Source organism: Bombus terrestris, chromosome 13, assembly GCF_910591885.1.
Source record: "Bombus terrestris chromosome 13, iyBomTerr1.2, whole genome shotgun sequence".
NCBI lineage: Eukaryota > Metazoa > Arthropoda > Insecta > Hymenoptera > Apidae > Bombus > Bombus terrestris.
The window spans coordinates 11,362,366-11,506,231 of NC_063281.1; the positions used below are offsets into that span (position 1 = coordinate 11,362,366).

Here is a 143,866-nt window from a genome sequence, read left to right on the forward strand (position 1 = left end):
CCGAGATCATCCGTGATCCGGAGCCACTGCACCCAGCTAGCCGACCGATGCGCGTAAAAGTCTCGTAGACGGAAGCTATCGTTCGTTCGATCGGCCGAGAATTATATCGACCGTTTCTCACAAACTGGTTTCCAACGTCAACGATATCGAGACATTCGTCGTTTAAATACCGGACATACGTACATACAGTTACGAAAATACAAGTCGCTAACGGAATTCGGTATCCAGTTATTCTACTTTTACCGCGAGGGTCTTAACGATACGGTAAACCTATGCAGGCCACACGGACGAATTTAGCCGCGCTCGGAAATGAGCCGAAGACAAGTTTCTGGTTCGCTCTTTCGATAACAACTCTATCCCTCGATCGTACGAGAGTAACGTTTACCGGACTTCGTAAAGTACCTAGCGATTTTCACGTTGTCCGTACTTGAGTCGAACGATGGATTCCTTTCAACCGTACGGCAAAGAACACATTTCGCCTCTATGTTTCAAACGAGCCACCTGCTTCCGCAAATTACCGTTTACGATTCGGATTAACCGCACTGAAAACATCAGCACCGCTCTCGATACGAAGGAAAAAACTCGATTCCTAGGCAACAACTCCTTCTCGCAGTTATTCGCAGTTCCCTTCTTCTCTTCTTAACTTTTGCCTCTATCTCGCGATAGAGGTAGCCGTTTTCATCATAAAACTTTAATTATCTTTAATCACGCGCGCAACTACAGCGACTGATTTCGAGGAGACTGAATCTACGCGCTTAATCTACTAAACTTGACGCTAACGATGCAACGTTATTACGTTAATGCGATACGTTCGAAGCCAGCGCCTCGTCCTTTCCTCTCATTATCGTGCAATCTTCTCCTAGTAAAATATTTTAGCGAAATGTTTTAGTAGGATGATCTAACGACCGGCGAATCAAAGCGAGAAACGTTTTTAGGCATTGCCTTCCCCCTCTAATAAGGCTAATTTAGCTCCGTCGAGCTTCGCAGTCAGACTAGGCGATTTTTTGTTGGGAAATCGAACGCCGGCCTCGCAAGATTAGCCCGATGCAATTCGACACCGCTCTTATTTCTATTGCGTAGAATCTACAAAACGGAAAAACCTACATCGGAGGAGCTCTAATAAGCTGTAATCGGAGAAACTCGTAGCCGCTGTGCTACGAGCCTGTTCCTTTTATTCGGATTTCGGTCGGGAAATTTTTTAATACGTCCCGGCTAAATGAATTATTACATCACGTTTGTGAAGGATCTTCTCTCTTCTTATAAGAGTTCAAGCAAAGAGTTCAAAAGTTCAAGCACATTCAAGCAAATAATATCCATTCGAATAATTCGATTCCATAACTAACTATATACTATTTCAGATTTTGGAAAATCGTCGAATCTAGAAAACGCCGTCGAAGCAAAGCAGTTACAGATTGCTTTAAAATAATTTACGCGTTGAAAAATTAGTATCGCGTATTATCGCAAAGGACGAGACTTTTTGATCGACAGAGAACAAAGCTTATCGACTACCCTGACAAATTCAAACTTTGAAGAAACGTTTGGACGACGGGAGCATTTCTGGCGGTGAATTTCCACGGATTTAGTGGAGTAGACACGACGTCGCTTTTACCAGGAGGATTTGATCGTGAATTAAAGGAGACGGGGTGTTTATCGTGATGCTGCACCCTTCCAACGTGGGAACCTGGGAAGAGCAGGCCTATGGGGAGCCTATGAATCGGGCACCCCCAAGCTAATCGCTCGGTCGCCTCTCGGCGTTGACAAATTTGCGAGACGGTGATGGATGTTATTGACTACTATGCGCGGTATACGCGGTATACTCTGTTGATCATCGAATGATCGAGCACCGATAACTTCCTATTGAAAATTTCCAGTCTGATCCGTTAATAATTCACCGCCATAGGTCCTGGCTACCCCAAACCCTTTTAATCTGCTACTTAATTAATAGCCCGAAGACTCTTATAAATACGTCCAAAGAAATGGGATCTAAATAGAAATTCTTTCATCTACCGAATATTATAACGAGTATCGTGATTTATATTATAAATTCATTTCTTTTTCTCATGGAAGTATAATTAGATACTTTATATATTTTTGCCTAGATATTAATTACGTTCTATACGTTATCGCGATACATCATTGCAGCTTTAAATATCCCATAAGTGCACGATCATCCTCGGTCTATCAATTAATACCGCGGCCATTCGATTACTTATAAAAGTCGCATGCCTGTCGGATTACACCTTTGGAATTTTAACCGCAAAGACGCGAACCTTTGCTACAGAAACGCGTTCCAAGTAACAACGAGGAGAGTCGCGAGAGTCTGAAACGATTCTCTAAACGCGCTATGGGTTAACGGATTGGCGCAGGGTGGCCGTAGGGTGTGAGAGACAGTCACTTTGATATGTAAATACACGCACTACAGGGTGTATGCGTACCACCCGTTGCACACAGACGAATCGGCGCGGTGTGCACGTATACACGAGCGACCAAGTATCGAAGCTTACGTATGAACGCGACAGTCCCATCCAAGAGCAACCGATGTGCATTTGCTCCACCGAACATGCCACAATGGCGCTCTGACTATAAAGGCAAATCTAGCGAAACAGGGGGTAAAAGAGCGACGCAAGGGGCGAAGAGATTCGTCCCGTTTCTCGAATCCGCCGGAAACATCCAATATCTCCGTTATCCCTGTTCTGCATACGTCAATATTGACTGGAAGCGAGTTCTTCTTCGTTGGAACACACCTTTGACTCGTGCACGATTTTCACGAGTTTCGAGAGGAAGCCAGAGAATTCTAAAGGACTTTGCGCATAAAGAATCGATCGTTGGCGTTGGTTGCTTTTTTCCTTTTTAAAGACAGCCAAGTTCTCTTTGATCGGCGGAATGTGTAATCAGCGGTGAAAACGCCGCAACACGGATCGGAAATCGAGCAGCGCGAGGTGGAAGGTAGGCGGCGACTATTGGGAAAACGATCGCTAATACACAGCTAAAGCCGGGATCTCGCCTCCGCGCTCGATATTAGGCGAAACCACGGTGGCGATGGCAAATAATTACCGTATGCTGGTCTAGTACACGCACCGTGAAAGGATAGGCGAGCTAATGGCGTTGTATTGTGCGGTAATCTCAAAGTAATCGGTTCTCGTTTTCTTTTTTTAAATTACACCCCGAGTCACACCCTTTTCGAATGGAACGGCTCGAAATGATAGCGCGGTCGAAGCGACTTCTATCGTCGCATGCCAAACAGCAATGTCGTGGAGAGACGTGGTGCGCCTCAGAGACGCCGACGTATCTACGTGCACGTTCCGAGCTACGAACGTTCGTTTCTACGCTGCACCGGCACCCCTGGGAGTCGTAACCGGCTTGTTGCACATGCACGCGACTGTTGATCCGAGCGTGTATTGGTAGCCGCGCATAATGGTACCCATTTAATGTTAACGACGCCATTTTCTGAATATGGATATCAACTGCCTTTGACTTCAGGCGCTCATGAATTTTCATACACGTTAGGGTTCCACGCGTTCCTCCGCGCCACGAAACCTTCGCTGAATCAACAGCCATTCCCTTTAATTCTCCAGCTACGCACCGTCCTTCTTTCTCCACCGACGAACCAATCAATTTTCTTTCGGGAAAAGTCGTGAAACTGGTATCGATTTCACTCCACCTCGGTAAGTTACGTACGCTGGTTTACGCGTTGCAGTAACATCGTGCAGCTACTTTGTCTCTTAATATACGTAGCAACGATCGACGCGATCTATCGATGCGTGACAGAAAAATGTCACAAGACGAGACAGTGTCTCCGACAACGTTTACCTGGCAGGAGTAGCGTGACTTTTGTGACGTCAGTGCCTGGTAAGTCTTGCCCCCACTATGAAACGCGTTAGTTGCAGGTGAGCAGGCGTGGTCTTTTCTCAACCAATGGTGTTCGCGGGGCAGGACGATACCTGAACAACCTGATAGCTCACCTGAGACGCGCGCACCTCTTACTCGTGTCGAATCGCATTCACGATGAATCGTGACACGCGATTGCACCGCCAGTTTTATTAATTTCGTAACGCTAATTATCGTCCGTTCTCGCCACCATATTGGCGGATTGCTTGCCGAGTAAATAAATTTTAGCTTCAGCCTTCGAGAAAGAGAGGAGGAAAGTAATAAACAACATTCTGACTGATATTTGAGATATGTTGGAGGGGGAAACGCGAACGCGTTATCGGTAGCTGACGATTATACACGTAGGAAAGAAACGACAGCGAATTTTATCGAGAAACAATATGTAAATACGTCGGTAGAAATTCATCGTTATTCGACAGGGATCGTATTCGACGTATAGCGTTCACGATAATATAGCGCATCGTCGCAACGTTACTGTACGTAATAGGAAAATGGCAAGGTAGAGAATGTATAGCCGATGTGCAATCATTTCGAGATATCTTGGAAAACATACAATCATACGCGGTAAATACGACAAATAACGGCAGAGGGAATTCACGTAAAAACGAGCCATCGAAAAATGCTTGTCCCCTCTGTAAGTTACCCAGCGAGTGGCACGGTACTCGCGTACGAACAATTTCGATGATAATCGAAAGGCCGGCCGCGATCGAATCGCGACTTCTTACTCGTCGCGTGTAACTCGTTTTCATTTCGAACAATCAAGATAATTATACGTCGCTGGATATGGCGTAAACGCGTGGAATCGTTTTCGAGACGTAAAACGTATTTAACAGACGCGAGGCGTGACAACGGTGTCTTCCACGTTCACGACGTAATCTCAATTATAGACGACTTAAATAATAATACAAATTAGAAGAATGGACCTCCTGAGAAGATAATTTCGCGGTAGCGGCCGATATTAGATACGGCTGAAGCGAGGAGAGTAGCAGGACCTCCCAGCTGTCCTCCCACTGCGCGCAGATTACAATAATTACCATTCTTATTTACCTTCTCTGGCTCTGCGGGGCCCTCGGCCTTTCTCCACGTCAATTACATCCGTCAAAGTTTCTCGCTTTAATCTCCAGATTAATCGCGGCCCTCAAACTGCGCGCAATTGCAGTTTCGGCACGTGGATGTCTTATCCAACGCGAAAACGTTATTTTCGTCGCCGATCATTAACGCAGCCGAGGCGAACCTGTTGTGTCTCAAACGTTGCGCCATGCATTTCTAGCAAACGAATTGACAAGGTTCGACTCGTAGAGAATCTTTATCGGCTTCTGTCGTGCACAGACGTTATTGTTCTGGATCTATGATTTTATGGTTCGCGATTTCCACTCGCTGATTCCGACACGCCATTTCGTTCCATAATATAACTTGGTTACGTTGTTGCGAAACAAAGTTATACACTGTAAGCTTTCTAATCTATTAATTCGTTGATCTTCCTTCGTTGGTCCATTTAGCTACCTACTCAAATTGAATTCCATTTGCCGACACTGTGGATTAACGCGAGTGGACAAGCTTCTTTCAATATGCTAACTTTGATTCGTTACTTTTCTTCTTCTTAATTTCTACTACATATTTCGGATCGTTATCGCAGGTACATACTTCTGATCCGATTATTACATTCCATGCGACTAGAAGGTGTCCCGATTTCCACGAACGGCAATGTATATACGCACTCACCGAGTCAGGTTCTCGCGTACCTGATCCTCTAACGACTCGAAGCTTCGCCGCGTACATAGGATCGTATATAGGGGAATAGCATAGACGGGTATGCAGGAACGAGACGCGTCGGTCGACGTAGCAAGGTGTGAACGGGGCGCTAGTAAACCGAGCAAACAACGAAGACAATAAGTTGGCAAGTCTCACGGTGGGACGTAGGCAGGCGGTCGCACGTGCTGAGAGGAAACTCGAGACACCAGCAATCATCGCGGCGTTCACCGTTAAGGGAAGAGAGAAGCGAAACGAGTGAAAGAGGAGGGATAGTTCGGTGCGGCACCTCCTGGGACGATAATTCGATGTAGGGGCACCCTGAAGTACCCGGCGTGCCCCATCGGCAGGAGGTCACCGGTTACGCCCCTGAGATATGCGCAAGAACTGTACGCGGCCACCCTTTGCTGCTTTGCGGACCCGCTACGAGCGTTTTCCTCTCGCGCGCTCTTTTCCCTTTCTCTTTGTGCCTCTTCTTTATTTCTTTCCACTCTTTTTTCTTTTTTTTTTCATTTCTTTTCTTTTACCATAGGACGTCTGCAACTACGCAGCGGAGGGTTGCGCGCGTTGCATTTCGGCCGGTACCGAAAGAATCGCGAACCCGTTTTCACGTGAACGCCCACCGGAAACAGCTGAACTGGCGCCTGAATGGTCCGTCGATAGAAGATATAAAAGTACTCGGATCCGATTACGAGGACACGCGGTACGTTGGGTGACCGTTTCTCATTGAACGCGTGTCAAATCCTTTTGAGACATTCTCGCTCGGCCTTCTTTATTAATCGAAGCACGATAGTCGATCGACTATACCCGCGGCTCCAACGATCGGCAGCCGTTCCCTCTTTCGATATTTGTTTTCTACGCATCGTGCGAGGGCCTGACAGAGATTAAACGATTCGTTACGGCGCTTAACGAATGGAAGAAATATTGCATTTCGAGACGGGGTTCCTTTTCGGACCACGTTTCGACCAAACGGATGTCGGTAGAACAAAGGAAAATCCTTCGCGGTATCCTCGCTGGATGAAACTCCGCCTACTCTACCCTTATTACGACTTCTTTTCCGTTGCTTTTGTCGGCGAACTAAAATTCCTCGGGAAGCTATCGCGATCCCAGGAATAATCAGACTTTTATCTTAGGCGCAAATATAAGATTCGGTGGCGGTACTCACGTTGAGATTTGAATCGAAGAACGAAAGGTGTCGTGTTAAACACGTGTTAACACATGGTGCCTCGATTTCCCGTGTCACGACGACAGACCGCAAAGGAGCGGTCCTCCAGATGTTGGAGATACGGTCACTTCGTTATATTTTCTGTGGAAGACGAGCATCGTCATCTGCGAGGTAACAGTTGGTCGCAAAAGCACGGTTTTCAAAACGTCGAGTAAAACGGTTCGTTATAGTCTGGACCAACGATCAATGCGTTGCTCGAAACGATCGATTAACGAACAGTAAGTTCGATAGATCCTAGTCGGTATGCGAAATAAGGTTGAAAGCTCACGGAAGTATCGACTCGTTGGAACGTCCCATTCTGATGTCGAAGGAAGCTAAAGTTTAATCCTTTTCAGCGTACAATTTGACACGAACCTTACCAGACCCGGTGATACAAAATTATATAAAATAACATAAGAATTTACATAAAGTTAGACGAACAAATGGAATAACGATGAATATACAACTATAAATTAAATTTTGAAACCGGTCATTTCACCGGACATGGTAAGATTAATGTTGAAATGCTTGGTCATTATTTCCTAATAATCTGTACAACATAAATCTACTTAAAAGATAGAAAGCGGGCAACTTCGAACGTTTCGAAGAATCTTGAAAAATGAAACGCGATGTGTCCTCGTTCCTTTTGGTTACTACGCTACGGAAACTTGGTACATTCCGTACCAAGATCAGGATAGAATTTTAAGACGTCAAAGCTAAGTGACTGAAATCCTAACTCCGGCTTGCCACGTTATAAACAAAGAGAGCAGAACGAAGGTAACGCGTGTCGCCGTCGCGTGTTTTTCCTCGTTCGGTCTGCGTTGAACGTCGAAGGGCAGTCCAGGGGCACGCCCTCGCCCCTGCGAGCATAATTCCGATTTTGGCTGGTACATACGCTTCGTAGAGCGACGGGTGCAATCTTTATCCACGAGTGAATGACGCGTGTAGAGCTACCGGCTCCAGGGAAGTTCTTACAGCACGCGCAGGGGCGTATCAAGGACGCCTCGTACCAACGCCCCTGTCGACCCCTAGGTGGTCCAGGGCGTCACTGGGTGGTACGCTTTAATTCCAGACCAGCGAGTCCTTCCTTTTCACTCGTTGAGAGCCCATTCCATCTCGGTTCTATAGAAGATTCTCCGTTACCGTCGTAAATATTATTTTCCATCGAGATGAACGCTACGATTTTAATAACTGACCGCGATGTTAATCGTAATTCGTTAGACCTCGTAGAGGTCGCATCACGAGGGACGAGTCGACCGCTTCTTTGATGTGGCGTTCTCTTTTTTTTTTTTTTAGAATGAATTTGAATCAAGTGGTATTTAATAAATTCCAATTAACCATGGGACAGGGGCCAGCAGGATCCGGTAGTCGAATCGCAAATCGTATAAACACACACACGGCTCATTAGCCACAGAGAACAGGATCGGTTACCTTTTATAGTCGAAGGTGGCAGAAGACACCGCCTTCTACAGCAGGAGAAGGAGTGCAGGTTTACGACAGGGCATAAAGTCTATAGGCATCGGCCGAAGGAATATCTTTCCTGTGGTCCTTCGTTCTTTTTTCCCCTCTTTTAATCCGACTATGATTTTCACGGCGATACGCCACGCGGGTTCGTTATCATTTTGCGATTCGAAAGAGAAAAACCACGCAAGAATACGGCTTCCGTGATCATAGAAAGCTATGGATTTTGTTAAAAGTTCCCATATAAACGCGAATGAGACAATGACGTGGATCGGTGGTGGATGAACGACGCAAAGTGTACTTTTGCGTTAGTCGCGAATAACCGGCGAACCGAAAGTAGCTGGATTTCTGTGACAAAGAAAGTCAGGCGGAAAGTTTGGAGAAACTGAGATCAAATTTCAGAAGCGCATAGTATTCGCAAAAAGCGAGAGTAATGTTCGGTTCGTGTGGTAGATTCGGTCGATGAATCGTGGTACGTACCGCTGTAATTTTAGTTTTCCGTACAGACAAGAACGGTGACTGCGCCGGTTGACAAGTTTGGTAAGATCGATACACTTTGAAAGGGCTGATAATGGGAAAACCGATGTGGTTTGAGCGTACCTTCACGGCGATAATGATACGCTTACGTTTACAACTTCTCAACGTAGGGATCTACCACTTCCTTGTGTATACGATTCGTAAGCCTTGGCCCGTGAGTAATAACAGACTGACAATAAGTAGTATCGATTGCGAGTACAGATGTTCAACTAGAAAACGTTTTTACTTTTCTTTTTCTTTTTTTTCCCCTCTATCGACCAATTATCAACACGGAAGAATTCTACATACGTACGTGGCATCTTGAAAAATCTACGTTGAATATAAACTCGTAACGAGTCTTTTTTTATCCCTTTCGCCTTTGCTTGATAATTATCCTTGATTTCCAAGTAAACGCAATGATATGATACATAACGGTGAAAATGGCGCCGCGAGTGAATTTATGCGTATCGAGCCTGGCACGCGAACAGAATCGAGAATAATACAAGGAGGGTTGTTAAACAGAGTTGAGATAATTGAAGCACCGTGTCGTCCCATTTTCCATTCCCATTTTCTGCGGCTGGTAGCAAGTGAATTCTAGTTTGCAAGGGAGGGCTGACGATTCTCTACGGTACCTGCGAATCACGAACGCGCAAGATAACTGATAGAAAGACAGAGTAACGGTAACGGCAATTCAGAAATCGAGGAACGGGTTGTAATTAGTTGGCATGGAGCAGAAAGCAAAGGGCGTCGAGCCAGCGTCGGCGGTGGCGTAGCGGCAATTGCGCGTTTGTAATTAATTAAATAACGATATAATTGGCTCATAGAGCAATTAGTTGATTGATACGCGAGACTCTGACGAGCGAGGGAAGAGAGAGGTGGCGTATAGACGGGACAAGCGAAACGGAGAAAGAGAGGAACAGGGAGCGATGCGAAGCCAGAGGGAAATTGTTTCACAGAAGTTGCATGCCAGTCAAACGATGAATAGGGGTGTAATTTATTTGTAATTTGCATTCGATTTACGTGTGAAATTTATCGCGATTCAGTCTGCCTCGGGGCAATAAATTAATCGTAAATTAAACGTAAGGCTACAAAAAGTATCTTGTATATAATTCATCATTCCGCGAATTCCGCTAGGAACTGAAAGAAACTAACGATCGTTGTTCCCGAGCGCTAATAGTCTGAGAAAAAACGATTAATCGAGATCGAAGATAAGTCAAGTGTGAGAAGGCGAGCCAAGAGTGAAAATAACCTAACAGTGGCAAACACGAAGAATTCTATCTGTAAGCGATCAATTTGTCGCAAAAGAGATCGTTCCTTCGATACGCGACGATTCTTTCACACTCTGTACCTTCTTGGGATTCGCCGACTTATCTCCGTCGGAGGGAATTTTCCGTGCGAAACAAAGGAATAACAACGTGTAAAGTCCGATGTAAGTCATCGTGTAAGACGTCGACGTGGTTCTTCGGTGAACGCAGGCGGCGCCAACGAATCCTTTGATGGTTCGCCGCATGGTCGCTTTTTCAGGTAGCCACAGACGCATTAGTCACTCTTCTCGTTCTCTTCGCTTGTCTCTCTTCAAGGCAGAGAATGCTGAGCACACAGGTATCTAAATGAGCTGCTCAGAATTGTTAATAGGCGCTACAGCCGCGAACAACGCGTGTCTCATCGACCTGGATATTTCCTTTTCATACCCGTATCATCCCCAACCGTGTCACGTTCTTTCAATTAAGAACAGTCGTGCCACGTCGCCGGTCGAAGAATATCGTCAAGTACGAACGGTCGAAAGTTTCGCGAAGCTCGTGTAACAAAATGTCGAGGGGGAAAAAAGAGCAACGCGACAGGGACGTATCGTTTTATTTTTCACCGAAAAAGTGGTTCATTCAAGGTCCAGCGTCTTTGTTCTTTAGGAAATCAAGTATGAAGCCATCAAGCTGCCAGTAAATCGCGAGCCGCGGCACAGCCTCTGTTTTTCTGTACCTCCAATCTCGGCGCCAGTCAGAAAGCCAAATCATGGCCTCATTATAAAGTAATTAAAACCCATTACTAATGCTATCCTTTATCGAGAGAAGCAAAGGGCAGAAGCCGACACAATGAAACGCCAGTCAGACCCTCGTCTTCTCGCCGCGGCTCGTATCTAGAACCTCGATTTTGGCTGCATAATCCAATAGTAATACGAAGCACGACAGGACACCTCAAAGTCGGACCCTTCGATCCGTCAATATCCGTCCTGCGATGAACTTCCAATAGGGTTTTCGCATGTTTTAATAGAATTTGCTCGCCGATGAACGACGAACGAGAAACGTCCGTTGCTGTGGTGGACAAGCTTCTCGATGTATTACTTTCATTTTTTCCTCTTGCGCCACGATGACTAAAGAGTTTGAATCTTTCCACAGCGTAGCACGACTCGTATCGTCGAATCGTTGCGAGACTGTATTTCGTGAGTACAAGAAGGACAATTTTACGAGATACGCGAGAACAAACATAAAGAAGCTCGTTATCGATTTAAGCATAGTCAGTATTAAGAAACTAGAAGTAAAACTTGCACTGCAATTTACTCGATCGTCCGTTTTATCTTATGGGAGCACATTTTTCAAAAAGTCCCGCGATTATTATCGAAATCGTTCGTTATGAATTTTCCGCGGTCTTATCACGTTGTCGAAGAATTGGTTCGCCGCGCAAAGTCACCTTTCGTACACGCGGAACGTCGGCGTAATTAGAAAAATCGACCAATCAGCTTTCAGGAAGCGACGGCGACAAAAAGTGAGCTGGACGAAATAAAACTACGACGAAGCCAGTGGCGCCACGGCTCCTCCAACTCATTACTCGATTCTCCTCGCTAACCCTTCATCAAGTTTCGAAACTGAGTTTCAAAATTTACTTCGTGCACTAGTTAATATATCGTACGACGAAAAAAGGAAGATTGTTTTTTAAAACACCGTAAATGTCGCTATTAGGCGACGCATACCGATCGAAGCGATTCGAAACGAGTGGAAATCCGGATGGCGTTACTAATTCGTCCTCGATCGAGGGAAAGCGGCGATTTTAAATGGGATATCCTCGCGTTTGACCGTGGCGAACGAAACAGAAAGAAGGATAAACAAACGGGAAGGTGTTCATCGATCATCTTAACGAAGGGAACGAATTCAGGTACCTTAAGGGCCGGTAGAATGGTCCGAACAATCGAATTCCAAGCCTTTAAACATTTCCCGAGAAGACTGATAATTCGCAAAAGGCATTCATTTCGCCCGTTAAAATTTCCTCCGTTGAAACGAACCTTCATTTTCTCCGACTGGTGAGATGGTTTGTGATTAGAGAGGTGCGACATTTTCGCGATCTTATCAACGAGTTAAGTATCGCGTTTCGTAGTCCGACAAAGCCGGCTTGGCAAAGGTACTTGCGATGATGGGTGTAGATACAAATTGGGGTCGAGAGAGTAAAGGTCCGATCAACCAGCAAGAGATCTTATCCGTCTAATGGACAAAAGCCACTGCAGGCAAAATCAAGAGTCGCTCGGTTCAAGATCTACGCGCGAACTAGTCGCTTTCTGAAATTGAAATTCTTTTAATCGCCCGGCTACGTTCCCTGTGCGCTTCGTTCTTACGAACGCGAAAAACAAAGGAAGAGAACGTGGAGTGGCTGACAGAGGAGGATTAAAAGACAGTTAATTCGATTCGAACCGTCACCTTTTACCATTTACGTTCGTCTCGTTAATCCGTAAAAAGAAATAGAAGCTGTCAGGGAACACAATGGCTTCGAGAACGAAGTGGTGACTAGTGGGAACTTTGGCCGACCAACGTTTCTACCGTCCGATCGATTACGAAATACGTAAGTTGATTAGCCACTTTGCTGGCCAAGTACCATTCACGTTCTAAACCGAAAGGATCGTTAGCCACTTGTACAAAATACTTTCCGTTCGATGCCACTGATTTCCCACGATTATACTATCTGCCGAAGACGTGAAACGGCATTTCTCTGAAAATCTAAAATTCTCTTTCGGTGACGACGAGAAAGCGATGAAAATAGTAAGAATCCGGCTTTGCCGGGAGATTATCGTGTAACGTAGATAAAAGAAGCGCGGAAGATGAATCAGTGTGCAAGAGAAATGCCTTGGTCCTTTATAGATTTACTCACGCCCCCGGAACCTTGTTTACGTGGCCGTAACCATCCGTCGCTAAACATTTATCGTCTCCTTGAACAAAACCTCGATAACGTTATTATTACCATTATACTGTACCCGAGGCGTTCCCTAAGTGCTTTTCGCTCTGAAGTATCGAAAGTGCTTTTTAAGATGAGATCGCGCCTGGATCGAGAAGCATCTCCCGTTGCATCCGGGATCGTCCGAACGCGGTAATGCTGCAACCGTAAATTGATGGACGTTCACCGTACAGTAATTGAAACTCTTGAACTTAGCAAATGAAATCTCGGACCGGTGATTGGTATTATTATTCCGGACAAACGTTCTGACGAAATTATAAGCCTCGTACGCGTAACTTTATCGAAACTCTTGTAAAATTCACGGTCCCCTCTACGCATATGTAATTGCACGTATTTCTGCGTCCTTTTATTTGCCTTTCCACCATGTTTCGCTTAATAAAGGCGTATTCTATAAAACGCGAACCGTCGTATCGTAAAGTTAGCGCAACCATAATCCCTGCCGTTGTCCAGGTTGTTCGTCGTTGACGAGGTGTTAAGAAACCATCGTTCCTCGCGTGGCTATTTACGCGGACCGTGATTTACAGCATCGTATTCAACGTCGCGCCGTTTCTAAAGACTCGTAGATCCCGTTGACCGAGAGTAGAAGTTTGAAACATCCTCGAGTTTCACGTTTCGCGTTCTACGTTTCCCTTCGGAGTACGCGCGGCGGCCACCACTTTCAACTTCCACGTCCCGATCTTTTATAGGACGAGAGAATCGATGCTGTTTGGTGGACCCTCGTAAATTGTACGCAGGCTGGCGCGTATTGTGCTCGGTGATTTACCGGTGCAAGTCCATTAGTCGTAAAGCAACGCTCCTCTCGCCATTGCTAGATGACGGACGATAAGACAAACTGCGTTTCCAGCGTATAATACCTAGCGGCGGTGGCTCTATGCAGGAACGACGCGATCGCTAGTGCCAGCAACGGTTCCAACTTCTCTTTCATCGACAGTCGAAGCTTCGCTCTTTTTCTCCGCCGATCTCCGTTCCACTCGCCGCCGTAATTTACGATCTTGGCCTCGTCATTACGAGTCGAATGGCTCGACCTTCGTTACCGCTCTTCGCAGATAGGCAAAGATAAAACCGACGAACCCCTCTCTGCTCGGTAATGCGCGTTATAACCCTCCTATAACGAGCTGTAGTATACCACGAATCGTTGAAACAACATAATCCATGCTACCTGTCTGTGTTCCTTGCTCGAACGTTTCGTGATTCGTAGATTTCGCTTAATAAGAGTATCATACAGCGAGAATTATTTATCAAGCAAATACGAGTTCGTTTAAAACATGCCGCGTGCAAGAAAAGTTTGTAATCTTCGCTAATAGAGACAACAGCGATAAAAAGAGACGATTCGGTTCTTTTGATAGATACCGCGGCGACGACGTTTAATCACGCGAGCGCGGAATATTATTCGCGTTCCGCGATCACCATCTTTCCTGTAAGGGAGATTTTAATTAAACTCCGAGCCCTATTCGTTGTGTTGTAACGCGCAACGAAAATTTACAACAGCCCGTTTGTTTGCCGTTTCGATCGTCGCTGAGTATAATTATCGGCGTAAGACGTAGGTAGCATATACCGGTGATTCTAATGATAGCCGGCGATAGACCGCTTTCGTAGCAAGATTTAAACACATTTTACAACGTGACGCGGCAAGAAAACGCTCGAGTTCTTTCCACCCTTCCCGCGCATATCTTATGAGAAGGCAGGGTTCATCTGGACGATGAGGCAGATAACAAGGCTCCTGCACGCGTACACGGTAACCTCGATACAAAATCCTCATTACGCTCCGTGGAACTCTATTTTTGTTCGACAAATAATGGTAATTACGTTGGTAGCGAGCGATTAAAGACGCAAATGAGGCAGGATACGCGGGCATCGCGCAATTTTGCCAACGTTCCGCCGTGCAAAATCGCGTCCGCGGAAAAACTGGACGATAGGCGAACGCTCGTCCTACGTGTAATAATTGCCACCCCGCAAGAAACCTAACGAGATGCGCATTAATGTACCCGTTGCACGAGCATGCCAGAAAGGATGTCTACGATTTTATGAGATTTTGCACGCAGCGCGAGATAACGTTCGATGCCGATACGTAAAACGAGCATGGGCACAGTATTCGCGATTTTAGTTCGATATACGCGAAATACCTAACATCGAACTAGGCGAAATACGCGAAATGCACGATTGTCCGTGTTCGTGGGCGGTTTAACGTAATAAGAGTATGATAGACGATGTTCCCGTAAACGAACGACAGAGATCTATTCGTGTATTATACATCCTTCCTGTGCGGTTAATTATAGGCACGATTGCGTCACGGCGCAGGGAAACAATGAATGCCACGAAACGACGGTCTTATTATTCAGAAAGGATGTTCATTTACGTATGTTTGTTGGTAAAATCGACGTTATCGAACTGGGCTCGCTATACCGGAAAATAAGGGTGAAGCAGGTTTATCCAAGTCAGCTAAGATTAGATATCTCAAAACTCGGACTACAACTTTGCACAGAATAATCGAACTCGTTGTATGACGTATTTCCAAACGATCTGCTTCGGCTGCAAGAAATATTTGCACGTCGTTGTAACATTTATATACCGATATTTCGTGTCGTATTTAGCGACTACAAGAAGCTTGCTACAACGAAAATGAAACGTGGAATCTGGTGAAAAAATCGCCAAACTCGGCTAACATCGACAAACCTATTTTATCATATATATATATATATATAGATATATTTCTCGTAATTGAATTTAACGAATTACGAGATGACACGAGTACCAAAGAGATATTTCGCAGCTTTGGAAATCGGCGTCTCGAGAAATTCAAAGCAAATGTAACAGTACTCTGGAATCGCAGCCGGTGAATATATTTACTAGTCCGGTTTTCTTTGTGATGCTGCATTTCCGTGACAAGCGGCGGGTCCCGTTCTTATTGTATCGATTTTCCTAGTCGGTTTCCTAGATCAGAAAAAGCCCTAACAGAATCGCGACACAATGTTCCGTCTCGCTATCGTACCTGGCCCGAGAAACATAATAAAACTGTAAAACGTATCGGACAGGAAGCGTCCGTGGGCGTATCAAAATTTGTATACCGTGGAAAATATATATCGTTTTACGAGAAGCAAAGGTGGACATCGAATTGCCTGCCTAAATGGCTAAATCGGACAGATTTCACGGTAATTTTTACCCCTGTTTCTCGCAGCTGTGATTTAAAGATACACACGAATTTTCTATCGAAAGGAGGAAAGTTACCAAGTGCCAATTGCTTTCTACGATTATCAGAGATACACGTGGCTTTTTCGGGACATCAGCTGCCGAAGGATACCGAATGGTACACGCATACTGCTTTAGAAAACAACATGCTTATTTCGTGATTCGATCAGATACCATTGTATCGTTCCCGATGATTGCAGTCATTACGTGCCCGATGCCGCATTAGAATTCGTACCGGTAGAAGAACGATTATTCGGCATCGAAACGTACACGGTCGGCAACAGATTTGTAGGAAATTTGATCAGATGTATTCGAACAGAAGCGAAAGACCAACTACTACTAGTGTTTTACGAACTATCGTTATTCTCGGTTATTTAATAAATGGCAATAAATTTTCACTGGGATAAAAATAACGTAAATTGCAATAGTCGAGGGAAACTTTAATGATTTGAACTCGAGACATCGATAATACGATGGAAACAGCTTTCGTTGTTCCAGCAAAGAACCGTATATCTTAAAATTCTTATTTAACTTTTTGTTTGATAGAAGGAAAGTAAGATATATGAAAGGTATACTGTTCGAATAATTACGAACCGCGCTGTAGGCTTCTGAAAATATTGAAAGAGTTGGTAAATGAATTGCCAACGTTATACGTATAGACGATTAACAGGATCACAGATAAAATACTAAGAATTACAGCGATGTGAAAGACAGATTGTGATTTAAGCAGCCTGCAGGGGCATGAGAATTAATTAATCTTCGAGGTATCATTAATCAGTTTCAACAAGAAAAACAGGTTAGTAACAGTTCTTCGAGATTCGAAAGATTTCAGGTTAAATCCATTCATTGGATCGTAATTAGTAGATTGCGCGTGTTTATGCAAATTTATACTTTTATGAATAAAACCAAACCAATGTAACCTAAATGGAGATTTCTTTCGCCATTTAAATATTACTTTAGTTGAACATTTGGTATACTTCAAGTACGCTTTTACGTATTTAAATTACCTACAAATCAGTGAATAATAACGAATAAATGTTCCACAGTAAGGAACAAATGATCACAGTGTAATAATCGTGATCGACAACTGTCATTTTTCCTCCCGATTTGCGGGTAGCGAGCCTACGACATTTATATTGCATTTTCTCTATCGATTATAATTATGATAAAAACGATTGTAATATACCGTATAATTTGAAACATTCTCTTTCTTTTCTTTTTTTTTTAATAGTGATTAACATATTAGATATTTGATTACGTTGAGAGTACAATTATCGTTGCTAAATTTGATGGCAATTCGTGGAAGCAAAGGAGCTTGAAAAAGTTCCATGAAAGGAGCGCAAAGCTCAAAGACGGCTAAATTTCCTCAAAGGAGCCGGAAGTCTCCTGAAAACGGAGAACACACTTTCTCGTTTCGTTCTTCCTGTCACTCGAGACCCTTTTACCAGCACCCTAAAAACCCGCTCCTCCCTCCGCGCACGTTAATAGCTGATTCTTTACCTAATGGGGTTGCTGCTGGTCGGCATTCGTCATTCTTCTTTCGACGCTCGCTGTCGGATGGAAGCGCTTATTATTTGGCAACAGGACCATCGGTTCTAGTGGGAGTCGACGGTCATGCCCATCGCACGAGTCTCGATATATTGTATTTTTAGGGCGTGCACGCTTCGAACCTTAACCTCTGTTTGTCAGTTTGTACGTACGTGTCACTGCCCCATCACCGATGATCGTACACTATCGCTCAAAAGTACGCGGACACTTGCTTACTTTTCCATAGGATGTAATTTAGTTGCAAAATTTTATCGTAGATTATTTATTTATTTACTTGTTTGATCAACGAGTTACACTCTTTAATATAAAATACATCGGTAAATACACTAATAATATAAAATACACGCGAACACAGACCTATGCCTCGGCGAAATTTATTATTAAATGCTACTGTATAGGAAAATGATCGTCGTCTGAAAGAAATTTACGAGAAAGCGGCAATTAACGCTTTCGATCGTTAGCTTTGATCGCTGGTATTAATTCGTTCGTTTCAGTAACATTCGCGTACGGTTAATGTATTGGGTTTGTCATTACCATCTAATGACAAAATCCGCAATCACTTAGTTGCCAACCCAATAGATCGATCAAAGTAACAACACGCGAAAATCGATCGTACCTCGAATACAGTTGGTAAAATCAGGCAAACAGTCTCCTCTGCCACGAACCAAAGAGAAATCTCGAATTCCCGCACAAACTACGTCGTATCCATATAAAATTCTACTCATTACGCAAATTAATAAATATTTCTCGTTCACACTTCTCTGAGCGTTATACGGGTCCGGTATAGAAGACGCGTGCAAAGCATGAGTGTGCAGCTGCAACTATCACGCCCCCGACACACCCCTAGGGATGCAGGGGGTAGCACGCGTTATTCGTTTTCGAATAACAGTGTATTCACGCGAACGCGTGCTCCCTTAGCACTCCCTCGTCTTCTATGCAAACGAAATACACGGTCGACGCGACACCTTCGAATTCCAAACACAGACTGGCTAAAATTTCACAAATAGGATCACCTTAGCTCCGAAGCCACCGATACCTGTCATCGAGGACAACCTTGAAGATATATAGGATTATTCTCTCGCTAACGTATACAAAGTTACACGTCGAACTTCGTGTATACTTAAAAAGTGGCATTTTCATAACCCGATACTTTTCTACTCTGTTATTTCAATTCAAGTGGCTCCTTTTATTTTTTCTCGCTACGGTGACAACTTACGAAACATTAAAAATTATCGACATCGGATTATGCGTCATTGAAAGTCTGGCAAGTTTGACCCGATGCTTCTTTTTATAGAATTTCATTCGTTCCGTTTCATACAGATTATATTGGTCAAACTTGGAATTGATCTGAAAATAGAACGTGGAAGACACAAACGATTTACTGCAAATATATATTTGGTAGATAGTACGGGGCACGAATAGCCACTTTAAACTATAACATTGAAAGAAAATATTGAAACTTGTTAAGGTAACGAATAATCGACCGTTTAAATGCTTTCGCGATCTCTTCCGAATGTCTCGTAGCGTCTACGCGCGATTTCGAATTTGTTTCGAACTTTACCGATATAACTACGATGCAACTAGGACATTCGATTTCGTTACGGTGCTGTTCTAATGAAATTTCAGAATGCTTCGTATTATGTATAAAAAATGCCTACAAATGTTGGAATATTTTCACGTACACGAACTGTATAGGCACATCGACGAAACATCGAAGAAGAAATGGTAGGATCATCGACGATGTTAGAATTTTCCAGTGAGTCTTCTCTATGCAGCAGTGTGGTAGATCATGAATGGGTGGGGAACCCTAAGGGTCCGCCTTTCGAGTAAACTACTACAACTACCAATATCGGTACCAGCACTACCACCTCCACCGACGCCGTGGCTGCCACCCCCGGGGGCAGTAATCTCGCATGGAGATCCGGCTTAAACGATAGGCCCTGTTTCCAGCGCCGCCCTCGTACGCGAGACTCTTAATTTCCAAGCAAAACGAGTACGCCGCAGCCACCACCCGATCGCTCGGTTTCCACGAAAATACTTTGCGTCCAGTTCTTCGTCGCCGTTTACCGAAAGAACCGCTCGATGCCATGTTATTATACGTGGCTTGGATATTTCCATATCGCGCGACTAGGCGAGGTTAATGCTACCATCAGAACCGAGCCAACCCCTTTTTCGAAGATGGCGCGCTATTAAAGAGATTCCCTTTTTCTTTCTTCTTCTGGAGAAAATGGTCCCATGTCCCTAGCACCGAGTTGCCAAGCTACATAGTACGGCTACATGCTGGTTATGTTGCAAACTCGGGCGACTCGATGCATGTATCGCTTAATCGCGCACGTTACGCACACGGTGCATCCTCGCCTGCCCGATCCCTCGATATCGACACGAACGAGACGATTCGTTCCATCGCACGCAACGCGCCAGGATTCCTTTTGTTCTGTAATTAGCGGAGGAAAGATTGTCAAAAGTATATACACTGTAGAGCGTAGAGCGAAGGATGAGGTTAAACGCGATCGCGTGGAGGGAAAGAAGCATCCGTTTACACGGAGAAGAAGAGCGAAATTGCGAGCGAGGTGGAGGGAAAGAAAGGCAGAAAGGGACGCAGAAAAGTAGACGGCCATGATGGTTTGATATAGCCTGGAGGAATATAAAACGAGGAGAGATATCATCGCGCCGGTGAGTCGGAATAAAACTATAAACCGGAGGAAACAATTACCCTGACTGCTCGGTAGAAGATGCGGCTAATGATAAGTGGTTGGCTGCTCTCGGGCCCTTCCATAGTCGCCGTATTGCCTTTGGTCTTCTCTCGCAGCGCCATTTTCACCGCGCCGATAGAAACCGTCCTCGCCTCTTTCTTTCTCCGTTTTCTCTTCTTTATTTTTCCCGATTCGCGTAATCGTTGCGCAAGATCGTTGCAACGACGCGAGCAATTATTTTATCAAGGCGGCCGACCTACCGGTCGACCATCTCGCCGAAAGCCAGCGCAACATTTTTCCGTTTTTATACGCTCCGAGATCGACCGGCAAATCCCGGTCATTTTCAAGATTACACGGACAGGTGACACGTAGGTATGTAAAAAATAAGTAAAGGGCGGCCGCATGAAAAATTCATGTCCACGTCCGACATGGAAAGCAACGTTTCAACCGCGACTAAGTCGTAAACGAGCCTATCCGCAATTACATCGATTACGCTCGATGTTTTCCGTTTATTTCACTTTACCGAAGGAAATCCACCGCGAGTGGTTGATACGAACACGTGCAAAGATCTTCCGACGATGGACTCCTCTCGTCTATCCGCGCGTTTATGGTTTCCTTTCGGCCGCTCGTATACCAACGTGAAATCGGAAGAAAAAGAAACTCGCGATCGGTAGAACACGGTGCTCGCGAGAGCACGAGCAAAGCGATTTTCGTATTTCAATTTCCTTGTCTGACCGGGCAAAGTATGCATCTTCTAAAAAGACTCGGGAGCTTTGCACACGGTCGTTTTCTTTCGCGTGGCGAAGATCACAGTGTTCACAGAAGGCATCTAATTGCCAACCTCTCGCATCTCGCGCTCCCCCATAAACTTAACGACCGGCTTAACGGTTGGCCCTGCCGGTATGCTAAAGAGCGTTTCTTCGGCTATTTCGCGAAGTACCCTGTTAAAGACTCCGATGGGCCGTTGTAACGTTTGAACGGTGCAAAAGACCGCGTTCTATGCGAGACGCCCGTTCATTTGGCCAATGCGGAATCGTAAAATCGTGAAATTAATACGTAACGGACTCATTAACGCAACGACCTATCGTTTTGTCCCGGTGTTTCGCGCACGAAACAGGCAAACGCGGTCAAACAAAGACACCTTTCGTCCGAGGTATCTTCGCTACGCGACGTTTGCACGGGCGCGAAAGTCGATGATAAGTCGCGGATGCCGGCCGTTCGCCGCGTGTTCCAACCAGAGCTGACGTTATTCGATTTTTGCAACAGTTTGCATGATTCTGATTCGAGCGATTGAGAAAAAGTGTAGGGTTTGGAGGGGGGGTGCAGACGGCGGAGGGTCCGTGATTGGTGGGACATTAGTGTAATGAGAGTCTTGAGTTAAGGGGTAAAACGTGGTAGCAGCTACCGCGGCGTGTATCCGCCATGATTAGAGCCTCTGCTGCATTTTCGCCGATATCGTGAGTTCGCGAAATCGCTCCTGCAATTTTAATCCGGTCTCGAGACTCTTCTTTCGTCCAAAGGGGAAAAAGGAATGTCGGTGGTGTACGATGGACTCGTACAAGCCGGCAAAAAATAAAAAGAAAGGCCGACTGAACGGAAGGCAGATCCAATCTTGCCAATCGACAGGTAGAGTTATATACCGATGGATATTCGTACGCGCATCTATCAAAGTACATTAATCACCAACACATCCACCGCGCGCAATGTGTGTGAACGATGAAAACGTTGTACATTGCTATCAATATGATTTATGACTCGACGTAACGATGTACTCCTGGCGTCGCAACACGCGCTACGCGTTTGCTGCCGTGTCACGTTAACGGAGAACGCCGCAATTTCTGTATCATTGTATCTTTCCGAGTCTATCTTCTCGTGAATATTTTACTAAGGTTCTACGTCGTTTCCTAGTTCCCGTGTATTGCAATTTACCAACCTCGTACAATCCACTTTTGCCGTACGACTATTTCTCCAGCCGATTCCTATACGTACTTACACGCACGCATGCCTTAGCGGTTGCCTGCATATAGGGGCACACGGTTCTCGCGAACTTTACGCTTTGTCCCGTAAAACTATTTTTACCCAATTATCCTTTCCTGTTTGCGATAGTCGTATGCAAACGATAAGCGATGGCAAAAAATTCGGAACCTTCGAGGCTATCGGCGCTAACCATGGGATCGTAGTCGAACACGATAAGCAGCGTAAATTTTGTAACAACGTTACCTTCGCAGAAGAGGTTGTACCGAGGCACGATAGTCGTTGTAAGTTACAGAGTTACCCTCTAATCATAAACGCGAGTCTGACTGCAGTCCGGATGCAAGGAAGCACGTGTTGTGCCGGTTCCGCCAGCAGGTCGGCCAGTCTCGTCCATGAGCATTACGTATTCAGTGGCCAGCGCCATTTTGCCTCGACCATTTTTGCCGATCAAATCTTAATTGTTGGCTGGCGGCTGTCTAAGGAGGCGTGGCCACTGGTTGGTTCAGTTTCTGCCACGCGATGCACGAACGCGTTGGTTTTCTTCTTCTTCTTCTTCTTCTTCTTCTTCTTCTACTACTACTTCTTCTTCTTATAGCTGTACAAGGAGCGCGATACATCGCGACTTTCGAATCGTTTTTGATCCGCTGCTGTTCACTGGTTAAAACTGCTCAGCCCGTGCTCCAATCAGACCGGATCGTTCCAGCTATGCAAAATCAAAGACCGATGCCTCATCTTCATTCTCGCGTAATACTCGCGGAACGATGCACAAGCAACAAAACTGTAACATCGCGAACGCGCACGATGCCTACCAATGTCGAAGATGTTACGTAGCGCCAAATATGTCGCTTTCCTTTAACCTGTTTAACTCATCGGGACGAGTCATCTCTTGGGTAAAATCATTTCTTTTCTTTTATCAATCCTCTACCATCTGCTGCGTTCTTTCATTTTTTTATTCGAATTAAATTACACGAATAACGTTACTTGTAAATGTTACTGTTTGAAATCGATTTGTCTCCATTAATTTTGCATTTCGCAACTATAGAAATTTCTGTTTCTTCTTTTTACTTCTTTCTTACTGTGTGTACGTGTATTGTATACTCTTTAATAAGTTAGCTGACAGAGCGTGAAACAAGTTACAGGGTAAAATATCGTCGCTCTAATTAATCCAAATGTTGGAAAATGTCGGTTATCCTAAAAGAATCGCAGACATCGTTTGCGCGAATTTGCAACAAATCTGCAGCAATCAGTTTGCGAAAATATGCAACGGCAAGAGAGTGGTTCAAGTATCTAAAAAATCTCGCAACTACGATAGGCGGAGAACACGTTCGCAGACTGAAACACCGGATTTCTGCGCTGTAAAACTCACTGTTGCACCATCGTGTGCCTTGTGTTAATTAATTTTCAACAAATTGTCCGTTGAACAGCGACAGTTAAAAGCGTGTTAAGAAACGGATTTTCTCTGTGTCTCACTAATTAATTTTAATCATTGCGCGCGTCCAGATATAATAACAGGTGTATACGACTTACGCGCGTTATAATAATGCGAGATAATATTTTTATAGTTTGTTCTAATTAATAGCATCAACAGCCTTGAGATATTATTAACACCTTATCGATTGATCCCAGAGGTGTAGGATATTATTATAATATCTACGTTGCTGGCGGGACGAAGCAACGTATCACACTCGTTTACCGCGTAACTATTAAACGCGTTTTGGCTATCGTTCGTGATACTTCGATGAGCAAAGCATCGAGAAAAAAATAATTAATGAAATTGTAGAATGTATTCGTTGTGTTCGAGTTCACGCGTGTAGAATGCGAACAACCCAATGCGATTACCCGTTGATAATTATCCAAATTAATATCGTTGTCGGGGCAATCTGTTCTGTAGGTACATGACAGAACGATGGTTGTGCGTATTGCTGCTAACCTTCTCGCTATAATGACACGTATTACTCTGATTGGTAACAATTGGTAACAATTGACGGGCGGAACCGAGCCTCGGAGGTTCCGCTACTTTGCCCGTGTTGTTTACGACCAGAACTTCGAAACGTTACACCTTAATTGCGTGGCTACATGCTCGAAGAATTATCAAGGCTTCTTTACGCCCCTATGCAATTAGTTATTAGGGATGTTCTTCTAGTCTATCTCGATACAGTGTTTATAATCTGTTTCATCCTGAACGTGTATAATTTGAAAGTTCTGTAGGATAAAAATCCAATGATTTCCACATTAACGCGCTGTTTCTCGATTTTATTTCGCGTTTCCTTCCTCTCCGAAAGCATAAAAGCACAGCAACGTATCCTAAATTAGAAGATAACGTTAATTCTTAGCGAAGAAGTCGTCGAAGGCAAAGTATTTCCACGATTCTAAAATTTTTTAGACGATCGCCGACGACTCGTTACCTAACAAATTCTTTCTAATCGCTCCGTATCTTCCTGCGTAATTTTCCTTTTCCTACGGCCAGTCATGCGCCGAATATGGTTATGCAAAGGAAGAAAGGAAACGGCGAGTTATAACGCTCCTAAACGATGCAGCAACAGCTGAGAAAAGCGAGAGCGGTCATTCTATAATCTTCAATTTGCCTCGTAAAAACACGAAACAGCGGATGCAACGTGGAAGCAGCATCGTATTTTACGAGCTCGTAATGCAGCCAATGAACCGTTTCTAGCGTTTATCCGACTTGCTGCCAAGTTATTACAACATCGTTATCTTGCTGCAACATTTTTTTCAATTTTATTCGCGTTAAGTGGACCAAGTCGCTGGTTAATATCGAGTTATTGAATCCACTTATACGCGTGATTCTTGAAGCATCGTGTGCGATCGTGTGTACAATGATAGGTACACCAAAGGCTCTGCATCGAACCTAAATCAAGTTAAAAGTAAAATTACCATTTTATACATATAATACGTGCCGCGTAAAACAAAATGGGATAATTTTCCAGTTGCTTATCGTTACGCTTTAATAATTTTATGTCTGTAATTATCATGGTTCAGAAAGCGTCAATGCACTCGGTAGATCTAACAATTAAAGTTTCGTACCAATTACGTATCAATTTACTTGTTCAAATACCATGCACGTGTAAAGTTTGACATTTGACCGATTTTACGACCTTCCTATATCATAGAGATGATCATACCTGTCGACGGTAACTCGCTTCTTGCCATAAATCATCTTATAAATGTCTTTTCTCTCTACCTCGTTTCCAATACCGATACGAAAGAGACGACAAACTCGAGAATATGAACGTCGAATTTAAAGCTAATTGGTAGTTTCGTGCACCTAGTTTTCTAGCTTGGAATGTTAAGTAAGGATATCAATTAACGTAGACATCGATTAAGTCATCTTTAACGGTGATTGCAGCGCGCGTATTATAGCGGGATACGAAACGAAAATTTTATGCGCCGTCTAATTGGCCCACGCTCGATAGTTTCGATGTTATTTCCTCGTAAAGACGAGTCCTGCATGTTTCTCATTAAACGATCGTTTTCTACATTTATTATCTACCAATGCAAACTCCGTTCTTATTTCTCGCACCCTGTTATTCGGCGCTCCATTTACGGTCCGTCTTCTATTTTTTCTAGTAATAAAAACACTCGGTATATTCGAGAACACCGCGACCAAACGACTGACTGCTCGAACGTTACGGTGTGCAATCGCTTTTGAGTAATTGACAGCCCGTAAGGTGTGTACTATTTGAACAGATATTAAATGCCCTTTCTTTCTTCAATCTTTCCGCTTTCTTCGAGAGACTGTTACTTTGAACGCTGCTTATTTACCGTAGTATCGATTTTATCGCATTTCTTTGCTGTTTGCTTCGTAACTTTGCCATTTACATTTGCTCGTACCTCTCGACTAACTAAAAAGCTAATAAATATCGAATGTTCCGAATGGTTCTGATTCGATGACCAAGTATCGCGGTTCGAACAAGTTAGGATTCGCTTTCTTCGTATTTGCGTCTTCCAGAACACGGTTTAACGCGAACACGATTCGAATAGAAATTTCTTACGCAACTACATCGCAACTAATAAGATTATTCGTTCGTTGCAACCCGGTGGTGCATCGTGGTCAAATAAATCTTCGAGCAACGAGCAGCGCGTCGGCGTTTTCGCCGGAATTAGTAACGCAATCCTTCAATTCGGCGCATATCTAATCTGCCGAAATTCCTATAATTCGCCAGGCTTTAATATGCTTTTCATCGAAATTGTCGAAGCAATAAGAAAGGGCAGAAGGAAGAAGAGCGTCGATCGTGCGCTACGCTGGCAAGATGCTCCAGTGCACCAGTGACGTCAGCGAGTTTGCGGTCTTCAAATTACAATATCACGAAAACGAGCGAGTTGAGATGGTACGGACTACGGGGCCGAACAGAGGTAGGAGAAAGGTCCTTTCCGCCAGCCGTGCGCTCGTCGAATAATAGCCTTCTGATTATATGCATTATATGGGCCGAGATTGATACGGTTCGTAATAAAATAATTGAAATAATCATACGGCACAAGGTCGACACAATGTTAGAAATCTGTTCGCCAAATGAAACATCAGTTAACGCAATATCGTGCTCGCAAGAAATATGTCTGTGGCGTAATTGAAATCTCACGAAGTTATGCAAATTATATAATACGTTCGGCTTCCACGGTGAACGTTATGCGTTCTTGCGATTAAAGCGAATTAAGCAATTTTGGAAATTAAGAGAGCACGAGGAAAACTCGTTTCACGTAACAACCATTTTCCTTTCTAAGGTAGGAAACGAATTTCTCGTTGAAACACGATGTCGGTGTCAACGATCGTCGCATCCTTCCCTGATCCAGTCTCACGGCGCCAGACATAAAGGCACGCATACACGCACACATCTGCATAGTCGGTTATCCTTTTTTCTCCATTCCGAGGCAATCTTAATATTATCCTTCGAATTACGGCCCTCCGGTGATCAACGGCGTACGTTCCCATCACATACGCACACCGTCGAATTAGACTCCAATAATCGCGCTCGTATTTCGGAGCATAACATTGCTCGTTGCGTGGATGTTGCGTTACGTAACGAATCACAACTAAGTTAACTCTAGAAAATGTTGAACTCGTGAAAGCGATGAATAATAAACCATGACATTTGCGGTGTTAGTTGCGTCAACGATAAGGTCTAAAGGGCGCTTTTATTCCGCTTGAACGAAATCATAGTTTTACGCTATGATTTCAATCACGGGGTATTTTTTAACGTTGAAGTGGTTTTGCAGATTTGTTTGGGGAGGAGCGTGCGTGTTTATGGTTTCCACGAAAGCATTGCAATCAACCCTCGATGATGGCCCCTTTTTCTCCCACGGATTAAAGGTAGCGTTTCATTCCACACAGCTATTCCTAGAATCATAATGAACTTGTTTGCGAATAGATACTTCAGGATCGGATCATTGGAACAAACGAAGAAATCGTTTCAGAAAAAGCAAGAAGTAATTAAATATCAAAACAGCGGATAATAGTATATAATAATGGAAAAAAACAAACGAAAAGAATACGATATTATTGTTCGAGATATAATTCAAAACATATTTGATTACTCACTTTTTATTTTAACTTGTAGCTTCGTTGTCCTTTTTTCCCTTTATTTAATCTTCTTTTATCCAATCGACAAAACTCTCGGCTGGTAATATAGATATCTGTATCACTACAAAAGGCCGGTCGAACGTGTGACGTCGACGTCAGTGCAGTGCTGTGTTCCTCTTTGCCACGCGTTGTGCAGTGATATTTACCTAGGAACAATACGAAAAATACTCGAGGTATTTAATCGATACTTGATTATCTAATCATCTCTGTAGCGGGCGAAAACAGCGTTATTCTCGTAGATTTTCATATAATTTCCATACAAGCAGGTAAGGTACGTGCATGCAAAAATGATGCAACGTTTGTTGTGCTGATAGAAACATACACGTGGCTCTTACGTACGAACGAACGACTCGAGCATACTGTAAGAATGTTAAAAAACAAATAACTGGAAATTGTTAAAGTTAGCAATCTATAAATAACTCGCTCTCCTTCTAAAGTAAGGTTAAGATCTGGTGTGCATCTTGCGTTTGGTTCGAGAATCTAGGGCTACGTGGCAGCACTGTACAATACACCTAAAGCTCGAAGCACCCCCAATCCAGCCGATACGGTACTAAATACTGGCGCCTCTTTCGAATTTCAAATTTCAAAATTTATATCACGTACGTTTTACTCGATTCGTTTTAACTCGAGAAACTATCGTCTTTAATAAAGTATTGTTATATTTCTATCGAGGTAAAGGTAGAAGAGGTAGAAGAAACGATCGATAAAGCGGAGGCAGCGATGGCGAGACAATGTCGTAAAAGCAGAGGCGACGGTGATACCACGGCGCCAGAGCGGCTGTTGAGTAGCATCGCGGGCGGGTCCTTTCTTCTCTTCCATTATCGTAATCTGCAAATTTCGTGGGTACCGTGATGAAGAACGGTTGGAGGTGGCGCGGTTTCGAGTTAAACTGTTCGACAGAGTAGATAGTTTCGGGGATAGACGGAGAGGAAGAGGAAAGCCAGTCGGGATGGCTGATCGTGTGAAAAGGAACGAGAAAGGAAGGGTAGAGAGAGGGATCCGAAAGAGGAGACAGAGGAAGAGGAATCGCAAAGTCGGTGGCGGATTGGCGGCCTAAGGCGCGGTTGCAGATTCCCGGCGTGATGCCGGTGATTCGCGGCTTTGGTGCCCAGTAATCGTCGGTCCCCTTACCCGACGTATTCCTCCTCCCTCGCATCTTTGCTCAGGAGAATCCACCTCGTCCCTTCTTCTTTCTCGTCGAATTCGCTTCTCCGCACTTTCGTTCGCCTCCCTTTGCTTCCCTTGGCCTTCCCCGGGTCTCTCCCTTCGCCTCCCGTAGGCGTCTCGTACCTGTTTCATCCTTTTGATATGGCGCGGGCCCCGTTGTACAGCGAGCGAAGGATGAAAAGAAAGAAGGGGGGCAATCTTGCGGTAAATACAGCAATCGCTTGATGTGCCGTCCGCATTAATATAATTAGTCACCCCGAGCGCTCGAAAGCGACCCGATGTTTGAGAAGCCGACTCTCTCGACTCTGCCCTCTTGCTTCATTCTACTCGGCTCTGTCCGCCGTGCCTTGATTCTGTTCGAAGTATCAAGAGGCTGGGGGGCACTGCGTGCATAGGTAGGTGAAACATGGTGGACTGTTAAAGATTCCAAGGGTTGGAGGAACAAGGGCGTGGCCGATGTTGGATCATTTTCATTTCTGTCCATGCAAACTGATATATCAACCCCCTCTCTCCCTATAAATATGCAGACGCGGTCATTTTTGCATGCTACGTTAGTACGTAGACAAAGATGAATCGGTAAACCTGGCCATTGTGAAGCGAATAGTGTCGCTGTGGAAATGAATGGAACTTTTCGAATCGAACCGAACCTCCGACAAACGTGTTACAAGATTCGCTTCTAATCAGTGCTAGATTCTTGAAATCGCGATACAGTTTCATATGAATGTGTGCAATGACGATAGATTTATATTTCTGTCACAGAATGGCGCCAAAGAAAATCGAAGAACCTGAAAGGAAGCCGCTTATTGGCCGCGTAGGTACCAATTTGAAAGTTGGTATAGTAGGTATACCTAACGTAGGAAAATCAACCTTCTTCAACGTTCTCACGAAAAGCCAGGCTGCTGCTGAGAACTTCCCCTTCTGCACCATCGATCCCAATGAAAATAAGTATTCATATTTTTTTCTTATGCATGTTTATTATAGACTGCGAATTTCTATGCAAATTTGTATTTCTGCAAGTAAAGGACAAGAAGAAAGTAAAGAAATGGAATTTGGCTGGGGACTCGTTTTGCTTACTAAAAGTTATGACGAGCACTTCGCTTTGGAAATTTTTTGTATTTTTCTATATTATATTAACTTTACCTTTAAATTTCATCTATGATTGCATATACATTCGCAGTCTAATAATCATAATAGCGATATCGTGTTGTACGCCATAGAAAATCTTTTGAATCTTAATTCGATTTTTATTATACAAAGCAACATTTTTTAGATGCTCCGACCTAATAACGTTAATCGTACTTCGCGTCTGCCACTGCAAATATTTAACCTATTATTAAATCGCATGTCGTTTGTTTGCAACTCTGTGTAAAAGATTCATATAGTAACCTAAAAATGAGATATATCCAACGATGTGTGATAAAACGTCGCGTCCCAAGATAAAAGAAGAGCACGAAGATGAGCGCGAGAAGTTTTACGCAGATTCATCGTTTATTATAAAAAAGAGTTTCTTCCGATTCATCAAAGGATATCCTCGCCAGAAGTATTCTCCTTCCTGGCCCGAAGCTCATCGATGTGTGTATCCAAAAGCTAACTCTTACTACGTCTTCCACGAAGATACGAATCCATTTACTAGATTTCCCGCCAAATGCGAGTCGAGAGAGTATGGAAATGTCCGAGCACACTTTGAACCCTCTCAAGAACCTCACGAGATTCGCGATCCCTATGACGAAACCGAAGCGAGAAACAAATATCTGGCGAGCGAACCAACTTGTTTCGTCGTTCTGGGAAAACCTGACTTGAACACTACGAAACTTGCGACCATGATCGCGGATTCTTGGAATTGCGTTTTGATTTCTCCGTTGTCGCTTATGAAACAGGAAATCCAGCAAAATAGCGAAAAAGGTAAATTCATGGCAGACGTGTTGAAAACAGGTGAATGTTTAGGTCCAGAAATTATCATGAATTTGATAGCCAGTCGTCTTAATGAAAGGGACGTGTTTCACAAAGGGTACGTTGTAGAAGGATTGCCGTTAATTCCAAACGAGACGCTCGATTATTCTTCTTACCCAGATATTTCCACCGAGAAGCTGGATCCAGAAAATGACGAGAATTTTATGAAGATTTTTAACACGTCGGTTCCTAGAACCTGCAATATAGCGAACGAAGAAGCGATCAAACATCACGATGTGTCGGATAATAGCAAAGATATTTCGACTTCTCGCGACCAAAAGATAAGAAATCGAGTATGTATCGTATTGAAAAATTCACGTTACGAAGATTTTATTTCAAGTCAGATCGAAGATATTTTCGCAACGTGGCCCGTAAAACCATCGATAATCGTCTACGTAATGTGTCCTGACGCGGACGCGACGATAAAGCGTGCACATTTTCGTATAGATCCGACAACTGGTCGCACTGTAGACACGAGCTTCGCTGGTATGAGCAAACATATCGAGATGTTATTTTCTCATAACAAAATGCAGAATAACATGAACGTTTCCTTTGAATTGTATCAAGAGTTGACGAAGGAAGAACGAGTTTTAGACGAGAACCAGGGGAAATACTTACTGAGACGACCTTCTGACGAAAGATCCAACGTAGAATCGCAATGCGCAATGTACAAACGTCTGGCACTGCCTATGATCGAGAAATGGATCTTGCTATACAATCCACAGAACATAATTCGCGTGGATGGTCGTACACCTGTATCGCTAATGTTTCAAATTTTTATCTCACGGCTGCGCACATTGCCAGTGCCGCGTGTAATTCTTCCGCGAAGATTCGCGAATCACGCTGCGTTAGAATTCGAGGGTGAATCGCCAGTGATACCCGTAACTGGCGACGAATTCGAAGATAAGTCGAACGAAGAAGCGTTTCAAGATCTGAGAAACAGAGAAACCGTTTCGCCTCTATTCCCTTGGAGACTGTCGTCCTGGAATTTTCTTTGTCCCGTCGAATTGACAAAGGGAAAGACCGCGGAAGGATTAGCGAAACACGCCGTTCGATTTATGAACAAAGTCTTCTTTCTTTCGTCGAACGAGGCTGCTGATTTATTTATCGAAAATCCAAGAACTTTTATTTCTCCTTTGTCTCCGAGACCGACCTGTAAAATCGTAGTATTTGGACCTGACTATTCTGGCAAATCTGATCTCTGCGACGAATTGGCACGAGCGTTAAAAGGTACGATAATAAACGCGAAGGAAATTGGAAAATCTTCGGCGAACGTTAACTCGTATATTTATTCGCCGGATCATGCGATCGTGGAAGCTATACAGAGCGTGCCGAGAGAAGAAATCGATATTAAAATATGGAGAGACGGAGGTTACATCGTAGATGGTATGTATCCGAATATCGATTCTTGGAAAACAATCGTGGAAGATTCGGAGATTATCTTCGAGGATGCGATTCTTTTGTTCGACGAGGATCCTTATGATTATTTGATATCAAAATGGCGCAAAATTCGTGGCATCGAAAAGGATGAGCAATTCGAAGAAAGCTTCGAAGACCTTGGAGATGAAGAGGGCGAGGAAGAGGCGCAAGGTCTGGTCGAATATATTAGACACATTCAGAGGTTTAAGTCGGATTGGGAAGCGATACGAGAAAGAACGATGGATACTTGCAGAAATATTATTACCTGCGATGTTGGTAAAATCACCGATGTCTCGAAATACGTTATGGATCGAATTAAGGATCGTTACATGGATAAAGCGAGAGTTATGACTGACGAGGAGAAAGAAAGAGAAAGAGATCTTGCAGAATATATCGGCATGACCGATGACACGGAAAATATCGAGGAAGAAGAAGAAGAAGAAAGGAAAGGTGAAAGAGAAACGACGGAATTACCTTCTAAGGAAGATAATCGTCGCTTTGGAGACACTAATTATTACTGTCCAGTGGCGTTATTAAGATATAATATATTTTGGAAAGGCAAAGAAGAGTTCAGCGCTATTTTTATGGATAAGATATATCATCTATCTAGTCTCACAGCTCTCGAGGAATTTTTACGTGGCCCGCAAAAATTAGGTCTTCCATTGAAAAGGCCTTTATCTTTAATTCCACCCCTTCGTATGAGTATCATCGGTCCATCAGGAAGTGGGAAAAGCACGTTATCAGACGCGATATCTCGAGAATATGGTCTGCTTCATATAGACTACTTTAATTGTTTCACTACGTACATGGGATCCCGTGGAATGCGACCATTATCCCACAGAGACGTTCTTGTTTTATCAAACGAACTTCCCAATGAGGTAGAATTGCCAGCAGATCTGAACGACGAGAGATACAACAGCGACTCTAATACAATTCTGACATTTATTCGAAGTTATTGGAGAGACGGCAGTGCGCTTCTTCCTGAAAGAATGCACGACGAATGTTTAACGCGATTTTTCAAAGGACTTTACAGCGAAGCCGGTGCCGTGTTCGATCAGTTTCCAAGCTGTCCGCAAGACGTAGAAACTGCTATAAGAGAGTACACGGTGCCCGAGATAATAATAGAACTTCGTTGCGGTAGAGAGACGGTATCGGACAGAGTAATACCGAAATTACTCGCGTCGTGGGAACAAAATTTGGAAGAGAAGAAACGTATCGAACAATTACGATACGCTATACAGCTTGAAGATTATCGAAGAGATCGAGATATTTGGGTGAAAAGAATGCTGGATGAGATGATCAGTCAACGATATATCGGCGAAGAAGAAGATAACGCGGAGCACGAATACAAGGACGAAGACGACATACTCATGGAGGAATACATGCTGAGCGATGATACGGATTTGGAAGAAATGGAATTGAAAAGGTTTGAGTTTGAAGAAGCGTGGTATCGAGAGAATCCTGAGCCTGTGCTGTTCACCGACTGGGAAGATTTTGAAACAGCGAGACAAAGAATCGAGCAGGAATTTTTCAGCAAGTATGAAACTGATTCTCAAAAGATAGCTGCTATTCGGAGCCGTCTAGAAAATGAATCGATACCGTATATCGTAATGGATGCCGAAGCAGATGTAAAAGACGTTTTACTGCGAATTATGAGAATCCTCGAGCCTTACGTTCGTCGAGATATTTCTATCCTGGAGAAGATCTATACCATCGATCTTGAAACAGCCGACACTCTGCTTGATTGCGGCTATTATCTTTTAAGTTCCTTTGGCCGTTGGTGTCCTGTGCAGTTGCGTCGAAATAACGTTCCTCTGCAAATGTTTCTGCCACTGGAATCTGTGCAGGAGATTTATCCCGTCATACACAGACAATTCGTCTACTTCTTCGGCGGCAAAGACGCGCAGACCGCATTTTTAGAGAGTCCGTTCGAGTATCTCGAACGAGATTCTTGCGCACCTATTATTCCATTTCGGCTCTCTATCATTGGCCCACCGAAATGCGGGAAAACGACTCTTGCACAACGATTTGCCAACAAATATGGCGTAAAGGTGATAACGCGAGGAGCCGCTCTGCGTTACATCGTCAAATATTTTCCTTGGACAGAGTGGGCGCAATTGACGGAATCTTCTCTTCGTGCAGGTCGAACGGTTCCAACGGAATGCGTAAACCGTGCCGTTGAAATGTATTCCATCGATCCTAATGTGATTTCTCAAGGTTTCGTGCTCGATGGATTTCCCTTAAACCGCAAAGAATACGAGCAACTGACGTTTCTAGGTCTTCAACCAATGATCACTCTCGACCTGAAAGCGAATCTAACTTTTTGTCTCGACCGTTTGTCTCGCGCATCCGACGATCGAACGATAAAACCACCTACCTTCTCGAGTAGCTTTTTATCTCATCGCTATGCCGTTTGGGAAGTCGATCAGGGACACTTTCGAACTTGGTTAAAAAGCTTCACTCAGAACGTAATAGAAGTAGACGCGACTAAATGTATGTGGTATGTGTGGAGCCAAGCTGATCGACGCGTATGTTCCAGATACACGATCATCAGATCGTACTTTCGTGAAAGTGACTACGATACAATTCACAGCTTGAAATATATGAGCGTCTCGCCGTACGAATTTAGGAGACGACAAAGCCGGTTCGAGTCCTATTGTCCTCTTTGCTTGTACTACGAGGACACGATGAAGACTTCGGGACCTCCGGATCATCGAGGCACGATTCAGTTTAGGGAACACTTCTACTGGATTTGCTCGCAACATATCAATGAATTTATTCAACACCCGCAAAAATATCTTCCACCAGCGAACAATTCGTATCCACCGGCAGATCGTCCGCGAATTTTAACCGAAACGATCGACTTGGAACATTCGTGTTGGGCTAGACGTTTGCAAGTCAGAGGATTTTGCTTAGTAACGTACTTCGATGGATTACCAAGTCGCAAACTTGTACCTGGAAAAATAGTTATAGCGGTTTTGTACAAAGACAATTTATACCTGTTCTGTACGGAAGATTGTCGCGATAAATTTTTAGCGCAACCCGATAAATACGCGAACGTTCAAATGAAATTTTTATATACGATGCCAACGATCGACGTAAAATCTCTGCCAAATGTTGGTTTCTTGGAACAAACGGTTTCCAAGTTAATAATCAAAGCTGTAAACGAAATCAGCGTAGATCGGCCGAAATTACCAGGTTTATCGCCTTCGGCTACCGCCGCCGTTTACATCGGTGTATATTTAAAGGCTCGTAACACATGTTGCGGCTTAAAAGAAACTGAGTTGTACAAAACAATTAGCAGAAGAATGTACAGTCGTGAAATGATTATCAAAGCAGCGACCCGAACGATGAAGAAAAGGATAAACCCTTTCATACATGCACCTGTATATAAAGATAAGGTTAATCCTACTCACAGATGCATTAGACAATTGTCTATGTTATCTCGTATATATGTACCTAAGTCGACTTCAATTACGTTTCGTCGAACATCACCGACACAAATTTTAGCCGATTCCAATGATAGAAAATCGACAATAGTAATAAACACATTGTGAATAGATAATATGTCCTATTATTTTCTATCACAAACTTTATCGAATCTCGACGATGAATCATCGGACGAATAAATTTAAATATTTTGTACTTTAATCGTGCCCAAATATTATTATAAAACTTTATATCTCAGTCTAATAAACACTTTGTAAATAGAGAATAAACAACGTATAGATAATCTACCATCTGACTGGAATTTCTTTTTCCAATATCCTATTATTTTTGTATTTCCCATGTGAATGTACGATGACGCGTGTTATTTGTTAAGAAAAATTGACCGTATTTGTCGTCTAACTAGATTTTATCTTTCAGCACGTCGCGTACCCGTTCCTGACGCAAGATTCGATTACCTGTGCGAATATTTTAAGCCAGCTAGGTACGTATCAAACCTGCTACTACATACCGGTGAAAATATTGTTCGATCGTAACGACAAATATCTGATACGCGTTATTGTATTATTGAACAACGTGACGAGTCTACCAGAAAATGCACCCTCGCAATGGGAAACGAGTCGGAATAACCATTGACATTTCCATACTCCTTTGCTTTTATTTTCACAAGGCAGGGATAGGGAGGAGAGAAAGCGGTACGTGATCTGCAATGCAGATTCGACAAAATTCGTCTACGCGACGTATAACTCACGTTGAATATCAGCCGACTTCACGTACGTTTTCCTTTTACTCGCTTGTGGCATACTATTATTTAAGATAACATTTCGTAAGATATTTCTAAAACTTAGATTTATATGCGATATTGACTGGATTATTTTGCGTTAGAAAGATCAATGTATGCCCTCCGAAGAGAGGCTAGAAAAGATTAATTAAAATTTCACGTGACACTCGAAACTAATCAAACGCGATGAAAGTTCCACCGAAACACATGGAAACCGATATACGTGCTGTGGTATGCATCAACTTGTCGATGAAAGCCGTGTTTACCGTGCCTCGCGTTATCACGCTGGCTCGTTCACACGACGAGATTGAATGTACAGAGCAGCGGGAAGATTGGAAAGCAAAGCGTATGTTCGGTTCACGGTAAAATATTCTTCGACGCTGTTGTCGCTGGTAAACAGTTAAACTTAACCATGGCAGAGCGCAAAAGAGAGAGAGAGAGAGGGAGGGAGCGGCATAGAATCGATGAACTTCAAAGTATTATAACGAAGTAACGAAAAATTATCGAATGAAAGACGAATCGAGTTTGCTTTGCGACACGTGCTTTCCTCGGAATTCAACTAATTTGAAGAGATTAAAACTGGCTACCGTGTTAGATCAAAGAGCGTGTCTTGCATCCTGGTCACCCATGGCACCCAACTTCGAAACATTGTCGCCAACGGCCAACGACACTGCAAAGTCCGAATGGCTGTCACGTGTCAGATGATTCAACGATCCCTAATGAAAGCCACCTAACATGGCACTCCCCTTCTTGCTCATTTTACTAACGCCTCTCTTCAAAGGCTAATTGTTTAATGATGCTACTTGCATTAGCATTTAAATACAGCTCGTTGTCACTGCGACACCCTCGTTTAAATTCTAGGCGCGTACATGTTACAGTGTAAATACATCATCAGTCGTATTCTATTCGTACTTACAAGAAAGAGTCGCGAATGTTCCCGGCTCCGATTTGGATAAAACTTTGTAGGAACGAGGAACAGCCGAAAATAGTAGATTTATATATATGTATATCTTTTAGCCGCGGTGACTCAGGTTCGAAGGCTGAAACCACCCTCCAAAGTTCGATCTCTTAAGAGCAACAAAGTTCGCGACTTTTGCTTCTTGAACGAATCGAGAATCGCGATGAGACGCGTGCTTATTTGCGGTTTCAGCAAAGTTCCAGCTTTCTTAAATGTCGTGGACATTGCTGGCTTGGTCAAAGGTGCCGCGGAGGGACAAGGCCTGGGAAACAATTTCTTATCGCACATCAACGCTTGCGATGGGATTTTTCATCTTTGCCGTAAGTCCAGCATAAACATTCGATTCGATACGAAGCTCTTTACATAGGAGCAAGCGACGACGTTGCTGTCCCAGATGAACAATAACTGATAAAATCGATTACGTTAAAGGGAAGGTAGCGTTGCCGATGAGATCGAGAGATTAGTTTATCATCGTGTTTGCTCCTTCCGTGCATTGCACATGCAATCATGGACACGAGTTTATCTTGCAACACGCACGAGTAGCTTATAGACGTAAGAGTACTATACCATTATAGCTTTCGTTAACAGTTTTCATAGAACTGCATCGATTCTAGAAAATAAATTTCCGAAACTAAGCGGATTAATATCGTATTTTCGACGATCTGTGACGTAGGAGCGTTCGACGACGACGACGTTACTCACGTGGAAGGAGACGTGAATCCCGTGAGAGATCTCGAGATAATTAGCGAGGAATTACGGTTGAAAGATATCGAGTTTTTAAATGGTCATCTGGAGAAGTTGGAGAAGCTCGTTGTCCGAGGAAACGACAAGAAACTAAAGCCTGAATACGTAAGTAGTAATTTATGTTTGAAGATTTGATGCGTTTTAACGTCGTTAACCCTGCACATCGAAAGAAATACATTAGGACGTTTAAAGAAACTCGTTCTCTTTTGACGTTCGGATTGAGAAACGAAGGAAATCATTGTAAATGTAGGCATATCGTAGAGCCTGAACGAAATTACCGAGGAAATTAAGAGAGCGCGGTCGGTACACTACTTCCTAGAACGAATCAATCGAATTACCCTCTTTCCGTGGATTGACCCACGGCAATTTCCGATCTCTCCCCTCGTTCTAGACTTTGCAATTTGCTAAAACTTTTCGAGAGTTCCAAGCTACCTCCTCGTCTTCTCTCTCGGTCAAAGTAATAGAGAGGCGTTTCGTTAGTGTACAATCCTCTAATCACAGTTCGATCTCGGGATTATTCCACTTGGTAGCGTACTTACTTACGAACTTACTCGTCTGGCTGACTATTATCGTTAGCGGAACACTGATCTTTTTCGAATCCAGTATTTTCGCACGGTAGTGGTAAAAAATACAATCTGTTGGAGAAAGCTAACGCTTACAGATACAATCGAGCGCTTTTCTGTGCAGGATACCTTATTGAAAGTGAAAGGTATAATGGTGGATGAAAAGAGGCATATCAGGTTTGCCGACTGGAGTGCTACTGACGTAAGTTAATCGTATCGCTTTGCAAATGAAAAATTTTAATGCTGTTTCAATGTTATTCTGGTTGTTCGTGTTTTTAGATCGAGGTTCTCAATAAATATTTATTCCTCACGTCGAAGCCAGTCATTTATTTAGTTAATCTGTCTGAAAAGGATTACATACGTAAGAAGAATAAATGGTATGTATATATCGTTTATTGTCTGGGATTTATATGTATATTATCATTATCTGATGCTTTCAAGAAACGACAGTCGATCGTTAATATATTAATTAACATACCAATTTTTCTTATGCCTTAACACTCACATGTAAATTTCAGGTTAATCAAAATCAAAGAATGGGTTGATAAGAACGATCCAGGAGCTATTTTAATCCCATTTAGTGGAACTTTCGAAAATAAACTTTTCGATATGGATGACGCAGAGCGTGCGAAATATCAAGAAGAAAACAAAGTTACTAGGTGAGTAACAGTGTCTATAATTCGTTACATAGCTCTATCTGTATCTTTTAAATTAACGCAAAAGTATCTTTATACTTGCAAATGAAACGAGCGCCAAAATAAGCAGTGTGTTGCGTGAATTTAAAAGAAAAGAAAAAAGGAGAGGGAGAGAGAGAGTGAAGGGAAGGGAGAAGAACGAACGTAAAAATCGTAAAATTCGTAAAGCCTAATCCTCCCCTGCTTTAAAACCTAAGAAAGTCAGGTTCCCATATTTAGCTATGCACCAGGTTATCTACTAATGGTAATAACAATGGAGGGCTCGGTTTAAGCGTCTAGACTAGCCCTACTTTCATGTAGGGTGACCAATAAAAACTGCGGCATCTTTACTGTGGCGCATTATATTTTTACGAACGGCTATTCAAATTCTTGCAAAATTGCATAAAAACCCCTCCTATCCTCCCGGGCACACCGGTATAACCAGGGAGACGAGTGGAATGAGGATCAACCGGTTCAGTTGGCTAGTGGGTCATTCGCGAACAAACTCAACCCGTGTTATACACGGTAAACTCGATCAAGTTCGCGTACATTTTCAACATTGTTATACTGTAACATACTATATGTTATATCGATAAAAGTAATCGACGTACAGAACTATAATGCGTTGGATAAAGAAAAATTTGTTCGTTATATAAATTTATGATGCAATTATTTTGGACCGAAGGCGATTGCATAATTATAGCTAGCGTGGAAAATATAAAATCGTTACCAATGATACCTATAATCTGGCATTGATGGTTAGAAATCTAAATTCTTCGGCAAATTTTGTCGATCCCTCGAAATGATCGCATAAGGTAGGTTCTCTTGGTAATCACAGGGGACAAACGAAAGATTTCTAGATACCGCGATTTTATTTCGAGACCGCAGATAACCAAGGCGCCGAAGTAGATCTCGGACAGAGTTAGAGTGATAAAATTGCGGTATTAAGTCGTTCAGCTTTATGTGTATTCTCTGAAGTCTCGAAGTTCGTCGGGCTCACGGAACAGGATGGCTTCCCTTCTTGTACCCTGTCATTAGACGATATTCGGTTCGAGACAATCATATTCCACAGTCCTGTTTTTTGGCCACCCCTTCTTTGAACCAAGAATTCATTTTTTTCTGCCCCCCTCGCCTTCTTTTTTCTAATACGAGTTGAAAATTTGCTGTTTCACCTTACGAATCGTTTTTAGCGCGCTTGACAAGATTATCGTTCAAGGATACAAAGCGTTGCAATTGCAGTACTTCTTTACAGCGGGACACGATGAAGTGAAAGCATGGACGATCCAGGTAAATCAAAGTGATCTATTTCAATGTTCTTTCATGATCTTATCCGTGAATCTTTCGTTACTTCAGAAAGGTACAAAAGCACCTCAAGCTGCTGGGAAGATTCACACAGATTTCGAGAAGGGATTCATCATGGCTGAAGTCATGAAATTCGACGATTTTAAAAACGAAGGATCGGAAGCAGCGGTAAAGGTGAGTATCGTACTATGTGATATTTAACACCAATCGAATGCTTTTTATTACTTTTATTTTCCAGTTGTTCTATTATACGTATATGTAAATATGGCTATATTAATCATTTCTTTTTTTCTGTTTACTGTAGGCAGCCGGAAAATATAGGCAACAAGGACGAAACTACGTCGTCGAAGACGGAGACATCGTTTTCTTCAAGTTTAACGCTGGCGCTGGATTAAAGGATGCAAAGAAAAAGTGATGGCACGTTTTACTCATGTTGTTGCTCGTTCATCTCTACATCAACATGATCGCCATGTTTTGTTGCACGCGCGATTTGCGCATAAAACGATCAAAATCGCTTTCTGATACTCCTTAATTTCACTTTTCGTTCAATTTAAGATCGTATAATATCATAGTTGGTATCAATAGTAACGTTTTTATAGCAAGATTTCGAATTTGACTCAAATAGATATTTTTATATGTTCTATTACGCTATAAAGATAAAATATCCTATGCTTATACGATCAAGGTAATTTGTCAATTCTATTGTATCAATGGTGGTAATTACGTATAGATAGTACATATACCTTTTCTTTTATTTTATACAACATCTTAATGACGGTAACTTGCATTTCTAAACAACAATAAATGTAAATAAATGACAAGAGCTTGATTATATAATACGCTGCTTTCTACCACTCGGAATAACCAGTAAACCACATAACGATCATTGTACGTTTTCTAATGTTTCTTTGTATATTTCCATATTTATTCTAAATATATTTCTTTAAAAGATAATTATCTAATATCTTCTCCCTCGAGAATAGTAAAATCGTGTTTGAAGCTTGCTTTGTACATTTAAAATATTACGATTATAAAGATAACTATCTAATCTAGCTATAATATAGGTATTTTATCGGATTTTGCGTCGTGTGAATTGAGTATCAACGAAATATCCTCTTTATATCATGCTTAAAGGGGATAAAAGGCTTAGATTCTTATACTTTTAATTATATGCTAATAAGTGTAATTAATATCAAGTTTAAACAAATTACTATAGATTATTGTATATTACAATGACAGAAATTACGTATTTGAAACTTTGCATGACACAATTTTTGTACGTGCTGTGATTATTCCCAATCGATGATCACTGCTCAATAAAAAGTTCGATTGTTATCTACCCTATGAGTATTATCAGAGAGGAAATTTCTACCAATGCATCGAAAGACAACGAGGGTACTTTAACGTAGTTTACACGTTGAAAACAGTTATTATAGAAACATAAGTGTAACGCTGACATGGAAAACGTATAAATTATTGCTATCGTTGCGATAAATTTATAATAAAAATGTAAAAATGAATAAATTATAAACTATGAAAATTGAAAAGTAGTTTCTTCTGTATATCCTATATTTTCTAGAAATTCTCAGTAAGCAAGTGGAGTCGACTCTAAGCAAATGAGATGCATATTGTTCCTGTGCAGTACTCTAATTTTACAGGAACTAAAATCCTGAAAAAAATCAGATATTTTGTTGCGCTCTGCACAATTTAGAACGGTACAATACATCTATCTGTCTCTCGTTTATACTATAGTAAAAATACAAAAGGGAAAGAATCCGTGATCATACCTTTCTTCCTAGAAAAATTTTTAATCAAATTTATTTCTGTATAAAATCATTATTATTGGAATATTTAATGTCTTTGGTATATTTTGAAACTAGACACTTATCATCGTGTAAATTTCATGGCTTTAATCAATGTCGATCAATGTTTCGTTCAAAAGTCGATATTTTAACCATTGATAAAATTCTATCTCATCCTCAAGAAGCTTAAATAAAATATCTCTTTCTCGTGCTCTTAGCGTAAGTGTTGGATCAGAAAAGTGTCTTTTTCTCGGCTCTAAATGAAATGAATTGAAACTAGATTGAATCTGAAATCTTACCGCCTAATTATACTTAATTATAATTACTTACGAATCTTTCTGTAACTACGTTTAGCACCTCGAAAGAAATATGGAAATTTATATTCCAGTACATCTATCGATTGTTCCATGTAATTTAATATACCGACAACAGGGTACCGTTCAACGATATTTGCCTTTGCTCGTTCTAACGCCCATTTGTTATTTATCTTTCTACAATTGATACGCGATACAGGGAAATAAAAAAGTTACCATATGCTACAAAGATGTAATATATTAAATACTCACGCGCATCGAGGATCTTGACCACAGAACGTAGGTATGGCTCTATGAAGCATGTCATTTCGCCTTTCACGATATCTGAAAAGTAACAAATGCATCTTTAAGTATAATTAATAGTTATTACATTCATAATATACCAGTAACAATTAACAAAATACAAATAAAACGAAAAATTCTACCGAAAAGAAATTTGATTTTTACCTCCGCAAATTGTGCGCACACATAGGATTTCTCACTAGGGAAATAAACGTCGGAGACTCTCTTCCGAACTTGGAGAAGTTCAGAAATCTAACATCTCCGTCGAAACTCAAAGGAATCGCTTCCTGTCTAATGATATTAGTAATTTCTTCTACTAACAGTTCCTACAAAATAGTTAGCCAAAGTTATTTATAAACTGAGAAACGCTGAACAACCGGATTCTCCTGTATCGTCTAAAACTGCAAACTAAAAATGTCACGATGATTATTTACCATACTGAAAATACATCGAATTTTTTAACATTTATCAACTTTCCTATCGTATTTCGCTCAGTCGCGCCACCTCTATCTGGCTTTAGCTAGACTTGCTCCAAATAGGTATTTCCGACACGGCTACTTTAATTGGAAAGATGAAAGTGGCACAACTTCGATTGCAACACTGAAAACCGACTCTGACACGAGCGTAAAGTGCAACAACCACTACATGGTACTATGATTAAATTTTCCCAAGATTTATGCGGCCAATGAATCAGCAGCTGATTCATATTTCTTACGTTATTGTTCGGCATTCGATCCATGCAGTTGCCATTTGAAATAGTACTACCATTATTTCGTGTTATTGGACGAGCGTTAATATCGAGAACAGTAATTCAAAAACTATCTTATGAACGTCGTGTACGAGATTATACCTCTTGCAGAGTTGATAGAAGCCCATGATCACCAGGTGGTAATCGTATATGTTTAAACGCATTGTAACCCTGCAGACGTTGTAGCATCAAGACTAACAATTCAGCTCCAGCATCAGGTACACGCGTCAGCATTAAAACATGCTGGTTCATTTTAGGCAAACTTCCACGGGCACCCAATTCAGCAAGAGAAGGTGTAACGTATCGATACGTCTGCACAGTAAATCATATCAATAATCGTTGTATCATAACGGCTGCAACAAGCTAATAGTTTAAATTAATAAATAAACTGACAGGTTGCGATGGATTTATAAATGCAAATTCAAGTTTACATGAAAACGGTTAAAAAAGTAGAAGCTAGACAATGATTTGTTTTACTTAATTTTTATGCATTTTTCCATCTTTTCCCGTGAACGTATAAAAATCTCTAGTCTATTGATAAAATCAACAAAACGTGTGAAGTATTATACGTAATCAGGAAACTCTCCAATTCTCTATCATACGCAATAAACTCGTTTGTAAATCGTAAAAGGGAAAGATCGCTTTCCAATAATTACATCGTTCACAGACGCACTTTCACTGCACTACAATCTAAACGCAACCAGTATCCTATTGGAAAAGAAAACAATTCTCAAACAGTACCATATCAAATTGTATCAAAAGTCGAAAATATTTCATGGAAAATGAAACATTTCACCGTATACATACATCGAAATAGCTAGTAGCCTTCATCTGAATCGTTTAATTGGATACAATTTACCTGACCTTTATGGACTTCCTGTTCTCCAGCGTAAGGCTTTTCTATGCTACTTCCTGTATCGTTTACAGTTTCCACTGTTGATTTCGAATTTAAAACAATGAAGAAAACCGTCAAGCAAACAGCGACACTAGTTAGCAAGCCACGATTTCGCCGCATCTCAAAACGAGACTCGACTGGTTCTGATCCTTCGATAGCGGCTATCTTTCTTCTTCGGATACTATTTTGCTAATAATCCTGATCACGAACATCGAAAGTCTGAGTCACGGATTATCAGCGTTTGTTTCTACCAAGTAACTAAAGAGAATGTCAGTGGGTCAGAGACTTCGTACTGCTTGATCCCCACATCTTCACCTAAACTCCCACCAATAGTGGATCTCACGAAAAGCGAAACTTAGCTTTTCCAGATGCATTTATCGCGTTCGTTGCATGCATGAACCGCGGTTTCCAACTAAACATCCGAGAGGTTTAACCTACTCGAGATATCAACACAATAGACTAGAATACAGGTGTTTATGATATCCTTATTTTTTGATATCCTTATGAACATAACGAAGGAGCTGCGAGCTAAATAAAAATTCGTTTACATCCGCTAAATATTATAGAAAGTACTTTACATTGGGTGTATTATACATTTTTCGTTCTTATATGCATTAAACTTTTGTACATTTAAATTCTCGGGAAGTGCGAAATAACAAATCATTTCCATACGACATTTAGAATATAGATCTATTCCTGTTCAACTAGGTTGCATCCTTCGTTTCTGTTACAAATTTCATAGTGCATCCATCGACATACATATTCATAAAGTGAGATAGCAAAAACGGTGAAAGGCAGCGCAACTCTTTCATGCTAAATGATGATTCTACTTCTTTGCTATTCAATGCTTCTATCGACCTTCGTAACGCCGTTAATGTTTGTTCGATACGCCGGCATTTGCTTAAACAGCAAAAGAGGATGTTCGACTAAGAATTGGAAACGTTGAAATTAAGCAGATTCACGCGATATTCCTACGTGATACTGTCTCTCCCAGTGAAAAAAGGTAAAGTGTCTTGTCAGAGGTCGGAGAAAAGGTTTTGTTTTAACAGTAAATATAAAAAGGACAGAGATATATAGCGCTAAAATAGAGAATACTAGAAAAAAGTGGCGCGAACGCCATTAGACGTTTGGAAGTTCCGAGTTTGACCGCTATTCAACCGGCCGGCGTAGTGGCGCAACCGTCCACGTGGTACAGCGATTCGCGATCATTCTACTGCGACTTTATTTGTAAACACTATTGGGCTGAAAGATGGACGCTTATGATATGCATAAGAAAAATTGGGAAGATTTAGACGTGACCAAAGAAGAGCTGAAAAATTTGACCGAGTGCCTGAAAAAGGAGGAGTTCCGCAAGATGTTGATCGAATACGTGGAAGAGGTGACTGATCCGAAAAATATGGAGGTCTATCAAAAAGAAATTACGTTGTTAGAGAAGAAACGGGGCGTCGACGTTACATTCGTTACTCCACAGCCTAGTTACGTCATAAAAACCAGCGTAGACGGAGACAAAAAATGTTTCCTAAATATTTGCACGAGCGAACTTACAGATCCGCCAAGCAGTCAACCTTCCTTCGAACAAGGTCATCATGGACAACAATGGTCTATTCCCTACTTGTTAACACCACCTCGTGATGACCTTGACAAAAAAAATGTACGTTGCAAAGTCTTCGATGTGATATTTCATCCTGATACCATTTTCCTATCGACGAAACACGCAGAACTTCGCAAAATCGTAAACAGCACGGCTATAGACGGTGTCGAAAATAATTTTAATGTAAGTACTACTATTTTCTTGGATCATTGTACAAAGTTACTTATCTGTTTGTCTTTATCATTTGATTTTTATTGAACGTGTTAGGTCAAATTGGATAGGAAAAATATAAAGTTTCCACAGATAAGATACAAAGGAATATGCCATCCAACTGTGATCAGAAAACCATCCAAGAGTCAACCTGAAGAGGAGTTGGATATAGAACCAGAAATCTATCAGAAACTAATGGCCAGTTACGACAAGAGCAGACAACCACGACCCAAGCGTATGGAGAAAGCACCAAAGCGGTCATCTTCTACCAAATATTATAACAAAAAAGCAAATAAAAGTACAGATACAGATAACAAATTTACTACACCAAAATTTTCTGTAAAACACCAATCCGACGTAGAGCTGGAAGATTTTAGCACTAACAGAAATGCAAAAATGAATGCTACGGTACCTAAGAGATTAATCATCACTATAGATCTACCCCTACTAAAAACTGCCACTGATGCTTCTCTAGATGTACAAGAACGTTATCTCAGCATAAAGAGCATAAAACCTGCAAAATATTTATTGGAGCTTCCTCTACCTTATCGTGTGGATGCAGATGGGGGTAATGCTAAGTTTGATGCAAAACAAAAGAAGCTTGTTGTTACACTACCAGTTATACAACCAGTGGTATCGGTATCTAATATCAAAGAGAACAGTGGAGTAAATAGTGATCCTTGTAATTTTGATACTACTGTGCCACTACTACTAGAAGACTCCACGGAAGATTCTCCTAGTCAGAGTCATAAAAGTAACTCTACGCCTAAATTAGTTGAAGAATGTGAAACAGTGCTTGCAACTACAAAAACGGAATATAAGAGCGAAAATGTAGAAGATTCTAGTGATACGAAACTACGGACTAGCAAAAAAGATATAAACACATTTTTAGATCCTAGCATTAAGTATTCACTGCCAACATTTATTTGTAATATATATAAGAATCAATTAACGATTACTGTAAATGTAAAAAATGTCAATCCAGATTCTATTCGCTATAGAATTTTACAAAATAATTTAGGGATACACACTTTACTAACATCTGTAGGTACAGGATTTTTTCCACAGCACTATTCGTTATGTTTAAAAATAACCGAGAATTCTGTAAATCCCGATTCGGTCACAGTCGAACTGTGGGATAACAATGTTGTATTTACTATTACGTTAAAAGATGTGGAAAATTTAGGACAGTACTACGTTGGTATAGACGAAGAGTTCATGGAACAGAAACATTTTCCTACTGTTGCGTCTCTCAAGAATCAACTAGAAGAATTAACGGTAAGTATTTTAAATATCTATAAAAGTTAAAGCGAAAGATTATCTTGTACTCATCGACTCGTGCTTTACAGAGTAAGGCCGATGACTTCGAGGCGGATCAAAGAATCGACGTGCAAACAGAAGATGATAGTGTCGTTATAAATATTAGCCCGAACCATTTAGATATGGACGATGAAGTTGGACGACACAGTACAACACCGATGGAAGAACGACCAAATCTTTGTCATACTGTAACAAAGACTAGATCTGTTTCAGAGAGCAGCGGAGATGAGTTGATAAGTAATAATATAACAGGTACATTCCCAAAAAGTATATTAAGATCGCAACGCAATCATAATCTTTCGCGTTCAGTATCCGAATCGAGTGCCGATGAAATTGGAACGGCTGCATCGTCTGTAGATTGCCATTACGATTCGATACCGGATTTAAATTCTGAATTAGATTGTTCCAGCTTAAAAAAGACAGTACGATTCAACGACGTAGTATCGCGGCAACTATTCAGGTACTATCACAATAGCGATTGTATCGATACTTTCTTTTTTAATAATCATGTACATCGATCAACTTGTTTAATTTTTTTAGATCGAACTCCAGTATTCTTGGTCAGCGTAAAAAGAACCAACGTAAATTACGAAATAAAAGGCGTGCTTATGAACGTAGAATGAGCGAAAGCGAAAATTCCGAAACGGAGGAACGTGATAAGTACAAAGGAAATCAAAAACATACAGAAGTCTCTGAGACTGTAACGAGTATCAAAGAAGAAATGAATGAAATTCGTTCGAGCAACTCGGATGACACTGCCAAGGACGAGGTTAAAGCACAATTCAAGAACGATTTGATATTCGACCTTGATATGTAGATTTTATTTGTTCACCAACGGAGGCGTTTTGTAATGTATATGTGATAATCTTTTTAAAGCAAATTTGAAAACTTTGAAAGCTTTTAAAGCGAACTAAGATGGTTTATCGACCGTCTTCGAGGAATTAGACAAAAATATGGAATCTACTTAGAATTATGTGATAATGTCTCGGTGAAATTGTATATTCGTACTAACGTAGAAGGTTCTCAAAGAAACAATCCTAGATAGAATTTTTTCGTTTGATAGTTCAAAAATATCGACCTTACTCTACATAATATTTTATCTTCTATATTTATAAAATATAATGTGAAAATAAGAATCTTTTGAATGTTTCTCGCGCGATCTATTTTGAATTTTAACCATTTCGTATAGAAGAAGTAAAAGGATCACGTTTTTTAAAATTTTTTGCGGGGAAATCTATTTTATAAAATGGAACGTGCGTAACGAGTACACCTTTGCAACAATCACGATATAATCTACGTCACGATTACAACATGTAACTCCATTGTTGGAGTAAATAACGCACTTGCTTTCTTAGTGAAGCGTTTGCCATATCAGCATGCACGTAACACAATACTAGCACATTCTACTCAACAGAGAAATGGGAATAAAACTTCACGATACGATCGACTTTAATTCATCGTTTCTATGAAATTTGATTCCAAAATTCTCAGACCATACTATCATGAGAAACGTTTACAATATATTTTAAACAAATAACTAGTTGATTTTATTCACCCTATTTATATACCAAGTTATTTCCAACAGTGTATTTTCAAATTTTAATGAAACATCCGATGATTTTCTGTGTTTGAGAATCCTTGCCTCGTTGCTAGGCATTGTCTGTCGCGGCAGAACCGTTTCTATTCGAAACAGTACAAGTTCCCTTATCATCGACAAACAGTGGCCGTAAGGTGCGAAACAACGTTACATCGTAGTAGTAAAATGCGACAGAAAAGTGGGACAGCCAACACGGTGGAGGAAGTTGGCCCGCGGTAGGAGCTGCGGATGTGAGGTTGCACGGAGTTGAAGCCCATCGATCCCGCTACCTGCGGGGGTGTAAGGTCGTTACACTCGCGTCTACCTATGTGCGAGCTGCATCGCATAGTTCCTCGTATTATTCCTATTGATGCCCCGCCACGGGAGCGAGACAGCGAGGACTCTCACGAATGCAACGTTCTAATTTCGCGGCACAGCCCCCTCTGCAACCACTACCACAGAACCATCGTGGTTCGCGACGACGGAGACGAGGTCGCGGCCTAATTCGCAAACACTCTAAGAGACGACCTAGAAGGACAAGGGCCTCTCGTCAAACACTACGAAGGTACTACCCTCTCTTGGGAATGTGAGCTAAAGAGTAGAACACATATCGCAAATCTGTCGACATTTTCAAGATTTTTTATCTTCTCTCCGTTTCATCTTAGCATCGATAGCATACGTTATAATATAATTAAAAGGATTCGGTTACGAAAATATTTTGGGTACGATCAGTAACGAATGAAATAAAAATTAACCATTATCGCAGAGGATCGTTCTGTTTCGCGTTTGCTCGGTCAGCTCGATCTCAAATTGATTTAAGTTTGATAAAACTCACGCGATCAAATCGTGTAATAAATTTCGTGATTGAACCTGCTGACGAGATAAAGGTGGTAGGCCTGACTAGCACCAGGTCGATAAGTCGTCCACCTCTAGAGAGAGTCAGAGGTTGGTGTACACGAGGGTATACGTACCCCATGTACCGTAGTTACTGTAGACACGACATCGGCAATGCGGCAGCCGTTACGTCGTTATACCGTCCGGCCATCGCACCTGGCACCACTGGAAAACACAGACCAAGCCGACCGGTATCTAAAAGAAAATTACAGATGTTAAACGTCAGCGAGTTATTTGCCACGGCGGCGATTTTAGCAACCTCGTTCACCGGTAGAGATATTCGCACACCAAGATCACGTGGAACCAAAGAACTTATTGATAGATATTTATAACATAATACCTCAGCGTGGGTGGTAGAATCACAATCGAATTCAATATAATAGTACCGGAGCTATCGGCTTCAAAGACTTATTAAAAATTTCTAATGTCTCAGACGTTTAAGTAATAGGAAATTTCTGTCCGCAACGATAGCGTTGTTTGTACAAAGATGTAATAACTCCTTTGAGCTTTCAAGAGGTCGGCTAACCTCGGAATAACTTCCCTGCGACCCAAAAGCGCATCCAGAAAGCTGCCATACATTCCGTGCTTAAACTAAAATAAACGTTTTGAGCATGTACTTTTATTATAGCATATACATTTATATAATATACATTTATTCTGAGCACAATTCTTCGCACAAGTCTTTTCTCGCTGCGAGAAAACTACGGTCCAAGAATATGTCAGTTTCTCGTTCAAAGGTAAAAGAAAAGTAAGGGTTGAGTAGAACGGGAGGTAAGACGACGGAAAATGGACTCGTTAATTTTACCATCGTTCATGGTGAAATTGTTCGTACGACTTTTTGTTGTTTCGAACATTCCTTGGGGAAGCAAGGAAGATCCTTCAGTAAACCAGGAGGGAAAAGAATGGTAAGTATCCTTAGAACCTTCTTGCCTCTTTTTTATCTCAATCCGTCTCCTTTTCTCCATCCCTCCCTACGGAGTCAGGTATTCGAAGTAGTAGAGTATCGATTATATGGACCCTGCTTCGTGACCACGCGCCGTCTATACGCCGTGCTGTCCGGATAACCCACTGACACTGACAATTTTCGTGCAACACAGGCATTTTTTTATAGATTAATTTTTCTTCAGCCTATCAATATCGCGTTTTTTGCTGCATATTATTCGATATTACGTTTCCATCTTATATAAGCAGAAAACATTCATTCGTTTGTATCATGAGTTGATATTTTTCTCGACGTGATGAACAATTGTAAATTCGCGTTTGAAATTCCACGTTCGTATCCGTTGTAGCATGTATACGATAGAAAAATAAATATATTTTCCACTTCGTGAAAGATTTTAGTCTCGCGCACTTTATAGAGACCTGGCTAAGGGAACCCTACTTGGATTATTATAGAAAATATATCGAACATCATTGTGGCAGACGAAGTGGGGTTCTATAAAGTAGGTGAAATCCACTTAAGAAGAAAGCTAAGAAAAAAATTCGAGAAGAGATCAAAATAGATTTTCGCGAAAATATCGAAGGAATTGACGTATTGAAATTTTTTCTATGAAATGGGGGATTACCAACTGATTGCAAGCTGATATGTTACCTCCAAGCGCTACTCTCGCAAGTGCATTGACGTCGCTGCTGAATTCGTGCCTGAAAATAGGCCGACATGTCGGATTTGCCTTTTACGTACATCACGTTTGAAGAAACTCTTTTTCGTTCGAGCGAAGAATATTTAATTTGCAAAGATGACAAACGAACGGGAAAATTTTATTATAAAAGATGTATACGTACAAATAACGGAAATTAATATAAAAATGAAAATGATACGAAGACGATACTCTAATAAGACACCATTGATTCTTCATTGGTCTGAATCTTTTGACTCCTGTCGCGTCTGCTATGTCACATACCGGTTCTACTGTCCATGTTTCGCTAAATCCACAGACTGTAGAATTAAACAGTCGAAGGGGATTTTTTTTTACAACGATCTATATCAGAAACGCCTACAGATTGCATGCTCCGTTCACGATGGTCTAACACGCAAATACAGTCATCGACCCTCTTCGGTGCGGTCATATTATACAATACTACGAAACTGACCTAAGTTAACGTTTCATTCAATATATACTCATACGTACGATCACCACAAATACATATATCGAGTTGAGGGAAAAGTCGATGAAACGGTGCATGAAATCACAACGATGGTAATTTTCAGAGTTCCCTATCTATGATCGCGTTTCATTTATTACGGTACTTTCTACTCGCATATATTCCGTGAAAACAGGTTGATTGGAAAAGAAATAACTTTGATCTAAATAAACACGGATATATAATAAAGTGGCAGTATATAGTATAGCGGTGGCATAAATAGGTACAATAATAAGTACACGTTCTTCTGATAATTTAAGTGAAATTATTTATCTTCGTTTATACATTTCAGCCTGAGAATTAGGTGTCCGCTATAATTGCGAATAGATAGTTCTGTTCCTATTTATGCACTCAGAATTGTACATCGTGTTGCGATTAGTCGATAAACGACAAAATCTAAGTAAATTTAACCAAAACTATCGAAGTAAATTTAAATTTCTCTGTAGACGGAAAATCGTTGGAAAATTCACGATACCGCGATAAGAAGCAAATTCATATATAGTCTACTAACATGGGCTTTGAAGGAACAATAAATTCCTTTATAGGAGCAATATGCATATGTGAGTATAGAATATCCTACTCACTAGAGGCGGGTATCATACATGCTTCGATATTACCATTTTCATAACGTTTAAGATATTATGTATATGATATTTAATGCTATCCACGCGTTGATTTGTTGCGTCTTTTTAGAACGAAAGCTAACAAAATAAAAATCTCGCTTCGTTGCAAATCCTAGACAAAGACACGAGATATTCTAAGTTATTTAAGATAATTCTAAGCAAAGCACGTTCGCATAACGAGAAGAAAAATTCGCTGAAATAAACGGGACGTTTTCAAAGCCGTTGGGAATCTTTCGAGTATCTTTTTCTTTTAAATAATTCGTCTTGGATTCCGTATCGTCTTTTCCATAAAACGGTATTGGGTTAATTCCTACAATAACCTTTTACAAAAGTTTACTTCTGTTCAAGAAACTAATACTACACGATGACACTATTTTTTTATCCTGTCTGCTTTACAAAACAGAATAACAGTTTAATTAGTTTCTTCTCGTATGAAGAGGTCAAATGTTTTTACGCATTGCGTTTCGCGTCGAAGTTAGGCATAAAATATCAGATTTCCGCAATTTCATTCCATAAGTTACATTCAGGAATTAATCTAATTTTACCTCAACGAAATCCTTTAATCTTTCAACGTATCATGAAGAAAAATTCCAGGCCGTGTTTCTATTGTTTAACCGCTACGATCTTCGAGTTTCTACGTCTCACTTTCGTTTCCACCAAAGAAAGGACTTCTATGAAAATACTTAACATAAGATTGTAACCGATAAGAAAGTACGATCCGGAAATAGCTCAAAGAACGCGGGAGGCTTCCTAATTTCTTATTCAATGTATCGATGCTGATAAATCATACCACTAAGTAAGATGTATTTGCGGTTTCGAACGCGATCAAAAAGCTCGTATTTACATCAACGATCGTTCGATTGTTTTCTCGAACAGGACACGAGCCATCAATCATGCTGCCTGAGATAATCATCAAAGACTGTGCAACCAACATGTTTGATCCTCGGTTGAAATCTTGACCCTGTTTTATGACTCGCGGTACACACGCGTTTGGAAACGATCAACGCGCGTGCGTGTGCAGGTTATACAGTTTCGCATTAGTGTACTTATCAGAGTACACGTACAAACCTGCTTGCATGTACAGAGTAGAATAAGTGTATGAGTGTATACCTTCAACGGTTTACCACATGTTGCGCTTAGGTACGCGGAGCGCAAGTCAGCCAGGAGCCCGGGCCATCAGGATAGAGAGAATTTCTCCCCTCGACTCGGTCAGTTATGCGAGTACCAGCAAACGTTCCGCGTGTTTCCCGATTTCTTCGGTAATGTCGCGATAAAGCCTCGAATCAGTCGTAACGGGACGAATACGCGATTCTCCTGAAACGTGTTCAGTGCATATTAGTGGGACACCTAAAGCAGAGGATACAAAAATAGGTGTAGTGTTTACGATACAATGCCTAATATGTTCTGCCACTGAGGTAGAACTTTTTTCTCGATAAGGTCTGTATCTGTCACTGATTCTACTTGCTAATTTCAATACTTGACTATTTGCATGCAAATTGAACAACAAAATGCAATCTTTTCCGCATACATAAATGTCATTTTAAACGAATCACTGCTTATCCTAGATTCCTTTGTCATAATTCTATAAGACCGTGTTTCGTGTCTAAAGGCTAAAATGAGCTTCGTAAAACTATAACTAGCAGCTTGAAAACATTGAAACGATGGCGGTGTTGTTCGATCTATTAGGTAGTAATCGGTAGATACGTGTCGTAACCGATGTAATTGGTGATCCTTGAACAAAGGATCCTTAGAAAGTAAATATTTTTTAGAATGTTTCGAATCAATTCTTTTAAAACATTATGCTCAATTTTTTCTAATGAAGTGAGTGACTGAACAGAGTCGTTTGGCAAATGAGCCTATTTTGTACAAGAGGATAAACACGTAATGAATATATCCTATACCGTGTCCTCTTCTCACACCTGTTACATTGTCCGAATCGCTATACGGATATATAGATTTGCTTTATAAATCAATCACACCTGTTTCGCGAATAAATGAAACGCTACGTTCCAGCTTTCTTTTTAATTTTCCCTCAAAAAGAAGCAAATAAATTAAATCGTACGTTAATCTTTAGACGGGTTATTTTATACAAAGCTGTAGGTTAATTGCACTTGCTGGCAAGCAAGTCAAAATGAATGTTTCCACGCTGAATAATGATAAAAAGCGCAGGAACGAGCATTAATGCTTAATTGGTTTGCTATGCGTTTTTAATATATATATATGTATATATATATATAACGTGTTTCATTTTAATTCTTCATTCGCGAATCATATTATTGTTTATTTACAAATAAATAACTCACCATTAAAAATTGACATCCCCTCTCCTTTTGATTTATCCTCGTTGAATCGAATGAATATTATTTCCAGCGTTTTCAGAAATAATCAAAGAGTTTTATCGAACCTGTAACCAAATTTTAACTCAGTATGTAGAATATGTTTCCGCGTTTAAGATACGATATTATGATACGGTGACATGGTACCGCGATGACGTAAATATGAGATTCCTTGCGAACTACATTACTATTATTATAAATTAACGACCTGTATCCATGGATAATTCGAATGAAAGAAAAGTATAACTTCAGTTGGATTAATTCCAGAAATCACAAATACCATTGAAGAACGTGAGTAACAATAGAACTGTCCAATAATGAAAAGCTATGAATATCACCGACTTCCACGCTTTTCAACGAGATCCCTGTTGCTGCAAATGCATTTCTGCGCCTACTCATAAAATTACACGAACGAGGAACGTGTATGGAATTTCCTGTCAAAAAATATACGACTATTTCACGGCTTTCAAAAACATAATTTGCGCGTGTATATCTGAAACGAAAGAAAAGATTAAAGTCGCGCTAAAGAGAACCACAGAGAATCGCAAAGATCGACGTGTAAAAATAGAATAAGAAAAAGATCGAAGTACATATTCTATACAAGCTGTGTGGCCGCTTTCGGAACGTGTTAAATTAAAACTCTTGTCTAAAAATAACTTCATTCTAGTTTGCTTAAACCGCAATCATCTATCACTGCAACTACCGCACTACACGCAATCCTTTATTTTCATTGGACCACTGACCTACCTATCGAAGACTAAGACCTTTTTTCCTCATGCATATATTCCAAAGCTTTAGGCACGCTTATGCATAAAGCACAAACGATCTCAAGCTTTATATCCGAATATGCGCATTTACATTTTACGTATGTATAAGTGTGTGCATACATGTCGAGCGCATAATTGGTGCAAGAATATCGCATGACTTGGACTGAAACAAAATTCTCTTCGCTATTTTACAGATTCGAGCGCCTGACAGCGCGGCGGGGCGGCCCCAATGCCGGTCAGGAAGGGCCTCCTCGCCCCACAAAATACTTTCTTAGATACTATCGCCACTCGTTTCGATGGAACCCGTAAGTATATTCAACAAAATCATCTGATCAAATCAGCTTATTCAATTATTTAAAAAATAAACGAATTGAAAAACTTCAGTCACTCGTACACAAATTATACAAGTTGTCAATGTTAATAGACGTGTTTGCTTCTTGATATACGTAACGAGTTTAATTAAAAAGTAAATTTCAGAAATCGCAAGTTACGCGATTATGCCATTTCACAAAAAAGATTATGAAATTTCAGAGAGATGTAACTTGACTCCGTTTACTTATTCATCCGTATCTCGCACGCAATCGAACTAATATCATTAGCGGAATTTTACAAGTCACGAATCGCGAGCATTAATTAACTGTATATAATTCTCTAAACAAAACAAAAGATAAAAATCAGATTATAAAGTTTCATATGAGACATATCTGACATCTACGTTTACGATATCATGTAGTCCAAATACCGACGCATGGTGGTGTATATAGAAAATATCTATATTAAAAGTATGAAGATATGTCTCGGGCAAGATGGATTGACCCGAGCATAGCTGTAGGAAAATATTATATAATAGAATTCCAACCACGTAACAGAAGCACATACACGTAAGCTTTTAAGGGGTGCAAAGGAACGAACATACCAAGCATCGTACCATTCGATTAGGCTCAATCCTGATGCTCCAAGGCGACCCTCGTTTACGCGTCGTTGGATTAGAACGAAACGATTTGTCAATATAAAAAGTCTCGAGCGGGTTTGGTGGTTGCGAAAAGGAACGTAACGCGTGATCGATTATCTGTGTACTGTCATTCGATCAGACATGTATATATATATATACATATCTATCTTTCATCTAGACGTTTCGTTTGAAGAAAGAATTTTATATTTAAAACAATCTTGAACTATATCTGGTTGTATAAAATTTCATAGGTTACAACGTGTTTGCCTTTGTCTTATCGCTTCCGTTTTCCGACACGATATTTAATAAGTTCAGACTATCGGCACGTGTCGCTATTTACCAAACGCTCGATCAAGCTGCAAATTAATACAGAAGAGTCTCTCGGTACATACTTGCCGCGCCTATTGACGTTGTCATCGTTAATTCGTATATCGATATTATGCCTAGCAATGTTAATAACGCGCGAAACCGAATTGCCTCTGGTGTATTGGAGCCCTTGTAAACTTTCATCGTGATAACCGTAACGCGAGAGTGCGACAGCAATTCGTAAAATAGTGGGAAGAAGGAATCGAACGAGATCATCTTTCGTAACATTGGCTATTCCGTAGCTTCCCCTGAGACACTAACTTGATTATCTTCAACCTTTCCCTTTGTCGTACAAAGATAGAGTTCTTGGGTCTAAGAGAAAAGTAATCTAAACTGAACGTGTCGTCAGTGACTTGACGCGATCCCTTCTCTTTAACTTTCGACTTTCGATGAAACAAACGAGTGCTTACGAGTCGCTTGCGACAGAGTGGTAGACCAATAAGAATTAAAAGCTACGCGTTTACGGTTGCTGTTATTGAAAAACACGTGGACGATTAGCGCGATGAAAACAGCCGCGTACGCTGAATTTGGCGCACAATCGCATATTTAAACAATAGCATCCTGCAATATTTTGGAACAAGTTTTGCATTTAAGATCACTCGCTTAGGCTCCCTAGAGGCATTTTTTCGGAAAAGCACGAAAAATTCGTGCAATGGATACGAAATTAGGAGCCCGCCGATATACTGATAGTAACTTCGGGCCTACGAGCCAAGAAAAACTAATTACGAGAAAGGGGCTACGAATCGTCGACATCATCTTCGTAAGAGAATTACAGGAAAGTTACGTCCTAGGAAAGTAATGGAATCGCATCTTTTACCTCTTTCGAGATGCTGACGAAATTGCATTTCTATCTATCTAACTAATCCTCGGCGGTGCAGTTTGATTTAATTGAGGGGTTTAAATCGGCGACATTTACTTTCAACCAGATAGTGTACATATTGCATACACGTATTTGCATAAGCCGTTATTTTCAAGTCTTAAAACGTGTCCCACCCTTCCATACATCGCAACACTTGCGTAATATTGTATTAGCATCTGCGTAAGAATTAATTTTACGGTAACACACAGTCTCTAGGTCTAAGACGATTAAAACTACTTAACGTATTAAAACAGGAAACTCCATTTTCATTCTGGCACTTGTGAACCATAAGTAGAGCCGCGGATGTTCATACACTCGTGGAAAATTTAAAAGTGTAGATACATATAATATAGGTATAAAAATTATATGCGTATAATATGCATATAATATACAGAAAAAATAAGTAATATTTAAAACAGCTGCGAGTACGAAATGTTCAGGGTAACGACAAAGTTCCTTACGTTATTTTAACTCCTTCGTTTCAGTATGTTTAATACAGCTTTTTCTAATAAAATGATCCTACAAACTTACATTCAGAAAAAGAGGATATATTTTGTTTTGCGCTTAACACGACACACAGTGGTGACAATTAGTATAAAACTCCACGGTAAGAAGAATAAAAGCAGGTAGTTGTAAGGTGTAAGTAGGTAGTTTTTCAATTTGTTCAATATTATCAGGATATTTCTCATTCCATGTTTTCCGTAATGAAAATCCATCTTCGAGATAAATTCGATCTGCTCGATCACGCGCCAAACTATGTTTGCGTTAGTTCAAATAACTTAGAGTACCGATCAAGCACCGGGCACTTGCTTGTTTACCACACTTGCGAGGCGATCGTGTCGTTATAGTGCGATGCTTCGTCGCTTCAAGAGGATACGACGACCCTAGAATTATGCTATTACGCTCGATCTTGGTGTTCCATCAAATACTACAGTTTCTCTACAAACTCGATTTCTCGCCAGAAAACGCAAACATTCTGTGTTCTCTTCTTCGTCAAATAATTAGTAGAAATAATAGCATCGTTAAGACCGAAACACTTAACGACGTAATAGTATCTGTCATTCAACTTGGTCCGAAAAAATATCGTGATATTACGTAAATGAACTGTGGCTCGAAAGATTTAGGACAGTTATTATATCAACTTGGAAAAATCATAAATTAACAATCTCTTAAATTACAATGGCATGCCCATTTAACTTGGTACTTGATGCAACGAAAAAAGTAGTTAATTAAAATATTATTTTTTACTTTCTTTAATTTTAACTTAAATTTACTAGAAAATTCGTGTAATTCGAGGATCATAATTAACATGAAATAGGTACCGAAGTTTTATTAAAAATGAAAAATAAAAGATTTTTAAGCGAGAGCGGGTATCCCAAACTATTATAAGAATAAATTTTTCACGCGTATTACAGATTGATCCGAAGGATTTCAATCAGGTGAGAAAGATCGATGAAAAAGAAAATGCGTTTGGATTGAAGTTCGTGACATTTCCATTGTGAACACGTTGATTTCGACGGGAGAAAAGGGAAATAATTGCTCGTTAACGACATTCGAAGTACCTATCCGAGGATATTTTTGGCACTCTCTTTCTTTCTCCGAGCGTGTTTGGCGCATCGCCAACTGGGGTAAAGGATGGTTGACGACTGTTCAAACACTCGTTTGTCTTTGCTGACCAAGACTCATGGAGGACCGATCGGAATATTCGTTTTAGCAAAGATTTTTTCACGTCTATCTGCATCTTTTTTTTATCGATTTAAAAGAACCACTTTAGCGAAACAATTTCACCTTATACAAGAGGCAACAGAAAATATCGCCTTATCGAGTACGTTCATTTGTTGTTACGTATAAACGTATGTATATGCAGTATCTATTCAAAACCAGCAAATCTATCCAGTTTAACGACCGTGTATATTCGTATACGCGCCAATAGACGACCGTAGAAGCCTTTGAAAAGGTTTTTGGTAAAAAATTGAACTTTGATCTTTTCTATATGCAAATACTCCGATACGAAGTATATAGTTATTTCATGTTATTTTTTATTCAAACTTAAAATAATATTCAACAGCAACGATGTATAGGGAAACTTTTATGCAAGTTCAAGTATAGTGAACTCCGTGACAACACGGTGTTCCAACATTCAGTTCGCAAAGATGTACAACCCTCTTGGCCGTGGAATATGAATATCCCCTAGTTTTATTACAGAGTCCGTCGACCCCAGACAGAGCATAGAATATTAATCTAACATCGACGCCGTGAAAATCGACGTTATTCCCTCCCTACGTACATACATGCTTACAATCTGATTCTGACAAATTCAACTACACGTTCGAACGAAAAAGTATTCGACTTCTTATCTGCTTCTTTCGTTTTCCATTTCCTTTTATTCATTTTTGTATATTATATCAAATCAAATTTTATAACACTTTGAGAGTAGTTTTGTTGTAATCCTAATCAGAGAGAAATGCTTCTTATCTCTGCCTTGAGAATATCCTTTTGCAACATTTCTATAAATGCGTTCGTAACTCTAGAAAATTATATATATATTCATAATTATAATAAATTCTATTCTAATAAATATATAGCATTTATGATGATATAATAATAATAAATATATAACTAGAAAGCATTTCTCGAACCTCAGATGACAAATAGTTTATATACCATTTTTGTTCGACGATACAATATGTGACAATACATCTGAAGGATATTAATAAGACCGATCGTAAACATGAAGAAAATGAAGAAGTTTCATGTACAAAAACATTGGCTGAGTCTCATTTTTCAAATCGTAAATAATTTAATTTTGCCCTGGAAATCCCTGCATACAATACACAAGTAACATTGTTGTGCAATTTTGCTAAATTCCCTTGACCTGAGATATATGATATTTCCCTCTTACAAGAAGTATAGCGGAAATTAATTTCACTTTCTTCGATGTAGAAAAAGCGCTCTTGTATTTTCGCTTGAAATGGAAGGACGTTTTACATTTTGGAAGAAACGCTTCATACAAGTTATAGAAAAAAGCTGCTTTGTTTTGCGGAAGAAAATAGTCCATTAAAAAACGACCGAGTAACAGTAAATACTGAGTGGCGAATAAGTGGGAAATAAGAGAGGTCAAAAGAGAGTTCCTCTTTGTACGGATGACCTATTTATTATCCTAGTGATTATCATCAATCATTTGCTTAATATCATTCCTCGGGAGAAAAAATTGATGATCATCTTGTACCGAAGAAGGAAAACAATTTTATAAGAGACGGCTGGAAACTTCCAAACAGTAATTTTTCCAACGACGTGTGATTCATCTATTACCTCTGCGTCGCTTTTGCTTCTCCCTCGCAGACCCTCAAGCAAATTTCCAATGCATTCATTATGAAAATTTTTATTAGTTTCGATGCTCCAACTATTCAACTATGGAATTATAATGAAAAATACTTGTTACTTAATCTTCGCAACTCGTACAAAGTGAGTCCCATCAACGATAATTAATCAGGAATAAAGAGTTCAATTAATAACTGTTCTTGCATCGTAAGGGTATCAAAAACGTGCAATATTTCTACAAAAAAAAAAAAAAAAAAAAGAAATGGAAAATGTAGGGAAGAAAATACATATATGTATCTCTTTTTTTTTAACGATTTGGTCCGTAACATTGAGGTCCGTCGCTTGAGGGTTAATATTTACGAAAATTACCTTTCTCTTCTTCTATATCGCTACACGAGGTTGGAATCTGTTTCTCCGAAGTAGTAACGATCGAGTAAACGCCAGACAGAAAGTCGAAACACGTGACACTAGTTATTTAGAAACGATCTCTAATTACGATAGAAGCATGAAAAATGAATGTAAAAGTTAACAAGAAGAGCGTACAAAAGTACGAAGGAATTAAAAACGTAACTTCGTTCGATATTTCTGACAGTTTCAAAATTCTACGTGAACGCTACTCGTCGATCGGTATACGAATATTTCAACCACTATACATACCTGTCACGACATTTATACGCGCGTATAACAGCGACACAACTTGCATACACTTTCATCGAATTCGAAACTGCATATCACAGTATGACCTCAAAACATTCCACTAATAGTCAGGTTCATCACAGATAAATGCGTCAAATGACAAGCATTTACAACAGACTTTTATATCTATTATATATATACATAGTGTTTGTAAAATACTACTACTGCTACTAATGAAGTAACATTCTTATAGTTGAGAAGCATTCTTAAAAAAAAAAAAAAAATAAAAATAATTCTGAATTAAAAAAATTTTTAATAATTTTATTTTGTAATTTCTTGCCGCTTCTTCTTACGCATAATAATATTATTTATTAATTCATTAATTGTCGAAATTTCTATCGAAATTCGAATAATTGAGAACTTCGTGGTAAATATATTTCCGGAGCTAATGTTTTTGTTACGATAGGAGCCTCTCAAAAGCTCTCAATTGCTATCGATTTGGCAGCTTGTATAGGAGCGCGTAATTCCTCTACGTACTAAGAATTAATTGCAATGTAGCGTCAGGCTATGGTAAATTTCACAAGCTTCGCAAGTGGATAAGCATGTAACTTGTCTAGCAACTGTGTTCAAAGTTAGGATTGATACGGGATATTGGGTAAATGAGAATTCATACGGATACGTAAGTCTAAAGGCGAATCAACTTCTGAAGACAAAACTAGCTAGAATCTAGTGCAAATATATACAGTGTGAATGTATCCTAACATAAATTACAAGCGACGTGTGAGTAAATACTGTAGTCCATCTTTAACTTGTAGGTTACGCTAACTGCGTGATATTCTTGCCGTGAGGAAAATTTAGGAACTTTCATGAAAGAACACAACGGATCCATGCTAAACATACATTTAAATGCTCGACATATTTTCAAATAAAATAGTCGAATTGTTATGAAATTTTCGTCTATTTTGTAAAGCTTTCAGACCTAACAATGACATGTCCTTTTCATTTTTCGATATTCCTTTCTATCTATAAGGTGACATTAAGAAATAAAAAAAAAATTCAGTTATTGATCGGCGCGGCGATACCTAATGATTGTACAATATCAATGACACTTATCTTATCGTGACACTCAACATTGCGAGTAAAAGTAACGACGCAGGGCGTTTCCGAGAAAGACACATACATTTATCGATTTAAGTTATAGTCTTTGCTCAATGAAAGTATATCTAACCGCATAAGTGGTTCGAACAAGAATAAATCGTTTATGGTTTACGCCGTTTACGGTAATAAAACGATATTGCATAGAAAATGAGACAACTAAGAGGCAATTACAGAACATTGTTTCTCCAGATGTGCCACGGTTTATGAGCAACGGGGAAATCGTCAATTATCGTTTCATTTCTTCCATGAAACGCATTCATCGTTCAATAAATGAAAATCCTTTCAGGATGGTCTTAAATGAAAAGACGGTGGGCAAATTTTTTCAAAAGGTATATGGTTAAGCTACTCGATAGGAAAGCTTAATCGCTTCATATTCCGGCCCGAGAAAGGTATTCTAAAGCAAAGGGAGATCTAACTTGTGGGGTAAGAGAAAATATAACAGACACCACCGAGTGAATAGAAATCGCCCTTTATTTCAAATGGTGTTTCAAAGAAAATTTCACTGTTACTTTTCTTTCTCTATTTTGACTACATAGCTTTGTTAATAAAGAATAATGTTTTTAAATGATATATAGTAACGAGTATACAAAAGTCTGACAAAAGTACTTTGAACGCTCAAGATGGAAAACTTTTATGAATACATTATGTATGTTATACAAAACTTTTTGAAATTTCATTAACACTGTAATTATATACGACTAGCAATATTATAAAATTTCTATATTACATTATAAAACTTAAAACCAATCTAAAAATGAAAGTTTCACTTTAATGAAAGTTAACTTTAGCGATCCCACTAAATGTCGTTACTTTTAATACAAAGGGTAATTAACTATGTAAGTAATTTCGCCATTTCAAACTCTATCTAACCTAATTCGTAATTATTACTCAAAAGTAAAATATTCGAAAGCCGTTCTACATTTATTCTCTTCGAAGCACAAGAAATGTATTTTTAAATCTTATACTAGAGAAAAGAAACGGAAATAAATCCTTTTACGATATAGTTAGTTAAATATTTATATGTTCACCAGTCTATACTCGAAGTAAGACGAAGTAAGTGAAATTTTATTAAATTATAAAGTGACGATGATATTTGAAATCTCATCCAGTTGCTGTTTCCACGGGACATACTTATACAAAGGCAAGTATTGGAAAAGATATGTCTCGTAAGTGGGCCAGTTCTTTGCGTCTAACGGCAATTGGTTTCTGGACTATATTGGACTTTTGTGTTTCCATATTCCGAGGGAAAGTTGCCTACCCCTGGAGAGACTTTTGCGAAATGAACCAATTTAAAGCACCGAACAAGAATCTAACCATTCCATTTGCTTCACAATTCCACGTATTCGAAATTTTGTAGAAATCTGATTAAGGGGAGCGGTACACTACGACCTTAGTGGAAATTGCTAAGTTATCATCGTCAGCGACCTCAATCATGGGTTCCACTGGTAATGAGACTCTTGGCCTTCCTCGTTAAATCGCATCGAAGAACGAAGAGTATAAATATGAAATGTCGTTTCTAGTCATGAAAAAATTTTCGACAAATTTCCAGTATAGATCATCTATAGAGAACAACAGATAAAAAGTTCCTTGTATTATTTATAAGATCGCTATATATATATATATATATATATATGAATCGCTATATATATGATCCTGAAACAGAAGCCCCCACTATGAAAAAAACGAAACGTAACACGAAGATTTTTCTTAGATACAGAGAAGATGTGACTCATCTTAGAATGGAGGTCGACCTTTGTCACAATCCTTTCAAGAATATTACGTCCGTAACAATACTTGCAATTTTACGTGATTACAAAATGTAACTGATCTTGTTCAAAAAACAAATTAAAACTCTCCTTTCCTCTTCGAAAAGAAAAAATAATTCACGTTGAATCTTCAAATACGAAGTTGGATTAATTGATCGTGTTTCGATGATTCAAACTGCCGGCATCGATAATGCACGGGGGTTTGTTGGATTAAAGAGAAAATAAAGTTAGTTTTATGGATATAAAAATGAAATAATTTACCACGACGTAATTATTTTATTTAATTCAATTCGATACTTATTACGTTGTACGATTGTATTCCACTACCTTTCGAAGTTTTTCCGTATCGTATCGTCTTCGGAGAAAGAAATCGACATTGCTTCCATACCGCCAATTCGATATAAACGACTACTTTTTCCACGGGGAACTCTTAACTGTATCGAAAACGAGTCGATATAATTTACTGCTAGATTTTCTCTATCTTACCCGATCCACACCGTAATTTCAAGTTTGATTGAACCACTTTCTTGTATTTTCTACAATTAATGTCGTATCGGAATTGTATTGGATTCACCCGTTAAACGTTCAACTGTTACGGTCTTACCTGTCTTATTACGAAGAAACAATCCCATCGAAAATGTTACACGTGCTGTAATCCATTAAGACTAAAAATGAAAAAGTGATGATACTCGGAGAAACGTATGAAACGCAAATTTCCCCTTTATTTGCAAATACTTTGACAGAGTCCATGATACGTGATATAAAGCATAAGGTCGACATGTTTGAATAATGCCATTTAATCCGCAATGGCCACGATATCGTCATAGTTAAACATAAATGCGAAATTTTCATTACCACGCGAACATGATACGTTCGACACGTTCCTAAATTTACAATAAAGTGTCACGTTTTCTTAATCCCTTTCACTCAATCTGTTGTTTTACGAATGAATTTTTATTAAAAGGTTAATTAAAAGGTTACGCTTTAGTTCTTGACGCGATCCTTTAAATAAATATGTAAAAGTATATAAAATATCCAGAATATAAAACCCTCTATAATATTTAACAGATAATTCCATTCCCTTAATTATAGGTATTTATAAACATTTCAATTTGCATTCCACTTATGAGGTCTGCGGCAAAATTAACATTCAGCGTCATCAATTCGTGCGTTTCTCTCATGTGACGTCACCTTGAAGTGTAGTGTCGGATTGCGTTGTTTATCTTTGTAGGATCATTTCTAGGAAAATTAATCTTTTTATCGATCCGCTATAATATTAATTATCCAACTGAACAATTGTGTTCAATTTGTTCTTTCCTCAAAATACCTGTTCTTTTTTTTTATAAAAGTCAATAATAATATGCAATTTAGTTGACTTCAAAATACGGCATTTTCATATATCGATTTGAAATACATCATAAACGTAGATCGCAATAAAATTGAATGTGCAATACAATATACCTATCTTTCATACGTTTCTTCATTTCTACAATCATCGCCTTTACTTCATTCCACTTCTCTGTAAAAATTATACAGGTATCGATATTTTTGACGCATCCAATTGTTCGTCAGGAATTTCGCGCATTTTTAATTATTCAAACAATGTGCGCTATATCTTAAAGTCGTACGAATAATTATGGCAGGCTAGCCTTAATAATAAGGGTAGGGATAGATTATAAATACAAAACGAGGAGAGTTAAAATTAAGATCTAAAAACGTGCATTATATCTACAAGTACAAAATATCCAAATCGTCTCCGAATAATGAAAATGTTATATTAAAAGCATCTAGCTGAATGTAACTTTAGCTGAATTAATCACAATAGCTACGGTAACACGTGTGTCGTATCCATTTAATTATTTTGCGGTTACTGGGAAATATGACTAACAACTTACGATGTAGTTATCGCTTTTCAATATGAAAACATGAAAATTTGCATGATCTCTTTCTCTCTCTTTCTCTCTCTCTCTCTCTCTCCCTTTCGCTGAATACGCTTGCGGCTTGAAAAATATCCTCCGACCATTTGATTGAGTTTTAAATCACGATTTTTTATCGATTTATCCTGAAACGCAACGTATCATATCGTTCTTACCGCTTCAAATTTGTGCATTCACGTTCAATGATATTAGGGCATATAATGGTCGTGTACGAAACACGATAAACGACCTAGATTATGTGGAAAACGGTTGGAATTTTAGTTTTTCGTAGATAACGGTTCAGAACATAGAGTAAATTTTAACGAAAACTGTTCGAAAAAATTACAGAACAAATGATAAATGTACATAATTAACGAGGTTGATACAAATATGTGGATTTTCTATAGCTGGAAGTTTCAAACGATGCAACGATTTTTAAAGATTTTATGAATCTTCTAATGATTATTCAGGTTCCTAATTGCGCGTAAATGTTCTAATGCCTGTGAAAGGAAGCTGGTATATTGTGCAAAAGTGGCCGGAAAATTATTTATATAAAAAAGGCACATTAGGAAGTTTCTGAAAACAACGCCTGTAACCCTACGGTAAATCTATAGGTACCAGGTGTATTTTCTAATAAACTACTTGAGGTATTATGAAATTTTTATCGATTTCGAGAATGTAAAAAGAGCTATCATAATAATCCAATCGAACGTAGCTAATGAAAATAAGAAAAATGGTGACTGAGACTTCTGATATAATTGGCTCCTTTTAATTATTTTAACTCGTTCGTTTTTTTTTACAGTGCTTACTAATTAATCACTTGAAGATAATACCATATTTAAAGATAACTGACCATTACACGGAAAATTGAAATCCCGCTCGGGATAAACAGTGCTTCCTATTTCATAACGGTTTAATTGGCCCTGAGTACGTGCTCCCTTTTTACATTTAATTAACACTCAAGCGTAAGAAATACATAATATGCACCAAATACACGTTCATAATGTCTGGAACCTACATAGAGAAAAAAACTCGCGATAAACAAACGTTCGAGATATTCACATAGTCGAATATGACTCTCGCATATTCGACAAAAGCAAGCACAGCTTCTCTCCTTGTTTGTTTTTCTCGATGCAGATTTTCTCCCATGCATAGCTACCATCATAAAATCTATATTTATTTAAAATGCACTTTTCATGGTCTACTGCTATTTTTACCGTGCTCCTTCGTTATTTACGACGTTCGGTTTATTTACTAGGATTACGAGTTTTTCCTCGCACGAATTTAGAAAACTGCAACAAACTCCTATTTACATACGCGTCCTTGTATCGTCATCAAGCAACCTTAAAGGCAGCCGTGTCTCTTCTCGCTAGCGATCGTTCGCTAGCAAACGTTCTTTCAGATTTTCATTTCTTAGAACAAAGAATAGAAAATTTTTCTGGCACTAGTCTATGCTGCATATGTTCCTAAGCGTAAGCAAGACAATCGACTCCATTAGTCTTTGTCAAGATCCGACTGAGACTGTAGCGTGTTACGCTGCTTTTAGCAACTGATGCGATGTGATCGTAAACCCTGTCGTTCTCGTAGCCGATAGTTTGAACGTGTTAGTGAATAGTACAGCTGGGAATTCGAACGATGATTTCGTATTACGCGTATACGTATGTACATGTTTGTGTACCTGCGTATAGCAGAACTGCAAATTCGAAAGACGATTTCATACATATTTATTAGAAATAAGTAAACATAGCCGAGGAGAAAGGCACATGTAATAAGGTCTGCGAAGAACGTCCGTAATTAAAGAGGAACTGCGAACCCGCTGTGTCTCTCGTTTAATTATCCCTCTCATCCTGTCTGAGATCGTCGAAACGTTTGCTTTATACGGTACTTCTATATATATCAGATATAATTACAATTTATCATTCCCATGACAAATGCGTAGAAATTCTGACGTTTTCAAAGAAGCATTGGCTCTTTAATCCTATTTTGAATCTTGATCAAACGTATATGTATTTTCTCGAATCAAAATTAGTTTGTAATTACGAATTCTACGAATTACATTTATTTACGCGATTTCAATCCTGAGTCCTATCGTTAAGAATGTCTTAGGTGTAAAAAACTGCAGGCGAATTCAAGAGAATTTCTCTTAAATCGTTAGAAATCTTTTTATACGGTGAAACGAGAACGACGTTCAGACATGAAAATTCGACTGCAGCAGAATTAAATCCAAATGAAATCAAAGATAAAGAACACGGTGCGAATAAGAAAAAATTATCAGCAAATTAAAATAAATTAATATTTAAACTTTACCCCTAAATCATATTTTTATCTTACAACCCTTCGTAACTGAACTCCCTACCGAACATGTGACAATCACTATTTTCCACGCTGCATAAAGGGTGGTTTAATCGTCAATCACCATGATCCGTTAAAAAATTGCGCGAGATTGTTTAGACGTGATCGTTCACCGAAAAAAAAAAAATTTTCTGTCCATGGATTTATCTCGAGCAATTCTCCAGCATACTTTAATTAAACCTTAAATACACTCGTCGAGGAATTAATGATAATTGCAAGAAGATGAAATTGGACCGAACCCCTTTGATAAACAGACAGTCATTGATTTTATTTCGAAGAAACAAGGAAGCGTCGGGAGTTGAAGTCTCACAAAAGGCTGTGGGAAGATGAAAGTGTTTCAGGGGTGAGCGTAAAATTAAAAATAGCACCGTCGTTACCCTGAAAGAAATTATGCGTGACGTCAGTGACGTTGACAAAGCTATTAACCAATGAACCACCATATGATGCAGACGTGCATTGCGTTCACGTAATCATCGAAATCTTGTTTACTTTCCTCAATTTCAATAATTGTATTCCGGAAGAACGTAATGTGGCGAAAATATTTGAACGATTACGTACCTACACGTTTACTAATATGTGTGTTGTATGAAACATTTTGAGACTTCATTAGCATCGTAATCAATTCGCCATAATTATATCGATAAAATTTTAACTCAATCTGAAAATCCACATAGAGATTACGAGATATTTATTGCAAACATATATACATATCGTGATCTCTACGAAATATATCTACAATAAATATTTTGTAACTTTTGTATACATCTTTATATTTGTTTCAAACTTTGCCAATGTGATTATGATAATTTCATCTCGTTAAAGTGCAAGTAACATTTCTAAATGTTTCGTATAACATACGCAATATAGCGAGGTAATATAACTTTCGTCGAATTGCTATCACCAACAAATTCGACGGAAACACACGTATCACTTACTTCTTTGTGCTTATTTAAAGCTAATCGACAGTTCAATCAGACTTCTCCGTTCTTTGTCGATTTCTCTTTTTCAATACGACGAAATTATGAAATAAAGAGTAATCGAAAAAATAGACGCGATGTATGGAAAGTTAATTGGCAAGATCCATGTTCTTGCTAACGGGAAATAAGAACGAACACATACAATAGAGAGCACGATATAAATAAGTACAAGTTTTTCTGACAATATAAATGAAATTATTGTTTGCTTGCAAACATATTTTTACCAGAAGTGCTGCTGTGTATCGTATACTCGTCATCATTTTATGCGAAATATATTCTTGGTCCAAATATCTTGCACCTTTTATTTGCATAAAAGCTTTTGCAGATTCGCGCATTCTGAGATTAAAACTTTTTCTTTTACTAATACCGTGCGCCATTAGTAACAAATGCTCGATTTAATGCTGCGACCCGATAATCCTTGTATTCAAAAAGATAATGTTCGCGATCATGGAGAGATCTCTATTTATACGCGTCTTGTGCAACTTCGCCACGGGTAGCGAACGAACTGCGATTTAAAATTGTTTTGGCTCGAACGTGGCAAAGTTCTTCGACGATAGTCACATAGATTTATACATTAATCTGATTAATCTATGACTAATCATTACGTTTAACTAATATTTTCTTTTTCCGACCAACCGTTACCCGATTTTCGTCTTCGAGTCTCGCTGTAAAATTTACACACGATGTATTCATAAAAGAATACTTTGCTGACGTACTGTATACGCTCGCCATGTGTAGTTTATAATGAAAACTCGAGAATAAATAGATAGTTAAGTAGAAAAGATTAAATAGAAACCACGTTATTGTAGTTGTTTGCTTTAATGGAATATTCGCCTTTGTTCGCAGACAGCAACTTTGTGCTGGGAAATGCACAGGTTCCGTCGCTCTACCCGATCGTTTATTGCTCTGACGGTTTCTGCGAGCTGACAGGATTCGCGCGAGCGCAAATCATGCAAAGGGGTTGCGCTTGCAAGTTTCTCTATGGCCCGGAAACGAAAGAAGAGGAAAGAGCGATGATCGACAAGAGCCTCGAGAGCAAAACAGAGCTGAAGATGGAAGTCGTATTCTATAAAAAGACCGGTAAGCTTCATTCGTTCTTTCTTCCGCGTTAGAAAACGATCCATTTCGATCATAGATATTCGATTTGCCAAGCAAGGAATTGAGTGATTACCAACGTTTAGCAATCTAACATTTGGTTACAGAATGGAGATAATTCTCCTAATTAATGGTAATTCAAATTGATCCCTTAGAAACCAATTTGTGGAATATCCTGGCAAAACCAGGATTCACTAAATATGACATATTGCGTATGAATAGATTCGTTTTAACGCAATAATAATTCATTATTTAATTACATTGAAATTATTTTTTGAAGTTATTATTACTAAAATTTTTCATCGTAAAAATCTTCGCATTGTACTTGATTTTTCAACGATGGTACAATACATAGGCAAACATATAGATTGTAACTCACTTAATGAGAAATTCACTAAAATATTCATAAAATTATTCATGTGAATATATTTTAACAAAATGTAAAAATACTGTCTCGTAAATTTTATTCGCCGAGATTTAATATCAATGTTGCTACATGAAATAATCGTATGATTTATAATAATGGCGAAAAAGTGCGATTTAGCGTTACTGGTCACAATGGTACGATGTAAATGCATGCAAAAATAACACAGGTGCAGCAAAATACATTTAATCAAGATAATCGATTGGATCAAATCGGTTCTATCGTGTTTGTACAACACCACCTGTCTATGTTTCCGATACGAGTTTTACTATTGGCTTTTTGCGTTCAAACCATTGACAGTAGAAATGAAAAATTCATAGGTAAAAGTAAAAAAAAAAGGAAAAGAGAGAAAACAAAAGGAAAAGCGTTTTTGCTTATAAATTTCAGATGATCGACGTTTTAATCGAGATTTAGAATGCGACTTTGATTGCAGGAAGTCCATTCGACTGTCTGCTCGATATTGTTCCGATCAAAAATGAAAAGGGCGACGTCGTTCTGTTTCTGGCTTCGCATAAGGATATCACCCACACGAAGAACCTTCAGCTGTGTGAGTTGCTCGATAGTGGTGAGTTCTAGCCAAGCTTCGCTGCTGAACTCAGTCTGACGAAACGATTTTCTCTGGAATGCATTTCGATCGACGTGACTGATGAATTGCATTCCAAAGTATCCGAGCACGGACCATACATCGGGTATGGATTAAACGTTCCCAATGTACATACTTTTTCAACGTATCTAACGTTTCGTGCTTCTTACACCGCGATCACGCTACACGCTGCACATAAATACCTAATGCAACGATTATTATGAAAGCAAAGACACCAAAGAGCACAAATCAGAAGCTTCCAATAGTTTGCTTTTCTTGTAGAATTTACGCGTAATGGCATTGCACGTGTTAGTCATTTACAAAATTGACCTAGAAAAGCTGCGTATGTACGTATCCCATAGGAATGGGAGATATTTTTACGGTGTACGCTATTTTTTCCCAATAAAAAAAAATGATCGAAGATCAAAGGAAAAAAAGTGTTAACCGATACGACGTTATTGCCTACATATAAATAATTAAATATAAATATACATTCTTCGTCGAACTCCTTGATTGCATACAGCGTACAGTTTTAAACTGTACAAAGGGTAAAGTATATACGGCGATGGTACAATTATATTTCAGATGCAAATGGCAGTCTCGATCCAGAATCGCCTCCAGCTAATTATGGCAGAAGAAGGAGTCGCGCCGTCCTTTATCAATTATCAGGCCATTACAAACAGGACAATAAGCACAAAATTAAATTGAATAATGTAAGTGCTACCATTCCAGTTTTAATCACTTCTAAGAACAGCTTGAACCATTTCATTTACCTTGGGAACATTTACGCTTATATTTACATTCACATTTAGCGATTCACAAAAATATCCAAACATTTACCTACCATAGAAAGCTTTCACGTATGATGTACTATTATTATAGAACCTTCTGCATTCCACTGCACCACCCTTGCCAGAATACAAAACGACGGGAATCAAAAAATCTCAGTTCATCCTAAGCCATTACGGTGGCTTTAAGTCTTGCTGGGACTGGTTAATACTCATTGCGACGTTTTATGTGGCGATCGTCGTCCCTTTTAACGCGAGTTTTATTAACATCGATAGGCCTACGATGGTTAGCGACGTTGTTGTCGAAGCGCTCTTTATAACCGGTGGGTATCATTTCTTCGATTTATTTGTCTCATTCGGGACTGATTTAAAATATTGAAGGGCCGAGGAGAGAACAGACCTTTATCGTAATCAGCCTAAAATTACTAATCAGAGACAGTTCGATATATCGATTGGCGATGCTTTTAAAGTAATTCGGCCAAAAAGGAACGCGAATGGTACTCTTCTCATCCAATTGGTAATTCGAGAAGCTCGTTAAGTTCGAAAGCAACGATTCCTCGCTTCCCTGTTTCCAATCCGCTTTATACTTGTACAATCGTTGGTTCCAACTACTAGTTCCATTCAGTGCAATTTTCTTCGCGCGAATGCAGAGAAATTTAATTTAATCTCGATATATTTGTTTATTTATTCATATAAGACCAATATACAAAAGAAAGCAAGAAGTTCTCTTACCGCGCTAGTAATATTGGTTTTATTTCAATTTTCGTGATGCAGTGAATTCCCCTTGAGTCAGTTTTCGCAAGTAATGCGACATTCGCTTTACAAACACTGAATTGATTTATATTCAAAGCGAATATCGAATAACGATGTCCAAAGTAAGAACTCTTCACTGGTGTTCGACGAGATCGTATCTCTTCGAGGATAAAAATCATAATTTTATTTGTGAGTACAATATAGGGCAGTTTAAACTTGTCCAACCTGATTTTCTCAGAACGTCCAGTCGAATAAAAAATCGTATTATATTACGTTTATGTTATAATAAAATTTTGGTATTTCGTATTTATATCTAGAAAAATATACTGATGAATTTTAGGTGGAGAAAGTTAAAACATCCTGTGAAAGGAGGATTTTATCAGTCGATGCGTATCGTTCCTCTCGTCCAATTTATCTGTATTCGAAAACCTAGTATTCGTATGCATAACTTGATATGAAATTACTTGGACTCGTTTAGCCAATTCGTAGATAAGTATGATGAGCGAATGTTGAGATAGAAATCCTGTTTGCTAACGAGATTAAAAGCAGTTCATCCTGCGGAAATAAAGTTCCTTAACGCGCTGCATTTTCACGTCGAGAAACTCAATAAGGGAAGGGAAGGGATCGCGAGAGTAGTTTGTCTCTTTGATCAAAACACAAACAGAGGTCCGATGTTTCTACTCGCTAAAATTTCTATTCTGCGGTACGATCAAAGTTTGTAGGATTAGAATTAATTGAAAAGTACAAGGGAGAAAATCGTCTGTCTATTTTATTTTAAAGTTAAACGCGTGATTTTCACCCTTTTATCGAATTTTCCTCCTCCGGTCTTCAATTATAATAGAATTATCGAAAACGAAAGCAATAGTTAAACATTGAAAACAATAGTTAAAATCGCACATCTTTCCGCAGATATCATTCTAAACTTTCGAACAACGTACGTAAGCAGGAAAGGTGAAGTTGTCAGCAACAGCAAAAGTATAGCCGTGAACTATTTAAAGGGTTGGTTTTTCGTCGATCTTGTCGCTGCTTTGCCTTTTGATTTTCTCTATGCTTCTGACGTATACAGCGGTGAGGTGAGTAATCCGTAACTATTTCAAACTATTTAGATAGCTCGACCCTGAAACTTTTATACTACGCGTACTAATATACCCGTGTTGCAAGCTGCAAGTTAACTTAAAATTGCCTTGTAAAATCTGTATCTCGATTGCGAATAATAGAGTTTCCTTTCTAATTCAAAATCTTTGGATGTCCTGTTGAGAAATGTAAGGAAGACACGTGTACGATACGCTATTTGCACATTTGAAAACGAGTTATGAATGAAGTTCATTTAGGGAAGGTCCGCGTATTATTAAATTGAACGACATACCGATTCCAAGCTTCGCGTTCTCTCCGGAACACGGTCACATATCAGCTTGAATCGAACGACATATCTCGACATGAATGGTACAATCTAGTCGTCGTGAGTCTATAACAAGAATACGTAATTAACGTCAGTTATTATCAAAGCGGATATTTAACATATGGAAATCCAACATCGATTTGCTACAATACTATTTTTTCGATAAATTAGTATGTACATATTTAATATCGAAACGAATTATAACTAATATCATCGATCTAAATACTTCGATTAACGTATTTCATGTTTATTAATAGCGCATCTTTTATCATAGGAATCGGGACATGGTAACATTCATTTAGTAAAGCTGACAAGATTATTAAGGCTCGCGCGGTTACTCCAAAAGATGGATAGATATTCGCAGTACAGTGCCGTCATTCTGACGATGTTAATGCTTTTTTTCATCTTGGTGGCACACTGGTTGGCTTGCATTTGGTTCGTTATCGCGGAAAAAGAAAGGTTGAGAAACGACGATGATTGGGATCTCGGTAAGTTCGATCTTCATATAATAATATCATTTTTATAAGACACAAATTCACGAAACTTTTACAGTTGAAACGCTTGAATATCTACGAGTCGAGATATAATCCCTTCCTCTTTAACATTTATATGGACAAAAAAATATTCGCGCAAAAAGGTAGTTGTAAATTTTCCTTAACAATTTTATACGTGTTCTCGTGAAAATCAATACGAATGTTAGGAAATTGCTTTAGAAATTATTCTTTCCATCTTTTTACGTCAATTCGCGTCTAACAAATAAAAATTCGCGTATAAAACTTTAAATACTAAAATTTCAAATTTATTTCCGTGCTTCTTGCACAAGCACATACGGTCTTCGGCATTTATGACAGCTTTTTCGCGTTTTCATATGGTTTTTAGTACGTCATGGATCTGTATATTTTACATAAATAAGATAAGGTTCCGTTTATCGCATTACTGCACCAGAAATTTGCGAGTAACACGAGCGAGCGGCTCTAGCGTGGAATTCTATTTCACCCAAGCTAGCAGGCGGCGTTTGTTAAAAAATCAATTCATCGTTAGCAGACGTAACTTTTTACAACTTTAACCATCAACGCTGCGAACGATAGTGCTTTATAAAACAATTGCTTCTTTCCCGGCTCGCCTTTATTACATTCTCTAATAACTGCATTATTGATCTTTTTAATAGACTATTAAATTTTATTGCAATTTTGTGATATGATCAGAATTTTCCAAAGATGCCTCCATAGCAGGATTGCGTTGTAACGTCAAGTATTTTACCGCTCAAATCGTTTAAAATAATATTTGATAGAATTCTAAAAAGGAGAAATAGAAAGTTTTGGAAATGTACGAAAGTCGAATCATCGATATTTATCTAATATATCTGATACATCGTAATGGGATATTCATCATGCGTGAACAGTTTGATTGTCTACGCAAAAGTCAAGCAAGAACCGTACATTTTGAACAAAAAGCTCCGTGTCTACATATTTAAACATACAGATTGATCTTGCATGATTCGATTCAAGGAATTTTGTTTTGGAGAGCACTACGTTCTAGATGGAATCGATGCCCTGAGAAAGTTAGAACTGTATTCGTATCAGTCTGCAAACTTTTCTCTTATGGGAAAGTGTATCGCATAACTTAACTGCAGACGTTTGCCTCTAGGCATACTCTCGTAATACTACTGTTTAATACACTACTGTTTAATACACTACTGTTTAATACACTACTGTTTAATCCGTTCGCGTAAATGAATAATATCCGATTAAAAAGCTCAAAGAGAACATAAAAGGCAATTATATCAACGCGACAATCATAGATGTATTTGATAGAGAATGAACTACTGACATTCGAATCGACTTTGATCGGACGCATTTTACAGGCTGGATTCACACACTGGCAGAAAGGTTAAAAATCTCCGTGGAGAACGTAACGCACGCGGAAAGTTACATCACAGCGTTGTACTTTACATGCAGTAGTTTAACATCGGTAGGATTTGGAAATGTGTCGGCCAATACATTCTCCGAAAAATTCTTCTCCATTTGCACGATGCTCATTGGTGGTCAGTAATCATCATTGATCAATATGTTATACATTATTCCGTAAGGATTATCAATTAATTATTCAAGTTAATTAACCAAGTATTACTAGTTGCCGCACGCGTATCTAATCAATATAAGAATTTGCATACACATGTATTAGGGGGAAATAATATTATTTAATACGGAATAAACTTTGAATGGAAAATTTACGATAGAAAATGTTTCCACATTGTACATATCGTGTATGCTACAGCTCTGATGCATGCCGTCGTGTTTGGTAACGTGACAGCGATTATTCAAAGAATTTACTCTAGAAGATCGCTATACCAAACAAAACTGCGGGATCTCAAGGATTTTTTCGTATTGCATCAGATCCCCGAAGAACTGAAACAGCGAATGCAAGACTATTTCCAAACTATGTGGTCTTTAAATCACGGTATCGATATACACGAGGTAAACCACGTAAACGCTATGATTCAAAGGCTTATAAAGAAAAAGATTCTTGTTCGCGTTTCTTCTTTTCTAGGGAACCAAAAGAATACTCTAACGATCTGTTGTAATATCTATGCAATGTATTTCGATCTCTGTTGCCTAAAAGATCGAAAAATCTGACAAGAGATTTTTATTATGAGCCTTTCGATTACGCTGTATCATATAAAATTGCCAAACGTATTGTGATTCACAATTAGTCACGATTACGCGAGACTTACTGCTTTTAGACCTTGAAACAATTTCCCGAGGAACTCCGGGGTGACGTTTCGATGCATTTACATCGAGAAATATTAAATTTACCGATATTCGAAGCTGCTTCTCAGGGTTGTCTCAAACTGCTTTCTCTTCGCATTAAAAATAATTTTTGTGCCCCCGGCGAATTTTTAATTCACAAAGGAGATGCACTCTCGTACATATATTATTTATGCAACGGCTCGATGGAAGTTGTGCAAAACAACATGGTCGTCGCGATTTTAGGTACGATGTCACAGTGTTCGTAGTTTTGACTATATTCGAAAAATGAGGACTGAGAGGTCACACAGTGTTTGATTTCGTTTAAAGGCAAAGGCGATCTAGTAGGTTGTGACATAAACGTTCATCTGCAACACTGCAGTAACGGTGGTGGAACAGGTGGCGGAGGAGCCGCAGACGTAGTAGTCAAATCAAGTTGTGACGTTAAAGCGTTGACTTACTGTGATTTGAAATGCATAAATATGCATGGATTAGTCGAGGTACTTCGACTGTATCCCGAGTATCAGCATGAATTTGCAAATGATATACAACATGATCTCACTTACAATATACGAGAGGGATACGAAGCTGAGGTAACTATTAATATTTAATATCACAGTGTCGGTAATTGAAGAGCTTTCTGAAAAATTAACCCATAAATCTACTTGTATAATAAATACCGCTCAAAAGTATCTGGACATTTCCATACGTTCCTTGTAACAGTAAAATACTAAAATGTACAAATTAATGGCAAATTACTAGCTGAAACAAACGTTACGTATACTAGCTGTTTCTATGAAGATTCTGAAATCCGATATTCATATTGACAGCGTCCAATAGTAAGAGTAAAAACAAACAAAAATTCATACGAATGTTTCTTAATTATCTACCTTTAGCAAGAGTCAGATATGAACGGACCATCGTTAACGTTACCATCGATTAGCGAAGACGACGAAAATATGCCTGACGAAGGGGAGACTTCACCTTTATCACCACAAAATAAATCGCCTTTACATACGACGAGTCCTAGACATGCCAAGTTCAGGTGAGATTTCACCACATTTTTTCACTCTTAAAAAATTCTTCAAATATCCTACATCGTATAATAGGGATGATCATAGAGAAGCAAAAAGAACCGGAAGAGGAGTTCTAGTAAGAGGGAGAGCGGCTCAGATAATCGCTCAAGAATCAATGGAGGAACATATTCGAGGATCGGTGGAGAGACTCGACACACAATTTTCTACGTTACACCAAGACGTTGCCACGTTGAGTTACGAGGTAAATATTGCGGTAAACGTTCGTTCCACTCTCAGCTGGTCTAACGTTCCCGATTGTTTCGTATAAAAATAGGTGAGGAATGCCATTCAAGCTCTACAAATATTAACGTGTTCGCCTCAAAGTAATCCAAATTTGCCAACGCCCGCGAGTCGTGGGAGTGGCGTTTTGACGAGAAGTTCGTCTCATCCGCCCGATGCTATATGTTGGGACCCACCTAGAAGAATGTTAGATGCATCCACGCAAACCGACTGGCCTGCGGATCTGTTCGAGTCCTGGATTCGAGCAAATCCTCAACGAGTTCTAAGGATCCTCGAACTCGATCCGGATACTCTTTTGAGACAACCACCGTCTCCTACACCATCGCCATCTTCTCCTCCGCCACCGCCATACGAACCCTTGTCACCTATTGTTGGGACACCGCCACAATCACCGTCTCTCGCACAAGGTAACCATTCGAATTTAATTTCTTTTTTCACTTATTATCGAAAAATGTGCAAACAGTTAAAATATGAATTCTACGGGTATTTTAAAAATATCAAACTTTTCGTCGTTGTGATTAGAAGGAATACAATTGCGAGGAATGAGCAACAAGAACAGTAGAGTTGAATTTTTAGATTGCAGTCTTTTGAAAAGTTGTAATATACAGGAAAGTTATTGTTTCAGGAAAGGCTGATTTCGTTTACGGTAATAATCATGAAGATCGACACATTCCTCGTTTATATAAACCAACAAACTCTACGTGGGTTCGGAAGAACAAGTTATCGCACAGATTTAGTGCCGGCGATGCCGAGAACGCGTCTTTGTATTCAGCGTTTAGCACTCTACGCCGACTTCCTGAATCTCGATCGTTGAAATTCGATCCTTTTGATAGCTGAACGTTTCCAGAAACATATCAGGGTTATAAGCCTTAGAAGAACACGTAACCCAGGAAGGCAAGATGTTTGTACACGAAACAAGAGCAAAAGACAAATTTCATGACTAAAATAGAGCAACGAGAAGCAAAACCACTCATTTTAAGTGTTCAAATTCGTTCATTTTTTATCACCTGTATTTCGACTCCTATGAAATCTAGAATCAACAGTTTAGTCATTTTTTTACGGATTGGAATACTTGAATTCAATCGATAGTTAGCAACGAATGATCGACATTGTCTTCATCCCAAAAATAATCCTACGATAATTGAATAAATTTCTGTATAGTATAGCAATGATATAAGAATTTTTTACGACACGAAACATGTCCAAAGAAAGAAAAATGAAAGGATCGCCAGCATTGATAAGCTATAAATACACGTACGAGTATATCTATAACCTTGCTCATCCGAGAGACTTTTACATTTATTTAGGGACTCGACATCTCACCGTCTGATCCGAATCTCTAGAATGGAATACGTGTACAACCATAAATTTTAATCTAAAAAATATATCGTATGCGAAGTGAATTGTTGGTACATTTTTTCATGATCTAAAAGATATTTTGAAAAGGTATTTTTTAACTAATTCCTATATTATTATCGAGAATGTTTAAAATTCGGATAACGATATAAAATATTGGAAATCTACTTTCTTTTATAGAAAATTTTTGCTTCTGTCATTCCATACGCATACGTGTCGCTGTGATTGATTATACCTAGTTAGCAGAAACTATGTCGTTTATTTAAAGATGTTCTCTTGCAGTAATTTTGCTGTAAATAAATCAGCAAAACGTATTACTTAAGAGCATTCGTGTTTTCACTTTCACATATGTGAGAAGAACGTTCAACGTTCAATATCGCAAAGTCTTCGCTTCGAAAGACTTTAAGATCTATCGGGGAGAACGAAGTTTTAAACTTTAGCGTAGCAATAATATGCACAACAAATTTCGATGTATCCGCTGACGTCCAAATTAGACAGTAGTTATTATAAAGTAGTATCTATCATCGCAGTAAAGATGTTGATTTCAAGGTAGGTAAGACAAGTACGTTAATGAAGGAGGTTATTCAAATGATTAATTTTAAAATGAATATATCATACGAGATTATTACGCGGGAGATGTATCCAATTGTAAGTATTTCTTGAACAAATTCAATGTAAATATTATATCGCTATTAAAAATATGTGATAAGGCACGGCTTTGGCCATGCACAACAGTTGTATTCGTTCATCTTTCATCGTCATTTGTGAAACATCAAAAAATTATTCGTCTACTTACGATATCGGGCACCCACGATTCGGTACCTACAATTTGATTTCAACGAATATAAGAATTGAAACATAAGATGATCAATCGTTTAACCTACTTACATTCTCATTCCTTGAGCGCACAAACAATGATGCAATACCAATGTTTTCTAAAATAATCGTTCGAATATATTACGTCATAGAGATAAAGCGTGTAAAGTACGATATTTGTATTTATTATATCATCATTTCACAAATGTCAATGAAAGCAGCTGTTTTATAAATATTTCATATATTTTGTTATACTATTTCTATGCTCCTCACCTTATAATTCAAGCTAAACATATTGTAATATTTAACCTACTCTCACGTATTCTACTACTTTTTACACTTTCCGAGAAACTAACTACGAAAGAAACATTTGTCATCTTAATATATATGAAAATGTCAGTAAGCACAAAATATGATTATTCCTTAACGCACATTTCAGTGTGCTCCAAGTTGACGAAATTTAAGGATAACGTACTAAACCGTGCAATCGCGGTACAGTATAATAATTTTAATTTAACTATTAGATTGAAAATGAAGAGAAAAAAGAAAATTGTTATTTATATCTGATATGATACAACATAAATTTATGCATCTAATGTATACACGGATATAATGTGTATGGATACACGTATATATACAGGCGTATGTATACTATCACCACTTCCCTGTATGAACTTATTGTTGGTTAATAAGTTTATAACAAACATAGAAGGAAAGAAATATCAAATTATCAGAGATATAGCTAAATTTAATGAAATTTTTTATCGTACACTTTTTAACCAATCTAGTTAGAAAACTTAGAAAAATCAACGGCCTTAAAATAAAAACTTATTGTTCTCACTATTCTTGCATACCAAAGATAATCTAGAATCTAGGAATATGGTTTCTACGTAACTGACGCCTATGATTTTCCGTATAAACTTGCTATATCAAATTACAAAACACCTTTGAAAGCCACGTTCAGATAGAATAGTGAAAAAATACATATACATACATACTGTACAAACAAAACATTTTACATCGTTTTTATACCTAATTGTCGAGTGCAATTTTCCAGGGGCGACAAATATCGAGTTATATTATATCAATCGCAAATATAAATATTGTACAGAAAGAGAGGCATATAATTCGAAAATGATACGAATATATTTATAATTACATTACGATTGATGAGATCTTGAAAATACTAATGTTAATAAATAATCTTCAAAATGTCTCTTTTAAATAACTTGGCTGAAATACGTCTATCGTATACGTACGAACTCTTTATCAATTATTTCGAGAGGAAAAATACTATTAATTTAATGTGCATATTATTCTTTTCGGTATAACAAAAAACTGAGCAGTAAATACGATTATCAAAAGAAGAGTCAACCTGCTAAAATCTTTCAGACGTTTGTAAATATTGTTATCTGCTTACTGTACAGTGTGTATCGTACAATTGGTCCTTTGTTCACTCGTCTCATTATAAAAAAAAGAAGAAATAAAAATAATTACAGAAATGTTTGGTCTAAATTTTCTTTCGTGTAATCGCATGTTACTTTTGAATCTTATTTTATATTTTTTACATATGGATTTAAAATATCGAAATCTATTCTATTCAATAATCTATTCTAAACTCTAATATTTCTAGAAGGAACATTATGTTCAAATGTTATTTAAACAAGTAACGGAATATTTTTCAATATGGCTTCCATTCGTTTTTATGAGTGCAACCATTTTACGTCATATTTGCATATCGTTGTGAATCAGCGGTACGATCTCGAATCTCGACTATATGTACTTATTGTTACCGAGCCATGTTCCGATACAAAAGGATTCCCGGTTGCATTAAAACAATGAATCAAGTATAGAAAAAGATCAAATGACTACATATAGAACAAGATTTTTAAAAACATAATCGATATTCATATATATATATAGATTTCGATCGTGAATCATGTACATACATAACATATATGTATGTATGTATGTACACATTCTCCGAAGTATGCATATGTTAAAAATGTTCAACTTCAGTACTATGCTGTAATATCACATTTCAAAAAGATACATTAATATTACGTATAGCTCTGTATATTTTGTATAAATACGTCAAATTAATCGTTGTTTAAACAAGAAAGCCACATATTACAAAACAAAGTAGGAATCATTGGCGTCGCACTTGCAACAAGGATCATGGTATATTCTACTCTTTGATCGATATATATATATATATATATATATATATATATATATATATATATATATCAATATTTTCTACTTTATACCGATTTATAACCATATTATGTACGTTACGTGATTGTACTTGACTTACTTGTCCACGAAAAGAAGCTTTTCTCAAGTGCTTTTTGTTGGTCCTGTTGCAGCAGCTTGTCATCCCTTTTTTCCAATCACACTCACAAATCACTCTAATAAAGTTCGCGTCGCGTCGGTAGGAAACTGCACACGTACGTTAGTTTAGGACGGGTTACTATCTAAGTCAACAAAGTTCATAAATTATTAAAATGAAAATTATATAAAATTGAATAAACATAAAACTAATGAGAAAAATACAGTTTACATTTTTAATTTAATTTTTTACATTTATAAATATCTCTAATTCATTTTGAATAATCTTTTCCATCGAAGTGTTCCCTATATTTTCATATTTTTGCACAACTTTTTGAATGTCACACGTAGTGTTCACATGACCTCACATTTTCAGTTACTAATTCGGTACGCGACTTTTTCATCTCCGTAAATTTCTTAACAAATTGTTTAAAAATTTTGCGAATTTGAAATACATAGTGTTGGGAAATGTGAAGAAAACATGCAGTACATGGAAACGAAGTGATTGTGGTAAGTTTTTTCAAATATTTAATGTAATGTTGAAAAATATTTAAATATAATTTCATTGCAGCTATTATGCGAAAATTCTTGAAATTTGGCGTGCCTATGCCAACAAATTTTTTTGCTCCATAATTTTCCCTCTTCTATTTTTAAATACAATTTTCATTCTTCGTGCTTCACTCGTCTTTCAAATGACGGGTTCTCACATGTAATATTAATAATTTATTAAACTATATCTTTTCTTCTATGGCAGCTATTTAGGATCTGCGTCTCTTATGGTCACTACCTGCAATAAGAAGCTCTCTACGAATGGTGAGTTTTCAGTTATTTTCTATTACTTTCTTTTACATCAAAATAAAGGGAGTGAGACAGTATTACGAATTAACTATCGTGTTCCTAGAAATTCTGTATGGGTATATATATAGATTCCTTTGATGATAAATTTGAATATAGAAAGACTATTTCACGATAACTAATAAAACAATATCTTTTTAATAATTTTTTAATTATTTAGTAAAGACGAGAAATACTAAAAATTTAATTTAGATTCATTTAAATTTGAACCAATGGAATATTCTTGTTCGTTTATAACAAAATGTAACAAATTAAAAATTACGTAATATCTAAATTATATTATTCATTTTTATACACGTTTTAATAAATTTTAAGACTCTTCTTTTCATGATTTTATTATCTCTTTACATCTGAAGTAACCGTCTCCCCTCTCCCCCTTCCCTCTCTCACTCTCTTAATACATATATAAATATGTACATATATATGCATGGATGTGTGTTATTATCGATAATCGACATTCAAAAATTTTTTGAATATGCAATTTAAACAATAAAATTTTATAAAATTAAACTATCATTATTAAACTAATAATTAACAATTTTTACGTAAAATAATTCTGCATTATCGGTATTATTTTATTATCATCGTTATCACAGTCGTTATTATCGTTCCAATTCAGTGATAGATGAATTTATCAAAATTCTTTATCAAGTGTGGTACATATCACAAGTAACTTTGTGCTACGAGATGTCGCTAAAATACAAAAAATTGATAATTCAGTATGGGCTGGTATGGGAAAGGGTAAGCGAAGGATGGAATTTCTGGGATATTTGATAATCTTCCATTTAGATCAATTTAGTGCTCTCAACAAGTCTATATTGAGCTGGTGCTTATTTTTCTGCTTTTAAAATTTTGTAAATATCACGTTTGCGTCTACAACATTTTAGGCAACATCTAATTTATAAATTACCTTTTAATTATCAATATAAGTGTCATACAATATTGTTAAAATGAGTAATCAAAAGACAGTGCCAACTTCAATAAACTTCCTTTTTGGGGGAACAGCAGGGTTTGTTATTTTTATCATCTTAATTCATTCATTTGATTAAGAACACAATATACATTGTACATAGACATTTTAAGAAATTCAAGCAAAAGACAACTTGCTTTGATTCAAGTATTAATTTTAGCTATCAAAAATAAATTTAACATATTTGTATATATTTTCATGAAATATTCGTATCTGATGATATTTTAAAATAGATATTACAACTTACATAAGAGTCTGTATTAGCTTTCATATCTTCCTATATAGGAATAGTTTATATAGTCCTATATAGTCTTATATAGTTTCATGGCCAGTTTACCATCAATGATTAGAAAGCTAAATATAACTGATTACTTTATTTTAGAATGGCTGCAACATGTGTTGTTCAACCATTAGATTTAATAAAAAATCGAATGCAACTAAGTGGTACTAAGACATCGACGATAAATGTAATATCTTCAATCTTAAAAAATGAGGGTGCTTTAGCTTTATATGCAGGCTTATCTGCTGGTTTATTGCGTCAAGCTTCATATACAACTACAAGACTTGGTACATATGAATGGCTATCACAATTAATTTCGTGAGTACATGTATATTGAGAACATAGCCAATGTAAAAAAAGGTATCATGTACCAAATACAGTCATTAATATTTCTCGTGATATTTGTTTAGAAAAGACAGCCAACCAAATTTTATAATGAAAGTATTGATAGGTTGTACTGCTGGTTGTGTAGGAGCATTTGTCGGTACTCCAGCTGAAGTTGCCTTAATTAGAATGACTGCCGATGGTAGACTACCTATTGGTACGCCTATTGTTAGTTGAATATTGAACAGAGGTTTTCCAATCCTTAGCAATGATGTATTTTTAGCTGAGAGACGCAATTATAAAAATGCATTTAACGCATTAGTTCGAATAGTCAAAGAGGAGGGCTTTTTAGCATTGTGGAGAGGTACCATTCCAACAATGGGAAGGGCTATGGTTGTAAATGCAGCTCAATTGGCATCATATTCTCAGTCTAAAGAAATGTTACTTAACACTGGTTTGTAAACATGTAAATAAGTAAGAATCAAATGATTAACACTAGGATAATGTTTTTTTATATATTTGGATAGGATATTTTGAAAACAATATTACATTACATTTTGTAAGTTCTATGATATCAGGTTTAGTAACTACCGCTGCCTCTATGCCAGTTGATATTGCTAAAACAAGGTAAAGTTTCAAAAAAAGTAAATTAGTGAAACAGTTAATGAAAACGCTTTCACACTTTGCATTATTGATGACTTGCAGGATTCAAAATATGAAAATTGTGGATGGTAAACCAGAATTTAAAGGTGCAATAGATGTTATAATTCAGGTGTGCCGAAATGAAGGAATATTTTCATTGTGGAAAGGTTTCTTTCCTTATTATGCTCGTCTAGGTCCACATACTGTCTTGACATTTGTTTTTGTAGAACAAATGCGTGATTTTTACAGAACATATGATGCACTTTAATACACAAGCATGCAGTAAATTTTCAAAATGTCTAAGCAGCATTTTTGCCAATATTTTGTTTTATATCTAACCTTTTCCAAGTTATATGCTTAGACTGAATGTTCACTCTTTCAATATAGCTTTTGTTTGTGTATTAATATTTGATAGACATTATTCATGTATTCGTATATAATGCACGCACAATAATAATTTTATATTTTAAATGTTGGATACCTTGATAACTTATGCTAACCTCACCTTAAAGTTCGTCAAAGATTAGGTTATAGTATATACATACGTAACAAGTCATACACGTGTTTACGTCGATAAACAAATCTTCTTACTGCTTTATGAAAACAATACATTCTACTAACATTCTTCGCAGATAAAGTGTCGTTTTATATGATTTTTATTTTTTTATTTGTTATTATAAAAACTATATTTTATGACTTTATATCTACACATATGTATAAAAACTTAATATTACGAAATTATAAATTGTTTACAATAAATATCATTTCATAAAATTTGAAACTACGAATGAGACATTGGGATGTATAAATATTAAGTAACGAGTATATAGTTACTATCAGTTTTACATGTATATATATACTACTTAAATTGTATATATAATTGTTTAATAAACGAAAAAAGTTATTTTTGTGTATATTAATGTGGTCTTCAATGAGAGATAAATAAACTATCTAATAACTCTTCCCAGAAGAATCGTATGAATCGAGCGTTTAATACAAGTGGTTAATATGTAGACAGCATGAAGTGATTTATCGTTACGTATTATATTTATCGCAAGGGTTGCAATGTTACGTGTAATATTGAAAACTAATTAATATGAATAATTTCTGTTCTATATAACATTATATTTTCAATGCTATTTAAATGGTTGGTTCGTGTATTTAAATTACATTCAGAATGTTCAACAAGGTATTTCATTTGCATAAGGTTATATGGGAATGAATATTTTTATCAAATATAAAAAATCGGTGTATATAGATATGGAATACGATAATTATATGATAGTTTCATTTTAAAGAATTTCATACTCCAGTTATATGATATAAAATTTGTTATAATGTCAAGAAAAAGGAAAAGCAAAGCTTGGGGGGAAGATGGATTTGAAGATTGGGTATGTAAAAGACATTTAAAACTTTTTAATAAAAGTAAACAAATTAAATGTAGAATAGAATAATGGGATAATTTTAGGGTGGATACATGGCTGCAAAGCAAGCGAAATTAGAAGAACAATTTCACAATGAAGCAGACAATGAAATTAAATCATCTAATATATTTGAAGGAATAGCAATTTTCGTAAATGGTTATACTAATCCAACTGCAGATGAACTTCGTCATTTAATGATGCAACATGGGGGCACATATCACCACTATATGAGGCCAAAAGCAACAACTCATATTATTGCATCTAATTTGCCATATTCAAAAATAATGTTATATAGGAAAAGTCAAAACCCAATTCCCATATGTAAAACTGAATGGATTATGGATAGTATAAAGGCTGGTAGAATTTTAAATTTTCAAAAGTATTTGCTTTATTCTCATTGTACAGATGTACAACTACAATTAAAGTGTGCAATACAAAATACAGGAAATAAAACAGATGATACTTTTCAAACACATAATATACAAAGAAATAATGAAGTAAATAGTTTAAAAATTGGTAATAGTAGAACTGAAACAGTAAAACATACTTCTATACAAGAAAATACCTTCAATCCTGCATTACCAATGAGTTCAAAAGATACTCATTCAACAAAAAATTCAGAATTCATATCAGAATTTTATAATAATTCACGATTACATCACATTGCAACAATGGGAGCAACATTTAAAGAGTATGTTAATGAACTGAGAGATAAAAATAACGGAGAATTTCCAGGTCTTATTAGATTAAAAGATATTAGATTGAATAGATCATTATTTGGTTCTCAATTAGCATTTAATATCGTCCCAAATGATTTACGAGAGGAAAACAAGATAATAGATAGTCAAGATTGTATTATAATGCACATAGATATGGATTGCTTCTTTGTCTCAGTTGGTCTTAGAGATAGGCCAGAGTTGAGAGGCCTACCGATTGCAGTAACACATGCAAAAGGCAATAAGGATGGAGAACACGGTTCATTATCAGAAATAGCATCTTGCTCTTATGAAGCAAGGAAAGCTGGCGTAAAAAATGGCATGTTCTTAGGAGAGGCATTAAAAATATGTCCTAATTTAAAACCAATACCATATAATTTTGAAGGCTATACAGAAGTTTCCTACATGTTGTACGATATTGTAGCATCATACACATTAGATATTGAAGCAGCTAGTTGTGATGAAATGTATGCAGACTGTACAAAAATATTGGAAGAATCTTCTTTAACACCAATGGAATTTGCAACTATAATTCGACAGGAAATAAAAGAGAAAACTGGCTGTCCTGTATCAACAGGGTTTGGAAGTAATAAATTGTTGGCAAGATTAGCAACAAGAAAAGCAAAGCCAGATGGTCAGTTTTATATACAACAGGAACATATTAATGATTGTGTTAGCACCTTCAACGTGCAAGACTTGCCAGGTAGGGTATTTTGGGGGTTAATTCAGTTAATTAATAATGCTATGTATATCCTATATTTGTTTAACAATCTTAATTATTTAAATTAGGAGTTGGGTGGACAACAACACATAAATTAAAGAATCTTAATGTACGGACATGTGCAGAGTTACAAGCAATCTCATTGCCGACGTTACAGAAAGAATTTGGCAAAAAAACGGGTGATATATTATATAACATGTGTCGCGGTGTAGATCATTCAAAGCTTAATCTAGAACACGTTAGAAAATCTGTTTCGGCAGAGGTAAATTATGGAATAAGGTTTGAAAATAACGATGATGCAATAGACTTTTTAAAAAAGTTATGTCGTGAAGTATGTAATCGATTAAATAAAATTAACGCAAAAGGTAGATGCATCACCTTAAAACTTTTAATTAGAGCAAAAGAAGCACCTAAAGAAACTGAAAAATTTATGGGACATGGTTTATGCGATTACATAACGAGATCAAAAAATCTTATCTCTCCCATTAGCGATGTCGATATCATAACAAAGTAAGTCAAAAATCGTTTTAATATTTTTGAGTAAAGCAATAGAATAATTTATTCGTGTTTACTTTAGGGAAGTTATTACACTTTGGAATCAAATGCAAAAAGTGCCTGAAGATGCAAGGGGCATCGGTATACAAATATCTAAACTAGAAATATTAAAAAATAAATCCCGTGGTACAACTTTATTAAATTTCATTAAAAATAAACCAAGTAGCACAGTTCAACCAACTATTGAAACAAATAAAGGCAATGAAGTTCAACCCTTAACACATTCGGATGTTGTCGCAGTAATTTCTAACGACGTTAATAATGAGCAAAAATTGCACGTTCCATCCGGTATCAACGAATCAGTCTTTTCCGAACTTCCGGAGGAAATAAGAAATGAAATTTTGTATCCTAACAAAAGTAAAGGATTATCAGATGATAATAAAGATGGAGGTACTGTTAGCGTACAAAATACGAACAAAACACAGCCACAGAAAAGTGTGCAAATGCATCATGAGAATTTTTTTAAACAAATAAAACCTGGCATTTCCAGGCCAAAGGTGGAAATGCCACCTATTCACGAGATAGATATGTCTGTTTTAATAGAACTACCTGAAGATATACGAAATGAAATTCTTAATGAATACAGTGCTAATAAAAATCAAACGAATGCGAATACCAATAAAAATAGTAAATCTTCAACCAGTAAAGCAGCAATTTCTACAGAAATTAAATGCGATGAGCAAAATATATCTTATTCGCAAGTGGATCCAGAATTTTTAGCTGCATTATCGGAAGATCTAAGACGCGATGTTCAAATGTATTGCACTGCTAAAAAGGCAGAATACAATTCGAAAATAAGAAAGGATGGTATGAATAGTAATGGATTTGTAAGAAATAACGAAAACACGAAACAGATTAAAAAAGGGGAACCTAATTCCAAAAATAAAAATAGCAATAAAAATGGCAAAGCGACACATTCTAAAAATAAAAGAAAGAACGGACAAACGTTAAACAAAGCATTGAAAAACGTAAATGAACTTGAACAGATATCGAAGAATAAAACTAATACTGGTATTGCAAGATTCATAATGCCTCCCGTGGAAAAAACCGACTCTGTGAATGATCAAATTACTGAGGATGACACGGAGGCTATTCTTTCTCATAATCGTACTATCTCAGAAGATAATGACAGCGCGAACCAACATCAAGATATTTTAATTGACCTCGTAAATCGTTTACTTAATCTACCTCTGAAACAGGTAGCTGTTATTTATCACTATAGATTATTTTCTTTCTTTGATACATTTTGTCGGGTGGATTAAAAAATGTTAAAGCGATCAGATGGTATTTAATTTCAAGCAAGTCACTTATGAAGGAGTGAATGCTTGATATGCATGCTTGATAATCCGGCTGGTCATCATGTCATCCGTTTAAACATAAATTTTGTAGAATTAATGCAAATATAAAATACACGGTTGCAGGTAAAAATACAAATACAAACGTGGATCACTAATTCTAAAATCGTGAATGAAGTAGACTTTTTATCGCTTGCGACATTTCTTAGCATGCTCCCGGAGAAAAGACGCATCGAAGATTTACATGTATTATTGAAAACCATGCATAGGTAATCTATTATGCAAATTTCATACGCACACCCTTGTAATAGGTGGATTTTGAGTAATATAACACAGAGGATTCGGGGAATAGATATCATTTTACTCAGTTATGATTGATAAATAAAAATGATATTAAAGATAATACATTAACTTATTTATGTTCGTATTTTTAGATGTATGACAAAAACTGGAAATTGCATTTGGCATGGGACATATAGGAAAACAGTAAAATACGTTCAACATTATATGCAAATTGAATATAACAGTAACCTCATGGTACCACCAATCAAATGCAACCTTTTGCAATGTAACAGTGATGTAATGTAAATTTTTCGAAATTTAATAAATTAATATTTTTACAATGAGGTTAATAAGAAACCTATTTACAAGCAAACATGATACTTACCTTCAATTTCATTGAACACAGTATCAGTATTCTTTAGGTAACATATTAATTTACAATCGAGAACATATTTTTTTTCTGAAAGAACTATGCTCAAAGGTTTCATATAAATCGGTAAGAAGTCATAAACTTCGAATTCGTACGTATTTTTGTAATATATATATATATATATTTTTAAATATATTTTTTACTTTGTAGTTGTTACGCGCTGGGAAGGTGAAAAAATAGAAAGGGGTGAGTTAGAGATGAGCGTTTACTACTCCCATTCGGTAGTTCCTGGCGGTTTAGATGTTAAGTCGTATAAAACACGCGAGATACCGGGTATTGAAGATATTTCGGTCACCAATTTCTTCACCACCTATGGAAAAAAAGAAGTATTGACTTCTTATGCTTACATCTATTATATCGAATGTGTATACACACATATATATCAAACTTACATGTAGTGGCAATTCCTTCCCAGGAATAGCTGGTGTGCCAGTCATAAAATCATTAGTGACGAATGGCCTAAGAACAACTGAACGTTGACATGAGGGTATTCGAGAAGCAGCGTCGCGATCGAAATGTATGGGAATTAAAACTACTGGCATTTGACTGATTGCTCCCATACAACCATTAGTAGCTAATACTAAGTTTGCTACGTGATCTGCTTGTCGAAGCGTAGCTATCACATTCGATGTAAGATGAGTTGGTGTGATATCCGTTACAGAATGATGTAGGTGAGGACCAAAAATGAAGCACACACGGTTTACGTTATGACATACTCGCGGAATTAGTTTTGCGAGGAACAATAGATCCTTCCAATCTATACCCTCGGACAAATTTTCTTCGCTAGATAACCCTACTACATAGCTGTAACTTCTTCGATCTCCCTACATTGTACAGTAAATGTTTTAATCCTTGTAATCAGTCAGGCGGGTTTATTAATCAGATTATTCGTAAGTGATGAACATTATACCTGTACTCCTACACTGCGTATAGGCAAGAGTGTTGCAGAAATATGTCGGTAACTCGAAAGCTGTCGTAAATATTGGCGTTCAGATTCACTAGTCGCACCTTCTACACGATTTAATAATCCGTGTTTCTTTTGAAGCATTTGTTCGTATTCGGCCATTATTTTAACTATCACCTTGGATGGAATTATTAATTTGTTATTTTATGGATTTTTTATGGAGAAGGTGTTCTTTATTATTCATTTTATCGATACCGTAAACGAAAATACCTGTGTTTCTGAAAAATCCTTATCCATATAAGGTTCATCTGCACATAGAATGCGTACAGCAAGTCCAGGACCGGGATACGGATGACGAGCAACTAATGATGCTGGTAATCCAAGATCACATCCTAATTGTCTCACTTCATCCTTATGAAAATCTTTTAAAGGTTCTACTATATGACCTTGAGCTCTTAATGCTCTAACGAGTTCACTGTCATTGTGATGCGTTTTTATCGCATCTGCTTTACCTGATAGAAGTGTTTATATTTTATGTAAATTTGTTGCTTCTAACAGATATGAAAGAACAATGCATTTACGACTATTAATTTACCACTAGCTAATGCACTCGCACTTTCTATAAGGTCAGGCCTGAGAGTGCCTTGTCCAAGAAACACTTCTTCTGGCTTCAAACCCATCTCTGCCATTGCTTCGTTGGCTACTCTCACAAAAACATCTCCTATGATTTTTCGTTTCTCTTCTGGGTTGGTTGTCGCACACAACATTTTAGTTAATCTAGTTCTTGGGCTAGTTGCTGTTCCACATATTCCTTTGTTGTTTATAGTATTTGCATTGGTTACTGGAGTAGCGTTATCCAAGGGTACTGATGTAGTTCCTTGCATGAAGCAGCGACCGGCATTGACGACTCTTAATCGAATTCCCAATTGTGCTAAACTTTGTTCCACAAATTGTGTCTCTCCTTTCCGCATAAAGCCATTATTGATATGCAAAGCTATGACTTGTTCCTTATTTAAAGCTTTATGTAATAGTGCTGCACATACCGTAGAATCCACACCGCCACTCACTAATAACTATGATTGTTTTTTTTCTATTTTAATTGACAATCACATTTTATCATACATTATACTATGTTTTTCAAATATTTTCAACAATTTTACGAATCTTTTCAAGGAATACGAATTCTAGTAAATTTCTAATAAAATTACCTAAATGCTGATTATATAAACCTGTATCTTACCAAAACTTTTTTGTTGCCAACTGTATCTTTGATATACTGGATACACTGTGCCTCCCGACCACGCAGTGTATAATTACCAGTGAGGCCAGCAATACCAAACAAAAAATTGTGTAACATTGTTTTTCCATTAGGTGTAAGATCTACTTCTGGGTGAAATTGTACTCCATACAAGTTCATTTTATCACTTGCTATTCCTGCTATAAAGTTTGATGATCTCCCAGTGATATGAAAGCTATCAGCCACCCTATCTATACTGTCCCCATGTGTTAACAGTACCATTTGCTCTTTCTCCAAGCCCCTGACAAATTATTCATTTTTTAAATATCTTACACTTACAGATAAAAGCATGGAATGGATCATTTGTTTTGACTCACTTACTTAAATAATAGGCACTTGGAGTCTATTTCAATGGGAAACTGACCATCTTCTCTACCTTCTTTACTTATTACCGTACCACCAAATTCTTTATTCATCATTTGCATTCCATAACAAATACCTAGTACTGGAATTCCTATTCTGAAGATGTCTGCATCATATTTAGGTGCATCTTCTGCATATACTGAACTTGGCCCTCCAGAAATTATGATAGCTCTAAAAATTTATATTCAAAAGAATATAATTAGTGTTTGTATATTCATATATACATATTTATATATATAAATACCCGGTTTCTAATATAAAAACATATGATTTGTGATCTTACTTATAACCCTTTTCTTGGAGAGTGAATGCAGATGTATCCAGGGGCAGAATTTCACTGTGCACATTTAATTCACGAATCTTTCGATCTATCACTTTACCATATTGTGCCCCTGCATCCAGAATGGCCACTTTTTCATCGACACATGCCATGCCCAATGTTGCTTCGTTAGCTCCATTATTTCTCTCTGCGCGAAACAATAATCCGTCCGCGCTTTTTTCCATTTCAAAATTTCTTGTATTGCTATTGCTATTGCTATTGCGGTGATTTGAATAATCCTATAAGTATATGATAAATTCAATGAGAAATCAAATATAAGTAAACAAATAATAAAATAACACATAAATCTATTTTTAGCTTCCCTCAAAGTATACTCAAACTTAGCTGCTATAATGTAACAAAGAACAGAATAAAGAAAAATTTTTCCATTTGTTAAAATTAAAAAGGTGTTGTGGCAGAGGAAAATTATATGATTGTAGTCAATAATAAAGCAAATAATTTAAAAAAATTATCTTTTATATTATTATTTGAAATTAGATCAGCAGTTTATTAGGAAATAATTCTAAGTTACATACTACCTTAAGTTCATTGTTTATTAATTACTGTATCATTTTCATGTTATTGAAAACAGATGAGCAAAATTGGATTACACACTACAATTACAAATATAAAGTTTTTTTACTATATGAAACTGATGTTGTAAGCTTCTCATTTTAACAGATGGAAAAGATATACAAACCACCCTGTTACAAATAATATCTAAAGATATCGCTGCATGTAAATGCTATTATAGTATGTCACAACCCAGTATAAGTTCTGACAACTACTGTACATTATAGATATTTGATTCATATGGGAAATTTATTTGAAAATATATACGTGCATATTTTATATTATTTAATGAATGACCTAAATGATGTTTTGAAAAGAACCATTAAATATGACGTTCAGCAAAAAATAAATAACCGGCCGTAAATTTTATGAGCACGTTTCTTAGAAACGAGAGTATTATAATAGCATATCTACTACATGTATCATCTTTTTAGAGACCAGTAAAATGCATCAAAAGACTTACCAAATTATACGAGGCACAGAATATTTCACGCCTAAATCACCAACTAACGTAAAATTAATTACAGCAAAACAGAATGTGCACTCTTTGGACGAGGCAGCCATTCAATCGCCTGCAATAGTCACAATGCAGTGACTGCCTTCAGCTTGAGAGTAACGTAGGAAACCAACAGTATAGTCTAAAAGTTCCTAGCAAAATTCAATACTTATTATATTAATCGATCAATTTTTGAAAAAATATCATCTTATATGGTGATTGACGATTGCTACTTCACGTACCTGCAGACACTCCACGATTTAATATTTTTTCTTCGACGATTATTTCTCCAGTTATCAAGTTTGTCTATGATCCGTCTAGTTTTTTCGTGGAATAGGGCTAACATGAAGATAGTAAATTCTGACATTTATTGAGCAGCATTTTTTGGGCACGTTTAAGGATTATATGTGTTTATTGTTTTTTATATATTTACATAATAAAGCATACGTGTAAATATATCACAAGGTCAATTGTGATCTGCCTCTATGATGTTTAATTGAATGTTAATTCAATACTCTTGACTATCTCAAAATTGCAGCAGTCATATTTGACGTGTTAAAATAAAAAAATTATCTTATCGCGCGAATGTTTTCTTAATTTAAAATGTTTCGACATAGTTGCTTAACATTGCTTTAAAGCACATGTATGTATGTATATATATTTATTTATTTATATTATATAGTACATTCAAATGAAAATCACCCACGACAAATTTCAGTAAAAGGGAGAAAACGTAATAATAGCAGATTTTGTAAAATGTCATTTATAAGTCAATCTTGTTTGTTGGAGGAAAAAGATATTTGTAGAACTAGTAAAGATTTTACAGATGACGTATCCAAAGCAGTCAAGTATTTTCTACCGACAGAAATTGCTATTCATAATACAGAAATTGATTGCTGGATTTCGTATCATGACGTAGTGTATGATTTGACTGATCTTTGTAAAATTTGGGCGAATAAAAGGGAGATCAAACCAATATTAGCTTATGCCGGTAAAGATATAAGTCATTGGTTTGATCACGAAAGAAATGACATTAAACATTACATACATCCTGTTACGGGAGTATTGGTACCATATTGCCCTCATGGTCCGATTCCGGATGTAACACCTTCCGTAGTACCTTGCAGTACTTGGCGACCGTTAGATAAATGTCCTTGGTGGCTCGATGAAAAATATAAAAAAGGATACTTAACCAAAAATGCACGTCCATGTAGAATTTTAAATGTCCTCATCGGAGTACAAGTTATTATAATGGTACAATACTAGATGTTTATCGTTCAAAGAAACAGATCTTTATTTTATTGTAATAAAAGATGTTTACAATCGACGTGTTAATGAAAGAATTTCGTAAAGGTCTGCGAGGAAGATTCTATTAGGCGTATTCAAGAACGTGCTCTTATTTATAACGAAAATGGAAAGTCTTATACGTGGAAGTTTGAAGGAAAGGATTTGAATATCGATTTAACTTTGACAGAAAATGGTATTGCAGATGAACGAGATCGTTTTGCCGCTTGCGGCCTGCCTGAAGATTATTATATTCCATGTCTCATGTGTTACTACAATGAATGATCTAATAATAATTCAGATGAATAAGCAGAAATGGTGGGAAAAATTCTAGGGGCTATACATATGTATATGAAAGTAAAATGAACATGAATTATTATTCGAAGGAAAGTTTCCTACGGTATCATCGTATAATAGTTAAAGCAAATACAAAAGATGGCACCACGACCACTTTAGTCAATATAAGTCAGCTAACTTTCATTCAAGGAAATGAGAACTTTATCTCGTTCAGTAGGCCTTTATAAAATTTAACGACAATGTTTTCACCTATAACGATTCGTACTTTTCGAAATTTGACATCGCGTATTTCTCACGGCAGATATTTTAATCCTCTGACTAAAAAGAATGCTTTTCAAATTACTAGTACACAAATTGATGCCTTCTCTTCGAAATCTATGAAAGTAGCTATTTTGGGTGCTGCTAGCAAGACTGGTAATTTAGGTTACATTCCCTTCCTTTTTCTACTGTATATTTTACATACTGATTACGTTGTCACGCTATAGGGAATAGTCTTTCACTGTTTCTGAAACAGTCACCTCTGATCGATGAACTGGCAATTTTCGATAATAAATGCGTTTATGGTCTTGCGCTGGATTTGAATTATATCGACACGAGGTGCAAGGTTAGTACGTGTAATTATCCTGAAACGAGTCTCGAGCACACGCTCGAAGGAGCGAAAATAGTAATGATCGTAGCAGATGACAGGATCAAAGAGAACCAACACGAAGTCTTGAAATCTAATGCAGATAGGCTATCAGATCTACTGCCGAACGTTATTAAATTTTCACCTCAGGTAACGAACTAGGCCGACTAATGATTACGTTCTTTTTATTATGAAAGAGTATCTCTTAGATATTTTACTCGTGAAAAATATAGTCACACATACAAATTTTCGTACACTTTTTAAAACAGACCTTTTTCTTTTTGTTTTCTTTAAACAAAGCACACAACGACGTATAATAAATGTTTCTTAATACAGGTATAAAAGAGTAATGAAAAAGTTATTAATTGTTTTGGTATAGAACACATTTACTTTGCAGTAAAATTTTGTAGCATTTTATTTCAGTAATAAATGGATGTTTTATAGGGTATTTAGGCTTATAACTGAGACAATAAAGATGCGTTATAGATTCGTATAATGGTACAACGCCATGTTTTCTAGATGGTTGGCCGCCGTTTTTTTATATGTAGTAGCTGACCTCGGCTTTTAACGCCCTCACAGCTTCATCAATTACAAGCAGGTTGTTTTCGACATTCTTCGTGACGATTTCAGACAAGGACAAGGATATTTGTCTTTGGTCATCTACATACCATTTCCTTTATAGCGATGTCGATGATGTGTTCCTTTTCGTGCCTTGTCTATTTTATTTCCGACCAAATTTAGCTTTGTAAACCTTTTTAAGGTCCGATCTGCAAGGCATCAATTTCAATGTCGACTTCTATGGTGAATATCTCTGGCCTTTTTTACTTTAGGCTATGGTCGCAGTCGTAATGAATCCGATAAATAGTTTAATACCTCTGGCAATGGAAATGTATAAAAAGGCTGGAATTTACGAGTACAATCGTCTTTTCGGTGTAATTAATTATAATTGTCTTAGAGCGAATACCTTCGCTGCAAAATTTATGGGTGTTGAACCAGAATGTATGATAGTACCTGTAATTGGCGGAGGTTGTCCGAAAACGTGTATTCCACTTTTCTCTCAGGCAAAACCTTCCACCGAATTATCTCAGGTTGTAAAAATTTCACTAAACGTTTCACAGTGCCTTTTTGATTATCACCGAGTAATCGATCAGTCCATTAATTAATTAGATAGAGGCTAGCAGATTGACACAGGCCGTAAGAATACCCAACGAAGAGTTACTGACATCAAGCAAAGTTAAAGAGAAAACATTTTTAACTCTGTCTTTTGCGGCTGCAAGATTTTGCATGTCTCTATGTAAAGGTATTGTTACACTACCGTCCGTAAATTACAGAATTCTTAGTTTATCTAAAAATAGATATAAGTGAGCGTTGCAACTATTATTGCCATTATTAATTATTCATTATTATTGGAAACAAGTTTTTATTTACCAAGTTTTTCAAAGCCATTCTTTATTTATGTGTGTTGTTTTTCATCTCATGATGAAGATTAGCAAGTGTTTCCTGTTTTACGGACGGGAGTGTACATCAAATACGCAATATTTTTCATAATTAGATCTGAAATTCACATTTCGTTATTGAATTATTTAGCCTTACGACACGAAAGAAACGTTGTGGAATATGCATATGTCAGATCGTGCATGATACCACAACTAACATATTTCGCTGCTCCCTTGGAATTAGGTCCTAATGGAATTCAGAGATATTTGGGTATTCCACCTTTGAGCGATTACGAATGCGAGCTTCTTAAAGCAGCTATACCGTGTTTAAAGGAAGCTATTAAACTTGGAGAGGTAACGAAGTAAAAATATTATTGAGAAAACAAAATGACATCCTTGACTCTTCGCAGACTCTTGCTCTTGGACACGAAAACATTTCATCCGAAGTATGCTTGCAACATACCGATTCGTGTGATCGAATAAATTCGCCTCGTACATCTTCATAACAAGCGATAATCGAAAGTATCAAATATTATTTTTCGTACACTACTTTTTTTTTTTTATTAAAAGACAATCATCGAGAAAGTGCATCGAATCACGTAAAAATGGCTTCGATCAAATATATGTATAAAGTTCTCGAAATATATGTATAATGTTTAAGAAAGTACGGTTAAAGTTTCATTTAACAAAGAGACATTTCATTTGCACCAACCTAATTTGAACGTTTGCTATATGAACATGCTTGTTCCGTCTTATACTCTATCGACGTTATTATCGCATATGCGCATAGATATAACGGTGATGCTCTAATTATAACAAGTCCGTTGGTTTCGTTTCGCGAGTCTCGAATTTACTCGTTTGTTGTAGTTGTGTATAGTAAGCAACTTAACTAGCGTTGCCTAAACAAGGAAGTCTTTGGATCTGATAAGGACAAATACAACCCTGGTCTCAAAGATTCTAGAAGCGAACGCGGTTTTCGAAGAGCCACCGCATCACCGTGTCTCAGGTTACCAGGTAGATACGTGCAACAAAAGTAGAAGAAACTCGTCCTTTCCGCATTCCCGACACGCCATGGTGTTCCCAAGTGTGCGCGGCGACTGCAGACAAGATACGGACGACTGCAGCTGGCAACTCTTTGGCAGAAGGGATTATTGCGAAGTTACCAAGAGAGGGAGAACGCGCGGGTGTTACCTATTGCAAATCTTCGCTAAGCAAGTCTTAAACTCCCTACATTCCAGCGCGATTCAACCATAACTACGGCGAACAGCATAACAAAAATATAATAAATACAAGATAGAAAACACAAGCATAACACAGTGATCCAGGAGGTTTGGTTGCTCGATGATCTAAAAAGCATAATGATTTATTAGTTTATAGATTGCATGCGGCTATTATCCAGTGAATTTAATTCAAACGATAATATATAGCTTTCAGGCTTGAAAATTGCATTATTTTTCCAATGGTTTCGAGGTTAAACGTACCTATTTAAAGAGCCGTTGTTTGGTCCTGTGTGTGCTACCATACCTACGCACCATCTTCATCGAATTGTACTGCCACGCAAACTCGTTCCTCTTATATCGTTATTAACACATGCTCGTCCTTTTTCATCGTACGTCTCTTATTCCACTATTCGTTTTTTCGATTCCATTACGCCGATCCATTGATTCGAGGCATAATCCGATGCTTTTAATGAAACCTCGATTGCAGCTAATGCACTGCTTAAATAGCTTCGAGTAACTATCCATCTTTCTGCTATAAACACCACCAGTCGACCTTGATGGTGTAAGCGATGAGAATCGTTCTGATGGGAACGATGAGTTTCAACGTGCTATCGACGCATATAAAAGCGGTAAACCAAGTGGAAAAGAAAACAATCAAAGATAGGCACGATTGTCTTTCTCGTCGATAAAAATCTCGTAGTAGATCACGTAGTAATTTTCAGCAATGTAAATACTAGAATTTGTAATTTTTTAATCGGATGGATCATCACTGGCGGAAGTTTGAAAATCGGATGTTTCTCTGACTCGTCTTTGACAGAACATCATCGAGGATGTGTACGCTTTTACGTGGTTCTTGCTACTGTAACTTAGGTATGTTGGTAACGCCAGCAACTTGCGGAGCAGGAAATTAATCGCATAGTTTCTCACGACATAATAGTTGCAATACCCATCTGCTAGTATTCTCGTCTCCGCAATTTGTGTCCATCATGCGCTAAAAACTTGGTGTCTATCGATAATTGCTTTAATTACAACGATGTTAACGGCTTCTGAAATCTTAAAAATACAAGTACAAAGTTTTTCTCGCCTAATGAGAGCGAACTTACGTTAACTGGTATATTTAACGACGGCCGTTGGTCAACTAAAATCCGGGGTTCGTTTAGAAATTCCATTCACATACCGCTGCTTCGTACTGCATTTTCGACGTATACTATCGTTCAAAAGTATTCGCACACACACGTTTGCTTATGCTCGATAATACGCGATTTAATTGCAGAACCGCGAATAAAAGTTAGACGCCGGGAAATAAATGGGATCAGTATCAGCGTATTAGTGTATTTCTTCGATCGGGATTCGATATTTTTACGATGCAAGTTGCGTCGACAAAATGTTTTAATCGATCCAACGATCCACGCGATCGTAGGTATTCGTATAACTGTCAACATCGATCGAACGAGCTCAACGATTCTACCATCTAGAAATACATAAGCTTGTTGGTATTCGAGCATTAGAACGCCTCACACGATCGCTTTTTCTCCGGCAAGGCTGGCGCCGTCTGGCTCTTTCTTGTTGAATTCTTCTAATCAAAGAGGTTATCGAGGATTGCGTAGTATCGATCGGCCGTTCTTCTGCTCAAGGACGTAGATTGGAGGACATACATTGCGATTAAGAAGAGAAATCGCTCCAAGTGTAATAGTCGAGAAAGAATCCGTCTTAATGTCACGTTGCGTGAGAAAATCCTTTGAATCCCTCCGACCGTGTCACCATATAGTACATTTTCTCTCGTTAATCGTTTCATATGCGTTTTCCTTCTGGTTTCCTTTCCATTACGAACAATATGTTAAAGAAACTGGTAAATACGGAGTACCGTATTACCAGTTAGTAAGCGTAATATTTTCGGTTTAACGCCGGTGATACAAATTCATTAGCGCGATAGTAATTTTTCATAGCCGCTAATTCGTCACCTAAGGCGTTCGCCTGAACGATCAACGTATTCTAAGGACCGGTTATGAGGATGTATTAGGAAGATAAGAGGATACAGCAGAACAAATGGGCGGGAGGTGAATGTCCGAGCTGAGACCATTTGCTGATATGCCAAGTATCAGCGAGTTAAGACGCTAATCGTATCAACTGACAGTCACCCTACATACCTTACCTTCGTTTCTATCTCTTCGATTTTCAATCGGTTTGAACGTACTTGCGAATCTCGGTATCATTCGTTGCGATTACAACGAAAAGTCATGGTATCGATAGGTTACGTCCTAGTAGAATTTTTGTGCCGGTTGGTCGAAAGTATGGGATCCGTTTTCCACCCTGATAGACTATATGCTTCGCCGGTGATATGTATAGTAACAATAGTGGGTATTGGCTATAGCCGAGATAGGTAGAGGAAAAAGAAGAAGGGGAAGAGCAGAAAAAGAAAGGGATGATGGGTGAACGGCCGCTGAATGGCACGACCTTCCGAGGAGGCCGGCTGAGCGGCCGACCGGCCGTACGACGTGGTTCTGCATGTGCACTCCCCCGCAAGAAGCTTCCGCGTTCGAAGAAGCACTTGAGGCTAGATGCGCGGAATATCGTGAGGAGCTTACGGTTTTTCGATGTAGGATAGGGCACAGACCAACGTACCATTGCTCGACATCGGGAAAATTCTACGAAATCTTTCCGCTAACACGCGCAGATGCTGCTCGATGCTTGGGAATACGATCCCGGATCATCCATTTCGTTCGTATATTCGCTCGATCGCTCGCTCGCTCGCTCCGCTCCGCTCTGTCTCTCGATAAAGCGAAACCGAAGTCAAACTGTGTATCGAAGAGAAATCGATAGATCGCAGGGCAGTTATTGGTGTGCTTCGAGGCGATATTAAGTCGATTCGTTACGGCGTTACTCGCAGAGTTATCTGCCGAGTTGCATAGCGCGGCAGAAGATAGTGTGCCGTCAGCGTGCATACCTGTCCCTACAATCCACATAATCTTATTTAAGTACGGTTCTAATAATAGTTCGAGCGAACTTTTTACCCCGTCGGTATTAGCGGACGGGGTATGTATATCCTATTTTCTCTCATTGTCAATGAAAAATACCTCGAGCCAGCAAACCGGCTGTACTCTCGCGGCAATACGGCTGCTCGCGTGGAGCTCTCTCAGCGGTGCGCAACGGGGCATAGGAGTGCAGTGACTTTGCACCGCGACTGCGCCTAACCTCGCAGATCGTCCACTAGTTTTCTCTCTTTTCTCCTTTCACTATTTACCTCCCTCTTTCTATGGTGCATTCAGATCCACCTACATCACCGCCATTGGCGCCTCTACGATCCTCCGCAGAGATCCTGCTTCTTGGGCCAAGGCGAGAGCATTGTTGCCAGGAGCTTTTAAGGGCAAAGGCATAGTTCATGCGTTGCAATCGCACCAAGCGTGGCTTGTTTACGATGCCGTGGCAACCAGATTGGCTTTTTCTCCTAGATTGACACGCATGCTTTCGATGTTTCCACGACTATAGAAATCATAGTCGTGGAATTTAAAGTTAAATGCAATGTATCGAGATGTCTCAATTATTTTTCGATACACCAAACGCTTGAACTTGATTCATTGTTTTGCGAACTTTTAGAAATTAAAAAGTCTGTTTTTTCCTCTAGATCGATATTGAACTTAAATTTCAAACGAATTTACATTTGATTCGATACAAAGACATTTCGAATAAAATTCTACACCGTTTTTAACCGTAATACTTGGAATCGTGATTTTTACAAGAATTCTAGCAAACATCTTGGAAAAGAATTCTTACCGCGGCCTTGCCTTTACCGAAACACGTTTCATCGTTTAATACGTACATAGCGAGGCAATGTACCGTGCACTTTTAAAACAATGTGCGTATCTGCTCGAGGCATCGCTGCTCGAATCCTTAGATACGAGAGTGGAACTGAAAGAGAAGAATCTCTTTCTTTCATGCAGCAGAGCGCGGCTGTCTTTAGTGAACCTAGACCTCGGAGGCATCCTTGAACTTGACGATACTCGTGAGGGCTGAGAAGAGAACTACGCGTTGCCACTCGAGGCACTTGTATCCAGTTATACGTGCATACTCCTATTTTCACATACTTCGCTTCGGTTGAAATTTTAGGGTAAAGTCGCAAGTGTTAGATGTTTCGTTAGTTCGTTTTTCTTAAGCGTTGAGAAAATTAAACTTTTAATTAGCAGAGGAATAAACGACCCGAACTTATTGGACAATTTAATGGAAACCGTGGAACGAAAATGATTAAATCATCGTTTTCTTTTTCAAAATTCTGTACGACTATCGGAGTTGGTAGCAAACAAGGTATAAAATATTCCGTTACGAGACTCGTGTTGCATTTGTAATAGCGACGCGACGTTGTAAACAAGCTGAATGTTAAAAATGAAATAATAAGCGTATTGTGACGTCGAGGATTCATCGTTTATAACGTTCTGTCCTGAAATCTTTCATCTTTTCGTGCATGGTAAAAACATTCGAGAATAATTATAAATTATGATAGTCATGGGTGTCCCTCCGTCAAGAACTCGCGTAATTTAAGATCAACACAAGGAACCCCACCGCGAATACCAATTTTGCATAATCGCATATTCCACTCGGCTCTTCGCTATATCGCGGCAGGGATTCACGCGTGCTTATTTTAGAATGTCTAGGCAATATCTTTGTATAATGGCCAAGATGCATGGACAACCGTAATTGTGCAGATTTAAATGTAAATATGAACAATGCTGCGAGTATGCTAAGTTGGAAATCCGGTAGTTTCACGGTAAGAAGAGGCGTTTTGTATCTCGTAAACTTGCACTTAACGCGAGCTGATATTCTCGTTTGGAGACGTCATATTAAAGCGAGTTTTAGCACGAGAAATTATTAGATAATCGTGGACTTAGAAACTAGTTGTATAGTAACGTATGTATTACACCTACGTTTAAGAGATCGATTCTATTTTTTCTTTTTTTTTTTTTTTTTTATTACTTTGATGAACTTCGACTATTGAAAGTTTTCGGTGTACTTGAAAAATAAGTACGTTTCGAGCAACAAGTAAAGTAGAGTTTCTTTAGTTTGTTCAAGATGCAAGTTGATCGACCGTCGTTCCCCTAATACTTTACGATTTCAATTAAAAAATAATCCTTCCTTCCATAGCGATGGTGTTATAATCTCACGCGTTTGCTTTATTCGGGATGGAACACTATCAAACACATCGGTTTATCAATATTTGGCTGATTCGCGAATTATAATTTCTTACGAGGAACCAGATTTCGCCCAGGGACAAAATCCGCCGCGTGATCACGAGATATTCTATTCTCTATGAACATTTAGCGAAATATACAGCCATGGTTACACAATATCTTTGGTAACGTGGAAAGTGTCGCGTTTCATGACCAGTTTTCAATCGTAATACTTCTGCGGCTATAGACCAACTACGTTAATGAGATCTTTGTAACGGGATGCGTTTCTTGCCTTGATACTGGTGCTGCTTTACGGAGAACAATAATTACCATCAACCGTATCATTCGTTAGATAACGAACTATAGAAAAACATAACGAATATCGAAATAATATGAACGAAATCGTCATGTTGTAGTATTTACCACGCGATAAAATTACTTTCTAGTAAGCAATTTTCGATCGAGATTTTTAAAAACCGGGGCTTTCAGAAGAAATTTTATGAGACTAGGATTACGACACATCGTTTCGATAAGTTCAGGTTGCATCACGTCACATTACGACTACATACTGATATACGTTGTTAATGAGTAGTCGGAGCTCACGGTACTCTGCGGCTTACCGCATGGATACCTTCATCAACTTTTTGATAGCTGCTGAGATCCGCTATAATAATACCGATAATGATGATGATGATAATGATGACAATAATAATATCATCAACAACAATAATAATAATGGTAATATCTAATCGTAACACGAGTAATATTTTTCTGCAATGAACTTTCTAATCGTTCGTAACTGAGCGTAATTCCTGTACCGTGATCCGTGTATATTTAACAACAAGCATTAAACGATCATTAACTTTATAGATGTTTTTTACGCTCGGGTGCTGAGAAAAAAGGTTAAGAACCCGATATATCCATAAACTCATGTATCGCGAGCAGCAAAGGAATATACAGAACTTTCGTTTTTTAACTAGGGTAAGAACTTTCGTTGTCTTTAAATGTAACAGGTTGTCTTCTCCTTCGTTCTTGCAACAAGATGGATCTATCATGTTTACCTCATATACGGTACTCGCGCGAAGGCAATGGAGCCGTCGCTTTTCCCTTTTACGTTTGAAATACCGATGTCTGAAATGCGCCATCTCATCTATATTTACTCTAATTATACTTGTTTTATTTCACAAATTCTATCAACTCGGATAATATTGTTTGCGGTCGTAAAATCGATCACGCAATAAACATGAATTACGTAAGAGTAGAAAACTCGTCGTAGCCTCAGCGACGAATGCGCTGCTCTGATTTATATTTTCATGGATCGATGTTAGAGTGTTTGGCGCGCGTTGAGGACAATCTATACGTATCTCTCGGTGACCGCTCTTGCGTATAACGCGGTAAACGAAGACACGCGAATGTGGTTAGATACTCGACTGAAATTCTAGATCCACGCGTGTTTTCCTGGATTATAAATTATTCCGTTCTTTCGGAGAAAAGTCGTCAGATTTTCATCACCAATTTAGAAAATATAGGTATTGGTTGAGATTCGTCTTTTTCGTTCGTGATTACCATTACCCCGAATGTAAAACTTGGTCCACTCTCGGAAACATTCGATTATATTGGATGGAATAGAACAATATACGTATACGTAGTAAACGTTCCTTGACAACAATGGTCCCAGTCATTTACCATAATGTCACATTGTTTCCGAGTAGCATGCTCATGGAACACACCCACGATTCTGTTTTACCAGATGGTAAAAAACGGATACAACAGATAAAGCGTACAGCTTTGATGATTATTATAAAATCATTTTCCTTTCTACCGTACCACAAATCTTGATTTAAGGCAGCGTTCCAGCATTCAGAGACACTCAATTCCTGTCATTCTGAGAACGATAGTACAGTTCAAAATTATATGTTGCATACAACGACTTGCGTGTATTTAGCGATACATGCGTTTTAATTGATATATGTAGGTCTGATAAACGATTCGATTTGATGTCGTAACGATAAAGTGCAATCGTATCTATGTGTTCTTAAGTATTATATCACTGATATTAGATCATTCAATACCAGACTATAGATAGATCTATAGACCATATCTTTCAAGAAACATTAACGAAGAAAATTTATGAATTCAATTTTTCCATAATAACATTAGCCAAACTACGCGAGAAATGTCTCAGTACCGCCGCGTACGTAACAAGTGTCACTTAAAACAGTGATTTCGCGAGCGAAGGGAGGGAAAATTACAATTTGCCCGTTTCAAGTCCAACCGAGAAACGAACAATTTTTTAGCCGCTTTATCTTGTACTTGTTTCCATCTCGTACCGTAAATCTTAAAAAGGAATACATCGGTCTTCGAAGTTCGCGTTGTAACGAGAGAAACGATCGTTGGAATCCTTTCCACGGAGATCTTCTACGAACGATAGCAATCCAGTGTATACAGGTTGAAAATAGAAAGAACTTTTTTCATCCTGAAGTACGGAACTGGATTTTATCGAACATGGCGAAATTCGGAGTAAATTATGCAATCGTCTTTTCCCGTTGTGATTGTCGTCTTCCTAGGGAGATTGTTCGTCTTGTTAACCGCCTGCACGAGCTACCGCGATATCGCGGATATATCCACTCGTAGAATTGCGAAGCGGAAAGATCGCAAAGAGGGAGAGAAGGGAAGCGAACTCATCGTTAACTCTAACGGTCCCTCTGGATCTCGGTAGTCCCGTCTCTCTATGATCTCATGACCACGATCTTTGTGCTTTTCCTTGGATTCAACGGCGCTTCTCTTCCTCTTCGACCGATCTTCCAAATTTGCTCTTCGATTCTATTCGCGATGTACGTTCTCATTTTAATATCAAATGCCTGGAAACTTTTTCTAAATAAAATTATAACGTCGAGGAATATAATAATTATACGTTTGCAAGAAAAAGCCGATATAAGGTATATTTAATAGATAATATATAAAGGAAAAATCTAAATCGAAATGAATTTAATTATAGCTTATCTCGTAGGATATAAATTTGTTTTATCTCTTATCTAGTTTTCTCGTTCCTTCGATGATCCTTCTCTTTCTGTCCGCTTATTTTTCCTCTCGCACGGCTCCTTGGTGTTTTACACGCTACGTAATCAGAGTCGTGACTACCGTTCGTTCGCACGATGGAGCCACACGAGGGATTTCGTTCGAAGCTGTTATGGATGGAGCGAAGCTTAACTCCCGATCAACTATCAACCAAGATCATAGGTTAGTTGGGGTCGGTACTCGTTTAACGCTCTTACCTTTGCCTAGATGTACTGACGGATATCTAACACATCGGCTTAAATGGGAAAACCGTTCTTAGATGTATTCCCTTCCTGACATTTTCTATTTGCAAGCAAAGCGAACGAAAGGAAATGTTCTTACAAATTACCGATTCCATCCTCTTCTTAACGAATAACAAATAATTTCGATTTATAACTGCTTAACGGTCGTAAGAATTTAATACCGTGAGGTACTGTCAGCATTTCGACATTAATGGCGTAATAACGTCCATGAGCGTTGCTTTATGGCACCACGTCTAATGATTCGTAGTTAGATTATAGGAGCACCAACCGATCACGAAGATGAAAAGTACAGTGACGAACAAAAGTATCGTCACCGAACGTTTCCCTACGAGATATCGTACGGTAAACGCAGTTTTCTAAACGTTTTAAAACATTTTTTATTGGCTCCAGTTAGACTATGATATAATTCCTTTCCTTGTGAATTTTATACCGTCTCAACAATATCTAGAAGCAACACAATCTCTTTTGCGATACCGTTCTATAGCTGTATACGACTATACCAGTTACCATGATGTGCACTGACACTCCCTCTATCTAGAGAAAGATTTGCCGCTGCATTTATCGTGGGAATAGAAGAATGGACTCAGTGTTTGAATTCTGCATATCCCTCAGCCAGCTACGTTTTATTTCCCCATTTACGTTTCATCCGTTATAATATGACAATTTATCACCGTAAAAATGTATAAGATGGTAATTCGAGAAAGGGATTTTTAAATACGATATTAACCTATATGGTATGACAAGTGTTGCTCACGTTAGTTGAATACGAAACGATCGAAGAACGCCAAAACATAAATGGACGCGTGCAGCATGCGTTTGTCGGTGAATGATTAATAATTCTATCGCGTCCGATGGCTGGTTCCTCGTAAACTCGTTTCACTGGAAACATCGTAACGCTGATCTTTTGTATCCTTATACGTTTCGCAAACAATCTTTGTTGGACGACTAAAAAAAAGAAAAATGAAATGTTTCTATTGCGAAATCTATCGCTATTAAAATTTGTACGATCGAAATTGCACCGATATCGGTCTCGCTATGAACCGGGCTAGATCCTAGATATTAACGTTCGATAGTATTACTTGGCCGTAAAAAGTGTCTGACGTTTTATCTGGTGAAGTAGGTTACGCTATTACTCGGTGGAAAAAAGTCGATGGAGCGAATGGTGACTGCAGGTCGGGTGGTGCAATCTCGGCGAAGTAAAAATTCCGTAGCCTGCGCCTGCGTTCCCTTCCTTGGCACGAAGTTTAAATGTTAGCTACAATAGCGTGCCATGTCAGCTGAATCGTGTCGAAACAAACGGGCGAGAGGTTCGACCGACGGACCTTCTATTCGAGTTAAAACTGCTGTACAGTTTGCATTAATGTTCTTTGGAAAACTATACAGAGCGAAATGTCTAAATCGCTTATCCGAAGGGAATTAGTGGATGCATTAAACCGAATCTGTGTTTCCTCCGCTCGACATTCGCTGTAACTGGTCATTACGTTGTTATTCTTGCCGTTTCTCCGAATCGAGATCACGAATTTTATCGTAGTTCTTTAAAGTCTCGTACAGAATAATGTAATTATCGCGGAGCTGAACTAATCGGTGCCATAAGTTAGCGTGAATCACATCGTTAGGTTTCGACTCCGCCTCGGCCATTACCTAACGGAACAGCGAGAGTTTCATTAACAAGGTTGAAAGTGCAATTGAAAATCGTTGTTACGATCGCGTTGATTCGAAAGCGAAATTAACGCGTTCTTCGCTATATCGCGGCAGAGGTAGGCAAGAGTTACAATTAACTGTAAGGATTACTTTGTCGGTGGTCCGTCGTCCGCGATTCACTTGAAGGTACTTGAGATGAAAGAACAGCTCGTAAGCCCAACAGTCGATGGTTTCAGTGTTACGAGTTGCATTTGTTAGTTCGATCGGAGGCGATGTAGCGGTCAAAGCAATAGCTTGTAGCCAGCGTTTCAACTGAAGTAGATTTGTACACGTTTTGTTTCATCAAAGAGAAAGAGAGAGATAGAAGGAAACACGTAATTGCAAGTGCAAGGAATTTATGAGAATTCTTACGGTCGTAGTGTCGTTAATGAGTTTCACTACAGCAGGTCTCATGATATCGATAAGTTTCCCAATAATCGTGGTGTCTTTTTTTACCGTAGTCACGTAAGTCGAAAGAGAGCTATTCCAATTCGGCGGTCCACATTGTGCGTTTTTCAACTCTCGTCTTTATAAAAAAAAGAAAAGTATCCTTTGGTTTGCTCTTTTTGCTTAATTTCTAATACTTCTCGTTTGTACCTACTTTTGAAAGAATGTTGGAATTATGTTGTCCATGATGTACTGTGACGGAGTAACGACGATTTTCTTTGTACATGTCGCCAAGCTGCTGACTATAAATGCTAAAAGTTGTCCAAGCGGTCCAGGTCTTCGACGTACGTTACAACCAGTTATACCTCGCGATCGATAGTATTTTCTTTTACAGATTCCATGTCGCGATCGATTGCGATCGCACATCGAGAGAGAGTAGTAACTGGAAACTGCAGGAATCAGCGCAAAAGTCCATTACGCGCGTACACGTGACTTGTATTTTCATTAACCCTCAAAGGCTATCACGAGTAAAATTTCACCCCGTGCGAATTTCGTTTTAGCACTGTCGTCGTGTAATAATACCACCGCAAACGATAATGTTGTTTACTCTTCGCGTAGTATCGCGAACAACGATAAAAGATTCAATTCCATCTGATTAAACCTGATTAATTTGTTGATCGAAATGCATTTTCACCCGTGACAGCCTTTAAGGGTTAATAATTACCGCCGAAGTCTGAGATGCTACTTAGATCGCAATTTTTCGCGGTGGAAAGCGTAGATTGGCACTTGACTTTCCGATCGATCGCAGGTTCGTTGAATTTATTATTTCTAACAGATTCCGGCATGTACTCGTTGACGAAGTCATTCAATTCGATGATCTTGTTTGGAAATGTTTCTAAACAATCAAAAGCCTACGCGGAAATACAGTAAATGGTATAAGGGTTAAGTAGAATGGGATAATTGTATTTCGTACTTCTTGATGAAGACGCTGGAGACACGAGGCCTCGCCATTTATCTCGGAAGTCATCACGATGTTTCACAAATAGTTGGCTAATAGTCGTAATTGAATATCTCACGTAAATTTGGACCAACGTTCATCTTGGCATCCCCGTAGGGTGAAAACCAGCGACCACGATTATCGACTAACCTGCAAAGAATTCGGAAAATTTTCGACAATGAACGATCGCTATCTCCATCGTGGTTATAAGTATGAATACAAGTACGAATGTATGTGAATCGATGCTAGCAACGCGAACTTATTAACTTTTCCTTACCTTGGAACGAAGTTACTGTTTTATCTGACCGTGATAAATTTGTCGTGAGATATACACTTGATATCTGTTTCTATGTGGCTTCCATTTGCACAGATTTTTCGAGAACGGATCTACGAAAGAGTTAAATGTAAAAAAAGAGTATCTACGACTCGTAACATGTAAAACTATATAAAATAAAACGCAAGGTGGAATAATAAACGAAATAAATCAGTATTTAAATTCCATTTCTATAGGTGTACTCGTAAAAAAAATATGAAATTACATAAAAATTCGTAGCCCGATAATGATATTTCAAGGGAGAGCGTTGAATGAACAACGTTTAATAGCATATTTTTCATCGCGTTGAAAAGGTAGCTGATAGATTCCACAACAGGTATCACGCATGTGGTCGTGTTATTACGACCACGAGTCTGTTTTCTACGAAACAGAGGCTCAAGATAAATAGTGTAACGAGCGATTCGCTGTGCGGTGTATAGAATGTATTCAAAAGCAGACGGTTAATGAGAATGCAATGGGCGCCTTAACTCCACCTAACATCGGCGAGCTGGAAACGGATGTGCTTCCAGATTTTTCCTAATTAAGATGTGGCCGGTGCAACTCCATTACGTAAAGCAACCATCTTGATTTACCGTTCGACTCGACGGCGATCCGGCTGCAACAAAACCTTTATGGTCACGAGAGAATTGGAAGGACTCGAAAAGGTCCGCGGCTCTTGTTCTACCTCCTTCTTCTTCTCTTTCTCTTTTCTTCTCCATGCTCTGGTTAGTCGTCTTCTTCTTCTTCTTCTTCTTCTTCCATGTCTTCCTCTCCACCGCTGTTCTTTCCCTTCCTTTTCTTTTCTTTTCTTTACGTTCGTGTCCGTAAGTTTTGCGGAGGTGCCGAGGTGAGATCTCCTCAAAGATCTACCTACGATGCACGGCCACTATTACTGGCACTGGCAAGGGTTGCCTGGAATGTGATGCAAATTTTATACGAATCAGTTACAGCGCGGACCGTCCAATACCTCTACGAATCTAAACCTTTGATAGGCTTGGTTAAGATCGTTGAATGGCAAGTGGCGATCTTCGGTATAAAAGCAACAGTTTTCATAGGAAAAAAATTCTTCGGGTCTTATTGCAAGTTTTACAAGAAGATAGATAATACAGCAAAAAGATTGCGCTATCTAGAGTGTAAAGACTGATACGGATGTCGGCGGCTGACAGTGTGACCAAAGACGGCCTCGAACAGAATGAGAAGTGGAAGGAAGGAAAAGAAAAACAAGGAGAACAGCCAGAAGAAGAAGAAGAAGAAGAAGAAGTCAGGAGGTATCACGGCCGAAGACATTTCTATGCGCGCCCACTGTCAGCGAAGATAACTTACGACTTGGCGGAATGGTAATGACCGTGGCAGACATTCCGTCCTGTTGCAGATTTAATAGACTCGTCCTGATAGGGGGGTACGAAACATGTCACCGCTCGTGACCAACCGAGTCGAGCCAATGATTTATCTCGATGGACACGTCTTGTCAACACCATCACGATTTTGAATCCCAACCGGGCTACGGAATAGATTTCCTATCTTATGGCATTTCTTATCGCATGTTCCGAAATACCGATGTCGTTCGCAAGATCAGTTTTCGTAATGTCCTCCGATCCTTTTTAGAGTAAAGTGTAGGGACTATACATGTTCGATCCTATCGTCGAAGATTTCTGCAAGTAAAAAGTAATTCTTATATTCGAATTTAATTATAAGAAATTTAAAAATAACCAAGTACGTAGATTGCGATAATTATAGGTAGTAGACGAAGCAACGTTTGCCAAACAGGTATCTATCTGGTGATTAAAGTACAAGGCGTAAAAACGAATATCACTGGTTGAAGAATCCACTGGTCCGACCAAGATCCGCTTAATCTCTTTGCGATGTAAAATCTTGTTCTTTCACGATCGAGTTCTTACGAAGACGTCTGCCATTTTTAATTCAATTAACCTGTGGCTATCCGTTCGCAGGTTTGTATAATACGCGTGATCAGTCGGTAAATAACGCTAAATGATTCGATCGCGTATTTGTGCAAAGTATGTAACACGTTGATAGCCGAGCAGGCAGCAGCTCTAATGCAACGTGTTAGCTTACTGGAGCACGCGATCCTGTTGGAGTAATCGTCATTTGCCGCTGTGTACGTACCATCTTATGTATTTCTTCGCGTAATCGCATGCAACTTACTTACATTTACGTACACGCGTGCAAACACAGATACAGCGTGACCCGTTCGGTGAAAGCAGATTACAAAGATATATTTAAATACAAGAAGCACACCTATATAGGATTTGGTATAAAACCAAACTTATCGTTAATAATTATGGTCTTTTTATTCCCGTCCATAAACAAGGTAATTGTTAACGATAAAAGCGGTCCGAGGACTGTGATTATAAAAAATGGCGATAAACGATGATGTTTGTTAGAGACGCGAGTAATTTACTTCGTGCAGTAACGAGGTCGACGGGGACCAGCGTAAACCTCAATAAAGATAAACTTAGCCCAGCTGCTAAATAGCTATATTTAAGCTCGCGTCTCTTTGTTCGTAAGATTGTCGTACTTACTTAATCGGATTGTTCCGAACGCCACGGACACGGTGTAATTCATGAAACGAATGTGAATAGATTTCATAATAGGAGAAACTCTTTAGTTGCTTTCTAATGGATTCTAGCCAATGAACCGTCGTTGTAAAGGGATTTTCGAGTTCTTTTGTTCGTGTCTCCTATTATACCGGCAATTTTCTTAATTCGAACCACACGCCTGTAGAAGGCAGAAAGAGGGAGAGGTAGGAAAGAAGTTAAACGATTTATCGTTGTCGCAATCGCGTTAATTGAGTTGGCACTGAACGCGTACGCGTTGACTCTCGATGAAGCACACGTCGCTCGGTCATGGAAGATTAAAGATAACACACGCGCGTTTGGCGTAGCAACAGTTGGGTTAGGTTTTTCCATGGAATCCGGCAATGCTACGTTTCGTCGTCGAGTTAAAGGACTGACGTAACGAGACGTGAGCTGCAACTCGATAAAGATAGGTCTTTGAAAACAACGGAAGTTGGACGTGGTCGAACATTGACAGCGATCGGTAAGAAGTCGATACTGTTCTACTATACGCAAGTATAAGTGCGACTGGGAGGTATTAGTATTAAACGAAGAACAGGATGTATAGATTACGGGACATCCTTGTAGAGTAATAGGTTTACCGTGACGTGAAAAATAAAGGGGAGAGATTTAACCGAGTTAGTTTATAGTCTCTTGATTATACCGACCCGAGGCGAGTAGTAGCGCGCGTGTTTCAGAACAGCCTTAGTCCGACCATCTGTCAGCACATCTGCTGTTAGCGAACGATTAGATCATTTCTCGATACCTTTTCATGCTGCAATTACCTTTTCGCAATGTATTACGCATTTGTATCGAAAGATTTATCGGCGCGTCGATCCGTGAATCTTCGAATAGGAAAATCGTTAACACTGTTTTGGTTTCTATCGTTGCGCCGATAAGCAGCCGCATGACTTATTATAGGAGGAGCGTTAATACGATGTAAAAGCCAGCCACGGATGAATAACTGGAGGCAGACCAAGGCGAAGATTGGTATGTCGTGAGCTTGCCGTAAAGTTGCAGCGGTGTAACGCCGTGGCGAATCTCCTAGCACCTATCTGAAATGGCATCTGGATTTTTGCAGACACTCGTGTCCTGCGAGCCGCGATATCGCGTATTCACGGTACGTTAGAGGCTCTGCTTCCACGCAGTGTCTTGCACGCTAATTACAACGTATCCGCGGCTGAGATTGAATGCGGGCGATATTTCATATAGGACAGAGCGCTCTTGCTTGCGCAACAACGTCTAATAACGATTGCGAAAGCGATACGTAAGCGAGGTTCCCGCAAGGGGATCGAGGCCGAAGAAAGTACATGCAGTCTGCTTCGTCTGTACAGAGAAAAAGGAGAAACGTATAGTGTCGCGCGATACCGAAACGGCATTATTCGTTGGATAAAGGACGATTCGAAGCTTCTTTTTGCTATCAAAACTTGATAACACGTGTCCTATCTTTTGTATTTGTATATAGCTCGTTTGTGATCGATCTACCTCCGATTTTCTATTCGATTCGATAACACGATTGCCGTAATTAAGGAGTCGTTGGACGCGATCAACTTACACAACGAAGTAAACAGCAAGACGTCGCGTTATGTATGTAGAAAACTCACGACCGAGAACAGAGGCACGATCGCAATTGGTAGTGCATGTGCCTTTCTAATTTTCGCATGGCGCAACGCGCAATTCTTCCTCTCAAGAACGAGTCGATTAGCATTTCTGGCTAATCGCGTTTCTACGAATCTAACTTAATTCCTACCACCTTCTAGATGATAGGCGCAGCAAGATTTCAATTTCGATTCACTTTTCATTCGATGATCGAGCAAAAGGGCATATCAAACGTATTAAAGACTAATGGCATCGTGACAAAAATATTTTTGCTTTCTTTCTTTTCTCACAGACTCTTGTAAAAGAATATTTAATTTCTATTCGATACAGTGGAAAAAGATTTTCTAAATATCGCGATCAGATTTTACATGGTACGTCAGCTTTCTCATTGATGATTCTTTATTGCGACTCTTGTTTGCTGGCGAGATTCGTCTTGATGGGCCTGCGATTTCAAGCCACCTTTATTATAGTCGAAGATCTAGTTTTCTCCGGTTTATCGCGCGGCAACCATCTAAACGTTGTTGTCACGTAAGACCCATCGGGTAGAGATCCACTTACGACGGATGCGCGAACTCGTCCGAGGCATTGTGCACACCATGCAGGATAACCTGGACCTTATACGAGGCTGATTAACTCGAGGAACGTTCTTATTATCAGCGAACGAAACTACGTTACGGGTTTGCCGAAGCATAAACGTGAGTCGCGTTCGTGCTCCGTTCCGACTTTTATCATCGATATCTCGAAACGGTCGAGCCTTGATTTATCATTATGATCGTCTCGATATCAACGACACGGCTTGCCAATGTCGGGAAGTCGTTTCTTTTCGGTAGATAATTCTAAGACATATTTCTCGTTATCGCGGAAGAAGTTAATGGCCAGACGCGAAAAGTTCACGCGCAAAATAATCATCCGTTCCGCATTCCACCCTCCACGTTTTCAGACGATGTTAGACGTGATTCGTGGAGGGTAAAGTTTTGGGACGCGGGATACTTGGAAAGGTACTCATTTGTGTGTCCAAAGTGACGCAGCCGCGGAACACGCTCACCCAGAAGCAGGAACATCGTGTTCCTGCCATTACGGTTATTGCGAGCCGTGACAGAGGCATTTAGATTCAGCTGGAATGCAGCTTTGTAGCCGCAATAACAGGTAGACGTAAGGTAGTAACCAGTAGGAATCTCGCTTAAGGGGGTCGGTGTCTTTTCCTGTCTTTTCTTTGCTCTCTTTCTACATAGAATCTCGTGATTCGAGTGATTCGTGTGATTCACTTTCTACAACAATTACAGCAATGCGTTCCTTCCGCTCGGGTAGCATTTCAGATCGAAAAGATAACATGCCGTAGAAATATATCTTGAGAAATGGTATAGCCTTTGTATACAAGATCGAAAGCACGAAACTATAAATTTACGCGTTAGAAATGCCCGATTTAAATAGGATAAATGCGTGCAAGTGGTAGAATATAATTCTTTACGGATTCAACGCTCGGCATTCCTTTAAAACACGACGTAAACATTATGATACGATAAAATACGATATAAATGACAAATGCACTCGGTGGAGCGCGCAGGCCGCTAATTATGCAGATTGGCACCTAACGTAATGCTCGTTAATTAACCGCATTGCCTATTTTATATGTTCAGGTGGGACGGAAGGACGGCCGGGCACGGCGCCATATTGCCACACCAGAGCTGCCTACGCTTTAAGCAATGTCGTGTGAAACGGTGAGTCGTTTACGATTTATTGCAAAACCACGCGCGAGATTGTACGCTTTGAACATTCGTGTCTTTCGGTTATCGAAAAATATATGACTTTGAATGATGGTACGTGGCTCGATGAAACGTCAAATTTTCCCCTCGTTGGTGAGATTATTTCAAGACTTTGGAGGATCGGCAAGGATTTACGATACAACCGTGAATTCATTGTCCTCGAAGGATCGAAAGGTCGGGCACGAAGGTCGAGACTCGATACCGTGATGACCTCTTTGATCGTGGCTCGTCTTCGGAGGTCGAACGGTTCGTAGGCGTTCCAGGAAGTCGCGATGATCCTCGAAGCCGTGTATGAGCGTGTTGCACATCCCTCCGGTACTTAAATCGCTCCTCACCTATGCTTGATAAAAGCCTAGGTTCCAGTGACGTTTATCGTCGGTGCATATACCTTTAAACGCATACGAGCGTATAGTCTACAGTCTACGATAAGAGTTTGCGCTACCACCGTCATCATCGTTTCCTAACATCGGTAATTTATACTCCATTGTAAGCCCGTCAAATCCTGACGTCTTCATCCACCAAGGGTGTCTTCGATAATCGCGGCATCCACGCCCACGCGAACGTATCCCACTCTGTCTTTTCATCGGTATACGCGTGCTATTCAATTAAAACGACCATGACTGAGAACATTAACATCGGACCAACCTTTTTCACTTTTTCATGGCTACGAGTTATTTCCCCGTAGGAAATTATGGCTACATAATGCACAGAATGTTCTCTATCCCGTTCAAAATTCAATTAATCGCGTACGTGATCGCAAAAATAAACGAACGAACGTCTCTCTCGTAACAGTGGATTCGTAGCATTATTTATGGCGCGGCTTGCTTTTGTTCCTCGTCTTTTCTTCCAAGAACGCCGGTTCGTGTTATGCCAGACATGGTTCAGGGCGTGCCATCCACGTGAAGACGCGACTATGGGTTTGACGAACCTTGATACCCTCTTCTCTCAGAAAGGATATCTGATTCGTGAGTCGATGAATTAGAAATTAGCATTAGTCGATGAAATAGCACACGTATGTACGTATATTGTACTATTAGCAGTCGATCGCACCTGCAGCTTTATCAAAAGGGTGAAAGATATTGAAAGTTCCAATGACCAGGGACTGTATCGTATCACGATCTCCTCGCAACACGTATAAATTCCGTGCTCGCGTGTATCTCCGTTCTACCTGCAACATCTCTATTCTTCGCGGCAACATCGATAGCCTGAAAAACGTTTTATTATACCGCCGATTGTTCAAAGAAGGGACAACACTCTGGAGAAAAAGACGAAGCGTTTGTCTCTCGTCGACGCGGAGTCACGTGCCGAGATAAGTGCTCCTCAATTTGGAGACAATCGAATTCCTCCTCTGCATACAATTCTCGGGGTAACGGTGAGACACAACGCGTGACATCACGTATCCCCAGCTGGGTGACCAAGGTAGCTTGCTAAACAGGTGGCCATTTATTTTCTTCTCTCATTTCTTCTGTTTACCCTGCATCGATGTACTCGCGCCACGAACACGAGAAAAAGGCAGCCGTTTTCCTTCCCTCCGCAGAAAAGCGATAAATTTCCTAATCCTTCCTTTTTCCAAGTTCTAACGTTACGAAACGGAGGATACGTGTATAACGTTGCCCTTTCTATAACTCAGGTTAGGAGAAGGTGAGCAGCGCGCGACGGTCGTTTTAAAATCTCTCGGGGTGGTGTTGGCGAAAAGAACAACCACCCTCGTGAAGAACGTCGATTTGCAGGCATAACGTGTGGCAAAGCCTCGTGTAGGGTTTTAATTACTTTAGACAAATTCGAAACCGGAGACTCTCGCGACGCTGGTGGCCCTCTCGTGTTACCTTAGCTCGAAGACTCGCGCTTGTTAGGTACCCGCCACGCGGTGGTATGCACTGTTGTCGGTGGTATACGCTGCTGTCGGGACGTTGACTGGTTTATTTGGTGGTATCTTAAGTCTTTGCCTGCTGGCAAAATTGAAAATCGAGGATGCGCTTCTATACGCCCTGGTAACGCGTTACCACGGATCGTGTTTCCCGGTAAATCGCTCTTCGATCGATGCTGCGCTGCCTGTCTTCTCCCCTAGCAATTTTTTTAGCCACGCGGGAATGTCGAAATAATTGCTATGCTAATCGGAGTTGCTGATTTATCAATGGCTTACTTTGTGAATCGATGGCACGTGGTAGAACGTAGATTCGCTTGTTTGTTTATCGCGCCACCTGTACACAACGTATGAGAAGCTAACGTTGCATTACCATTGATTACTCGTTTGATCGTTGCATTATACAAACATGAAACGCGATGTCTCGAGTAAAATTACAACGACGACCAGTCAACAAATACTTCGTATCAGGATTTAGGGATGTAACGTAAGATTCTGTAGACACGTGGCTCGAGTTCAACCCGTGTAACACCAGGGTGATGCCGTAATAGAGTATCGGTCTGATCATCTTTACTCGATGATTCGTTGGATCTCGAAGCCGTGTGTCTTTCATTACCCTTGCATATAATTTTTGCAAATTCTCGGATCGTTATCTTGCGCGTCTTCGCTGTAAAATCAATCGATTAATGGTTTCCTTGAATCAATTATCGCGTGTTCTATGAAACCATGTGTTCTAATGCTTCTGAGCGGATGTATTATGCATGCAGGTTTATGTTCAACGTACGGTAGAAAATCTGGTGAGGTTTTTACAACGAACAAGTTCACGTCATTTTGCGAAAAGTCTCGGATACCTCGAAGGAACTGACGTAATGCAGCTTCGAAGTTGTCTATATCTTTGTGTCACATTCCCTTGGGGCGAAAATCACTCGTTCACTTTCAAATATGCAAATCACTGCGCGCGTTATGCGTCAGTGAACAGAGGAATTTCGAGCGGAAGGCTTGCGAATGAAATATGTTAGCTTGCTCTAACGATATAATTAGTTGCAAATAAATATAAACATTTTTTCACCATCTTGAACAAAGATATTCGACTTACCCTCTGTCAGGATCGATCGATTTCCCTGTAATTTCGGGCAGTTAGTCAACGATCTCTCGTAGTATCGAACGTTATCCGAATGTTCTTGCAAACGAGAAAATAATTTCCCTTCTCGAGCTACAAATACAAATTGGTATCGAGTATAGACGGAGCAAAGCTTAGTGTGCGCAAGCTAATGGTTCGAAAGTAATGCCCGCGAACTCTGTGTCCTGGTAGTCATAAAGTAGCGTGCAACAGGGCCCTGGCTTGTTCTACGACTTCTATTTGTAGGTGTTGCTCAAGCGCTGTATACACCCGACGTGTATTATGGTGCACCGCCACTGTCGAGGCAAGTTAATGCTCTATCGTTACTTATTGGCCGCCCGTTGTTGCTGCCGTTGTATCGCGGTTTCGTCCCTTTGATTCTGTCTATGGTGGGTAGAAGAAGATTCGCTGGATACGCGCAAAGGAATGCGAGACATTCGTATTAAATACCGGATCTAGCGATTTGTGGCCAGAGGCATTGACAACGCTTTATCCCCCGTAATCGAATATAGAGACAAAAAACCAACAAAAATGATTAAAAATTATGTTAACTGTCTTCCTCTCGTAAGAAAGAAAAAAGAGTTTTAGAGTGGTCTAACTGCTTCGTCATTAGCCACATTTCTGTTTTAGATCCTATCTATCGATGACCTTGCGGTGTGGCCGACATGTAACGCGAGATCCGTGTCCCATATGCGGGTGTAACATTTTATTTGACACGGCTTGTAGTAGAAAGGACACGTATGTATGTCGTTCATCGAAGACTTCGTCGTGTTTCTGTTAGCAAGGTAAGGTACAGCCTAGTGCATTGACGCGTGATCATCGATCTGGGTTAACGTTTTTAGCGTCGAGTTTTGTCCGTCTGTAGCTTCGTTACTTCGATCGAATTCAATTAGCTCGCATCAGAAACTGTGTATGCATACAGCTATACTCTTATCGATCGCAAGATTCTTGTCGTTAATTTTATTATACGACCATGGCACTCCCATCCCATAATACGTAACGGGTAGTTTACTTTTAGAATTAGATTTTACTGATATCTCAAAGATTGGCAATTTTTAATAAACCGACGGTATCGTTATTTAGTGAATTATCGTTTTACGAGATTATCCTGGCCTGTTGAAAGGTTCGGTACCACCCGTGCGAAAAAGTTATCGACCGACTCCTCTACCTTCTCGAACACGAGATTCTTCTTTCAAGATTCTCTTTGTTCGCCTGCCGCCATGTAGTTTGGCAAGGTAGAGAAGATGAAGGAGTAGGAGGACGACGAGCAAAGGTGGGATGGTTTGAGAAAAAAGTTTCAGGCCTATCCTATGTATAGCAACGCGAGAACACGAACCTCGGGGAAAAAAGTTTTATGGCCGATCTCGTGCAAGTCTGAGAATCTCTGCTTGTTCGAACCTATGGTGGCCAAAAATAAAGGTATCGTTTATGGATCGCGATTGGTACACGAGATCAAGGATAAAGGGAGGTAGAAGTAATAGCGCAATTTTCAATTGACCCAGACCTCATCGGCGAATTCATAAATTACAGATTCGCCTCTTTGCATCTCCGATAATTCCACGGGATTGCCACAATGCAATCGGAAGAGCATGATCACGCATGCATTGTCCACACGTTGTAGCGTGTTAATCTATTATACTACAAGTTCCGCTAGAATTCTCTGAACCATGACTAACTCGAATCTCTCAACTATTCTTCAACGAACGAAGTAAATCGTTAAAAAGTTCCTTCTATACAGAATGCTTCGTTCATCTTCCATCTGAACAGATCGTTCTAGCGTTAAATTTCGCCACACGTAGCGTAATTACCGATACATATTTATTTCCTATAGAATGAAGAAATTATTATATCTTCTATATTTGATATCAAAGATACATAAAATCGCGATGATAAAGAAACGACTAGCTTTTAAATCGTTCGTTCTGAACTCTTCGTGTTATGCTACGGTGCTATCAAAGGATTAAAGAATCCGAGATAAACGAAACGTGGTGTTAGAGTGTGTTACTGGGTTTTACCAATAAAATTCAGCGGAATCTTAAAATCGAAAGTATATAGACAGAATGAGAAAATGCCAGGATATATGTACATTGCGTGAACTTTAGTAACGGTTTCCGCGAGAAACGTCGCGTCGCGCGAGAACGTAAGGAGATAAGGAAAAATGAAGCGTCATTCTGTAAACGCATTACACGGCAACGAGATTTCTTGAACCGTTTCCAATAGCAATAAACTGCAGGAAGAACTGGGTGTGCGCGAAGCAGCCGCTTTTATAGCAAGCTGACCATAAACGTGGGTAGCCTTTGTCCGAGTAACAGTACTTTTGCTCGTTCTTCCCCTCTCTTTTCCTTACGTTCTACGATAAACATTACTCTTACTCTTATTCTGTTTTCCGCGCTCGAACCTACGTATGTGCTTGCGTAGAACGTACACGACTTTGCGTCTTATTCGAAAATATAGCTAACAATAAGCAAATAAAGCATAACGATAACGATCTCGATAAGAAAAGGGAATTTGAACGTATTGGATCATTCTTCGAGATTCCACAGTTTCGAGCTATCTATTTTAATGGAACATGACTTCTTTCAAACTGGACGTTCCTATCCTTTAATTTTATTCAGAAGCAGGGGAATTTCCAGGCTGACCTGATATTATTATATTTCTAGAGAGCTTAGAGATTTGCCGGTAACGCATTACTCTCCGTCATTAGTGGAAAAATGTTTGCGCAACCTGAATACTCTAGTTAAATTCAGACAGGCTTAAGGCGGAACAGTCACACGTAAATATCTATCGCAGCCGTAGGTCGATCAGTGGAGTAGGTAGACAACTTGGTAGGTAGAATCGTCGCGATCTACAGTGGCGAGAATATAAATAGGTATAAGTAGGTATAGAATATAAATAGAATATCAATTATTTTTCGTTTATACATTTTGCGTTCTTTGAATATTCATCGCAGTATTACGAAAAATCTATAATACAACGACGTTAACTTGGAAACAAATAGCAAACGTTTCGTACAAGCTATGAAAAAGCACTTTAATCAAGAAAGCGCGTAAAGTAGACGCAAAGAATCGTTGGAATTAATTTTGCAAAGAGCAACCGTTGCATTCGTAAAACGAAACGTCGATCTTCTCGGAATCTGTCCTTTTGTCGAATTCTATCGAATTGTTTGGCCACTTTGTCGTAAAATTACGATCGAATTGTGGCAGGTTAAGGCCCACGCTTGGAACGCTGCTGGATTCGACCTCGATAAATACCACGAAACGTGGGTTGCGCAAAGTTTAATAGACCAGCAGGAAGGAGAGCCGTGGCAACGATACGATTGTTCGTGGTCCATTCGATTCGATCGCCCGCTGCACGAAATGCAATCCATTTTTACGCTGTTTCGGATATCGCATTGAATTTTGCATGAACTCGGTTGGAAGAGAATACGACAATCAAGCGTATCCAGGACACGTCGCTATACGGCTACGTAATGCGATATGCAGTCTCTTATTAAACTGACCACACGTGTGCATCGTTCCAAGATCCAGTGGTTGTCGATCTCGACTTTTCTTCCCTGGCAAGCCACAGATCACTGGTCTATCGTAAGTACAGCTCGAACACCGCTACATTCCGCACTCGGACGAATCTTTGGTCGATCTATCAAGTCGTTCGATAATTTCGTTCGCAATTGAATGAAAAATACGAAACACATTTTACAGACATTTGTTGTTTGTTTTCTGAACGAATCTTAGAAAATAATCACATCTGTCACGAACGATTGCCATTTTAGACAGACAGGTTTCATCTTTTCTACCATCTGGTTATCGATACTCGGATGGTACATGGTAGTAATTCGATAAACAGCGTGTATTTTCCATTTCCTTACTTTCACCTTCTGTCTACCTCGATAATAGCGATATGCGTGCCATAAATCTCATCGATCAATCTTCGTGCCAACCAAAACTTGTACGATCTTATACACACCGTACGCGTGTATAACTCGCTAATCAAGCAGACAAAATTTTCCTTAACGTTATATTATAATGCAATAAGTTATATAACTTTGCAATAGCTTGATATTTCTGTACGATCATCGTAAAAGAGAAATTTAATTAGCGCTCCTAAAGCTTTTAAATCTTTTCGACTCGATTCGGTCGATCAGCTTGACAGAGCCAATTTTAACTTTTAATTGGTCAGAATTTATTTCCTCTGCAAACGCAACATTCGATCGATAATCGATGGTAACGCGTCAACGAATACGCGAATATAAATCAATTTGGCCAGACTCGACGGAATTGTCACGAGACACGATCCGGCGCGTATCACGTTTTGAATATTTCACAATTACTTTTGGTCCTGACGATATTTATCGAGCCATTCCGACAGATAGCTTCTATTGATTCGAGTTTATGCGAGTGCTACTGACCGTACGCGTCGATGTGGCAAAATCATTGTAACCATTGTCGCATGGAATATCTAAACAATCGATAGCACCAGTGTGCATTTATTGACCTCGTTTCTTAATTGCTATTTCTTTTGAAATATCGAAGTTTATTTAGAGTAACGCGAATTGTTTGAACGACGTTCTGAAAAATGATCTTCAAACGTTTCGCTGTATATATCTATATGCTATTATATATACATACAAGTCCTTGAGTCGATAAGGTGCAATTACAAAATGTTCATTTCATAGAATTCGATATCTAATCTAATGTTCATCGAATACGAAAAGAGAGATTATTTGCGCACGTAGGCCTCGATACCTTGAATCGTTTATTTTTACCCTGGTTACTTATCAACGTGTAAAGCATTGTTATTGTGCATTCGCACAGTTCCCTCGCTAACTTTAGTTTCAAGTTGACACGTCGAATAAGATACCGATGATCAGTAAACTACGAACGTAATATTCGACGGAATATCTTGGCGAGAATACGTATTATTACAGATATAAATTAACCTGTCCTGACTTTCTATTTATTTGTCACTTTCAATTCTATACGATATTCATCGTTTCCGTAAGAAACGATCGACCGAAATAAGAATGGAGGTGGTCTCTTTGTCTCTGAGAGATCGCAGGTGGAATGCATTTTTCACAGCCAACTTATTTAGTTTATTTATTTGCGATAAATCTTATGGGACGGTGTGAAACGAATAGGCGAACGATTATTCATTTGTCGATTAAAAAATTGCTACAGATGCGGTCAACGATATTGCCGACAATAAAAGTCGTCTCGGTCTGGGCACGCCCTTAGATACCTGATTCTCAGCCCCAAGGCTTTCAAAGCACCTACACGTAACACTTTCGTTACGTGCCGTAATTACAGACCGTATCGAACCTCGAGCTGCTTCGAGATTTATCAGGTCGCGAAGATGCCTATCCGGAATATTTCTTGTGCGCATTAACAAATTGCAACTGGCTCTCGATATATCTGGTGTTTAACTTATTCCACCACCAAGAATATATTACCAGATGCGTACGTAACTGGTTTTTGTACTTCTTTAGAATCGCTGGAATATTGGGAAGTCGATGAATAACAAGCAAGAAAAGTACACTTAATACACACACTTTTACACGATTTCTATTCGACATGGTTTGTGCAAAAATCCAATTCCTCTTTTACGTGATTTAATTTCATCTAACATAGTTCAAACGATTCCTTTTTATCGTAAAAACGTCTTCTTTCAATTTAACCCTTTGCACCCTAAATTTATTATCGCATTATCCTCTATTGGATTTTGTATCGTACATTTATCAAATTAAAAAATACATTCTCACGCGGGCGCGTAATGTGTTCGTACGAGTAAGATTTAATTAGAGATTTGTTCGAAAACAATTTATTACTTATATTGGCTTTTTCGCATCTAGATTCGATCTATTATGCTTCCATTTTTTTTCAAGAACCTATCTATCGCGCAGAAACATAATCGCTGTGTCGATAATCTCGGTGTCTCACGATCTTTGTTACGTTCGCTGGTCGTCAATGCGCAAAATATCAATCTGCCCGGCTGGTACTAAACGCTGGTTTGCCCGCCATGTATTTATAAAAGCGCGATTCATGCGAATGACAACGGTATAGTCGATCGATCGGTATCGACGCCCACACTTTTCAGAGTAGCAACCACTGCGCAACAAGCCACAAGTGCACATGCACATTTCTGCCAGCGATGAAGCACGAAGTGGGCCGCATGAACGAGTGCATTGCGTGGCGTTTGCATTCATAGATTTGCGCCTACTTGCAGCCGTGCAAATCCATTACGTGCGTCACTCTCACACACCTACGAAAAGTCACGATATTCTCAATGGTCGAGCGGAACTTTTGTAAAATTTCTCATTCACTGAATCGTGTTGCGCTATGTTCGTATACTTGAAGCGACCTCGGTACGTGCCAAACGCGACCAGATTTCTTCCCAAAAGGTTTGCACAACCAGTGGATTAGAGGTTGAGGAATTCGATCCGATGACATTGGTTTACAAAATATCTCTTACCTCTTATGAAACGAGTTTTAATATGTGACTTTCTGTGTATTTTTTCTGCTGAATCGAAAAATGCAACGAGATTGTCTTTCTTACGTCAGATTTTTTTTAACGACCTACAGCTCATACCAATACGCTTTTTGTAGCTTCGCGGACCAACGACTTATTGAACTCGTCGTTTTATTTTTAACGACGTTAACGATGATATTGAGTTTACGCAATTTTTATACATTATGTCACAGCTTGGTCCTTAATGGGTTAGTAGTTAGTGATTCATATAATTTCACGTATCTATTATCTATTAATCTGTTACCTAGAAAGCGATAATCGACGATGACCTATCATTTATAATCGACCATCGTATCACAACTTTTCTTGTCTCGATATCGTTTTTCCATATCCGAAATACATTAATGGAGTCGTTCGTCATATTGATCGTCCACGTTAATCAGGTTTTCTAAGAAAACACTCAAGTGGAAATCCAGGAAAATGATTTCCGAACGTCATAACGCGCTACGCCTCGAATCGTACGAGTTACATACATATAGCGTTATTAACGAAAAATCTATGAATTCAATAATTATTAAGCGATAAAAAGTGCAACCACGTAACTCAGTATGGAAAAATATAGAAGGATGCGTGGAAATATCTACCGTTAATAAAAACCTTGCGAGCCAGTGTAATTAACGTCTTACGCCATTAATGCGTAATATTTACGCGCAAAAAAGGAATTCTCGTTTTATGTAGGAAGAAAGACATTTATAACGATAATGAATAAGTAACGTCCCTGTAAAGATTGGTTTCGCCATGTATGCGAAAACCTGATCGGCACCGAGCGACGTTAATACGTGACAAGCATGTAACGTGTTATTTTACGCAACGGACAATTTTGGAACGCACATATTTATGAGGAAGGTTCATCGACTTTTATTTAACGCTTTGTCGTGACTGTTGCGTGCTAAACAAAGGAACAAACAGCTTTCTTCACGAAGCTGTCCTGTAAATGAACGTTCATCGACGTTCCAAGAAGACGTATAACCGTACGAAGATCATTCTCACCAGACTTATAGGAAGCTCAAACTTTTCAATGCTTTCACGATACTTTCTCAGTCGTAACGAACCATAAATCACAAGCTGAAAATTACAACGACGTGCATCAGAATTTTGAATTTATCTAAAACTTAAAATCATCTAGCTTCGCAATTAATCAAATTACAACTTTACTTCCGCTTACCGTCATAATACATTTTTGTGACACGAGAAACTATACTACACGTTGTAAAGTAATAAACGGAGAACTGTGTTTTACAACAGCGATTATCTCGCTTACACCGCGACGATTCTCAGCTAATCAGTTTGAAGAAGCCGCTATGCGCAAAAGTTAGTTGGAGTCGTGGAAAGATTTTCCAGCGGTGTTTTACACTCGCGTGAGAAACGGTCGTAGGCAAGTGGATAGGTTCGATAGGAAAGGTTCGGCTTTCCACGAAGTCGGTACCTAGTCATTGTCAAAGGAATTAACTCGAACCCCCGGTTTTCTCACGCGATCTCGCCGCGCTCCGACTCTTATCCCGGCCTCGGTTAGATCGGAATGCAGGATGCACGTTGGTAACTACACTTGGCTAGGTGAGACGACAGTTTTCTACATATATAAGCAAACAGGATGGGTAGAACGCATGTTACATAGCCTCGTGTAACTGGCGAACGTGTAGACTTGCGGACGAAGGATCGGAAAGGCTGGATGGATGCGATGTGTATAGATGGGGATGGAAAGTGGGATCGGGAGAGAAATCGAGAGAGGAATCGGCAGGAGCGAGCGAGAAGCACGCCGAAGCGAACGAACCGGCCAACGAAAGAGGAAAAGAGGTTGATGAAGCAGAGGGAACGAGAAGCACAGCGAAAGAGAGAGGCTCGATTCTCGGGCGTCGGCGGCCGGCCTTGCAAGGACGTTCTCCTTTACTTCTTGTTCGTGCCTGGGCGACCGTCTTCGCAGTTGCCGTATTGCCGTGTTGCCGTGCAGGCAACTAACCCACCCGACCGGCCCAGCAAATAAACCAACCGCTAGCCGACGAATAACTCGACAGCCAACCCGGAGAACGAAATCTTGCGTAACGATCGTTGGATCTTCGGTCCTCCGACCGGGGTCCTGTCCATTCCTACCACTACCATTCACAAATACTCCGTCATTTGTCTCTCTTCGATAAGATTCGTATTTCGATTAGAAAATTGTGATGATTTCATTCGTCGTATTTACTACAGACACATATGACGGAACATGGCGATTAATTTTTAAATTTAGATCGTTCGAATTCAGACAAGTAAGCCGGACCAAGTATAGTTTTCCCTCATCGTTGAACTATACTGCTCTTGCATTTTATCAGTGTCTGCTAACTCTATGTACATGCACGCGGCTGAGATAAGATCAGAGACCTGAATTGGATCAAAGAGTACTATATTTCGCGTACTTACGATAGTTTTCAAGCGTCGAGTTACTTGCAAGATACTTCTCGATTAGCATATTCGAGAGATTCTGGTTCGGTATATCCCTCGTTGGGAATACTTGGTTGATCGAAAACCTTTATTCGATAGCGAGCAGACGAAAGCACAGAGAGCCATCTTAATGCGGTATCTACGGTATTCCGGGGTTAGTTTCATCGTTAACCCCGAGAATACTCTCGACTAAGTTCATCCGCCACGTAATTACAGACACGGGCTATTATCTAGCCGAGCTTCCTCGCGGAGTAGTTACGCCGGAATGGAAAGGAACACTTATTAGAAGTTAACGAATATTTATGGAACGGCTCGCGTCTATCCAACGTTCGTGCGACTATCGTACGTGAGTTGGCGAGCAAGGAAGCGAACGAACTTGGAATTCCTGTTTTATAAACGATCACGAAGCTGGAAAAAACCGCATGGCGATTTTTCGACGCGGTGAAACTCGTTCAATTTGAAATCCAATTAACCTTGATGGCCGAGTTGACGCGATCTTCGTTTTGTCGCTACCAAATTCAGTCGTGCTTGATAGATGTACCGATCAGATGCAGTTACTCGTCCTCCTACGTCAACTACGTGGATCATCGTGCGTGTATAAAGTCACGCGCCAATTCGTACGTATATTCGCTCGTATAGAAATGTACCTCAAGAACATCGATCGGCCTTGCTGACGTCGTAATTGATAAGGCTAATCGACGATAAGCTCTCATCGTGATGTTGTGATTACGTGAATTTATCGCTTTATTTACACTTCGTCTATCTTTCGCCGGCCCGAGTACGCTGAGGATACACGACTGTCGAGTGTTTTATACACTCTCGGGAATACCGATCTAATAAAATAGAAGCTATTTGTCTTGAAGCTATTTCTAACTGTCCATCTTCGTTAACCAAATCGTCAATCTTACCGTTTCGTTTTACGAGAGACACGTCTAACAGCGAAAAGTATTTTTATGTTTTAGTAAAAATATATTTCATCGTATAACTCTGATAGAATTTATAACGTTGTTCGCCAAAAATATCGCAACGTTTCAAATGCGAGGTCGCACGAATGTGTTGGAATTTTTGTTGACGAGCAACGTGTAACGTTTTACTCGTAATAAACCCGACAGAATCTGCGACGTTTCGATCGACGTTGGAATGCAATTCTTTCACAAATCCCTGTGTTCACCCGATCGATTTCGAGTTCGTAAAACTAGACGAATAAAAGATGTCGGTTTCCATGAGCTTTCTCCGTATCGTATCTCAAACGAGATTCAACCCGTGGAAGCAGCAGCTCGAGACGGTCCAGAGGTAAGCGTAACGGCCTTGCAAGGTTCCTTTCAAGGTCGACTCTAATGTTCTCCCCTTTTTCCCTTCTTCCGTCTCCCCTTTCTCCCCTTCATCTCCATCACTCTATTTCTTTTTTAACTCGGCTTCGGAGCCCGTCACGCGGCTCTCTCTGAACCTCGCTTCCTCTTTCTCCTTTTATCGACTCGCAGCCTCTCTTTCTCCGTCCCTTTCTCCCTTTCGGCACTGCCTTTGGCTTTCCTCAGCCCTCTTCTTCCTGTTGCCACGTGAAAGTATGCATCCTCTATGGTCTTGGGCATTCGGTCGAACAGCTCCGCGAGCTCTGGCGGGCAATTACGAAAAATCGAAAGGTATGCGACTTAAAAATATCTTCGTCAACGAGCCAGGGACAACGAAGAAACCTCGTGAAATAGCATTTAGCGTGAAAGTTATGCTCGCGAGAAAAAGGTATCGGCGTCAACTTAAACGTTCGCTTCTATAGATCTTTATCGTTCCTAGCAAATCGTTACCATCGAACAGGATCCGCAGTGTAAAGGCAGTCGATCTGAAAAGAGGTCACCGATCTTTTGCAATCGGTGATCACAATACCTATAAGGCATTGCCCACGCGATCCAGAGTTATGCCAGAGAGAAATGTACACGCGCTGTGCCCAGCTGCACGTGCTCCGACATGTGTGAAATCAGTTCACGTGCAAACCTATTTTCAATTGCGAGCTTCGTGCACCTGTACGTTAATTCAGGTCGTACATCGGGTGTTTGTTGTTGGGACTAGCGCGAAAATTTTTACGATTCTCCGTTCGTTACGAAGAATACAGGCGAGAAAAATAAATAATTTAATGGTTAAGAAAATGCACTTCGATATAATGTACAGTGATTTATGATAATATTTGAACATTCGTCGTTTTTACGTATTTATGGTACGCGTTGTACGAAACATTTCGTACGACTTAGATTTTTACGATTTTTCTACAATTTTTATGTTTATGCTAGTAGAATTTGTAACCAATTTTAGCCAATCATGTTTCTCATCAAATCATTATATCCAATTCTACACCAATCATGTTTCTTATCCAGTCACCATATCCAATCCTACCAATCATATTTCTTCACTCTGATGTTCGATTGTCATCGTCGATAATGCATCGATATGCGTCGATGCGTCTTTTATCAATGTTATCAATTGCTGTTCATCCTATTGCATCATACGTACCTGTACTTTGAGCTTGACACTTGTGAAATATAAAATTCGCTCGTAATTGTCAACACGGACTTTATCTCTCGTCTTTTTATTTCTATTATCGATCGATCGATATTCGTTTCCAATGACTACGCGTTATCGGGCCGTTAAGATTCTTCTTTACTCGTAATTGCGCGTCAAAGAAAAGCGAAACCTTGGATTAATGAACCACGATTTCGATAGAGTTCAATAATAACAAGAAAAAAAAAGAAAATTAAGAAATAGAAAAATTATAAATGAAACGTTGCGTTTATAATGCAACTCTGGTTCTAAAACGCGTTAACGAGGTCGGAGGTTATTACTGTGGAGTGTCAATATTATTGCCATTGAACGATGCCAAGCAGTCTAGAAACAAAACATTATCGGAGAGATTTGAATTACGACTCGATGATAAAAGGTCAGATAAGAGAGCGTCGTAAAATTGAAGATTTAAAGAACGTTTCCAAGAATAAAGCACTCCCTATTGTTTTCTTCGGACACTATCTTTTTCGTGTTTTATTTAAATTCAATTTTAATGGCATATTCGAAAGATATTGCAGTTGGGTGAATGGCCGGCGAAAAGTCAATCGTTGCAGCTCGACAGCTCCGAGAGAAAAAGTCTCGCGTGGGAAATTCCAGTTGGAAATAGGAAGCGGAGGCTAGGAAGGCTCGACCGTGTGGCCCCGTGAACCAACGGAACAATTAATTAATTAGAAAAGCCGATTATATACGAAACAAAAGGGGCTCTCGTCACGATGCGAATTGAATATTTATCATCACGGTGTTGTCACATCGTGCAAGAAGGGAAAGGCGGGTCAAAGGTGAACGATACGGAATCTGCTTGTTTGCCAGCGAAAGTGATATCGCCCGAGCGACCTACAAAGGTTGCGGATCGTATCACCTTTAACCATTTTGTTGATCCGTTCGAAAGTCGAATTCGTGACAGCGTGACAAAGCCGGTCTTCCCTTACTCTGTTCCGTCTGCTTCCGTTCCATAGCTTTCGCGACATACCGCTCGCTGTGAAGAAAATCGAAGACAAAGAGGGAGAAGAGAATAGTTGCAGAAAGTTTCTCATTTTTACAAAAGATTCGTATTAGTTGTCGTCTTTCCAAATGAATGATCGAGCAATAATTTTTTTATATTTTGCTTATATTGGTCCTTATGCTATCCGATATTCTTCAGAACAAAGGAAAAGTAACGCCACGAAACAACTGAAGCATCTATCTGTGTCGAATGATCGACTTGGATTTATCGCGTCAACGTGTAAGTTTAGATTTAATCAAAACGAAATACGTATTGCTGTACTTTAAAAAACACGGTATCCGACTTGTAAAAGTTAGTGGTTGATTTTGAAAGAATTCGCAAACACGCGTTTCCCACGAGTAGAACGCGCGAGTAGCGGATAACTGTAATTACCGTTGAAGCGAAAGATTCTATAAGGACGAACGGTGAGGTCGACATCTTCTAAAAGAACTGTAGTCTCTAACTAGTCTAAAACTAGTGGCGCGCGTTCGCCTTATGAATTTTAAACGCTAAATTCCATCGCTCGTTATCGGATGTATGGTAACAACCGCGAACGATTTAATCCCGCTAATTGCGTCTGCTCCGAGAAATCGCCTACATTCTTGGTCGGGTCACCGAGTATCGTCAACTCTAACTACGTATGTACTTTGTCGTTTGTCGCGATAGCATCGACGGACGGGTCGTCCCAGAAAGCGTGGAACGCGAACTCAGAATCTCGTTAATCGCAGGATACGCGAGCTAGTTTAATAATCGCCGCGGCGATATCTTATTTTCCAAGAAAGAGCCTCGTCTCTTCTCGATTAATCGATCGGTACATTTGCATACGGTACTGGTACAGAAACAGACCAGAACCGGCACATAAATTATCTCCAACGATTCAGATCCAGGAAGTGCGGCGAAACCGTGTTGTACTCGACTTAAAACGGCTATGTCCTTCGCATGGGAATAGCGCTCGCTCCCTATGCAAAGGTAGCTTCACGGATGCCCATGGGACAGGACATTTGTCATAGTCATAGCGAAAGAATGAAACGAGCCACGTGGAATAGTACAGCATTTACGAAGATCGCCTCCGGTCGTCCTTTTCGATTACGCGTAGAAAGAAGCGAAATAGTCGAACGAATTTTAGCACGAGGCAACTCGAGGACTAACAAATTTGGGAAAGTCTTGAACTTGTGTAAATAGATGCAAAAAGTACAGCAAGATACGCGAGGGAACAAAGAACCGGCTGATAGAATAAGTCGTTTCTACCAGGAAGAGGAAGAGGTCCGAGGTCCTGAAATAAATCATGTCTAATGATGGAACGGGAATAGTCGTACGGTTTACGCTGTAACGCGGGCTTTCGTTCCGTGGATGCGAATTGTTTGCTATAAGTCACTCGTCGGGACCTTGGATTACGCGCGTAAACGCCAGCATCAACACCGTATCGCAGAGAATTATCGAAGTGAATCTTTCCTTTTTGTCCGTAAAGTATTCGTATTCCGAATATAACGCGATTGTACACGCCTCCGCTTTCACCGTGATGATCGATATAAAACTCATCGAGGCGACAGCATCTCTCGAAAACTTGCCAGCCTTCGGCCGAATGCGTTCGTTTGTTCGTCGAGTAACTCGATCCCTTTATAAACGAAATGCTTTCTCTTGCTCGCCTGTTTTTAACGCGCTTGCTTCCTTTACGAACGTCGTAAATCTCTCTTGGAAAGCTGTTGGAAAATAATCTGTCTGTCAAATGCCCGTCATACAGACGGCCTTCACGTTGACAGAAAACGTCCTCTAACGAGATTAGATAGATAACTCATTGACTTATTACGTTTCTAGGAAGTAAAGTATATTTGCCGAAGTGGAGCTTCGCTTTACGATATAATGCGATAAAATACAGTATATGTAACTATGTATGTAGAAAAACATAGTTCGTTATTTGTAAGATTTGGACTAAACTTGGTTGGTTCGAATAACAGCGAAAAATAGTATATTTAGATACGTAGGTCTAAAACATATCGAAGGAAGCAGGAAAGGAACGTCTGTATCCAGGAACGCGAGTGAACCAACTCGAAAAACCGGAGGTCTATTTGCTGAGACTCGAACGTGCAATCAACGAGCAAGGGAAGGAGACGACTCCTCGGAGAACGAATCAATGCGTGAGACGAAATGGAACGCCTTCGTTAAAACGACGAGCAATTTACCGAGACTCGCTTTGCCTCTGCGCGAAGCAAACAGCGAGATTCCATGGAAATTGCCCGATAACTTATTACCGTGAACACGCTGTTACGCGTACGCAGCATCTGGTTCTACGAGAATTTCTAAAACCGGGGTTACTAGCTCGAGCCTCTGAATTCGATATCTATCTCTTTCTTTACGGCCCGCATGGCCGCGAATAATTACATACGGTTCTTCTGGTTACAAATAAATAGATACGGACAAGAATCATTTTTCTTACGATTTGAACTCAGATTTTAAGTAAACTTTATCGAGTACTTTTAAAACTTAATTCGTACAACGAACATTTCCTACGAGACAAATCTCCTATTCAAAAGTAGAAGTTTGTGGATTTCAACGCGTAACGTATTCTCAATTCGTCGAGTTTCTCTCGTCATTCTTTAAAAATAAAGCCAGTTTCTCTTCGAAAGATCATCTCGCAGAGGAAAAGCAAACGATATGTGTCATGCACTCGAGTATTGTCCGTTAGATGGTCGTTGAATCGCAACGTAACGTCGTTTAAAGATCGATTAACGAGCTAGACTGCGAGACTTCGATCGAGGACGATCAACATCTCTTATCTGTGGTTCGATTCATGCGAATTAATTGGTCGATATCGAGATGCGATACACCATGTGGTCAGGCTGTAGTATTCTTTGGATCGCTTTGATCGTTAAACATTAACCAGATGTCGTAACGCGGTTCATCTGCGTCGAACGAGGTTAAATCTCGATGCAGCATTACGTAAATACCAAGCGAAAGAACTTACTTTGTAAACAGTGCGAGTCGATACACGGAAACATATCGTCAATTATTTGTATATAAACGATTATATATAAACGTTAATTCTACGTAGCGATTCGTTTACGTCATAGCAAAATTGCAAGTAGATGTCGATTATGAAACAGTATTTAAACGCGTTAAGTTGTTGGAAAAATTCATAGAAACGTCAATTGCGAGATATACCGTACGATGAGACGTTGCACCAAACTACGTGGTCTTTGACTTTCGGAATAATATTTTTAATAGACGTATCATTGACAATTCGAGAAATCGGTCGACTCGAGCAATACAGAGAACACAGAGCATGCAGATTAAAATGATCTCAATAAGTCAAGGCGTATTAATTGATGGCAATTAAACGAATCTCCAAGAAGTTCGCCTAGTTGCGATCAGGTCGCGCGTCAGCGTAATTGTCGTTCCAGTAAAAAGTCGGATCGCCTTGAGGTCGGATAGATTACGTCTTATCGTACGCATCTTCTCTCAATTGGTTCGAGTGGCGAAACCTTCTGAACCGCGACTTATAAACTTTGTCGATCTTTCGAGAACCGATATCCAAGAACCGATATCCAAACAGTGTCGAGAGTACAAGCAAGGTAGCTGCTTACGTCCGACAATTGTGTTCCGGTGGCGTACAATGCCGGTTCGATTTATCGGAGGTCGTTTCGATTTGCCACGGATCGTTCGAACGTACGCGTGCGATTTGTAACGTTTGCAAGCAGCAGCTCTTTGATCGAGTGCAACGTTCGACTGGGCAACGTTCCTCTTTCTTTCCCTCTCACCGGTGCACCTATTGCGACGCGCGATCCCGTCTAGCTAGGAAAGAATGCGAGTTGTTCCGCGTGTTTTCCTACTAGGTCGTCACAATGCGGCTCTCTGCAACTCCGTGCACACAGCCCTTTCGCGTAACAGACACTGCCGCGGAACACAACAGACGGCGACTCGCACAGTGTACAGCTTTGTCTTCGCCTAACAATAGGTAGCTGCGTAATTTTTGGTAGTACGTATATCGATATATTTATTATACTACGCTCGCGGGAACAATCGGCTCGCCTTTCTAAAGATCCCAGTAGTTCGAGACTGCTAACTTTCACAGGCTCTCTGTGCACTTGCATTGGGTAATGGATTAAAAAGAAAAAAAAAGAACATCGGTAATCGTATTACGCAAGGGACGCAATACTCGCTCGATAGATGTTCGTGCAATTCGCAAATAAGGCCGTTCCGCGAATGTAAACTCAGCCCGTAATCGACGCCGCAGGCTATTGCGAGAAACGTCACCTCGCCAAGGAACTTTTCCACCTCGTACATACTTAGCCTCTCACTTACCAACCGCTGCGACTCGATCGGTGAATGACGAACGACCAGAATTCACGAAAGAATTTATTTCGCGTGCCGAATCTCGTCGAGAGTGTGAGAACTTTGATTCGCGTTAACGATACATTTAATTAACGAATTTTATTAAAATAGCTTAAATAGAGATTTCTTTCACTTTTACATATTAATAACTTCATTTTTGATATTTCATGCATTCCTGCGAATTTTAAATATCACGTGAAAATCTCGCGAACTTGGTAGACACGCTCCTCTCGGTATAATTCGAACCAAATCGAGGAGGGAATAACCGCTCATTGTCGGTCTGTTAGACAAACGATATAGTTTCCTCGTTCATAAACCGAATGTTTCGAACGCGTAACATGCGTGTAACATATCGCTAAAGTATTATGCGAATCGTTCGCGTCGCTGTTGGCAGCGTCGTGTTGCAGGTTTCCAAGCACGAACAACAGGTAACACTGACAATAGCGACAACAAGAACAAAGCTGGCAACGTTTTAAGGCCGTGGGCGAAGTCGGCTTTGTCGGTGCGTTCAACTGGCTCCATTAGCTAGTCGAGCAACAGATTCAAATTCCTTTGCGTTCGTTACGCGATCTCTCGATGTTTTCTACCCGTCATTCTCATTGCATGTACTTGGTAGACGCATTGCCATCCGTATGCAACCGAAACACCATTACCGATCTAACGAAAGTAACCATTAGAGTTGGAGAAAACGTACGCTGCAGCTTGAGCTATACATGGTGTCTTAGGTTCTTCTTTGCAAAAACCAGCTAACATACGAAGACTACAGATGAAATAAGTCACGTAACAGCTAAATTAAACGAACTATTATTCGTTTCTTATAAAACATGGTGGATCTATCGCTTGTTTTTAAAAGAAGTTGATTTTATTTCATCGCTCGTATTAAAATACTTCTTTTTAGCCATTACGCAATATAACTTCCTTTCCTGAGAGCTGTGGCAACATTTATTTGCTCTTTTACCAGGTATCGGCCTAAAGCAAGAGAATTATAAAACTCATCGATCTTAACAGAGTAACCTTGTGCAAACAACGGTCTTACGCTATAGATAGCGCTTTATTGGCTCTGGAGATTATCGGGACGGCCAATATTCCAATAATTATAGGTTTCTATCTCTCAATAAGTCGTACATTTTTATGGATAACCAGTTGAGGATTCACAGAATTCATTCGTTGCTCTAAACTTCCTAGCTCTGGTGGGTATTGTTAGAATCCCAACTGCCATTTCGGCAGTGTGAAAAATTCGTCAATGGCTACGTTTTGACCTGGTATATGGCTTCCCGATATTTTTTGTTTGCTTCTTTTTAGAAATGGTTTGCTACAAATAGTTTACGATGGCCACTAAAATTTCGAAGGCTACCATTCCCAGTTGAGTAAAGAAATCGCGAAGTCAATTGAAAGGGAATCTGCAGGATGATCTACGGAAATATAGTAGTATCTTTGCAAGGGTAGTATCTTTGATGCTTAATCTGCCTTACAACGAATGTTGAAAACGTGTTCTTGGTTTACGCAAGAGTTCGTTCTTCGATATATTCCGGAAAAAGAAATGCGAAAGATGCGAAAAAATTAGTAATCTTGATGATTAAAACATTTTCATCGTTAAATACACGAGCTGTCGGCCATTGTTCCCTGTTGCATCCAAAGCAACGTGATCGATGGTTATTCCCATTGTTATCCGATGATCTCTTGCTACGGTTTCGGTTCCTCAAGTTCGCGTAACGATTAGAAACTACACAAATACATGTTGAACTAATTCCCTGCACTACGCGATATGCCGATAAAGCTGCGTAAATAATCAAAATCCTCCGGTAATTTACCAGCCTCGATCTTTTTTTTTCCGTTTCAATGTCCCAAGTGGTTTAGTCATTGATTAACCTTTGTGATTAGACGAAAACGAATAGATTCGCCACAGTTCAAGCTTTGCCCTAAGTACGTACATATTTACGTTCGTTGTAGTGTTCGAGAGGATGGCGAGAACAAATATTTAACATCAACATGGAATGGAAAGACTGTTTTGGCGTAGGATCGACAACGTATTATGTTAGGAACGGCAACGTATTGAATACTAAGCGACGTGAAAATCCATTTTGTAGGAAAAACGTGGAACACCCTGTATACCGGCGAATCGACTAACGTCGAATCGATTCGAAAGCGAATGTTGGACGTCTATTTAGATACGAGCTATCTGTTGCAGATCTCGCGGATAGGTGAGCTCTTTTCACGCAAGCCCTTGCGTAATCTGGTGCCGGTCTATGAAGGTTCGATATCTACCGGCGAAAGTTAAGTACCTTGGTAATTCTATATTTTACTAGAAGCTATAGTTTATTAGAAGGCAGCGTTCACCTTGGCGTAGAAATGGAAAGTACGAATTTTAAACGGTAACCGCGTCCTCGCTGCAACAACAAGGAACTCTCTGTTGCCTGGTCTTGCATATTCCGAACAATATTCAACAGATATCAACTTGTGGAAACATTCTGTACAGTATTAAAAGTATTTTTGCGTATAATTTGCAAACTGAATAAGATGGGCAGCAAATTATATACACCTGTATGGAAGAATTATTCGATACGTCCACCTTGACGACATATCTACCTCAATTTCATCAAAATCGGTGATGCGTTCTGTATTCTAAACGATTGCCAAAGTTGTTGCTGCTCCTTGTTGTTACTACATCGAGGACGCAGATTTACAGCGCGCCGTTTATTCGCAGTAGAAATACAAGCGCACTTTACAATTACGCGACTCTGCGTCGTCGTGACTGTGGAACGTTTAACGTCCGCCTCGCACGCGCTGCAGTTTTATCGTTACATAATTCGCGTAACATTACGTTAGCGGAGAACGCAATGGTATCAAAGTAGTTGCGTCGCTTCGACGCTGATTCAAAGGCGACACGTGCGACTGCATGGTCGGTAAATCAATCGTAACCGATCGAAGCGTTTTAATTATGGTAAGACCTGGAGATATTCAAAAATGTAAATGTAGGTTTGTTACGCACACCGTTTATGTCAAATTACCGCATCGACCGTGTCTTGCATCGTAATCGCGCCGATGAAAAACCTGCACGATATTTCCCATGCGCATTCAGAACGTCGTTTGCTCCCTGTGATTAAACCCGGTGAAAAATTCTGGATATATCGTACGGTGTGTACTGTAGTTAGGAAGCTGCCCGAGGTGGAATATTTTTCTTCCACGGAATATATTTTCTAGGTACCGCGTTTCAACTTGGTACACGGCTTACTGATGTCTGGTGCATAACAATTACGAACGAATGCACGAATGTCGTACGGCCAACGACCTTCCTTCTAACCGGCATTCTTTGGCATTCAGCCTGAAACATTGTCATTATCCAGGGGGCGCCATTGTACATCCGCTCGGCATTGTCATTACTTCTTCTTATTCCGTAAAAAACGTCCTACGGGGGCGTTGAAAGGTCGCCTTCTACTTCTACCTACTTGCCGATGACACTCCCTACAGAGCGTGTTCAACCGAGTCGAAGATATAAATTATCATTAATATCTGGAGTCTTTGGAGACGATGCAGGAAGAAAGCAAACTGCGATCGTAATCGACTTTAAAAATGGTCGAAACGGGAGATTGAATTTTAGTGGAAATTTATTCACAGGCTTTTCGTATAAAAATAAGAGACGACACGCGGCGGATATCTCTCGGCGATATTCCGAAATAATTTTCAAATAATTTTTCAATTCGCTTGTAAGCTCTCCAACGTACTACTAACGAAAGTAGTAAAACGCTAAGAGACATCCTTGAAGGATCAGGTCGTTCGCGTGGAAAAAAATGGAGACCGTCGTTTGGCGACCTCGACTCGTTTGGTTCGTTGTTCTTCGTGCAAAATATTCGAAGGGTCACGGTTGTATTACCTATATGTGTATCCGATAGCCTTGGTTCAAAAACATACGCGCCAGTATGGTAGTTATGTTTAATGTCAACGACTCGCCAAGTATCTTCTCCCCGGATACTTAGGAAGAACGACAATCGTGGTTGTCCTTGGAACAATACGGATGCGTACACCCTCGTACACAAGTTCCAAGACATACACGAAAAGATAGGTCTGATAAATCGTCAGAAAATTATTAAAACTTAAAATGGCATTAAATTATAAAGAACTCGTATATTCGTCATTGTAAAAATAATCTCATCGGCTTGGAATAATATAGTTGTTCTTTTTCTCTCTTCACTAGCGTACATTTTTTGAATGCAAAATTATTCGTCACTGCTTGTTATCGGAAAGTTCTGGCAGTAAAATAAAATTCAACATCGATCGATCGTGGCTTCATCGTGACTATGTTTTATTTATCAGGATACTTCGGAGTTGGGAGCCGTTCGTGTTTGCGCGTCAACGACGCGGCTGGCCACTCCACGCTTTGATCTGCTGCTTTAATTATCTCTATCTTTCGATTCTCGTTACCATCTAGGCTGTATGACAGTTTCCGACAGTCTCGATATCCAGCAATTTTCAGATTCCACTCTCGCAACGATACGGTAAAATACGTACAGGTCATCGACGTGTATTCGGTTCACAAAAGTTTTC

At 39.2% G+C, this 143,866-nt stretch overlaps 10 protein-coding genes and 3 long non-coding RNA genes across 21 annotated transcripts; 7 read left to right on the forward strand and 6 right to left on the reverse strand.

The window, feature by feature from the left end:
- Positions 1–18,013: 18,013 nt before the first annotated feature.
- LOC125386210 lies at positions 18,014–28,108 on the reverse strand. Its single transcript, XR_007226177.1, has 2 exons — positions 27,986–28,108; positions 18,014–27,784 (listed from the first exon to the last, which is right to left on the reverse strand). It is a non-coding gene; the product is annotated as an uncharacterized LOC125386210 (long non-coding RNA).
- LOC100646722 (obg-like ATPase 1) lies at positions 28,085–41,986 on the forward strand. 2 transcript variants are annotated; one of them, XM_012315565.2, is made up of 11 exons: positions 28,085–28,200; positions 29,954–30,135; positions 36,434–36,494; positions 37,942–38,069; positions 38,423–38,598; positions 39,181–39,258; positions 39,336–39,433; positions 39,575–39,715; positions 40,921–41,017; positions 41,084–41,206; positions 41,337–41,986. In XM_012315565.2, exons 2-11 carry the CDS (start codon positions 29,955–29,957, stop codon positions 41,445–41,447), a joined length of 1,194 nt encoding a protein of 397 aa, XP_012170955.1. In that variant the 5' UTR covers positions 28,085–28,200; position 29,954; the 3' UTR covers positions 41,448–41,986. The 2 variants fall into 2 exon arrangements, with proteins under 2 accessions (XP_012170955.1, XP_020721875.2); XM_020866216.2 differs by lacking the exons at positions 28,085–28,200; positions 29,954–30,135 and adding an exon at positions 34,979–35,708 and having other exon boundaries at positions 36,417–36,494.
- LOC100646841 (uronyl 2-sulfotransferase) lies at positions 41,764–45,529 on the reverse strand. The gene is made up of 7 exons (XM_003400160.4): positions 45,038–45,529; positions 44,281–44,490; positions 43,596–43,756; positions 43,401–43,472; positions 43,165–43,325; positions 42,820–43,090; positions 41,764–42,701 (listed from the first exon to the last, which is right to left on the reverse strand). Exons 1-6 carry the CDS (start codon positions 45,191–45,193, stop codon positions 42,942–42,944), a joined length of 909 nt encoding a protein of 302 aa, XP_003400208.2. The 5' UTR covers positions 45,194–45,529; the 3' UTR covers positions 41,764–42,701; positions 42,820–42,941.
- Positions 45,530–46,282: 753 nt separating this feature from the next.
- On the forward strand, positions 46,283–49,731 carry LOC100646601 (protein kintoun). 3 transcript variants are annotated; one of them, XM_012315563.3, is made up of 5 exons: positions 46,283–46,847; positions 46,932–48,152; positions 48,224–48,446; positions 48,504–48,654; positions 48,735–49,731. In XM_012315563.3, exons 1-5 carry the CDS (start codon positions 46,323–46,325, stop codon positions 49,009–49,011), a joined length of 2,397 nt encoding a protein of 798 aa, XP_012170953.1. In that variant the 5' UTR covers positions 46,283–46,322; the 3' UTR covers positions 49,012–49,731. The 3 variants fall into 3 exon arrangements, with proteins under 3 accessions (XP_012170953.1, XP_003400206.1, XP_012170952.1); XM_003400158.4 differs by having other exon boundaries at positions 48,224–48,431; XM_012315562.3 differs by having other exon boundaries at positions 46,284–46,847; positions 48,224–48,654.
- LOC125386209 lies at positions 49,428–85,367 on the reverse strand. The gene is made up of 5 exons (XR_007226176.1): positions 84,430–85,367; positions 55,733–55,833; positions 54,540–54,743; positions 50,742–50,859; positions 49,428–50,298 (listed from the first exon to the last, which is right to left on the reverse strand). It is a non-coding gene; the product is annotated as an uncharacterized LOC125386209 (long non-coding RNA).
- LOC100646482 (potassium voltage-gated channel subfamily H member 8) lies at positions 54,728–83,388 on the forward strand. 5 transcript variants are annotated; one of them, XM_003400157.4, is made up of 16 exons: positions 54,728–54,866; positions 56,727–56,837; positions 71,682–71,915; positions 72,788–72,919; positions 73,523–73,650; positions 73,820–74,048; positions 75,388–75,551; positions 76,152–76,365; positions 77,742–77,921; positions 78,155–78,354; positions 78,621–78,870; positions 78,955–79,217; positions 79,521–79,669; positions 79,734–79,902; positions 79,975–80,347; positions 80,566–83,388. In XM_003400157.4, the coding sequence occupies exons 2-16, from the start codon at positions 56,762–56,764 to the stop codon at positions 80,775–80,777; spliced, it is 2,973 nt and encodes a 990-aa protein (XP_003400205.1). In that variant the 5' UTR covers positions 54,728–54,866; positions 56,727–56,761; the 3' UTR covers positions 80,778–83,388. The 5 variants fall into 5 exon arrangements, with proteins under 5 accessions (XP_003400205.1, XP_048267402.1, XP_048267403.1 ...); XM_048411445.1 differs by having other exon boundaries at positions 79,746–79,902; XM_048411446.1 differs by having other exon boundaries at positions 72,788–72,901.
- Positions 85,368–86,006: 639 nt separating the features above from the next.
- On the forward strand, positions 86,007–87,985 carry LOC100646155 (mitochondrial 2-oxoglutarate/malate carrier protein). Its single transcript, XM_012315561.3, has 6 exons — positions 86,007–86,307; positions 86,651–86,866; positions 86,959–87,089; positions 87,156–87,326; positions 87,400–87,499; positions 87,578–87,985. The coding sequence occupies exons 1-6, from the start codon at positions 86,249–86,251 to the stop codon at positions 87,780–87,782; spliced, it is 882 nt and encodes a 293-aa protein (XP_012170951.1). The 5' UTR covers positions 86,007–86,248; the 3' UTR covers positions 87,783–87,985.
- Positions 87,986–88,140: 155 nt separating this feature from the next.
- On the forward strand, positions 88,141–92,852 carry LOC105665615 (DNA repair protein REV1). 2 transcript variants are annotated; one of them, XM_012315559.3, is made up of 6 exons: positions 88,141–88,905; positions 88,983–90,357; positions 90,444–90,885; positions 90,953–92,129; positions 92,352–92,494; positions 92,660–92,852. In XM_012315559.3, exons 1-6 carry the CDS (start codon positions 88,852–88,854, stop codon positions 92,811–92,813), a joined length of 3,345 nt encoding a protein of 1,114 aa, XP_012170949.2. In that variant the 5' UTR covers positions 88,141–88,851; the 3' UTR covers positions 92,814–92,852. The 2 variants fall into 2 exon arrangements, with proteins under 2 accessions (XP_012170949.2, XP_020721877.2); XM_020866218.2 differs by lacking the exon at positions 92,352–92,494.
- A 181-nt stretch (positions 92,853–93,033) lies between these two features.
- Positions 93,034–97,012, reverse strand: LOC100646269 (GMP synthase [glutamine-hydrolyzing]). Its single transcript, XM_012315560.3, has 9 exons — positions 96,857–97,012; positions 95,785–96,059; positions 95,460–95,672; positions 95,082–95,379; positions 94,437–94,914; positions 94,112–94,353; positions 93,848–94,018; positions 93,330–93,761; positions 93,034–93,247 (listed from the first exon to the last, which is right to left on the reverse strand). Exons 2-9 carry the CDS (start codon positions 96,003–96,005, stop codon positions 93,146–93,148), a joined length of 2,157 nt encoding a protein of 718 aa, XP_012170950.1. The 5' UTR covers positions 96,006–96,059; positions 96,857–97,012; the 3' UTR covers positions 93,034–93,145.
- A 633-nt stretch (positions 97,013–97,645) lies between these two features.
- LOC100650660 (cytochrome b5 domain-containing protein 1) lies at positions 97,646–98,460 on the forward strand. The gene is made up of 2 exons (XM_048411543.1): positions 97,646–98,152; positions 98,243–98,460. Exons 1-2 carry the CDS (start codon positions 97,646–97,648, stop codon positions 98,456–98,458), a joined length of 723 nt encoding a protein of 240 aa, XP_048267500.1. The 3' UTR covers positions 98,459–98,460.
- Positions 98,461–98,466: 6 nt separating this feature from the next.
- LOC100650538 (malate dehydrogenase, mitochondrial-like) lies at positions 98,467–101,043 on the forward strand. The gene is made up of 6 exons (XM_003400272.3): positions 98,467–98,884; positions 98,956–99,245; positions 99,926–100,183; positions 100,263–100,395; positions 100,683–100,885; positions 100,942–101,043. The coding sequence occupies exons 1-6, from the start codon at positions 98,710–98,712 to the stop codon at positions 101,035–101,037; spliced, it is 1,155 nt and encodes a 384-aa protein (XP_003400320.1). The 5' UTR covers positions 98,467–98,709; the 3' UTR covers positions 101,038–101,043.
- LOC110119812 lies at positions 99,486–103,538 on the reverse strand. The gene is made up of 5 exons (XR_002308304.2): positions 102,929–103,538; positions 100,750–102,804; positions 100,524–100,649; positions 100,107–100,440; positions 99,486–99,995 (listed from the first exon to the last, which is right to left on the reverse strand). It is a non-coding gene; the product is annotated as an uncharacterized LOC110119812 (long non-coding RNA).
- A 6,390-nt stretch (positions 103,539–109,928) lies between these two features.
- On the reverse strand, positions 109,929–113,462 carry LOC100645923. Its single transcript, XM_048411595.1, has 4 exons — positions 112,512–113,462; positions 112,283–112,436; positions 112,022–112,183; positions 109,929–111,871 (listed from the first exon to the last, which is right to left on the reverse strand). Exons 1-4 carry the CDS (start codon positions 112,721–112,723, stop codon positions 111,716–111,718), a joined length of 684 nt encoding a protein of 227 aa, XP_048267552.1. The 5' UTR covers positions 112,724–113,462; the 3' UTR covers positions 109,929–111,715.
- Positions 113,463–143,866: the final 30,404 nt, after the last annotated feature.

What these genes read in the sequence shown, in the direction of transcription:
- LOC100646722 (XM_020866216.2), top strand. Translation starts at nt 35,059, where the DNA reads ATGTGGTATGTGTGGAGCCAAGCTGATCGACGCGTATGTTCCAGATAC. An exon ending in ATACGTAAGAAGAATAAATG is followed by an intron (nt 39,434 to 39,574) that starts GTATGTATATAT and finishes TGTAAATTTCAG; the next exon opens with GTTAATCAAAATCAAAGAAT. An exon ending in GAAGAAAACAAAGTTACTAG is followed by an intron (nt 39,716 to 40,920) that starts GTGAGTAACAGT and finishes AATCGTTTTTAG; the next exon opens with CGCGCTTGACAAGATTATCG.
- LOC100646841 (XM_003400160.4), bottom strand. Translation starts at nt 45,193, where the DNA reads ATGCGGCGAAATCGTGGCTTGCTAACTAGTGTCGCTGTTTGCTTGACG. An exon ending in TTCTATCAACTCTGCAAGAG is followed by an intron (nt 43,757 to 44,280) that starts GTATAATCTCGT and finishes ACTATTTTGTAG; the next exon opens with GAACTGTTAGTAGAAGAAAT. An exon ending in TGTGCGCACAATTTGCGGAG is followed by an intron (nt 43,473 to 43,595) that starts GTAAAAATCAAA and finishes GTTACTTTTCAG; the next exon opens with ATATCGTGAAAGGCGAAATG.
- LOC100646601 (XM_012315562.3), top strand. Translation starts at nt 46,323, where the DNA reads ATGGACGCTTATGATATGCATAAGAAAAATTGGGAAGATTTAGACGTG. An exon ending in GTGTCGAAAATAATTTTAAT is followed by an intron (nt 46,848 to 46,931) that starts GTAAGTACTACT and finishes TGAACGTGTTAG; the next exon opens with GTCAAATTGGATAGGAAAAA. An exon ending in GTATCGCGGCAACTATTCAG is followed by an intron (nt 48,655 to 48,734) that starts GTACTATCACAA and finishes TAATTTTTTTAG; the next exon opens with ATCGAACTCCAGTATTCTTG.
- LOC100646482 (XM_003400157.4), top strand. Translation starts at nt 56,762, where the DNA reads ATGCCGGTCAGGAAGGGCCTCCTCGCCCCACAAAATACTTTCTTAGAT. An exon ending in CTGACGTATACAGCGGTGAG is followed by an intron (nt 75,552 to 76,151) that starts GTGAGTAATCCG and finishes CTTTTATCATAG; the next exon opens with GAATCGGGACATGGTAACAT. An exon ending in ATCACCGTCTCTCGCACAAG is followed by an intron (nt 80,348 to 80,565) that starts GTAACCATTCGA and finishes TTATTGTTTCAG; the next exon opens with GAAAGGCTGATTTCGTTTAC.
- LOC100646155 (XM_012315561.3), top strand. Translation starts at nt 86,249, where the DNA reads ATGAGTAATCAAAAGACAGTGCCAACTTCAATAAACTTCCTTTTTGGG. An exon ending in CTTTTTGGGGGAACAGCAGG is followed by an intron (nt 86,308 to 86,650) that starts GTTTGTTATTTT and finishes ACTTTATTTTAG; the next exon opens with AATGGCTGCAACATGTGTTG. An exon ending in GTTGATATTGCTAAAACAAG is followed by an intron (nt 87,500 to 87,577) that starts GTAAAGTTTCAA and finishes GATGACTTGCAG; the next exon opens with GATTCAAAATATGAAAATTG.
- LOC105665615 (XM_012315559.3), top strand. Translation starts at nt 88,852, where the DNA reads ATGTCAAGAAAAAGGAAAAGCAAAGCTTGGGGGGAAGATGGATTTGAA. An exon ending in AAGATGGATTTGAAGATTGG is followed by an intron (nt 88,906 to 88,982) that starts GTATGTAAAAGA and finishes GGATAATTTTAG; the next exon opens with GGTGGATACATGGCTGCAAA. An exon ending in TTATTGAAAACCATGCATAG is followed by an intron (nt 92,495 to 92,659) that starts GTAATCTATTAT and finishes TCGTATTTTTAG; the next exon opens with ATGTATGACAAAAACTGGAA.
- LOC100646269 (XM_012315560.3), bottom strand. Translation starts at nt 96,005, where the DNA reads ATGGAAAAAAGCGCGGACGGATTATTGTTTCGCGCAGAGAGAAATAAT. An exon ending in TTGGCAACAAAAAAGTTTTG is followed by an intron (nt 94,915 to 95,081) that starts GTAAGATACAGG and finishes AAACAATCATAG; the next exon opens with TTATTAGTGAGTGGCGGTGT. An exon ending in GGAAGGAATTGCCACTACAT is followed by an intron (nt 93,248 to 93,329) that starts GTAAGTTTGATA and finishes TTTTTTCCATAG; the next exon opens with GTGGTGAAGAAATTGGTGAC.
- LOC100650660 (XM_048411543.1), top strand. Translation starts at nt 97,646, where the DNA reads ATGTCATTTATAAGTCAATCTTGTTTGTTGGAGGAAAAAGATATTTGT. An exon ending in TTATTATAATGGTACAATAC is followed by an intron (nt 98,153 to 98,242) that starts TAGATGTTTATC and finishes AATTTCGTAAAG; the next exon opens with GTCTGCGAGGAAGATTCTAT.
- LOC100650538 (XM_003400272.3), top strand. Translation starts at nt 98,710, where the DNA reads ATGTTTTCACCTATAACGATTCGTACTTTTCGAAATTTGACATCGCGT. An exon ending in GGGTGCTGCTAGCAAGACTG is followed by an intron (nt 98,885 to 98,955) that starts GTAATTTAGGTT and finishes GTCACGCTATAG; the next exon opens with GGAATAGTCTTTCACTGTTT. An exon ending in TTGCATGTCTCTATGTAAAG is followed by an intron (nt 100,396 to 100,682) that starts GTATTGTTACAC and finishes TGAATTATTTAG; the next exon opens with CCTTACGACACGAAAGAAAC.
- LOC100645923 (XM_048411595.1), bottom strand. Translation starts at nt 112,723, where the DNA reads ATGTGCGATCGCAATCGATCGCGACATGGAATCTGTAAAAGAAAATAC. An exon ending in ATTCCAACATTCTTTCAAAA is followed by an intron (nt 112,437 to 112,511) that starts GTAGGTACAAAC and finishes TTTTTTATAAAG; the next exon opens with ACGAGAGTTGAAAAACGCAC. An exon ending in GACGACGGACCACCGACAAA is followed by an intron (nt 111,872 to 112,021) that starts GTAATCCTTACA and finishes CTGTTCCGTTAG; the next exon opens with GTAATGGCCGAGGCGGAGTC.